Raw genomic sequence first — 101,962 nt, forward strand, 5'->3', positions numbered from 1 at the left:
TTGTATTTTTAACTATAAAATTGCGATGGTCGTGTGCATTCTGTGAATATATTATTATAACATTTTGTCCATTTTTGATATATATATTATTGGTATTTAATTAAATGGTATAGTTATATAACCCATAAGTTATTTTAATTTAGGTGTTTCGGGCTAAATATATGTAAGGTCCGTTTTTTTTTAAATTCCTTCAATTATAATAGGGGTTTCGTATGGAGTGCAGTCGAGTTCAGCGTTGATTTTTTATTTTTCTTGTGTGTCTGTCTAGAACATCATACTAAATTTTTTTTTCTGCGACTCTCGGATTTATGGCAATTTTTGAAAAAATGCCAATTTAGCTCCGATCGGCCACTTTTCGAAGAAAGGAAGGCACGTATCATTAATAATTTGAAGGAAGAAATGCACATTATTGTTGACACAACTAACTCAGTATCCGGAACAACAAACGATGGCAATACTGCTAGGCGTTGTTTTAGCCAACCTGGCTTGGCATCGTCGATAACTGGTGTTGATGAAAAATTAATTAAAAATTTTAGTATCATCGTTTCAACCATGTCCTGTGGATATGCTATTAACGCAGAGTCTTTTAAAAAACTTAACTGCGACTTCCTGCGACTCTCGGATTTATGGAAATTTTTTGAAAAAATGCCAATTTGGTGTAGGAAGCTTTTTAAGGTTTTGTTCAAATAAAATTAAAAATTTGTCAATTTTTTTGATATAATTCATCAAATATTACTGAGAAAAGATCACAGCATAGCAGATAAGAAAAAACAAGTTCAAATGTCCATTATTGTTAACACACCTATCAGTCAGGGGTCCACGATCCGAAACGACCCGAGTCTCACTCGGCCAACGTCTGTCACCTCAGCCCATTGTGTAAAGGCAATAGGGCTGCTACAACAACAACAAACGATGGCAATACTGCTAGGCGTTTTTTTAGCCAACTTGGCTTGGCATCGTCGATAACTGGTGTTGATGAAAAATTAATTAAAAATGTTCGTATCATCCCTTCAACCATGGCCTGTGGATATGCTATTAACGCAGAGTCTTTTAAAAAACTTACTGAGGAAACATTTATTATTTTCGTGGAATTATATTCTTGGTTCTATATGCCTTCAAGCATACACGAAATATTAGTGCATGGAGCTGATATAATCAAATGTGCAGCTTTGCCCATAGGAATGTTGTCTGAAGAAGCCATGGAATCCAGAAATAAGGACTTTCGGAACTACAGGGAACTGTACACCAGAAAAATTAGTCGTGAGGAAACAATGAGGGATTTTTTCAATAGGTTGCTATTTTCTTCTGATCCAAAAATATCAAGTTTGTCTCGTAGTACATCTCTTAACCATCGATATAGTGAGCCACTATCTGAAGAGGTCCTTAAACTACTGGAGGATCCAGTGCTACCAACTAATTCAGATCAAAACTCGGATTCTGAATGTGATTAGTATTTAATAAGTAACGTCTAGTGTTTGCCCTTAACCCACTTTTTACCCTCCAAATGTTTCGGAATTTTTAAAAGAAGCTCCCATTTTAGGAGTACTATTAGTTATAACAAAAAATGTTCCTTATTATAAAATGTTTCAAATGCTTCAAAATAGTAATTTTCACCTAAAAATTTAAGTTTTTTCTAAAAAAAAATCGGCGCTTAATGGGCTAATAAAAAAAATTTGCCAAATTGTTTCATAAAATCATTAAAATTGTCCATCTAAATCTATTCTTATCCAAAATATCGATAAACATACAGTAAAACATCTACTTATATTTTCTGCGCGCTAGATTTGCATTTTTTCCCACGGTGTGCTGGTTTCGTACAAATGCTCTTTCTTACCAGAACAGACTGCAGAATTTCAATAATCTATTTTCCTTTTAATTAACTTTCTGCAGAAAACTAACCTTTTAACATTTTGTTTAAGGTAATGACACAGATTTACTTCTAAGTAGTTTCCATTTAATATCTTCAGAAATATAATTAACTTCTGGCATTGAGACTGAGACTTCATTTAATGCCAGTCGGTGTGCATAAAGAATGCAAGACAATATTTGTTTCATTTCTTTTTCCTAGGAACTTCAGACTGTGCAGAGTTCGTTATTGATTCCTGTTTCAGCTATGTCATTAGGTGATACAAACGAGATGTCGTCTTGTTTTGTGGTAAACTTTTAAAAATGTCAAAGGCTTCAATGTTCTTTTTTGTCTTCTATTTAAGAGACAGAATCTCGAAGGATTTTAATTTATTTATTTTTATTTTTTCATATCGTTTTGCCTTGTGAAATGTCATTACCTCAAAATAACCATAATGAAGAAATACCAATGATATTTACCTGGAAAAAAGTTTTAAAAATGAAATGAAATGCGACAACCTGATACCATTTCTTCCACAAAATAAACGTACAAGTATTCATATCACATTTAGTTTTAAATACAACATCGAAAATGTTTCCAATATACGTAGGAGTATTTGTATGTATGCTTGGCAGAAGTGCAATTTTAGCAAGGAATACAACAAATTCCACATCATTACAAATATATGTATATTTATATTTAAATATATTTGTTACATTTTTTAATGAAGCGTTGCAATGATGGGCAATCGAACGGAAACGAAAAGGAAAAATGAATTCTCCATGACATTTAAATGCAATACACAATTTCATTGCAGCCAAAGGATCCAGAGGTATTCTTTATAGACGACATGAAGCTCAGCTTATAATATTATAGAAGAATGCCATTTCCGACTATACGGTATGCTCAAGGAAGATTAGATGTCTTGCTACAGATGGTCCAAAAGTCCTGGTATAGCAGTTTAGAAAGTCTATCAACAGAATATCAAAGAGTCCTCCTTCAAAGTTCCGTTATATTTTTTAATAGATAAGTAAAGGTGCTTTCTCATTAAAGGTCAGAAGGTCTTCTATGTAACACTATAAGGTCATTCTATAGAAATACCTTTTATGGTATTCTAATAAATAACCAGAACGTTATCTTAGAAAATCCAGGGTATACAGGGTTGCCCATATTCGACGGATCCATCTGGCAACGCCATAACTTTGGACAGAGATGTCACATCGCTTTATGACATACCGCGTTTGAAGCGTCAGTCAGATTTGACATTTACATTCAACAGAAGAAGTCAATTTTGGAAACTCAACGTGCTTTTAAAACATTAACAAATGTGAGAAGTGCGCCTTCTAATAACACCATTAAGCGTTTATACGAAAAATGTTCGACTGGTAAGGCTCCTTCTAATCCGAAGAGGCCATATAAAAGTCGACCAAGGCGATCGGCCGAGAATATCGCTGGCGTACGAGCCAGTGTTGAAAGGTACCCAAGAACCTCCCAAAAACACCGTTCTCAGCAGTTGGGCATGGCTCGGTCCACTTTACAAAGGATTATTCGCATTGATTTGGATTTGTTCCCGTACAAAATTCAATTGACGCAAAGAATGTTACCTGCGGACAAGCCTCGTCGATTGGAATGGGCCCAAAGAGTCATCAAAATGGCCGAAAATGAGCAATTTTGGAACAAAATTATCATGTCCGATGAAGCCCATTTCACATTGAATGGGACCGTAAATAAGCAAAATTGCCGTTTTTACGCCACTGAAAATCCTCAGGAGATTCAAGAAGTGTCTCTTCATGACGAAAAAGTAACAGTTTGGTGCGGCGTTAGGGCGAAAACGGTGATTGGGCCATTTTTCTTCCAAAATGAAAATGGCCATGCTGTTACCATCAATCAGGAGCGTTATCGCGACATGATGACCAATTTTGTGATGCCAATTATTCGTCGAAAGCGTATGAGGCAGTTCTGGTCTCACTTTTATATGTCTATTGAGCACAACATGATATAGCCAAAGTAGTCGCTACAGCTCGATACGACTGACTATGTCGATGTCCGTGTTTTTTGTTTATGGCGATACCGAGGTATATAAAATCGCTCACTACCTCGAAGCTGTACTTTTCAAGCTCCACAGTTGGTCCGAGTCTACTGGTCGTCTTGCGCGTTGATACTGCCAGGCCTACTTTGGCAGACTCCTTTTCAATTTGTTCAAATGTGGCTGCTATCGTTTATGTCTATGTCATCGGGGGAGTAACATATGCTGTTTGGTGTACAGAGTGCAATTTCTGTTCACATTTGCATCTCGTATGACCTTTTCAAGCAGGATGTTGAACAGGTCACACAACAAACTGGCACCTTGTCTGAATCCTCGTACGGTACGAAAGGGGTTCGAGAGGTCCTTTCCGACTTTAAGCCGTTAAAGTTATCCTGCATAGCCGTATTAATTTTGAAGGACTGCCGAACGCAGACATGGCTTTAAACACCTCTGAACAGATAGGGCTGTCGAATGCGGTTTGATAGTCGACGAATATGTTGAATGTGTCGATTTCTTTTTCGTGTGTCTTTTCCAAGATTTGGCACGAGTGAAAATGTGATCAATGGTGAATTTGCCAGGCCTGAAGCCGCATTGGTATGGCTCTAGCCAAATTATACTAATCAGCTGGTGCATGCTCCTGACCAGCATCGGCACCTGCTGCTTTATTGCACTTCAGCCGATTAACTGCTACTCTGACCTAATATTGGCTCTACACCTCATCTCTTATTGGTTCTGAGATATCTTCTATGCCACTATTTGATACCAGAAGATTTGCAAAATGCTCATTCGTTGGTAAAATGTCCGTACTTCATTCTGACTCCTGTACATCTCGATTGGCTCACGCTCACATTTGTCTTGTTCTTTCTTCTTTTTTCTCCCTATAATTCTCTCTCGCAATACGGGATTGAATCTGGAGACGAGGTCTTTTATTCTGCTATTAACCATAAATCCGCAGCCAAATTCATGTCTATTTTCATGGCAGCTATAATACAGGGCGTAATCATCAGATTTACTGACGCCAGTACCTATCCATCGAATTTCCAGTAAGGCAATAATAACGGCTTTGTACTTCGTGGGTACATCCGCCAAAGCGACAACTGCGTCTGTTGTATATAACGTGTGTACATTCCAAATGCAGATTCGCACTCCCTATATTCAACTCGCCTATAGACTTCCCATACAGCTCGCCTATGGACTTCCATTAAGCTCTTCTGCAGGCTGCCTATTCAGCCCTTGATCTCTGTCTTCACAAGAAGATTTTTTAAAGAACATTAGACTTGTTTATTGCAGACCATCAAGTATTCTATTCCCCAGATGACCTGGTCGTCATCCTGTATACCTCTAGGGTGTTGTTTTAATAGGAAGTATATAGATGGGCTGAATATGATAAACATGGGCGAATATGGAGTCAAAGGACAAGATGTATAGGGAGTCTATATAGATGATCTGAATAGGGTGTATCTATATGGGAGTCTTTAGACCACCTGAATAGAGAGTTTACAGATGTTTTATACAAACTTTTCTATAAAAATATTTGCATTTTGTATTTTTTCTGTAAGAACACATATATTACTTCGATTTTTTTGTTTGTGCGTATTTCATACCATTCCCCAATTTTTGTGTACAAACTTCAACCTCCCATCAGGTGTAGTGATGTGTGTTATACAACCAATTACAAAGTTAATTAAACGTCATTGCACATACGCAAGTTCCACTTTGACAATTTACCATGCAAAAAAAAAAAAAAAAAAAAAAAAAGAAAACAAAAACAAAAACAAAACAAAAACAGTCCGACCAAATTAAAAAAAAGCAAATGCCTTAAAAGCCGTTACTTTTTTTTATTAAAAGTGCACCAAAGTAAACACATACACTTCCTCAACACAGAGCTATTACCATGAATACCACAATGTTTGGATACATGTACATGTGTGGGTGCTGCTGTATCCGGTCTTTTATGTTAACAAAAAAAAAAAGGAAAAACGAAAGATGTAACCCAATACCCGTTATTATGTTTTTCTTTCATTCATTTATTCCATCATTTTGCACAAATAACGAAAAAAGTTTGGATCGGCGCAAAAAAAAAATGTTTACACTGCATTGCCAATATATGCACCCATCCAAACGGAAACAGGAGAGAAATGTTGTGCCAAAAATGGGATACGAAAAAAAAGCAGCAAAAAACTTCTTAACTGACTGCTGTGTAAACGTGGTATTTGATAGCCAAATAAATCCTTTTTGTATACTTGTTAAAATGGAAATTTGTTTTGGCATGGGCGTTTGACTGATATTGGAATATATGGATAGCCCCTTACACCCCCTACTCAGCTCGTCTATATACACTTTGCATTGGCGAACTGAAGGTTAATTAGATCGCCAATACCGCTCGTCTGTAACCCCCTATCTAGCTTGTCTACAGGCTCCCTACCCAGCTCGTCTATATATACTTCCTATTCAGCTCGTCTATAGAAACCCTATCCTGCACGTTACAGACTCCCTATTCAGCTTGTCTATATGGACTCCCTATTCAGATCGTCTATATAGACTCCCTATTCAGCTCGTCTATATAGACTCCCCATTCAGCTCGTCTAAATAGACTCCCCATTCAGCTCGTCTATATAGACTCTCCATTCAGCTCGTCTATATAGACTCCCCATTCAGCTCGTCTATATAGACTCCCCATTCAGCTCGTCTATATCGACTCCCTATTCAGCTCGTCTATATAGACTCCCTATTCAGCTCGTCACCCTATTCAGCTCGTCACCCTATTCAGCTCGTCTATATAGACCCCTATTCAGCTCGTCTATATAGACTCCCAATTCAGCTCGTCTATATAGACTCCCAATTCAGCTCGTCTATATAGACTCCCTATTCAGCTCGTCTATAAACTCCCTATTCAGCTCGTCTATATAGACTCCCTATTCAGCTCGTCTATAGACTCGTATAGACTCCATACCCAGCTCGTCTATAGACACCATACACAGCTCGTCTATAGACACCATACACAGCTCTTCTATAGACTCCCTATTCAGCTCGTCTATAGACTCCCTATTCAGCACGTCTATAGACTAACTATTCAGCTCGTCTATAGACTAACTATTCAGCTCGTCTATAGACTCCCTATTCAGCTCGTCTATAGAATCCCTATTCAGCTCGTCTATAGACTCACTACTCAGCTACTCAGCTCGTCTATAGACTCACTACTCAGCTACTCAGCTCGTCTATAGACTCACTACTCAGCTACTCAGCTCGTCTATAGACTCACTACTCAGCTACTCAGCTCGTCTATAGACTCACTACTCAGCTCGTCTATAGACTCACTACTCAGCTCGTCTATAGACTCCCTATTCAGCTCGCCTATAGACTCCCTATTCAGCTCGCCTATAGACTCCCTATTCAGCTCGTCTATAGACTCCCTATTCAGATCGTCTATAGACTCCCTATGCAGCTCGTCTATAGACTCGTATAGACTCCATACCCCTATCCCTATTCAGCTCGTCTATAGACTCCCTATTCAGATCGTCTATAGACTCCCTATGCAGCTCGTCTATAGACTCGTATAGACTCCATACCCAGCTCGTCTATAGACACCATACACAGCTCGTCTATAGAATCCCTATTCAGCTCGTCTATAGACTCACTACTCAGCTACTCAGCTCGTCTATAGACTCACTACTCAGCTCGTCTATAGACTCACTACTCAGCTACTCAGCTCGTCTATAGACTCACTACTCAGCTCGTCTATAGACTCACTACTCAGCTCGTCTATAGACTCACTACTCAGCTCGTCTATAGACTCACTACTCAGCTCGTCTATAGACTCACTACTCAGCTCGTCTATAGACTCACTACTCAGCTCGTCTATAGACTCACTACTCAGCTCGTCTATAGACTCACTACTCAGCTCGTCTATAGACTAACTATTCAGCTCGTCTATAGACTAACTATTCAGCTCGTCTATAGACTAACTATTCAGCTCGTCTATAGACTAACTATTCAGCTCGTCTATAGACTAACTATTCAGCTCGTCTATAGACTAACTATTCAGCTCGTCTATAGACTAACTATTCAGCTCGTCTATAGACTAACTATTCAGATCGTCTATAGACTAACTATTCAGATCGTCTATAGACTAACTATTCAGCTCGTCTATAGACTCACTACTCAGCTCATCTCTGTCTTATTAGTCTCTGCTCATGCAGTAGTCCATTTCGTTTGGCTAATCCAGGCACGTTCGTGTAATTGCCATGCATTAAATTCAGTTGATTGACAACAAATCCAAATAGTCTATGAATTCGAAATGTTATGCGAATGCCCGTCCTAATCTACAAACGAATTACTATAACATGGCAGTATCCGTTAATGGCTGCACAAATGCTGAGCAAAAGAAGCGCATCATTTGCGGATACGTGTGTGTGTGTGGGTGCCTGGTATCTTCCTTAGAAAGTGAAATCATCTAAAATGATTCCATGATATTAATGATAAGTCTATTGAAGCTCGACAATCATCCTGCAGAGCTGTTCGTACATATCCTTAGTGTGTATGTGTGTGTTTCGTGCAGTATGACTGTCAATGCCAAGCAAGTGCAATGAAGCTGAACATAATACAGTTCGGTTTAGTTCAGGATGTTTTGATAAATTGTTGTGCTTCAATTACCATGAAAGTTGTTAAATTATGGCCAAGAAAGAATGTGCAGTCAAGCATGACAAACCCCCACTCACAATTAAGGGGTATAGAGGGAGGAGCGTTAAGAAGTGCAGGGAAATCCTTGTGCATTTTAACTATTTGTTGCAAAGTGAAATGGAGGAGGCTGGCGGAATATGCTGTGGGTCGGAATTTGCAATTGATTTTGATGGGGAATACCATTAAAATGTCATTAGCCAGGCAATGCATGTTTATTATGCTGAACTTTTTGCTGGATTACATCCATAGTCCTTGCTGCACCTGAGCAATAATGGTGATAGGTGGGCGCTTGGATGATAACGATATTGAGCTATTTAATTGTCTATGCCATTGATCCGGATAAATATGTCATTCTAGGATATTGTTTTTTTTTGTGTGGGTGTGTCTGTCACTGACACACCACAGAATATTCCTGGAAATATTTATTTGAAGCGTAAAGGAATTCAATTAATCATATGGAATGACATAATTGATTTAAGAATGTCGAATGATTATCATAGAGAAAAGGAGGAGGGGGTTGGAAAATCTAATAATAATATTGATTATGTAAGAAAAATTATTTACATTGACTGAAAAAATGCCATAACGGCTGGAATTGATTTTCGAAAATATATGCTATATGTAGACGGGGTCCTATTCAGTTCGTTGGATAGATGCTTTATTTAGCACGTCAGTAGACCCTATTTTTAGGTCATCTAGTAACGCCTTATTAGACAGTTTCCGATTACTCAGCATGTCTATAGATTCCTTATACAACCGCTATATAGACTAACTATAGACTCCCTACTGGTAGTCTATAGTATTAATAGTAATATGTAGAATTTCACATTTCCCTATTTTCAAGTTATAACATTTTAATATTCAAAAATTTATATTATCTATATAAACGCCCTATACATTTCGTCCGTAGACCCCATATTCAACCCGTCAAGTTTATCATATTCAGCCCATCTATATACGCCCTATTCATCCAATAGGTATAAAGGTATATATAGGTATACAGGGAGACCTCCATGTCATCTGGGGAAGACATTATCCTTCTTGTAAAGACCGAGAACAGAAGGGCTGAATTGGCAGTCTACCGAAGAGCTTAATAGGAAATCCATAGGCGAGCTTAATAAAAATTCTATAGGCGAGTTGAATATAGGGAGTGTGAATCTGCACTTGAAATGTGCGCACGTTGTATAGAACAGACGCAGTTTAAGCTTTGGCGGATGTACTCAAGAAGTACAAAACCGATATTATTACCTTACAGGAAATGCGATGAAAGGGGACTGGCATAATTAAATCAGAATATTACGCCCTGTATTATAGCTGCCATAAAACGAGACATGAATTTGGCTGCAGATTTATGGTAAAAAGGGAAATAAAAGATCTTGTCTCCAGATTCACTCCGAATAAAAGCGAAGTTCTTCTACATATGTCTTATTTGTGCCCATGTTCCGATGGAGGATAAAGATGAACAGATCAAAGACATATTTTACGAGCGCCTAGAAACAGCATATGATAGCTGCCCTGGCCATGACATTAAAATTCTGCTAGGAGATTTTAATGCAAAAATCGGAAGAAAAAATATTTTTGGTCCGACCGTCGGAAAATTCAGCCTCCACGAGGAAACATCCGCCAACGGTATGAGGGGCAGCATCTCGATATAAACAAGGCCACTTGGATTTCTCATGGTCAAGCCTGTTGTGATAGACGGAAGGAATTCATCCAGTGTTTTAGACACAACAGGTAGCAGAAACCTACTCCGCTCAACTTACCCACTTGCTTGCTGAAAGCACTCCTTGCCCCGATAATAACATAGAAGCACAATGGCAAAGAATTGAAGAATTTAAAGTCATGCCTGTGTTCGGTATTCCTTGCAAAATTAATACGGCTATGCAGGATAACTTTAACTGGAATAATGTCAGCAGTTAAAGTAGGAAAGGACCTCTCGGAGCCCTTCAATGCCGAACGAGGATTCAGACAAGGTGACCTGTTCAACATCCAGCTTGAATAGATCATACGAGATGCAAATGTGAACAGAAATGGCGCTCTGTATACCACACAGAATATGTTACCCGCCTACGCCGACGACATCGACATATTGGGTCGAACATTGAGAGCGGTAACAGCCACCTTTAAACAAACTTAAAAGGAGCCTGCCAAAGTTGGACTAGCAGTAAATGGCGAAAAGACCAGTCTGATGGTATCAAGACGTCCAGTAGACTCGGACCAACTATGCATCTTGAAAATTACAGCTTCGAGGTAGTGAACGATTTTATATACCTCGGTACCGCCATAAACAATGCTAATAACATCAGCTTTGAATAGTTTTGGTCAAAATGGTCTGAGTAAGCAACTCAAAATCAAGGCCACCTCTCGCCAGACCAAACTCACACTCTACAAGACGCTAATATTACCCGTGCTGTTGTATGGATCTGAAGCATGGGTCCTTGCGCAAGCAGATCAAGCAGCTCTTGGAGTGTTTGAGAGACAAATTCTCCGGAAGATCTATGGGCCGGTCAGCGTCGATGGTGAATATCGCCGTCTAATGAACCATGAGCTATGCCGTCTATTCTCGGACATCGACATAGTCAAACGGATCGAGCTGCAGCAACTACGCCATTAGGCCATCTTGTGAGAATGTATGAAGATGCCCCAACTCAAAAGGCATATAAAAGCGAGCAAAGTGATGGTTCACGCAGAAGGGGAGGCCACGAATTCGATGGAAAGATCAAGTAGAAGACAACATCTAGGAAAAGGGTCTTTCAAATTGGATGAGATGCGCACAAGGCTGACGTGCCTGGAAATCTTTTTTAAGCTCGGCTTATGGAACAACCGTTTTGTCATAAGCCAGCTAAGTAAGTAAGTATTAGCAAAATGTGTGCAAAAATTTAAATATCTACCTTAAATATTTCGTATCGTAATCTCAATAGTCAAATTGACTGCCACAGCTACATATAGTTCTTAAAAAGAAGATTATGGCTTACATTACCGTTCAACTACAGGTATATTAATGAATACAATTGTCGTATTTGTCTCTATTTGGTCAGTTCTTTGGTCCGATTATTTATTCAAATAAACTTTCTACTCAATGTTATTCGTTTTATTAAGGGTATATATTTTATTATTGAGTTGACCATCTGTGGAAGAGGCTACGTTACAGACTTCGTGCTCGGATTTAAAGTAGGTTTGGTAACATTTACAAACAATGAATTAAATTGATAATTCAATTAGCTTTAAATTAAGATTACATTAAAACCGGGGCCGATCAATGTTTCCATGCTGTGATGATCCTGAAAAGGCGGAATATATTACAAAGTCCGTGCATAAATACATTGCACAGACGGCGTAAGTTTTCATAACTTAATAACTCAGTTCCTTAAATTGTTTAATATTTTTCTAAAAATTTTAGAAATGACAAACTGAACATATAGGTTTAGTTCCTCAGCTATATTATTCCGAATAGTAATTGATTAAGCCCAGAAAATATTTACTGCTTTACCATTCTTAAGTCAAAGCGAATTGATTTGGGTATCATGTGGCGTATAACTATTGTCGTTACGTATACTTGAATATTGGATAAAAAACGCTATATATTTTTATACATAGTATGGAGGAGTATATTAGTTTTGTCCGTTTTTTCCGTTTGTAACGCATCGAAATAATAATTTCCGACCCTATAAAGTATATATATTCTTGATCAGCGTAAAATTCTATGCCGATATAAGCATGTCCGTCTGTCCTTCGGTTGTAATCACTCTAGCGTCTAAACGAATTGAGATAGATCGCCAAAATTTTGCATAGAGTCCTCTTTTGTCTGCAGGCAGGTCAAGTTCGAAGATGGGATATATCGGTCCACGTTTAGGCATAGCTCCCATATAAGGGTACCCCCCAATTTTCGGTATTTTGAGGTTCTTGATCTCGTTTTTCAACCGAATTCGCTGAAAATTGGTACTTTGAGTTCTTATTGGGTAGAAAATGTTCCCACCAAAAATTATAAATATAGGTTCTTTTTTTCGGATAGCCCCCATATAAGGTACGCTTCAAATTTTGGTATTTTGGGGATCTTGAGTGCGTTTTTCAACCGAATTTGCTGTAATTTGGTATTTTGTAGTCGTATATGGTAATAAATCTCCCTACTAAAAATTATTAATATTCACATCATTTTAGGGGTAGTCCCCATATAACCCCATTTTTATACCCTTCACCACACTGTGGTACAGGGTATTATGCCTTTGTGCATATGTTTGTAACAGGCAAAAGGAATCGAGATAGACCCATAGTTCCATTTGAGAATATGCATAGAATCACTTTCTGAGTCGATTTACGCATGTCCGTCCGTCCATGTATTTTTGTGAACAAAGTACAGGTCGCATTTATGATCCGATTTGGATGAAATTTGGCACAGTTCACTTATTTGGCCCAAGGACGGACCCTATTGAAATTGGGAAAAATCGATTCAGATTTAGATATAGCTGCCATATATATTTTCGTCCGATTTAAGGTAAATGGTGCACCAAAGTCCCTATATATCGTTCGCTTTGCACGAAATTTGGCACAGCGTAATGAATTAAGCCTAGAATGATGTCTGCCAAGTTTCGTGAAAATCGGTCCAGATTAAGATATAGCTCCCATATATATAGTTTCGTACGATTTTATGTAAGTGGTGCACCAAAGTCCTTTATGTTTCGACCACCATAAAATAATGTTTCTATATACCTGAATTATTATTATTTATTTCATTGGTATATAGTATATCTACAGTTTTATGTGGCCGGTGACCTATAGGGAAATGTTATGGGGAATATTTATTTCCTTCATACTTCTTGAGTGAGATACTGGCATATATTCGAAACGCAAAAACAGTGCATCCTGTCAATAAGATTTTGCACGAATTTTAATATACACATGTTATATCTTAAGATTTCTTTTGTTCGGCGACCTATAGTGAAATTTGATGAAGAATAATATTCCCATCGACATCAATCCGCTTAAATAAAGTTTTAAGGGACATTTTGACCAGTTAGTAACCGATGTCATCCAAACGTTGCACTTTACGATTTCTTCCAAATTTAAATCCAGTTCGAAGACGGGAGTACCGGTCCACTTGTCCATGTCCATTATTAGATATCTTTCTTCATTTATTAAATAAAAACAACATTTGTTTTTTTCATTTTCAGAAAAATAAAATATTTACCATTTATTTTCCAGCAGAAAAAAAGAATTAAATTACATAAATGACAAATACGTGTTTTTATGTTGCACTTCATTTGCTTAAAATAACTATAATTAACTATAAGTTTTACTATATATTTTTTTTTTCATTAACAATAAATAAATTATTTACAAATGAATTCTGTTGTATGACAAGGAACTTTAAGTTCAGTAATATTTCAGTTTTCAAACTTTTATCGTTTCTAAAATATTTTTGAGTAATTTGTGTAATATTTTGTATTTAACTATTTGTGTATTTTACATAACTACCATTTGTATTTTATTTGAGTAATAATATTTTCACAAAGTTTTATAAGCTAAACTTAAATAACTATACTTAAAATATATTTTATTTTTTTGAAATATAACCAACAGTTACTTACAATAATAAATATGAATTCTAAATAAATGAAATATTTTACAATTTACGTTAGTTTTACTTGTAGTAGTTTTTTTATTTTTATATCTAAAGGTATGCACATACATAAATACATTTTTTTATGGCAAAGGAAAAGAAAAATAAGAGGATGAATGGAAAAATATGGAAGTGGGTAGTAAATTCAACACTCCAACCTGCATGCTGCATTTCAGTTGCACAGCGTGAGATAGAAGACGCGTGCATTCTCTGGCCATTCATGAAACCTTTAAAAATGTATGCCATTTTTTTATACAGTTTATGAAAATGTGATGGTGGTCGTGTTGGCGGTGTTGGAGTTGTTCTTCTCGTAAACTTAGCGTGAATATAAATAATATAGAAAAAATATATGTAGGTGAATTTATAACTGCCCGCAGTTTGTGTGTGTGTGTGAATTTAAGGACTGTTCGGGGTACTTGAATACATTTTTAGTTCTGCTTCGAATACTGCATAATTTTTTTTTTATAAATATAATGCAAAAGAGCGTATCAAATATTTATTTGGACATGTAGGACAGCAACGTACACAGAATTTCATTTCGGGTGGGGCCCGGTAGTACAAAATGAAAAATATCGCTATTGCAAACATAAATTTACTGTGAAAAAAATTCACAGTAAATTTACGTCCATGATGTAGAGTATTATAAATGTATATTGGTAAGTGTAGATGTCTAATGTATATCCAAAGAAAAATAAGGACGAAAAAGTTGAACAAGGACTGGAGATAGAAGATGGATATGTGTCACTATAATTTTTCTCATTTGATTTGGCTGAAGAAATGTCCTTTCAAAAATAATAGAAGCAAACAAAGATATAATGAAGGGTTTCCGAGCAGTGTGAAATCCAATCCTCCAGGTTCATGAAATATTGGATTTTAAAGTAGTGGCCAAACCCGACTATATTAAAATCGTAAACTATATCCAATATTGATTATAAATGTGGCTAGTGCTGAGTAAAATACCAATGATTTTCTTTAAACTTGCCGGCACTGGCAAACACTTGTCGTTAGAAATATATATGAGAGCTATATCTAAATCTGGAACGATTTTCACGAAGCTTATCGCACATCATTCTACGCTATGGCAAGGGGGCATTGGTGCACAAATAGGGACAGTGGTGCACCATTTTCATTAAATCGGACGAAAATATATATGGGAGCTATATCTAAATCTGAACCGATTTTGACGAAACTTTGCACACATTATTCTAGACTCAATTCAGTACGCTATGCCAAATTACGTGCAAATCGAATGATATATAGGGTTCGTTCTTGGGCCAATAAGTGACTTGTGCCAAATTTCATCCAAATTTCATCATCCTGTACTTTGTTTACAATTTAACATCTACAGACGGAGAGACATACATAAATCGACTCAGAAAGTGATTCTGTGCATATTCTCCAAAGGAACCATGTGTCTATCTCGTTTCCTTTTGCCTGTTACAAAGATATGCACAGAGACATAATACCCTGTACCACAGTGTGGTGAAGGGTATGAAAATATGAATTGTGGCATTGAATTTTTTTTTAATTTCTCTCGGTAATATGTGTGTCTTAAAAATTACTTTCTCGTCATAGTAAAGTAGGCTATGTACGCTTTCAAATGACACAATTTCTTTGAAATGCGATAATCTGTTCAAAAGTTATACGATTCGAAAAATGAACTCGAAATATTGATGTGTACGATTTGTACCGTGCCCATCAATAGATGGCGCTGACGACACGATCGTTAAGTATGCATACCTTATTTCTTTACACAATTACTTGTCATATACTTTTTTTGTAATATTGAATAAATATTTGAAATTCGATGTTATTGGATATCAAAAAAGGATTTAAATAATAAATTTTCACTTTTCTGTTACCATTACAACCTCCGCAAACATTGAGCTACACATATGCGTTTTATTTGCACCTCTTCCGTTACGCGTCCAAAATTATGAAGAATCTTAGAAAACTGCAATTTTGCGGAAACATGGCATAACAATAAGATAGTGGACAATCAAGGCTATCAATATCCATTTATATTATTTCTGTATCTTTACCCATTCAAAAGTTATGAAGAATTTAAAAAAAAAACCGATGATTTTCTGTAAATTTGCAAACACTAACAAGCACATGTCGTCAGCGCCATCTATTGAATGGGTAGATTCAAAGAGTTGACTAGCATGTTAGCAGTCGTAACATAGCCAAGGAGCTAAAAATCGACAATAAAACTGATTTAAACCATTTACACAAAGCTGGATTCAAAAAGAAGCTCGATGTTTGGTCACACCAATTAACAGGAAAAATTGGATGGATCGGATTTGCGAATCTACGAAGCCTTGGCCAAACGAAATGAGATAGACTCATTTCTTAAACGGATGGTGACTGGAGATGAGAAATGGATCAGATACGAGAACCCTATGCCAAAACGATCGTGGTCAAAGAGCGGTGAAGCACCTCATACGGTGGCCAAACCAGGACTAACGGCCAGGAAGGTTCTACTATACATTTGGTGGGACTGAAAGGAGATTATTTATTAAGAGTTGCTTCCATATGGCCAAACGCTAAATTCTGATCACTACTGTTAACAACTGGACCGTTTAAAGATAGCAATTGACCAGAAACGGCCAGAATTGGCCAACAGGACAACGCTAGGACAACACATATCTACAGTGTCTCGCCAGAAACTTCGAGTGCTTGGTTGCAACCGCCATACATTCCGGATTGGCACCCAAGCGATTTCTTTAATGATAAAAATTGGTATCTAGGGAGGATTGTGAAAATCTACTACTAGAGTGTTTTGCAAATAGAGAGCAGGACTTCTATGAGAGATGTATTATGAAGTCATTTTTACAATAGCAACAAATCATACACCAAAAGGTGTATATTTGTCCCAAATCGGGCATTCCGAAACATGTTAAATAAATATGTTAAATACAATATGTTAAATACAATATAATATATTGTCAGCGCCATCTATTGATGGATGTGATTCATTTCATACAGATAAGGCATAAGCTTTAAATATTTACTTTTAATAAACTAGCAAATTTGCCCTTTTTAATGACACCACTTTCATTGCAGTATCTGCAACAAGACAAAAGTTATGGCAAAAATATATGATGTTTAAATTATGGATAATTGGTTTTTGGATCTACTCATTAAATAGATGGCGCTGACCACATGTTGCGATCACAGGTATCTAACTTTTGAATGCAGAAATAATTCAAATGGGTATGTATATCATAGAACATCCAGCATCCTACAATATATATGATATGTTTAAAAGAGTTGTAATGTTTCCGGAAAATTACAGTTTTCTGGGATTATTAGTAGTACGATTGTACCTCTCATATGACACCAATTTTATTTTAATATATGCACCAAGAATAAAGTTATGACAAAAGGAAATGAGGTGTGTAATTTTTATATATCCGTCTTCAGCGCCATCTATTGATGGATATGATTCAATTCATATAGAGAAGGCTCAGGGTTCAAATATTGAAATTTAAGAAATGACACCACATTCCTTGTAGTATCTGCAATAGGATAAAAGTTATGGCGAAAATATATGTGGTTTAAATTTGGATCTACTCATTAAATAGATGGCGCTGAAGACAAGCGTTTGCCAGTGTTGGCATCTTAATTGAACATTTTAGGCATTTAAGATTCTTCACAACTTCAGAATGCGGGATGATGATGAACTAAGTAAATTGGTATGTACAGGATACAATATCTACTATCCTATAATATATTTGATACATTTGTTATGTTTCCGGAAAATTACAGTTTTCTGGAATTATGTAGTACGATTTACCTTTCATGTGCCACCAATTTTATTTTAATATCTGCACTATGGAAAAAGTTATGGCAAAACGAAATGAGGTGAGTAATTTTCATAAATCCGTCGTCAGCGCCATCTATTGGTGGATATGATTCAAAACATATAGAGAAGGTTAAGGCTTTAAATTTTGAGATTTAATAAACTACCAAATTTCAAATGATACCACTTTCATTGCAGTAGCTGCAATAGGACAAAAGTTATGCTGAAAAAATATATGATGTGGATCTACATATTCAATAGGTGGCGCTGGCGACAAGTGTTTGCCAGTGTTGCAATCTTAACTGAAAATCACAGGAATCTTAAATTCTTCATAACTTTTGAATGCGTAATGATGTAAAAATAATATCCCAGACTATTTGACAGAGTTGTCATATTTCCGGAAAATTGCAGTTTTCTGGGTTTATTCATAACATTAAAATGAGTAACGACAGAGGTATAAATAAAAATCATATGAGTATTAATGAGTTGTGTAATTTTTATAAGCCTGTCATCCGTTTTTTTACACCCAGCTTACAACGCGTATAACATTTGAACGGATAATCGCATCTCTACGAAACCGGAAAAACCGAAACATTTAAAAAATATATAAGTTTGACATGAAGAAAGGAACTATCCTATATGTTGGTCCAATTATACTTCGGATCAAAAACCGTGGGACAAAGGGTGTAAAGATTGAAATTTCAAACCTGCGGGCTTCCCTTAATGCCCTAAATTTCTTACGTTACCCGAACAGTCCTTAAATATCCTCAAAGAAAAAATGCAAAACAAAGAAAACTTTCCTATACATTCTTAATACTACGGAATATCAAAATTTGCATGAGTTTGAAATAAAAAAATTCAAATTAAACTAACTACAAACTAGCGACGAACTAGCTAGCAAGGGTGCATGGGTGCATAAAGCACAATTGCACAAATGTTGTCTCTATACAATTCCTCGTTTGCAGCCAGCATATGGACACGTGCGCCTTTTCTCTCTGTGGGTATGTGGGCTAAAATAGTTTATTGTGTGAATGGCTTAAAGCCATGTTTTGTCCTGATTATTATGTACGCTATTAGATTTTCCAGTTGCCGTCGTTGAATAAAGCATTTTAATACCGCCACCAGCATTTCTATCTTCCATGTTTATAGCTTCTTGCTTGGATTTAAATGTGCTGTTGTTGTTTTTGCTGGCATGCTTCGTAACTTCCAAGGCTTGGTCATTGAAGAAAGTTGGCTTGTCATAATCGCTGGAATTATTGTACAACAATAATGTGTGGCCAGAGTTGTTGGGGGCTGGGACTGCGAGGGTGGTAATGGTGTGGTTGGTATTCGTATTGGCATTACAACCATTTGTCAATGTTAAACTGCCACAGAATAAACTTCCGTTTCCGTTCGTTTGTGTGCCATTAAATAGATCCTTTGCAGCTTTCTCCGCATCAACTTCTTCTTCCGTTTCTTTACCTCTTCCTTGTTCATATTCTGCTGGTCAAGACATTAAAGCCGTTCGATTGGCCAAATAATTTGTATCACTTACACCATTAAACGCTGTCGGACACGGCCCCACCACATTCTCATTTGTTGGTGTGGTCCCCGTATTGGCGGCTATTGTTGTTGTTGCCATTGTCCATTTACCACCGCCACCATTCGATCTAAGATTTGATTTAAGCAATTTTTCTTTTGAATTGGCCGAGTACAAGTGGAGGGGTCCATTACCGGTCAGCGCCGCCAATTCATGTGAATTACTGGCCAACTTCACACTGTTACGCTGATGATAGGAATTGTGATGAGGATGCGAATGATGATGTAGATGGTGCTGCTGATGATGATGCTGATGCAGCTGCTGTGAATAATTACCACCACTTATATTACAAGTGCTGGGAATCATTGTTGTTGTAGTTGTTATGGGTGCCGAGTGACGACTGTTATCACGATGCGTTGTTAAAATGGTTGAACTGCGAAGGATGCCTAAAAAGAAGTGACAAAAAAGAAGAAAAAAAGAACAATTAGAAGAAAAAGGCAAAATTAAATAAAATTCAGTGAAGGTCGTATTCAATTATTGTTAATATAGGGTTACTCGGAAAGAAATACAAAATTTGTCGGGATACTTATACAGAAATAATCGGATACTGAAATAATACTTATTGTTAATTTCATAAAATTGTCGACTAGTAGGGATTATGGAAGGGATATATAAAAAACCATAAATTTTAGTACAGACAATTGCCGCTAGATGCAGCTGCTCATGTTTGTAGCATAGCCATGAACCATCAGTGGTCAATTGTCTGAGCTACAATCTCTCATAAATCCCCAATTGCCCACACCAATTGCAAACCCCTCCTACTATGAAAAAGAAAACCAAACCCCCGTAATGTTGACAACCCCCGCAAACCTATAAAAGACCACGATCTTCGAATCTAAAGAACAGTTGCAGTTTTCGCATTGGCGGATGTACTCAAGAAGTACAAAGCCGATATTATTGCCTTACAGGTAATTCGATGGAAAGAGACAGGCGTAAGTAAATCAGACGATTACACACTGTATTATAGCTGCCAAGAAACGAGACATGACTTTGGCTGCGGATTTATAACAGGAGAATAAAAGACCTCGTCTCCAGATTCAGTCCAGTCGATAAGCGAATTGCTATAATTCGCATAAAAGCGAGGTTCTTCTACATCAGTCTTATTTGCGATCATGCTTCGACCGAAGACAAAGATGAACAGACCAACGAAATTTTTTATGAGCGCCTGCTGCCCTGGCCATGACATTTAAAATCTGCTAGGAGATTTTAATGTAAAAATCGGAAGGGAAGATATTTTCGGTCCCACTGCCGGAAAATTCAGCTTTCATGAGGAAACATCCGATAACGGCATGAGGTTGATTGACTTCGCGGCAGCAAAAAACATGGTAGTTAGCAGCACCAGATTGAAGCATCTGGATTTCTCCTGATCAAGCAACGAGAAATCAAATTGATCATGTTGTGATAGACGGATGGCATTCATCCAGTGTATTAGGTGTTCGATCGATCCGAGGATCGAATATCGATTCGGACCACTCAATACCTTGTAGCAGCCAAGGTTCGCACTCGTCTTAATGTTGCAGCGAAGGTGCGATCTAACGCAACACGGAAACTCGACGCCGAAAAGCTTCAAAAACAACAGGTATGCGAGGCCTACTCCGCTCAACTTACCCACCTGCTTGACGAAAGCACTTCTTGTCCCGATATTAGTATAGAAGCACAATGGCAAAGAATTGCCCACTCCCTACAAACTGCAGCAAAAGCAACACTTTGGTACCAAAAGCCACCACCAAGAAACCCATGTCGTAATGTTACTGATGTGAAAAACGCAGCGTATAGGGCAACCCTGCAGACAGTAGCAACACGTAATGTGATGGAGAATTATCGGGAAAAAGGAGAGAGGAGAAACGTGTTTTCAGAAAAAATAAGAAAGAAATAGAAAAACGTGAGCGTGAGCAAATCGATATGTACAGGAGTCAGAATGAAGTCCGGTCAGATGCTGGTCAGGAGCATGCAACAGCTGATTAGTACAATTTGGCTAGAAGAATGCATTTCCAATGATTGGAACCTCAGCACCTTTGTCCCGTGCACAAAAAAGGAGACAATGACATTATGTGACAACTAATGCGGAATTAGCCTTCTCCACCATTGACCAGATTTTCACTCTGCGCCAAATATGAAAAACACATGACACATATCACCTAATGTGCTGTGTAAAGCCGCATTGAAGCCAATGGTCAATGACATTTTAAAGCCATGTCTACGTTCGGTATTCCTGCAAAATTAATACGGCTATGCAGTATAACTTTAAGTGGCAAAAGGTCAGCAGTTAAAGTTGGAAAGGACCTATCGGAGCCCTTCAATACCGAACGAGGATTCAGACAAGGTGACAGTTTGTCGTGTGATCTTTTCAACATACTGCTGGAAAAGGTCATACGAGACGCAAAGGTGAACAGAAATGCTGTACACCAGACAACACATTAATCGCCTACGCCGATGAACGATATAATGGGTCGAAAAAGGTAACAGCCACCTTTGAACAAATTGAGAAGGAATCTGCCAAAGTGGGTCTGGCAGTAAACGGCGAGAAGACCAAGCTAATGGTATCAACGCGCAAGACGTCCAGCAGACTCGGACCAACGTGTGATCTTTTCAACATACTGCTGGAAAAGGTAATACGAGACGCAAAGGTGAACAGAAATGACACTCTGTACACCAGACAACACATGTTACTCGCCTACGCCGATGACATCGATATAATGGGTCGAACATTGCGAGCGGTAACAGCCACCTTTGAAAAAATTGAGAAGGAATCTGCCAAAGTGGGTCTGGCAGTAAACGGCGAGAAGACCAAGCTAATGGTATCAACGCGCAAGACGTCCAGCAGACTCGGACCGACTGTGGAACTTGAGAACTACAGCTTCGAGGTAGTTAAAGATTTTATATACCTTGGTACCGCCATAAATAAAACGAATGACGTCAGTTTTCAAATTCGGAGAACGATTGTGATGGCCAACAGATGCTACGATGGTCTATGTAAGCAGTTTAGAAACAAGGCCACCTGAATCATGGGTACTTGCGCAAGCAGATGAGGCAGCTCTTGGGGTGTTGGAAAGAAAAATTCTTCAAAAGATCTAGGGGCCGATCAGCGTCGTCGGTGGATATCGACGTCGAGTGAACCACGAGCTTTACAATTTATACGCCGACATCGACATAGTCAGTCGTATTGAGCTGCAGCGACTACGATAGCTAGGCCATGTTGTGCGAATGAATGAGAATGCCACAGCTCAAAAGGCATATAAAAGCGAGCCTACTGATGGTTCCCGTAGAAGGGAAAGGCCACGAATTAGATGGAAACCCAACGTAGAAAACAACATTTTGGAACGTGGTCTTTCAAATTGGAGGAGATGCGCACAAGACCGACGCGCTTAGAAATCTTTTTTAAGCTCGGCTTATGGAAGCTTTTTTAAGCTCGGCTTAAGTAAGTATAATAATCCTTCAAAATTTTTTTTTGAAAAATCCACGCCTATAATAGCACTCAATTTTTTTTTTTGAAAAAACCCACGCCTATAATAGTCCTTAAAAACAATTAAAAAACTCCACGCCTATAATAGTCCTTAAAAATTTTTAATATTTCACGTCTATAATAATCCTTAAAACATATTTGTAAAAAAATTCACGCCTACAATAGCCCTTAAAACATATTTGTAAAAAATTCATTCCAATAATAGTCCTTGAAAAAAATATTTTTAAAAAATCCACCCCGTTATTTGTCCCTGAACAAAAATATTTTTTTTTTAATCCACGCCTATAATAGTGGAAAATCTGATACCTTTTCCACGAATTTGGCCAATTATCCAAATTGAGCTCTCTACGAAAGCCGATTTTTTTATAGTTTTGGTCTTTACCAATACACAAAAATATTTTTTAAGGCGTCCAATTATTTATGGATTCCTTATCCGATCCAATTAAATTCAAAATATTTCCATAGATTTTTTTCTAAATTCCCATGGTAACTGTCACAGAAAAAAATTAAAACTTACCACTGTGGGATATGCGTCGACTTTTTGGCGAACCAGGACATGTGTACAGGAATGAACGTTGAGTATCTAAAGAAGGAATATAAAAATTGACAAAATTATCAAAAGTTATTTTCGATATTTTGGTAAATAAATTATTTGAAACCACTGTGCAGCAATTGGTGTCGAATTTAGTTCACACCTCAATTATGTGTCACAGGTTAGCTTCAATTAATTTAATATGCATATTTTTACAAAATTTCCAATAGTTGAGCATACATGAGAGAGCTCCAGGTGACATTAGGGTGGGTCAAGTTAAAAAAAAATATTATAAGAATGGTTATTGTTTTCTATGGTTCGCCGAGGGCCAAATTAGTGGTCGACAGATTTTTTCTTAAAAAAAAGTATTTTTTTCTCGACCCCCTCTAATATCGCCTGACGAATCATTCATGTGTGTTAGTGTACCAAATTTGGAACATTTACCATTACGTTTGATGCGATTGTGATCAGGTGAACCGGAGCATGAATAGCGTGATGTCAGGTTATCACGACGATTTAGACTCTCAGCACCGACATGGACAAATGGACACCAGCGGAAAAACATTTTAAAGCCAAAACGAAATCTGCAATGAAAAACAAGAAGACAAAGAGTGGAACATATAAAAACCAACTGTCAATAATAAACCACAACATCACAGAGGTATGCACAGTGTCGATGATGACGAATGAGATGAAGGTGATGGGTAATAGGACACCATGCAGCAGCTGGCAGTAATAATAGCAGCAGTAACGTATTTAAATTAAGTCATTGGAATAAAAACGGATTAAATGCAATTGTAATGGAAAAAAATATTTGTTTTCTCCCTTTCCCCTGGAATTTCCCCTTCTCGCCCTCCTCCTTACCAAGACCCCAACAACTATAGCAGCATTTCGTGCCGGAAATGCAACATTGGCGGATGTTCAAGAATTGTGTAACATCATGAAAACCGCAGCAACCCAAAGGGAAGAGGGGACCAAAAAGGGGACCTTCGACGAAAGATAACTAGCCACAATAGCAACAAAACTGAAAGGATGTCGAACAGACCGGAATATATAAGACAACCATGTTACGTGCAATTGCAAACAAAGACACAACAAACGAAATGAAACTAAAGGATGATGAGTGCAAGAAAAAAAAACACAAATAAAATACAAAAAAAAAAAACAACAACAATAAGACAGTAGAAAGAAATGAAAATGCGTAGGAGATTCGAAACAATGAATTGTTGAAATTAATTTCTCTTTGGCATTTTCAGTATTTTTATTTGCAGCAATAAAGACGTCCTCACGGCGATGTGTGTGAGTGTTGAAGAGGTGTACACGAAGTATGTGGTGTTGGGAAAACAATTCAGCGTAAATACATAAAAACATTGGATCAATATATATGTATATATAACACTCAACAATGCAACGTGTGGAATTTTAAGGACTTAGTTTGTGTGTGTGTGTCAAATCGATTTTATTGTTATTATTTTTATGACAGAGTGCAAAAGAGAGGGGAGTGGATATAGATGGAGATAAAAATGTATTTAATGAGAAAACATCAAACGTTTAATCTGCCTAAGGATTTGTTTGTGGGGAATTTGAAAATAAATGACAAAATTCTCCAGTCGGAATCATAAAAAAGCTTTTAATTAAAAATTGGATTTTGGATTTCAGATACACGTGGTTCTAATGATAAAAAATCCACGCCTTGTGTTGGTCCCTGTGAAAATATTCTTTAAAAATAATATAATAGAGCATGAAAAATATTTCTGGAAAATCTGATATATTTCCACGAATCAAATCGATTTTATTGTTATTATTTTTATAACAGAGAGCAAACGAGAGGGGGAGTGGAGATATACGGAGATACAAATATATTTAATGAGAAAACACAAACGTTTAATCTGCCTAAGGATTTGTTTTGGAATTGAGTGACAAAATCTTCAGTCGGAATCATAAAAAGACTATTAATTAAAAATTGGATTTTGGATTTCAGACACACGTTTGAAATCAAATTATAAGGATTTGATGACATCTGATCAATAAAATCCGATAACTGATAATAAAACAGTATTTTTTATTAAAACAAATAAAAAAGTGTCGGTCGGTGTTGTGGACAATTATTTATTTTTTTGATAGTAGGGGGAGGTACCAGATATGATGGACCCATACCTATATTAATAAAAGTGTAAAGTGATTTTGGTAAAGTTATGAGCTTTTCAATATAGAGAAGAGGGTTAATTTGTGTACAGTACTAATTTGTGTATACAGTCCAAATTATTTAAATTGCTTCGTATTCAAATTGTACGAATTCTGGCTTTAGTCTTACAAAAAAAAACTTCTAAGAAGTTTGACATCTCCAAAAATAATTAAAAAAGCTACGCTTATTTACAAAAAAGGAAGGAAAGTAGTTAAGTCGGAATTTTGCGCACAGGTTGCGTAGGGTTTGTCCCACATGACAGCACCGCTACATTTAAGTTTTTACGGGTTTTGCATGTTCTAACCGAAGAGGGTGGTGAACGCCATATTGGCATAAGCCTCATATAATAGTTTGGGAATTTTTAAGAGTGCAACCGGATTTTCTTACCGAAGTAAAATCTTCAAGTCCAGCTTTGGGGAATGTTAAAAGGCTTTGCATAACGTTTTGGATTTGGACATTCAGTTTTCGTTGTTTAGAAATGTTTAGTCGCAGTTGTAATTTTTTTTTTTTTTTAGAAGGAGTTGTAATTTTGCTTTCCGGTTTCTGGGGGGTAACATACAAGTCTGCAGAAAATTAGTATACAGGTCCATATGTTGTTCGAAGGAACATTGACATAAATTGGCATAATTGGCTTTAGTGCATAATTTACATTAAATCTGACGAAAATATGTATGGGAGCTTAATCTAAATCTGAGCCGATTTTCACGAAACTTAGCACACATAATTCTGGACCTAATTCAGTACCCTATGCCAAAATTTCGGGCAAATCGAATGATATATAGGGACTTTGGAGCCCCATTTACCTTAAATTGGACGAAAATATATATGGGTGCTATGTAAAAATCTGACCCGATTTCCAAATTTGGCACACGTCATTCTAGATTCAATTGAGTACACCATGCAAAATTTCGTGCAAATCGAAAGATATTTGGGACTTTTTTGTACCATTTCCCTTAAATCAGACGAAAATATATATGGCAGCTATATCTAAATCTGTCAAACTTCGTGCAAATCGAAAGATATCAGTACGCTGTGCCAAATTCCGTGGAAATCGAAAGATATATAGAGACTTTGGTACACCATTTACATTAAATCGGACGAAAAAATATATATAGGAGCTATATCTAAATCTGAACCGATTTTCACGAAACTTAGCACACTTTATTCTAGGTTCAATTCAGTACGCTGTGCCTAATTTCGTGCAAATCGAAAGATATATAGGGACTTTGGTACTCCATTTACTTTAAATCGGACGAAAATATATATGTGCAGCTATATCTAAATTTGAACCGATTTTCACGAAACTTACCGCTCACCATTCTAGACTCAATTCATTACGCTTTGCCTAATTTCGTGCAAATCGAATTATATATAGGGCATTTGGTACACCATTTACATTAAATCGGACGAAAATATATATGGCAGCTATATCTGATATCTGAACTGTTTTTTCACAATTTCAATAGGGTTCGTCCTTGAGCCAAATAAGCTACCTATGCCAAATTTCATCCAATTCGGATCATAAATGCGACCTGTACTTTGTTTCCAATTTAACATTTAACAGACAGACGGACATGTATAAATCGACATAGAAAGTGAGTGCATATTCTCAAAAGGAACCATGTGTCTATCTCGTTTCCTTTTGCCTGTTACAAACATATGCACAAAGACATAATACCCTGAACCACAGTATGCTGAAGGGTATAAAAATGTTGACCCTTTATGGGTGGGGTACTAGAAAAAATGGACCGAACATAATTTAGAGTTGGTAAAAGTACGATAAGGAGCAGAGTTTGGGTCAAATCGGGCATTCCATTTGCTTAATATTGAATTCCTAAAAATTGAAAAATTTGACACTTTGTAGGAGAGGCTACCATCGGCCGACCTAGGATTGGAAAAAATATAACGATGTGTTTGTATGAAGTGTGGATATTTCGTTCGCTTTGTTCATCGGAGTGGAGCGATAAGTTCCATCTTCCAACATTATACAGGCTTGTTTTAAATATTAGGTTGTATAAAGTTTGTTCCAAATGGGATACTCCGTTCGCATCATATTATAAAATTAAATTTTAGCTATATCGTGACCATTTCGTGTGGGAGGTACCTTGATTTATGTTTAGAAGAAATATTGCGATGTGCAAAGTTTAGATGAAGTCGGTTACTCTCTTAGAGACTTATTGTGCGCCAGTGAGGTCTGAAAAAATTTTAAAAACAAAAATGGTGTGGACGAGCCTGAAACGGATTAGAACCTAAGAAACATGGGTTTAAAATCAATATTTCGATGAGGGACATTTTCGTAAAAAGAGACTTAAAAGCCAGGCATTAGTTTTCCAAAAGATACGAGCTTATAGTCCTACAAAAATTCATTAGAAATTTTCTCCAAGAGGTTATTTAAAAATTTCATTAAAATACATTTTTTTAAATTCCTCCAAATATTCTTTAAAAATCGATGTTTTTAGATCTATAAGCTTGGATTTTTTAAAATCCAAGCTTATAGATCTCCAAAAACTTATTTAAAAATTCACACTTATAGATCCCTGATTATTGTTCTCCAAAAACTTCTTTAGAAATCAACGCTTTGAGAACTCTTAAAACTTCTTTAAAAATACACGCTTATAAATCTCCAAAAACTTTTTTTAAACCCTACGCCTAAGCAAAAATTGCTTACTAAAATCCCAAATTCTAAAATGTCCCCAAACGATAAATTACTCTCATATAGCATTCAAAAATAAAAAAAATCTGATATATAGCCTTCCAAAAAATCTTTGAAAATTCGTTCATAAGACCCTATAAAAAAATATTCCTTTAAAGTACAAAAAATGTGGACCCTTTCACCTTAAACACAAAACTACTTTAATCCGTATAACGCTTTGGCTTACTTCACCTATCGATTCGCAATAAATTCATTCATTCATTTTTCAATAATTGATTGAACAATACATAATTCATCCACACTGGCAGCAGCACAAATACTTCCTCGAAGCTCTCTTGTCGTTGTGTCGACAATGTAACTGACTGACATCCTTTATTAAAAACTGCAGTTTTTTTGTTGTTATTTGTCGATATCGTTTCATTTCTCCCATTTTTTCTACTTCCACTTTCAATGCATCATCATCATCCTCATCTATGCACTTATCTATGTAAGGACCATGTTTTCTATGGCCAAGGACTCTTAGTCAAGTGTTTTCCCTTTAAAAAAAGGAGGTAGCCATTTTTTTCATTCATTGAATAGTAGTTTAATGCATTCAGCGGATGTTTTCATATAAATGTTTTAAAGGAAAGTCATTCAAATGTCAGAAGCAAAAGGTGATCCAAAGGAAAGAGTTCAAAATTTTAAATTTTTATTTTGGATTTTTTGTTCAGAAATGAAGTTGACTGATATCAATTTAAGATGGGATTTAAATTGAAATTGTATGTAATGTCGTTCAGTATTACCCTCGAAGTTATTATCATTTATTAATATGATTTATTATTATTTTATATACCATTTTTATATACGATTCAAAATCAGTGTCTTATTGACCTTTGCCATTGTGAATTTTTCCATCTCGTTTTGCAACGAAATTTGCCATTTACTCATTTTCAACTCAGAAATGATTTACTCGTAATAAATTGTTCATGTTCAGTTCAGTGAACAAATAAAAATATTTACATATATTCACAGAGATACATATATTACACGGACAACTGTTTCAGATGTGAGGACCTTTATTTATATTTATCAACATTTAAATAATTTTGGGAAAAAAGAAAATAAGACCCATGTCAAAAGGGTATTTTCACAAAATAACTGTATTTTTTTAAGAAAGCGGTGCTGGGGGGACACAGGCGGAATATTTTCAATATTCTTATTACGTACATAAATTTGTCTTTACAATGCAAAACAAGCAAACAAATTCTCAGGCGGGTCATTTCAATGTCTTCCAGGGGAATTTTAAAAATGCCTTAAATGACCCGCAGAGACATGACATAAGTCTGAATTTTTAAAGTTCCTTCAGGCATATTTTTTTTTTCAAAATATTTTTCAAGGACCGTCGATTTTATCATGGATTTTATAATTTTTTTGTGCGAACCTCAATGATTTCCGCTTGGTTTCTTAATATTTTGAAGGACACTTAAGAGTTTTTAGAGTTATTTTTTCGATTATTTTCTAAGCGAGAATTATTTAGGACTTTTTCCGAGGATTGTAAACATTTTAAATTTATATTCCATATTCAAAGAATTAGTTTAAAGATTGTAATCATGAAGCTTTAAAAATTTGTTAATAATGAAGGCTACGAGAGCTAATATGTATTTTCGAAACGACCCGAGTCTTACTCGGCCAACGTCTGTCACTTCAGCCCATTGTGTAAAAGCAATAAGTCTGCTACAACAACAAAAACTATATATTTCTGGGAAAATAGTACAAAGTTAATATTTATTATAAACTATCGCTTCTTTTATGAACTATTTTTTCCAATCCAATTCATTGGTCAGAGCTAAGTGAGAGTTGCATGGAAGATGGACATCAATTACATGTTTTGGTCGCTCAAAAAGGCGTTGGTTTGAGTAGGTCTATGAGAGCACTTTTTCCATTCTAATAGTACTTAACATTGACATGAGGTTCAAATTGACTTTTTACCAGCTTATTTATTATAACCAAATCGCAAAGTGATTACCATATGTCCTCAAAAGCTGTTTGTGAAACCCTATCTTTCACGTGGCCCCAAGTGAGATGATGCAAGGATAGAACATCTCGTGGCAAATAACCTCTTGTAGCGATATCACGGTTAAAAAAAAAAAAAAAAAAAAAAAGCAGTATGGAAAGTAGTAAAGTCGGAATGGGCTGACTATATGAAACCCTTCACCACTTTGGGTATATTGTACATATGTATACTTACAACTGTATGTCAATGTTCCCTCGAAAGAACATACTCATGTATTTCTACAACCTATAATGAATTTAATTGCATTCGGGCAGATATAGAGTCGTCTGCGTACCATGGGACAAATTTATGGAAAACGATTTATAGCAAAATTGATACACGCTATTCGGTACGCCGCACTGTTAAAAAATTTAATCTCAATCAGACACCCGTTCGAAATACATATGGAAGCTATGGCTGGATCTGCACCAATTTCAACAAAATGCAATAACGTCATTCAAGTCTCAATTCGATACGTTGTGCAAAATTTCGTGTTAATCGGACAAACATTAGGAGTTTGGTGCACCATATATGCAAAAACGGACGAAATATATGTATATATATATATAGGACTATAGCTAAATCTGAACCAATTTTTGCGAAACATAGCACACATCATTCTAGACTGAATTCAGTACGCTATGTTAAATTTCGTGGCAATCGAAGAATATATAGGGTCTTTAATGCACTATTTACATTAAATCGGACAAAAATATATATGGGAGCTATATCTAAATCGGAACCGATTTTTTACGAAATTTATCACACATCGTTGTGGACTTAATTTAGTATACTATGCCAAATTTCGTGCAAATCGAAAGATATCAGTACGCTGTGCCAAATTCCGTGGAAATCGAAAGATATATAGAGACTTTGGTGCACTATTTACCTAAAATCGGACGAATATATATATGGGAGCTTTATCTAAATCTGAACTGTTTTTTAAATGGGCTGTGCCTAATTTCATCCAATTCAAATCAAAAATGCCACCTGTATTTTGTTTACAATTTAACATGGACAAGTATCTTGAAGAGTTTTATGTGACTACCTGCCAAAAGGCCTACCTCAGAGTGACTGAGCCACAGGCGGAAAAGCGCCCACCAGCCCACCAGCGCACCAGCACCGAAGTACTGTACCAATTGGAGAGCATGCAGAAGGCACACTCTCCCCCTTGGTGAGGGGCGAAACCACAACCCCCGCGAAGCTCCCCAGGGGGCCACTCCAACTGTCAGGTTGGATCGACAGATCCAGGGGCACCTGACACCTGCGGCACAGAAAACCTCCACTCAGGCTCGAGACTGGAGCCTCTCCCAGTTCGACACATGTCCGGGCTGGTATCCCAAAACAGCAATAAGCAACGGCGATAACCGCAAGTGGCAAGGAAAACCTGACCACAAGCAATGATAAATACACACATCACAAACAATTAACATGCTGTCCTCACGGACTGCACAAAGGGCCCAAAGGACCGCGGCATCGGACATCACAACACAAACAATGAACAAAACTGCCCTCACGGACAGCCTACACTACATCCACAGGACGAGTGAAACACATGAAGTGGAAACCACGAACCACCCACGATGCCCAGACAACCGCTGGCAGCACGTACATCACCTACAACTGCCAACAACCGCCGATAACCGCACCGCCACCCGGTGCACCTACCCACCACCACCCGGTGCAACCGACCAAACCCAACTGCAAGGGGGCTATGTACGAGGACCACCTCCACTAAGTACTGTCCTTCTCCTAAATGCTTCACGAGTAAAACTACTTAAACAACTAAAGGTCCTATCGTCTTCAAGTGCCCTACTGAAATCCCACCCCGCCCCTCCATTCGATATACCCATATTTGCTAAATCTCTAATGTCATCATAGTAACAGCATTCAGGCAGTATATGCTTCCAGTCCTCGGTCATCCCGCACCCACATAAATCCGTCTGGGACAGGCCTCTTTTAAGCAGAAAAGCATTGTCAGAGCGCCATGCCCCGTCAGTAAGAAACCAGTACTCAAGCCGAAGCGAAAGTCTGGCCGGTCCACTACGAACGTTGCGTCACGAATAAATTCGTACGTCACCCTCCCTTTGTCACTGTTCGTCCACCTTGTCCTCCACCTATCAACAACACAATCCTGAAGGATAGTGCTGTACCGCCTATTCTCCCCATCCACCAAATCAGAAGGCCTGAGCCAATCATCCTCATCCAACTGCAAACCACGCTTAAGCTTATACATGATAGCCCTACATCTCACTTCAAGATCAAGCGGCGCGGCGCCAAGCAGCACCTGCAACGCCTCTGTTGAAACAGTGCGACACACTGGCAAGCACGCTAACATGACGACCCGCTGACACGAAAGGAGCTTCCTTTGCCCGAAGACAGAAGAGGCAGTTCTGTACCATATAGGTGTACCATAAGTTGCGCAGGCAACAAAAAGCCCACGATATATTATACGCACAGAACGCCTACTCAAGCTCCAATCAGTCCGCAAAACACGCCTGATGGTCCCAACGACCGTTGTCAGCTTCTCCTTCAACCGATCGAAGTGTGGAAGAAAATTCAAACGCTCTGACACCGTTATCCCGAGATATTTAACAGTACACGAATACCTTATGCCGCGTTCACCAGCTCGAATGCAGGGAGGACGACTGCGTGCCAACCTGCCTTTCAGCAGCATCTGTAGCAACCTCCACTCCAACTCGGTCACTCCAAGCCTGCACAATCTGCATAGCTTGCTCACCACGATTTTCCAGTTCAAGGCGACTATCCCCTTCAATCATGATGAGCAAGTCATCCGCATATGCACAGACCTTGAAAGAAGCAGCTAACTCCCGCAACAGAGGATCCATCATGGATCAGACGGACGGACAAGCATAAATCGACTTAAAAAGTAATTGTATGCACATTCTCAAATGGAACCATGTATCTATCTCGTTTCCTTTAGCCTGTTACAAAAATATGCACAAAAGTGATGGATATAATGTAATACCAAACTACAGACACCCAACTATGGTTTTCTAAAAAGACGTTTTTTTTCAGAAGGCTCCTGGAAGCGAAAAAATTTAACAACTTAAGTGTTTGGAACAACTAGAATGTTCGGAACTTCATATGAGATCTATGTAAAACCATGGATCTATATCGAAAATTTTATGAAAATGTGGGTTTCACCCTCCAATACCATGGTTTACCAAATTACAGTCACTTCGTGGAACAATTGTTATCGAAAATGGTCTGCAAAATATGATTCATTGGAGAAAGTCGCCCAGGACCGTCAAAATATCTAACGAGGACCTTTAAAGTGTCTATTCTAAAAAAAATTCTACAAAAATGGTTTTACGACTTTCTGCGGATTTTTATTCCGAGCCTAGGTAATATTTCGTTAAAGTTGCACTCTCTTGCCCGATTAAAGGTCAACATCACCTCTACCTTATACTGACACATTTTCCAAATATTACCAATATTCAGTACAGCCCTTCTAATTACTTGTCCATACTCCCTTCACCGTGGGTTGTTTTGTGATGTTCGGCTTTCAATTGTGGCCTATAGATCGACTCGAAATAACACAAAAAATTAAGTTTTTGGTCCGCTTTATCCCAATACTATTAATTGATCATCAACGAAAATTATAGGCGTTCTCCTTGACCATACCTGGAACCTCATGGACCATTTCAAAGCGATCTGCTCTAGTGTGGTAGTGGGTTACTAAACAATATCGGAATACGTAAGCACTTGTAAATATTTACGTGTAACTTCCACATCCGAGTACATACGACAATATAATTGGTATCAATTTAAGGCCCCCCATTCTCGGGGTAAAAAATTATTTTGATTTAGTTCGAATCTACACTAATTCAAGAATGTCTCTACAAAATTTCAAGTGAAAATCTCAAAAACTCTTGAAGATATAGACGATTTATTGTGTCGGCTAAAGGGCTTCTCAAACTTTGAACACGTTTTCCTCTTTTGTGAATGGCTGGCACGATAACTCAAAAACTAATAACCCAATCGATTCCACATTTTTACACGTTTCTCTGTGAGTGTATAGCTATCGTATGAACTAGGACAAAGCCAATCGGTGAAGACCTTCCTTATTTTTTAACTTGGTCTTTGGTGAAAAATCGGCGATTGTCCAAAAATATTTTTTCAAAGGTCCGCCATGTTGTTAATTTTAGAGCGATGTCAATAATCCTAGTTCATACGAGAGCCAGACATGTACTCTTTCTAACACCGTTGGAATTTTCGGATTCCGATGTTCCAGTGAGGAGTTATCATGCCCGCCATCAAAAATAAGGACTTCTCTTTAATTACAAAAAAACAACAACAAATATATATGTGCAAAGTTACGAACCTTAACAAGGATTGGTATTGATTTACCAGCCCATTGAAAATCTTGAAAAACTAAAATCGTGAATGGGGGGGGGGGGGTACCTTAAAGACCAGCCACTCCTCGTGGATATACTATCAATTTATCGTCTCTATGTCCTTCAGGAGTAAATATATAAGCTATATAATACAAATTTTTCACACAAAAGTCAGGGTCAATTTGACCCGCATTGGCCCAATCGCCTTCTCCATGTAAAAGTTCGAGATGTTTGGGCCATAATTGCGGCCTCTGGAGCGACCAGAAAACCCGACAAAAATTAAGTATTTCGTCCATTTCATCCCCATTTCAAAAAATATTGGTCTTCATTGGGGCGGACCCATCCTACATGCAAAATTTCGTGAAGATTGGTCCATAACTGTGGCCTGTATCGTGTTTACAAATTATAATGGACAGACGGACGGACGGACATACATGTCTAGATCGATTCAGCTAGTCGAGATATGACGATCGCGGCGTTACAAACTCTTGGGGGTGCACAAACCTATAATACCCTGACAAAATAGTTGTGTAGGGTATAATGAAGGAAATATTTATATGGGGGCTACATGTTTTTATAACGAAATATATTTTACACCTTCAGGAACTCGGAATAATGATTTGTTGGTAAAATAAGTTAACATTTTTGGAAAAAAAATGGAAATGAGGTGGTGCCGTTAAAAGGGTTGCTATGCCAAAACGTTGGCCGATATTTCCCATTTACAATACCAAAACTCAAAGCTATGTCTTAAATATTGCAATCTCTATCGTGATTTCAACAGACATCTCATGGTGGAGGATAGAAATCTCAAAATTCATATTTAACAATTTTCCTACATTGAAGGCCACAGTTCCGCATCTCTAATAGTTTCACCACAAAAAACCCAACATCAACTAAAAGTGTTATTTTTTATTACAAACATTTTACAATAACATTGATGAGAAAATGTGTTGAATTTCACCGGATTCCTTTCTTGCAGAACGAAGCCAAATTTTAAGAAACCTTAACCACATGCACACAAATTTGATGTCAATCTGACTAACATGAGGAGTTTGATGCCCAATTTACTTGAAATCGGGCGAAAATATATATGGAAGCTCTATCCAAATATTAGGCGATTTCAAACAAACTTGTCACAGGTTAGGTTATACTAATTTCAGAACGTTTTGTTCCTATTAGCCTATTGGTTCCTTGGTGCGTCAATTACTTAAAATCAATCTATAATAAAAGGGAGCTATATTTAAATCTGGACCGATTTTCACGAAACACAGACATCACTCTAGGCTCAATTCAGTACGTTATGCCAAATTTTGTGCAAAACGAAAGATATATAGGGACTTTGGTGCAACATTTACATGAAATCGGACGAAACTATATGTGGGAGCTATATAGAAATCTGGACTGATTTTATCGAAACTTGGCAGACATCACTCTAGGCTCAATTCAGTACGTTATGCAAAATTTCGTGCAAATCGAAGGATATATAGGGACTTTGGTGCACCATTTACATGAAATCGGACGAAACTATATATGGGAGCTATATGTAAATCTTGACCTATTTTCACGAAACTTGACAGACATCATTTTAGACTCAATTCAGTACGTTATGCCAAATTTCGTGCAAATCGAAGGATATATAGGGACTTTGGTGTAGCATTTACATGAAATCGGACGAAACTATATATGGGAGCTATATCTAAATCTGGACCGATTTTCACGAAACTTGGCAGACATCATTCTAGGCTCAATTCAGTACGTTTGCCAAATTTCGTGCAAATCGAAGGATATATAGGGACTTTGGTGCACCATTTACATGAAATCGGACGAAACTATATGTGGGAGCTATATTTAAATCTGGACCGATTTTCACGAAACTTGGCAGACATAATTCTAGGATCAATTCAGTACGTTATGCCAAATTTGGTGCAAATCGAAAGATATATAGGGGTTTTGGTGCACCATTTACTTGAAATCGGACGAAACTATATATGGGAGCTATATCTAAATCTGGCCCGATTTTCACGAAACTTGGCAGACATCATTCTAGACCTAAATGATTAGGCTGTACCAAATTTCGTGCATATCGAAAGATATATAGGTACCGTTTACATTAAATCGGTTAAATATATATATGGGAGCTATATCTAAACCTGAACCGATTTTTCCCAATTTCAATAGGGTTCGTCCTTGGGCCGAATAAGTGACCTATGCCAAATTTCATCCAATTCGGATCATAAATGCGACTTGTACTTTGTTTACAATTTAACATGGACAGACAGACGGACGGACGGACATGCACAAATCGACTTAGAAAGTGATTCTATGCATATTCTCAAAAGGAACCATGTCTCTATCTCGTTTCCTTTTGCCTGTTACAAACATATGCACAAAGACATAATATACAATAAATAAAGACATAATATACAATAATACAATAACTCAATCTAAACAATCTGCAATCACTCACACATATATTTATAGACTATGGAAATGGAGGAGGATTGAAGGGAAGAGGGGAGGAGTGGGGGAAGAGTGTTTTGGAAAAATGTGAGTGGCTGGCCTAGAATGGGTTAGGTGTATTATGGTTATGCCCTACATTTATGCTAATAAATGCCTGTATTTAAAAGCACCTAACAATAATGTGGAGGAAGAGGGTTGGGGGGAGCTTGGAAAGACAACAAAAAGAAAACCAAGACCGAAGTGTATAAAAGTATGCTTTTAGCAGTAAAATGTTTACAGACAACACATCCTGTTCGAATATTCTGAGAAATAATATTTTTTGCCAAAAAGAGTTCACCCCGCATTTCCTAATACTGCTTCTAAAACTGGTGCTGTTGGTGGTTATGATGCCGCTGTCGATGCAAATGATGGTTATTGATTTTTTTGTTTTGTTCATTTTCATTTCACTACTACTCACCGCGAATTCATCCAACAGTATATAATCGGATTGTACATGGAATTACTCATTGCCAGCCAATATATGAACAGGTATACCTCCTGTATAAAGGGTGTCTCAGTAATGGCCGGATAACAGGATGTAACAATGAAATATGCATGGAACGGCAGCCAGCAGACGACAAATATTAAAACCACAACCATCATCATTTTAACCACCTGAAATGCAGAATGAAAGGACAATCATGAGATGGGAAGAAGAAGAGGTACATGAGGGTAATAAAAATACCATGGCAGCTTAGAATGTTTGATAGGGAACAACAACAACAAACTTTTGGGGATATGAACCACATTTTCAAATTTTGAGATCAAATTCGGTGTTGTGTTGTTGTTGTTACCATGTATTTTAAATATGTTTCAACATTGACTTACACGACGTTTACTTTTGACATTCTCCACCTGGCGCGGTGTATATTCACCAATGGCCTTGGAACCCCATAACTCCAAGCCGACACGTGAGTAGGTAGCGGTCATTGATATGACGGGTAGAAAATATGTGAGTATCATAAATAAAATATTGTAGCTGTAAAAAAGAGAGAGGAGAGAGGGAGTGAAAGAGAAATTTGTTAGCGTATGTTTGTTATTCAAATTATGTCAAAAATGTTTCATATAAAAATGTATGTCGTCGAGCCTTAACATATCTCCAATATATGCAAAAATAAATATATTTTTATGTTGTTGTTTATAACATTTTTTTCTGCTGAACTATATGTGTATGGATGTGTACCTAAATATGTATTTAGTAAATATTTATTGCGTATGCCTATAAATTTATGGCCATGTTTCTTTGGAGTTTATTTACGCGCTTTTGCATTTAAATTATAATATTTTGGCAAATATTATTTAAAATAAAATTGTGTATAATTCATTTATATATTAATTGTGATTGAGATACATTTTATCTCCCATTTTTTTATTATGGTAATTTCTTTATTTGTGGTTTGATTTCTATCCAGCATTGCGTATGAGTGTTGTCGTTGGTAATATATTCATCATACGTACCGATGACCGTGTATTAAATATTTCAACTTAATTATTAAAAAGAGAAAAAAGCGTTAAGTTCGACTGGGTCGAACTTTGGATACCCTCCACAATAGGTATACTGGCAGGTACTTGAAGAGAAAAAAATAGGGAACATTTCAAAAAGTGGACCTATACTGATATTTCTACAAACCGATTTATGTAAACCATTATGTACACCAAATACAAGTTTCAGCAAATTTTAATGGAGATTTTTCCTAAAAACACAAAAAACTGAACCAAAATTGCCGACGCATGGTAGGGTGGAATATCCCCAAAATACTGCAATTTAGAGGGCACAGTTATCTGAGGCCATCATCAACGTATCCAGTTTTTATTTCGGGGGGTTGGGTGGAAGCTGCTGGTTCAAAATTAAAATTGTCATTGCAGAAAAAAATTGTATGAGCACGTCCCTGCAGGCTATACCATAAGCAGGACCAATATTGGTTACATCGTGCAGAAATTACCGAACATTTGTAGTTATCATAAGGTACTATGCCTTATTGAGCACTGATATAGCTCTATTTCGAAACTAAAATTTTTTCATCATAGTACCTTCTTTTACGCTAAATATTAAAAATATTGAAAATCGGTATGTATCATTATATGGGGGCTAGCGGGAAGATATTGTTCATTCTCGAACCTTACTCTCTGTTTTTTATCTCGATATCCTCCCCAGATGGAATTATTAGAACAATGTTTTAGAACCCAAAACCCAAAACGTGGAATAAATCAGATAACTATTTTAATATAAACCAGAAAGGAAGGTAGTAAAGTCGGACTGAGCCGACTATTTGATACCCTTCACCACTTTGGATATTTTCTAAATATGTATCCTAACAGTCGGCCAAACTTTGAATCTTTAGTGCAAAATGAACATAAAATCGGACGAAAATATGTATGAGAGCTATATCTAAATCTGAACCGATTTCCATGAAACTTATCACATATCATTCTAGACTTTATTCAGTTCGCTGTGTCAAATTTCGTGCAAATCGAAAGATATATAGGGACATTGGTACGCCATTTACATAAAATCGGCTGAAAATATATATGGGAGCTATATCTATATTTGAACCGATTTTCTTGAAACTTAATGTAGTACACTGTGCCATATTGAAAATCGAAAAGATATATGGGGACTTTGGTGCACCATTTACATAAAATCGGACGAAAATATATATGGTAGTTATATCTCTATCTGAACCGATTTTCAAGAAACTTAGCACACATCATTCTCGACTTAATTCAGTGCGCTGTTCCAAAATTCATGCAAATCGAACAATTTAGAGGGACTTTTACCTTAAATTGTACGAAAATATATGGGAGCTGTATATAAATCTGAACCGATTTTCACGAATCTTAGCACACATCATTCTAGACTTAATTCAGTACGCAATGCAAAAAATTCGTGCAAATCGAAAGATATATAGGGACTTTGGTTCACCATTTGCATAAAATCTGACGAAACTATATATGGGAGCTATATCTAAATCTGGACCGATTTTGACTAAATATAGCACACTTCATTCTCGACTTAATTCAGTGTGCTGTTCCAAAATTCTTGCAAATCGAACACTTTATAGGGACTTTTACCTTAAATCGGACGAAAATATAGGTATGGGAAATAGATCTAAACCTGATCCGGTTTACTCGAAACTTAAAACATGACATTCTAGACTCAACTCAGTTCACCGTGTAAAATTTCGTGCAAATCGAAAGATATATAGGGACTTTGGTGCATCATTTACATAAAATCGGAAGAAACTATATACGGAAGCTTTATCTAAATCTGAACCGATTTTCTTCTATTTCAACAGGCTTCGCCCTTGGGCCAAATTAATGCTTCATCCAAATCGAATTATAAATGCGACCTGTACTTTGTTTGCAATTTAATATCAACAGACGGACACACGGGCAGACGGACATGCATAAATCGACTCAGAAAGTCATTCTATGCATATTCTCAAAAGGAACCATGGGTCTATCTCGTTTCCTTTTCATTTTACAAACATATGCACAAGGATATAATACCCTGTACCATAGTGTGGTGAAGGGTGTAAAGGAATAAAATATTTTTGTTGTCACTGTCGAAAAATTCAGCCTCCATGAAGAAAAATCCGCAACGACATGAGGCTGATTGATTTCGCGGTAGCAAAAAACGTGGTACCTCGCAGCACCATATTCAAGCATCTCGAATACACAAGGACACCTGAATTTCTCCTGATCAAGCAACGAGAAATAAAATTGATCATTTTGTGATATACGGAAGGCATTCATTCAGTGTTTTAGATAATCGATCCGAGGAGCGAATGTCGATTCCGACCATTACCTTTTAGTAGCCAAGGTTCGCACTTGTCTTTAATTAGCATCAAAGGTGCGATCTAATACCACAGGGAAACTCGACGTCGAAAAGCTGCAAACACAACAGGTAGCAGAAGCCTACTCCGCTCAACTTACCCACCTGCTTTACGAAAGCACTTCGTGTCCCGAAAATATTGGAGCACAATGGCAAAGAATTACCCACTCCCTGTAAACACCAGCAAAAGCAACACATGGATACCCAAGACAACCACAAAGAAACCCATCGTACTATCAGAAGTGTCGTGATGCTACTGAGGTGTTGCAGGCACATCTTCCTGAAGATATGTAGAAGAAATCCTGGTGACAGATACAGATAGCATGCTGAGGATCTAGATAGAGAATTATGCAAAGTTTCTGGTATCAAATAGTGGCGGTGGAGAAGATATCCCAGAACCAATAAGAGATGATGTCAGAATAGCAATCAATCGGCTGAAGAATAATACAGCAGCAGTTACCGATGGGTTACAAGTCGAATTGTACAAGATCGGTGACCTGATGCTAATCAGGAGCAAGCACCACCTGATTAGTTTGGCTAGAGGAATGCTTGCCCAATAATTGGAACCTCAGCATTCTGTCTCCAATGCACAAAATAAAGGATACAAGACGATATGTACCAACTATAAAGAAATTAGTTTTCTTCCCATCCTATATAAAGCGATATCCAGCGTACTGTGTAAACGACCATACCAATGCGGCTTCAGACCACCATAGACAACATTTTAATTCTGCACCAAATTATGGAAAAGGCCGACTCATATTTGTCGACTATGAAAAGGTGTTTATAGCCAGGCCAGCATCCTGCAAAATTAATATGGCTATACAGGATAACTTTAATTGAAACAAATTCAATAGTTAAAATCGGAAAGGACCTCCTACATGACGTGCTGGTGTATGGATCTGAAGCAGATGAGGCAGCTTTTGGAGTATTTTAGAGAAAAAAACAAAATCTCCGAATGATCTACGGGCCAATCTGCGTCGACGATGTGTAATAGCATCTATACACGGACATTGAAATAGGCAGATGTATGCAGCGACTACGTTGGCTAGGCCATGTCTTTCGAATGGATGAAGATGCATAGCTTAAAAACGAGCTTACTGGTTTACTGGGAAGGCCCAGAATAAGATGGAAAGATAAAGTGGAAGATAGTATAGCGGAAAAAGATCGTTACGCATGGAAATCTTTTCTATGATCGCCTTATAACACAAATGTGAATTATCTTCGTTATTATTGAATAAGGTATATATAAAACCCCGATTCTGGGTCACACATATAAAAATATCAACATAGGTGTGTTAAACGGCCTCTGATTATCTTATATTTTCTAAATTCTCCATTATTTCAGTATACTTATAATATAATGGTAATGGTTCCAGAACATAGTCGCTTACGTCAACAATAACCATCTCGGTACATTGTCTTCTTTCATTCTGTCAAGATTGTAAACACAATAGTAAATACCACAAATGTCTGCAATTGACAAACATTATTGGCTAACCGCAAACACACAACCACACACAATGGCATATCGACCGAAAAACAAATAACTAACAGATATAAAAATTGGTCTGCAATCGATCAACTTGGACAATAACTGAGAAAATAAGACAAGAAATGTTTGGCCACAACAATTTCAATTCCTTCTATTCAACCTTTTTGATGTACGAGTAGTTCACAACACAATTCAATATTTTGTATTGACGTGCGAATGGCGGTATTTGCAACAGGACGATTGGGAGGAGAATCGGTTGAGAATAATTGCCAACATTTTGGCTTTAAGTAGACAAAGTTGACGTGTAAATGCCAACAACTTGCCAAATACAATAGAATTTTATTACTTCGATTACGCTTACGAAGAGTCATAACAATTTGGTGTTTGGCCAACAATTGTTGCCGAGCTGCCACCAACAATCGAACAATTGCCAAAAACTCAAACGTTGGGATACTAACAATTATTTTTTATTGTCAATTACATTTAGCCAGCCCACATTTCTATTCGTTCCTGTGTGTTATGAATATCGATTGTTTTGAATTGTAACATCTGTCTGCATGTTTATATATGTCTGTATGTCTGCATTTAATTGAATAGACAAATTTCATAGGGGAATAAAAACATTTGTAATATTTGCAAGTTAATTTTATGCTGGTATTGCAATTCCATGGAATTTTTATAGAAAATAGCAGAACCATGTCATGTTACATTTTGTTTTTCGTTCTGCAAAAAGCAGGGTTAAATATTATTTTACCATGTCGACATGTGTATATATGTTTATATACAATGTCAGTAAATGTAAGAAAATTTGAATATTGTATTAAAGAATGTGTGAGCATGTTATTGTACTATTAAATATTCAATGTTTATATAAAACCAGTACCAAAACCAGTAAGGAAAGCAGTAAAGTCGGACAGGGCCGACTATATGATATCCTTCTCCACTTTGGGTATATTCAATATGTGATCTTTATCTATATCTGAACCGACTAACATCAATCCCTACACATGACATTCTGCAACATATGCTAAATTTTGTAAACCTATTTAAAGCAAACTTGACACACGCTTTTCGGTATGCTGCACTGTTTATAGTTTCATCTCAATCAGACACTCAATGATTATTTGGTGTACAATTAACATGAATAAGTCGAAATTATATATAGAAGCTATGCTATATCTATATCTGATCCGATTTCAAGGAAACTTATCAGAGATTAATTTATATTAACTTCAGTACGTTGTGTCAATCGGCCTAGCTATGGATCTTTAATGCACCATTTACCAAACATCGGGCGAAACTATATATGGGAGCTATATCTAAATCTGCATCGATTTTCACGAAACTTGGCACACGTCATTCTAGACGTAATTCAATACGCTATGCCAAAATTCGTGCAAATCGAAAGATTTTCTGGGACTTTGGTGCACCATTTACCAAAAATCGGGCGAAACTATATATGGGAGCTATATCTAAATCTGCATCGATTTTCACGAAACTTGGCACACATCATTATAGACTTAATTCCGTACGCTATGCCAAAATTCGTGCAAATCGAAAGATTTTCTGGGACTTTGGTGCACCATTTACCAAAAATCTGGCGAAACTATATATGGGAGCTATATCTAAATCTGAACCGATTTTCACGAAACTTGGCACACGTCATTCTAGACGTAATTCAATACGCTATGCCAAAATTCGTGCAAATCGAAAGATATATAGAGACTTTGGTACGCCATTTACCTTAAATCGGACGAAAATATTTATGGGACCTATATCTAAATCTGAACCGAATTTCACGAAACTTAGCACACATAATTCTAGACCTAATTCAGTAGGCTATACCCAATTTCGTGCAAATCGAAAGATATATAGGGATTTTGGTACACCATTTACCTTAAATCGGGTGAAACTATATATGGGAGCTATATCTAAATCTGAACGGATTTTCACGAAACTTAGCACACGTCATTCTAGACTTAGTTCAATACGCTATGCCAAAATTCGTGTAAATCAAATGATTTTCAGGGACTTTGGTGCACCATTTACCTAAAATCGGGCGAAACTATATATGGGAGCTATATCTAAATCTGAACCGATTTTCACGAAACTTGGCACACATCATTCTAGACCTAATTCAGTAGGCTATACCGAATTTCGTGCAAATCGAAAGATATATAGGGATTTTGGTCCACCATTTACCTTAAATCGGGTGAAACTATATATGGGAGCTATATCTAAATCTGGACCGATTTTTCGCAATTTCAATAGGGTTCGTCCTTGGGGCAAACAAATGAGCTGTGCCAAATTTCATCCAATTCGGATGATAAATGCGACCTGTACTTTGTTTACAATTTAACATGGACAGACGGACGGACGGACGGACATGCATAAATCGACTCAGAAAGTGATTTTATGCACATTCTCAAAAGGAACCATGGGTCCATCTCGATTATGTAAAATTGCACCTATTTAGATATTACTCCTAGGATTTTTGGTATTGAAAATGGGATATATCGGTCTACGCATTGTTTTATTCTCATATAACGGCAGCGCCCTATTTTTTACATATACTCGACCGAACCGAAGTCGCTGTCATTTGGCATTGAGTGTTCTTGGAATGAGAAAAACCATAAAGTGTAGTGTATATTTTTCGTGTAGCTCCCCTAATGACGGTACTCCACAATTTTCGGTGTTGTGGGGGTTTGAGATGATTTAGCTTGCAATAGGGTAATTAATTTCCTGTAATATGTAATCAGTCTTTCTTCGAAGTATGTCGAGGTAAAAAATAGAACGCAGGGTTCGAGAATGAAATATATCGGCCCGCATTTAGGACTAGCCCCCAATATAATGGTTCCCGGTTTATGGGATATTTCTTTTTTTTTATATTTGGCGTGAAGGAAGTTATTGAGAAATTGAGCTATATTAGTCCTTAACTAGGCGGAGCCCTAATTCGCTAATTCCTACACGATGTAATGAAGATCGGACCCACTTTAGATATAGCCTCTAGGGGCGTACGCATACGAAAAATCTATTTCTGCTATAAACATTTCACATTGAACCAGCGGTGTCCACACCGAAATGAAATACTGTGTACATTGATGATAGCCTCATAAATAGCTATATTTTGAGGGTTTTATACACATGTTCCACCCTTCCATGTCTTGTTAACAACGGTCCACGTTTTGGGGATTTTAGATTTTACGAAAAATCTCTATTAAAAATTGCTGAAATTTGTCGGCATTGGTCGACTTTTTGGTGTCTTCCCTATAGTTTCGTTGCCAGTATACCAAAGTTCGGTCCGGCCGAACTTAACGCTTTTCCACTTGTTCATTATTTTTGTTATACACATGTTCACCACACTGTGGTACATGGTATTATGTCTCTGTGCATATGTTTGTAACAGGCAAAAGGAATCGAGATAGACCCACGGTTCCTTTTGAAAATATGCATAAAATCACTTTCTGAGTCGATTTATGCATCATAAATTGTAAACAAAGTACAGGTCGCATTTATCATTTGGATGAAATTTGGCACAGCTCATTTCTTTGGTCCAAGGACGAACCATATTGAATTTGGGAAAAATCGGTTCAGATTTAGATATAGCTCTCATATATATTTTCGTCCGATTTAATGTAAATGGTGCACCAAAGCCCTTATGTATCTTTCGATTTGCACGAAATTTGACATATCGTAGTGATTTAACACTAAAATGACGTATGTGAAGTTTTGAGAAAATCGGTTCAGATTTAGATATAGCTCCAATGTATATTTTCGTCCGATTTAATGTAAATGGTACACCAAAGACCCTATATATCTTTTGATTTGCACGAAATTTGGCACAGCGCATTGAATTAAGTATGGAATGATGTATGCTAAGTTTCGTAAAAATCGGTTAAGTTTTAGATATATCTCCCATATATATATATATATATATATATATATATATATAGCTCCCATATATAGTTTCGCCCGATTTTAGGTAAATGGGGCACCAAAGTCCTTACATATCTTTCGATTTGCACGAAATTTGGCATAGCGTACTGAATTGAGTCTAGAATAATGTATACTAAATTTCGTAAAAATCGGTTCAGATTTTGTTATAGCTCCCATATATATTTTCGTCCGATTTAAAATAAATGGTGCACCAAAGCCCCTATATATCACTCTATTTGCACGAAATTTGGTATAACGTACTGAATTAAGTCTAGAAAGATGTGTGTTAAATTTCGTGAAAATCGGCTTAGATTTAGATATAGCTTCCATATATATTTTCGTCCAATTTTCGTTCGATTTGCACGAAATTTGTATTTAGAAGTAAGTGAAGAACTCAAAATGTGGCCGATGCACAAAACATACTGAAATAAGTGTGACCTAATTTGTGACAAGTTACGCATAAATCGGTTTAGATTTCGATACTTTGCTTTACATTTATTTACATAATTTTGTCCCATTGTAAGAAGCAACTCTATATCTGACCAAAATTTAGTATAGGTTGCAGAATGACATGTTTAATTTCATGTTAATGGTCCTTCAAAAATGCGACTTCTGTTAGGATTCCATCTGTTGAATATACCCAAACATCGAGTTACTTTTTGCATCCAGCTTTGTATAGATGATTTAAAACAGTTTTATTGTCGATTTTTAGCTCATGAGCGATTTTGTCGACATTTTCAACCACCGGCCTAATTAAATTCTTTTTCCCTAACCTAATATTTCATTTCGTCCAATTCCATTTCAGTGGTCCTCCAAAGATGCTATGTCTATTATATCTACAGGATAATGTACGTATGAGTATCACTTGTATGTGCCCAAAGTGATGAAGGGTATCATATAGTCGGCCCCGTCTGATATTTGAACTTTCCTTACTGGTTTATATTGATATAATTAACTTTTTTTGTTCCGCGTGTTGGGTCTGTCCCCATATATCCCAAAGTGATGAAGGGTATCATATAGTCGGCCTCGCCTGATATTTGAACTTTCCTTACTGGTTTATATTGATATAATTAACTTTTTTCCGGGTGTTGGGTCTGTCCCCATATTCCACTATATTGTCAGTTTATACTCTACCTTCGGAGGATCTCGAGATAAAAAACTAGAACGCCTGGTTCGAGAATGAAATATATCGGTCCTCATTTAGGACCATATAATGATACCTCCTGGTTTTTGGGATTTTTTGTTTTTAATATCTATAGTGAAGAAAGGTATACAAAACCAAAATATTAGGTTCAAAATTGAGCTATATCGGCCCTTATATAGGCAGAGCCCTAATTCGCTAATTCCTATGCAATTTGTTCCGCTTTTGGTATAGCCTCCAGGGACGTACTCATGCGAAAAATGTATTTCTGCAATGAACATTTCGTTTTGAACCAGCCGTCCCCACCCCGACATCAAATCCTGTGTACGTTGATGATATCTTCATAAAAAGTTGCCCTCTAAATGTCAGTATTTTGAGGATTTTTATGCACATGCTCCACCCTACCATGCGTCATCTATAACGGACCATGTTTTAGGGTTTTGAGATTTTACGAAAAATCTCCTTTAAAATTGCTGAAATGTGTAGTATGGTTTACAACAATCGCTTGGTACAATTGTCGGTATAGGTGGATTTTTTGGTAGAGGGTATCCCAAAATCAGCCCAGTCGAATTTAACATTTTTTAGCTTGTTCATTTTTTGTTGTTGTTGTTTTTTCTTACACATTGACTGATGTTTATATTAACCTCCATCTGTAAGACTCCAAAGTGTTACATGGTAAATATAATTATCGAAAGATAAACAATAATTTGGTGTTAAATACCTTGAGGGGTTAATGTTCCCACCAAAAATGTTTCGCATTTTCTTACATTCACACAAAAACAAATAACAACATAATTCTACAATGATTATAATAATTTGGAAGTTCTTCGACCCATTCAAAGCCAATGTCCTGCAAGGCTTTGTCCTGCAAGGCTAGCAAGGCGTCTCTGGCATAGCGCGTGACGACGCCAAAACAAACACACACACAATGAGATCTTATTTTAATAGCTTTTGTTTCTACTTTCATATGTTTATTTATTCATACATGTATTCGCATTCGTAAGCATTTTGTGACCTTCGTTCCATGTTGTCTTGTTGACGATGATATTCATCCAAAAAAATGTTACTGGAGTACAACAATACCAACAACACCCATTGCTGTGTTGTTAATATTTCAGCTCTCAACGGAGGATTACTTGAAGTCTGCTGAGGTTATTTTTTGTCGGCAGAAAATCCCAGATGTTTGAAATCATCGCAAATGTTTCTAATCTAATTAGGTGCTAATATCAATTAACGTTATTAACAAAGGTCGCTCTCTGAGTGAGTGTCTGTGTGTGGGCAATGGGTATGGACAATTTTGGTAAACATGCTGGAAATCTGCTGCTAATTCTTTTGGGGATTATGAGAAAGGACAAAAGCCAATAGCCATTACAGAAATTGCATAATAAAAATATCATGGGAAATAGAAATGGAACTTTTTTGCAAACCAGCCCATTATGTATGTGAACTGGTAAGGCTTAACTGATTATATAATATGTAATACAATAAGAGACAATTCGAATGTGTACATGACTGGGTATTTTGTAAATTGAAATAAAAGAAATATATGCTAAATAAGCAAAAAAAGTCAAGGTCACATGGTGGTCAGCTAAATATTAATATTTGTTATATGTCTCCTGTCTCGCTTTCTAACGTATCTGAAAAATGGGAATATTTTTTTCTTCGAAACGAAAAAGATGATGATGAATTTTAGTGCAAGTCGAGATCGAATGATTCATTTTTATACCCTACAACATAAGTGTATTATAAATATTTATTAACATTTTGGAGTAGCTCCCATATACTGTATTTGGCCTCGTAATTCAGCCGAAGTGGCTGTAGTATGATTTTTTTCTGGATTTTTATGTGGTGTTACTCAGCCTTCGGGCAACACCAACTCGAAGTTGAGAAACCACAGGGGAAGAGCAATTTCGACCCAGCCTTCAGAGACAGGAGGGGACTCAACTTCGAACTCTGAGTCTGATCATGATAATCAGACAAACATAACTGTCTTGGAGAGCCGGAAGAGAGATGAGACTGACAAGATGATAGAGGAGGTGAGTAAAAACTCACAACCAGGAAGAAACAATTGCCTGGACGAGCGAGATACAGGCATTGGCTCAAAAGGATAAGCCTGACCTTCCCTCCACTTCTGCGGAAGCGGCGAAGAGGATAAGGTCTCCGGATGAGCAGGCGAAAAGAAAAAGAGCTTCCCATCGACTGATAATAAGAGAAAGCTGAGTCAAACCAGCGTCAAAGGAGACTGTCACTAGAATCCACTGACGAGGGCAGACGAAGCTGGCTCTGATATCAGGAAGACGAGTGCTGAGTTAGAATCTTCCGCAAGGTTGCCAGGAAGCGCTATCGAGACGAGCTCTGCTAAGCAGTGATCGACGGAAATAGCGCGTCCTGTTAGCTAAAGAAGGAGACCCATAAAGAAGTGTTAAATGCGGTCAACACCAAGGTAATGGAGTACCTACTACAAGGACGAGACTCTATCGAACTAGATAGCTGCGATTTCAAAAGGGATTATCTAATGCTGGAATTTGAAAATCCAAAAAGCATAGAAGCCCTGAGAAAGATAGTGGCAAGCATTGGACCCATAAATGGAACAATGAAGCACAAGCTGGTGAGCAGTCTTCATTAGAGGTTGGGGCAGCGATTTCGACACGGAACGCATGCTCGAGGTCTTCAGCCTACAAAACAAGACACTGCACGTGAAGAAATGGGAGGAGAAGGAGAAAGGGAGTCTCTTTGCGTTAGGCTTAGATAGGTAGGCAAGTCTGGCTAAGACTAAGGACACTGCGCACTACATGTCCAATGTCGTGTACTTCAAAATCGGGAAGGCAAGGATTGGAGACGATGAAGCCAAGGAAAACAGCGAGGGGAAAGTACCCAGGAACAAAGAGGAGGGAGCCGATGTGAATATCACAGACTCCCAAGAAAACCTGTTACTGGAGGACAACTGATTGAAGTCATCCAGATTAACCTCCATCGGAGCGAGACGGCAACCCTGGCCCTGATGGAAAAACATATAAAAGGTAAAATACACATCGGACTCATCCAGGAACCTTGGACAATTAAAAACAGGGTCTCTGGATTAAGCCATATAAATTACAAACACTTTTATGTAAATACGGGGTCTCCTCCGAGAACCTGTATAATATGTCATAAAAATGTATGCTTTCTCTTCTCAGAGTTGTCAACATCTCTCCCAGAGTTGTCAACATCGGACGCCACTGCACTGAAGCAGGGGAGTGGTAACATTTACCTGGCTCCAGTGTATCTCCCGTTCGACTCGCCGATACCACTACCACGGAGCTGCAGCTGGAGGACAACTGATTGAAGTCATCCAGATTAACCTCCATCGGAGCGAGACGGCAACCCTGGCCCTGATGGAAAAACATATAAAAGGTAAAATACACATCGGACTCATCCAGGAACCTTGGACAATTAAAAACAGGGTCTCTGGATTAAGCCATATAAATTACAAACACTTTTATGTAAATACGGGGTCTCCTCCGAGAACCTGTATAATATGTCATAAAAATGTATGCTTTCTCTTCTCAGAGTTGGCAACATCTCTCCCAGAATTGTTAACATCGGACGCCACTGCACTGAAGCAGGGGAGTGGTAACATTTACCTGGCTCCAGTGTATCTCCCGTTCGACTCGCCGATACCACTACCACGGAGCTGCAGCGACTGGTGAAGAATCATCACATCATATTGCGTGGGGCAGTACAAATACTAACAAAAGGGGACAGGTCCTTCTAGATTATTTGAATACTTACGATCTGATAACACTTAACATAGGAAATAAACCTACCTTTGTTAACAGAATTAGAGATGAGGTATTAGATATAACATTATGTTCAGCAAATTGTATAGATGAGGTCCAGGAGTGGAGAGTCTCAGAAGAGTACTCCTTTTCTGACCACAAATATATTATGTTCAAAATCCTACGGCCACCGCCGAAACCCATGCACTTCCGAAACAAGTCCAAAACTAACTGGATAAAGTTTGAGAGACTAGTCAAGGAGGGTTTAGGGCAACCAAATTATGAATGCCTAGAACGTCAACAAATTAACGGAAGTGATTGTAAAGTCTTTCGAAGAATGTTGCTCTCTTCGCGAAAGGAGATCTGTCTTTGAAAAACCCTGGATGACAGGGGAGATTCGGAACTAAGGAAAAGAGGTCCGAAAGCTTTACAACAGAGTACGCCGAAAAAATCCGCAGTATTCTGAACAACTTCCACGATAAACGCAACTCCTGGAAACTGTTCTGCAAACAGGTAGATAGCGTCAATGAATTTTAAAAAATCAAAAAAAAAAAAAAAAAAAAAAAATTCTATCCAACCCTACACCCAACCCGAAACTATGGTGGGGGTAATAGGATAGAAACAATCGAGGAAACACTAAGGTTTCTTTAGAGTAGTTTGGGGATTTATGGGACAAATTTATGTAAATAGATTTAAAGCCAATTTGATACACGATATTCGGTACACCCGTTCGAAATATGTATGGAAGCTATGTCTGCATATGCACCAGTAAAACACAACAACGTCATTATAGTCTCATCTTGATACGTTGTCCAAAATTTCGTGTCAATCGGAGAAACATTAGGAGTTTGGTACACCATTTACCCTACGGTCAATAGCCGGGTACCTTTTTTTGATTAAAAATGCTGTAAAATGGTTAATAATGGAAATATTTGGATCAAATTTTGAGGGATTATTCTTGAGGTGTTTCTACTCATAATTTAAAAAAAAGTTATAATTTTTTAAAAAAAAGTTATAATTTTTTTTCATATATATAATTTTTTAAAGTTATTACCTACGTAAATCAATAACCGTGGTACATTTGTACCCATTCCAAATCTTCATTTAGATGTCCATCCCAATCATCTGTCGATGGTTCTTCCAACAAATGGCTTAGTAACTCTTGGATGTATTTGTTTTTATCCTCTTCTGATAATCTTAAAAAATCTTTTTTTTTGATGAAATATCCATATTGTGGCGTTGAATGCTAATAACCGAATAATTTTAACTTACACTTCACTGAAACGTGGAACTCACGATAAAAGTGCATTTCAATACATCACTGAATGTTGCAAAATGTTCTTATATAGTTTCCAATCAAATGCAACACATGGGCGGTTGTTGACTTTAAGGGGCCTATGCCAAATTTTGTGCAAATCGAGTAAATATTGGGGCTTTCGTATTCTATTTACATAAAATCGGACGACAATATGTATGGGAGCTACATCAAAATCTGAACCGATTTTCAGAAATCTTAGCACACGTCATTTCAGACTTAGTTTAGTATGCTATGACAAATTTCGTTAAAATCGAAAAATATATAGCATTTTTGGTGCACCATTTACATAAAATCGGATGAAAATATATTTGGGAGCTATATCTAAATCTGAACCGATTTTCACGACACTTTGCACACTTCATTCTAGACCCAATTAAGTTCGCTATGCCAAATTTCGTTTAAATCGAAAGATATATTGAGACGTTGGTGTACCATTTACATAAAGTTGGATGAAAATATATATGGGAGCTATATCTAAATCTGAACCTATTTTAACGAATTTCAATAAGGTTCATCCTTGGGCCAAATAAACGTGCTGTGCCTAATATGACTATTCTCAAAAGTAACCAGGTGTCTACTTCGTCTCCGCTTGTTGGTACCAACATATGGACGAAGACATAATACCCTGTACCAAAGTATGGCCAAGGATATAAAATTGTCAGTCGGTGTTGCCGGCATTCGGAGCCTATGATATATAGATGTTGGAGCTATATATCCGTTAGTTGCACTAATTCTATACCTATACCGAAGTTACCATTCGGATTATATTACCAAATCGGATATTTCAACCTCTTCATGGGAAATTTACAAGTTTTCAAAATTTTGAGGTGGTGACAGAAGGAGTGAACTGATTAGGCTTCTATTCCATTCTAAAATCAAATTAAGTACCATTTAGTACACAGAAGTACGAACTGCCAAAACTTTCTACATACCCCAATCCTACGTTCCAAACTTAATTCCAAATTTCATGATTCCAACCCTATCGTCTTTATGTTGTTATATATTTGTCTAAATAAGCATATAAAACACCAATCTGGGAGTTCTTGGACCTCGAGCCGTGGTTCGGAGAAATGTCCGTTCGCACTTCTAAAGGGGTTTCTGTTACCTTTTGAACTTATATAGAGATTCTGCTTACCATAATTATTATTATATCTCGCCATGAAAAGTTTCTCTATGGGCTGAATATAATTGTGGAAATAAAAAAAGGCGTGTGGTCTTTATTCGGAACCCGAACCCCAAGCAAATTTGCATTGAGATCGATGTAATATAACAACCTGTACGATCAACCAAATAGGCGTATAAACGAACGTGCTAATTTAGTTTGATTTATCTTGAAATTAGCCGAAAGGCTAAAAATTCGCGACAAGTCGTAGATAATGCAGACTATATATTCACAATTAAAGTTTCGTTCAAGAATCAGAGGCTAAAGGGTTCCAAGTTAAAAATTGTCTGACCCTTGACTAATATCTTGTAGCATCGTTATAGGATGAATATTTCAAAACAATTCGATTATAAAAAATAATTTTTTAATTCGTCAGTATTTTCTAGCAATACACAGTGCAGCCTTAACAAATCAAGGCTATTGAGACCTATTACTAATGAAAAGGTTTTACCGCAGGTTTATAGAGGTCTTATTAGGATATTCCAAGAGATTTAGGTCTACATGTAAAGGACTAAAATCTTATGTCGGCAATTGTGTGTCAAAATAATGAGAACATTGAAATGTGAGTGGGAGAGAGAAAAGTGTCCCGTCCTCTACAGTGACTATTTGTTGTCAAATATTAGCGATATATTACTTACAGCTGCTACAAAATCTACTGCCGCAGTTGTATAAATAAAATGTTGGTCATAATAGTTAAACTCCACCTCAGTAATTGCATTGTACTCATACAAAATGCTATGCTCATTATCTGTTCGGAGATGAATACAAGTAAGTATGTTCTTGTGGGAACTTTGATAATTCCGTTTCCAAATCATAAATTTTATCCAGACTTCTGGGCACTATAACCTTTCATTAACATCATCAGCAGATTATAACATATAAATTTTAATATCTGTCCAAAATATCCATGTCAAATGCCTTTGTGCTTCGGCCAAAACATTCCCTTTGCAGTGAATTTATGCATGCAATAATTGCCCATTACATTTGTCTAATTAAAATGATTTTTTACCATGTTCGTTTGTTTCGAACATGTCGGACTACTCAAAGATATATGAACGTGCAAAACACAAACACACACATTCATTCATTTGTTTGTCATTCATTCATTATTTCATAGATGCTATGCAAAGCCAAGCAAACAAACAGACAAAAAAGAACAAAAGGCATCAATTTCAATTGTTCGCCTGTCCGCCTGCCTGTCTGCCTCGCAGATGTGTGTGTTTGCATGTAGTCAATAGCATTTCCGGCTAATGTTCTCAACAGCTTTCCTTTTATGAATCTCGTCTCTCTTGTTTGACTAAGTAAATGCAATGAGAAGCCTTAGATGGTCCGTACAACTAAGGGGTAGGTATATAGACGTTCAAATAGGTAAGGAGAAACTCTATAGAGGCCCGTGCATGAGGTAAGGAGGGGACTATAAAGGTCCATATAGATAAGCAAGATCACTATAAAGATCCATATAGGTATGTAGTAGCACTATAAATGTTCATATAGGTTAGTTATGTGCAGCAGGATATCGATAGAGGTACATATAGGTAGGGAGGGGGTTAACATAGGTCTTTATAGTGAAGTAGAAGCTCAATAGAGGTCCGTATAGGTAAGAATGAGTTTTACAAAGGCCCATATATGTAGGGTCGGTATTGGAATGAAGTAGCTCTATAAAGGTAAATATAGGTATGAAAGATCTTTGTAGAGGTCCGCATAGGTATAGATGAGCTCTTTAGTGGTAAGAAATATCTATATAAGCAAGAGCATTATGGAGGAGGTGTTCCATATAGGTATGCAGTAGCATTGTACATGCCCAGGAATACTATGAAGGTCAATATAGTGCAGCAGGAGATTTATATTGTTCCATATAGGTAGGGAAGAGTTTTACATAGGTCTGTATAGGTAAGCAGAAGCTCAATAGAGGTACGCAGAGGTATTAATGAGCTACATAGGGAGGAGCTTTATGGAGGTCCGTATTGATGTGGAGTAGCTGCACAGAGGCCCGTATAAGCATGGAGTCGTTCAATAAAGGTTAATATGGGTATGAAGAATCTCTGTAGAGGTCCGTATAGGTATGAAGAAGTTCTATAAAATTTCGTACAACTAAGGATGAGGTCTATAGATTACCATATAGGCACGAAGGAGGTCTATACAGATTACCATATAAGTTTGAGCATTATAGTGGTATGCAGTAGCACTATACATGTCCTGTATTGACAGCACTATAAAGGTCATTATCGTGTAGCAGGAGATCTATAGAAGTCCATATAGGTAGTGAGAAGTTTTAAAAAGGTCCGTTTAGGGAAGAATAAGCTCAATAGATGTCCGAATGGGTATGAATGAGCTTCATAGAGGCTGGTATAGGTAGGGAAGTGCTTGATAGAGGTCTGTATTGGTATGGAGTAGCACTATATAGATCAATATGGGTATGTATGATCTCTGTAGAGGTCCGTAGATGTATGGAGGTGCTCTGTAGAGGTCCGTATAGGTATGGAGAAGATCGATAGAGGTTTCTATAGGTATGGAGGAGCCCCGTAGAGGACCTTATATGTATGGAGGAGCTCTATAAAAGTCGGTTAAAGTAAGCTTTAGCTATATGCAGGTTATTTAGAGGTCAGTAAAGACAAGGAGGTGCTCAATAGAGATCTGTAGTTATAAGAGAAACTTTACAAGGATCTGTATAGGTAAGAAGCAAATACATAGAGGTGTTTATAAGTAAGTATAAAGGTTAGTATAGATAAATATGACTGTATAGGCAAGAACAAGCTCAATAGTGGTCCGTATAGCGATTGAGGTCTTGGAGATAATTCGATTTGAAGATGTCTATATAAGTAAGGAGAAGTTTTATGTAGGTCCATACAGGTAAGGGGGAGCTCTATAGAGGTCCATACGTGCGAGCGAGAACTCTATAGAGGGTTATATAGGTAAGGAGAACTTCTATGTATGTCCATAGATGTGAGTGTATGTAAGATATAGTCCATATTTGTAAGGAAGAGTTATTTACAGATCCGTATAACTAAGATTGTGCTGTATAAAAGTCAATACAGGTATAGATGAGATCTGTAGACCTTCAAATAGTCAAGGGAGATTTACGTGGCTATAGAGGAGCTTCATAGACGTTCGTATGAGTAGGAGATCTATATAGGTCAGTATAGATCGGAAGGAACTCTATAGAGATGTGCATAAGAAATAAAATAGGTGATAAAAAAAAGCTCAATTTACGAAGAGGTCCGTATATAAAATAAGTAGCTGCATAGAGGTCTTTCCAGGAATAATAGTACTTAATAGATTTCTACAGAACTTTATACCACTTGTTAATGTGCCAAGCTTCTCCTTCATACTTCCAAGCATTCAATTCTGGAAATCACACAAATGAGGCAATTTTTTCCGATTTTTTAAATTTCTCCTCTATCTACCTCCTGAATCCGCCAACAAATTGATGAATATCGTTAATTATTGTTTACGAAAGACACCAACAAACAATTTGAATTTCGCTGCATGTTTTTCACACCTCATCATTTCCCCACATACATATTCATGTAAAAAACCCCTAACCACCCCTCGTCCGTTGCATGTTGTCAAACCGCAAAAACATCACATCAAACCCAATTAATCCGATGTAGTGTTTGTCCTTTTTTGCTCGTGTTGTCATCATACTTACATATACTCCTGATTGGAATGATTCATTGTACCATCTGGCCATTCAGGAAAACAAACCGTCCGTATGCCATCCTTGCTGGATATATCCTCGGTGGTGTAGAACAACAGCATCGGACACGATATGATGGCCGAGGCAATCCAGATAACGGCGGCAATGCCCAAATTACTGCGTTTGCTCATACGTGGTTTCAAAGGCTTCATTATGGCCACATACCTGGAATGAAAAGAAAAAAGAAGAAGAGGAAGACAAAAATGGGTATGTGTGTTGTTAAATGAATCTCTTGTTAGTGGTGGGAAAAAATATGTAGCTTTTTAAAAATCAACCGAAGTGAAATTTCAAAATTGTTAAAAGTCTATTTACCGGTCTATCGTAACAAGTCTTCAACGGGTTGGAAAAAAATGTTGCATTAAGGATTTTTTCATATTTTCCATTTCGTTGGAAAATTAATTTCTGCTACTTATTGGGTGGCAGCTGTTTTTTCTTTTTCCATTCCATTTAATAATAAAATCAGGCTATTTTGAGTTTATCTTCTGGGAATTCGTTTTTTGGTCGGTTCGCATCCCCAGTTTTTGGCAAAATTTATTGACATTGGAATATTTTTTTTCCTTCTCATGAAAAGTTTTGAGGTTAATTAAGAACTTTTTGGAAAAAGGTTTTGTAATTAAATGCTTATTAATTAGCGGGCATAATTGGACATCTCTATGGAAAATATGTTGCTGTTATAATTTTTGTAACAAGTTGGTAGTAAAATAAATCCGAGGCTTGTATATGCAATAAATGATTGCTAAATATTTTCAGAAGAGTATACAGCTCTGAGACTGGCGATCTAAACCCCGAAATTTGTAGACGACCCTATGACTTGATATGAGTCTAGATACAAATCTTACACTTTCCTTACTGATTCAGTATTCAGTTTCGAATGCCATGGGACTATGTCAAAACATGGACTAATATTGAAAAGTTCAGCATTTGAGAAACGATATTTCAGGCATAAAAGATGAGAAAACTGATTATATCGAACATAGGACTAAATCCTTCAGAAGCGGCACCGTATCAAGGAAATAAATCCGTGTTTTCCAACTAGTTAGTTAGTTAGTTTGAAAAAGAGGGGTGGTTTACACCACCACATGTCCGTTGTGGGACATACACTTAAGCCAATAGGAGGCCTGTTGTGCGCTCTAGGAAGGGAAGTTATTTAGATTGAATTATTCTCTCTATTCTTCTAGGAATTCTGTGTTCTTACTGAAGTCCTTTAGTATTTTCCATTCACACCCCCTTAGGTCATTTAGTTCAGAAATAGTGTCGATTTTCAAGAATTGGGTTCGAATGCATGCAAAGGCCGGGCAGTGACCAACTAAAGTTGGTGTAACATACATCATATGTAATGATTTTATCCACATGTTGAATAGATATTTTTGCTCTGCAAAGACATTTGCTAATTAACAGCCATTTTGGGAGCTCTTTTAACAATTACTATACTGATCTCTCGTTTTATTTAAAGAACACATTTTTTTGAGCTCCTCCTTACCTACATGGGCTTTATCTATGATGATCTTTATCTTCCAAAATAAACAGATTACTATAAAATTCTACCATAAATACAAGGTTGCCCACATTCGACGGACCCATGTTTTTTTTAAATCAAAGAAAAAAATAAAAATTTGGCGGTTGGAAATGTTAATCATTTAATTTGTTCCAAGTAGATTTGTTTACATATATTGTTGAATATGATATCTCTCAAATGGCCGCCGCTGGCGTTGATGACGTATTGTGCCCTTTTTGCTGCATTTTCCATCGTTTTGACAACATTTCGGCCGGAATAGCGGCTATTTTTTCACGAATGTTGTCCTTGAGCTCGTCTACGGTCCCTGACTTGTTAACGTAAACCTTTGACTTCAAATATCCCCACAAGAAGAAGTCAGGCGTCAAATCGAGCGAACGCGGTGGCCAATCCATATCACCACTTTTCGACATCAAACGGCCCGGAAACAAATTCTTCAGAAAATCGATTGCTACGCGACTTGTGTGCGGTGGAGCGCCGTCTTGTTGAAACCAGAACTGCCTCATACGCTTTCGACGAATAATTGGCATCACAAAATTGGTCATCATGTCGCGATAATGCTCCTGATTGATGGTAACAGCATGGCCATTTTCATTTTGGAAGAAAAACGGCCCAATGACCGTTTTCGCGCTAACGCCGCACCTAACTGTGACTTTTTCGTCATGAAGAGGCACTTCATGAATCTCCTGAGGATTATCAGTGGCGTAAAAACGGCAATTTTGCTTATTTACGGTCCCATTCAATGTGAAATGGACTTCCTCGGACATGATAATTTTGTTCCAAAATTGCTAGTCATCTTCGGCCATTTCAATGATTCTTTGGACCCATTCCAATCGACGAGGCTTGTCCGCAGGCAACATTCTTTGCGTCAATTGAATTTTGTACGGGAACAAATGCAAATCAATGCGAATAATCCGTTGTAAAGTGGACCGAGCCATGCCCAACTGCTGAGAACGGCGTTTTTAAGATGTTCTTGGGGACCTCTCAACACTGGCTCGTACGGCAGCGATATTCTCGGCCGATCGCCTTGGTCGACTTTTATATGGCCTCTTCGGATTAGAAAGAGCCTTACCAGTCGAAAATTTTTCGTATAAACGCTTAATGGTGTTCTTAGAAGGCACACTTCTCACATTTTTTAATGTTTTAAAAATCTGCTTGGACTGACGCTTCAAACGCGGTATGTCATTAAGCGATGTGACATCTCTGTCAAAAGTTATGGTGTTGCCAGATGGGTCCGTCGAATATGGGCAACCCTGTACACGAACCTTCTTACAGCTCCTCTGCAGAGCTCCTCCATACCTATAAATACATCTATACACCTCCTTCTTATCTATAAGGCCTCTAAAGTGCTCCTTCTTAACTATACGAATTTCTAAAGCCTACTGTTTACCTATGATGACCTTTACATGTTCCTCCTCATATATACATATATCATTATTAAGCTTCTCCATACATATACGAAATGTATAGAGCTTATCCATACCTATAACAACCTGTATATAGCTTCTCTATACCTATAAAGACATCTTTAGAGCTCCACCATACCTATAAATACCTATATAGAGCTACTCCTTTCATATAAGAACCATACCTATAAGGAGATACCCATTGTCAATATGGACCTTCATAGGCCTACTCCTAACCTATTCCTTACATATATGGTCATCTATAGAACTCAAACATACATATGTCATGGGTCCTACTTTCATACACATACCTATATGGATCTCTGTTCAGACCTTTCATACCTACACAGATATCTATAGAGCTCCTCCTTTATGGCCATCTGTAAAGCTTCTCCAACTGTACGACCTCTATATAGCTCATTTTCACCACACAGACCCCTATAGAGCTCCATGTTATCTATACGGAACCCTAAATAGTTCCATCTTACCTATACATACCTCTATAGATATCCATCTTACCTATACTGACCTCTATAGATCTCTATATCACATATACGGACCTCTAGAGCGCTTATTTTCACCTATAAGGACCTATATAGAGCTCCTTCTTACATATGTGGACCTCTATATAATTTCTTTTCACCTTTATGGATCTCTATAGAGCTCCTAATAATATTAGGTTGAGGAAAAAGAAATCCATTATTTTTATATGAAGTATAGGACTTTTTATACCCTGCACGACTATGTTGTCAGGGTATTATAGCTTTGTGCAGCCCCAAATATTTAGCGGGCCAATTGGACCCTGACTTTTGTGTGAAAAATGACAAAATTTGTATTCTAAAGCGTATATATTTACTCCAGAAGGACATAGAGCCGAGAAGTTGATAGTATATCCAAAAGGAGTTGTTGACCTTTAAATGGATGCCAATTATATGTACTCGCATGCGGGAGTTACACTTAAATATTTACGGGTGCTTACATATTCAGAAATTATTTAGTAACCCATTACCCCACTAGAGGGCGAATATATAGCTCTGATGGCTTTGAATTGTTCCATCAGGTTCTAGTTATGGTCAAGGACAATGCCTATAATTTTCCGTGATGATCAGATAATAATATTGGAATGAAGTGGACCGAAAACTTAATTATTTGTGTTTTTTTTTTCAAGTCGATCTACAGGTCACAATTGAAAGCTCAACATCACAACATACAACCACGGTAAAGAGAATCTGGAATCTAGAGGGTGCAAATATCGCGAAATATTCCCCATGCTCTGAATACAGAACAATAGAAAGTTAGATTTTCGTCGAAGTTGTGTAGGGTATCTTATGGTCGGCCCCGTCCGACTATACTGCTCCGCTCACTGGTTTAACATGCTTCTGAATGTCCGATTTGGGTAAACTATGCACCATTTTGTTGTATGATTTGTTCCCATTTTAAAGGTAACTTCATAATGCCTCCCCCATAGAAGTCCTGCTCTCTATGTGCAAAAAACTCTAGTAGTCGATTTTCACAATCCTCCCTAGATACCAATTTTTTATCATTAAAGAAAGGCGGATGCATTAAAACTTCCCAACCAAGCTCCCGAAGTTTCTGGCGAGTCACTGTAGATGTGTGTGGCCTAGCGTTGTCCTGGTGTAACACGAAACCTCTTCTATTGGTCAATTCTGGTCAATTGCTATCTTTAAACTGTCCAGTAGTTTGCAGTAGAGATCAGAATTTAGCGTTTGGCCATAACCTTCCAGTCCCACCAAATGCATAGCAGAACCTTCTTGGCCGTTTGTCCTGGTTTGAACACCGTTTGAGGTGGTTCACCGCCCTTTGACTACGGTCGTTTTCGCACAGGGTTATCGTATGTGATCCATTTCTCATATCCAATCACCATCCGTTTAAGAAATGGATTCATTTCATTTTAGCCAAGGCTTCGCAATTGGAAGTTCGATACATCCTATTTTTTCTGTTAATTGGTGTGCCACCCATTCATCGAGCTTTTTTTTGAATCCAGCTTTGTTTAAATGGTTTAAAAACAGTTTTATGGTCGATTTTTAGCTATTGGGCGATGTTACTACTGCTAACATGCCGGTCAACTTCGATCATATCTCCGATTTTATCGACATTTTCGACGACCGTCCTAATGGATTTCCTTTTCCCCATCCTAATATATGGGGTTCTTCTCACTTCACCTCTACAGAGCTTATTCTCACCTAAACATACCTCTATGAAACTCCTTCTCATCTATACGAACCCCAATAGAGATCCTCAATACATATACGGACCTCGACAGAGCTCATTCTTACCTACACGCACATATATTCAGCTCCTTCTTACCTATACCGACCTCTATTGAGCTCTTTCCTATTTTTACATATATATAAAACTCCTACTTATCAATACATACATCTATAGAGCCCCTTCTTACCTATAAGGTATCTACAGAACTCCCTTTAATCTGGATAATATAGATCTTCACAAAAAATACTACACTAATTATTTGCAACAACCCATTTCCTTCCTACCTCCCATTTTAAACCAAACAACTACATATTTGTTGAATCAATACAACTATCGTCGAACACGGTTTTTTTCTCTTCCAAAGTCCTCCAATTCATTCCACTTAAAATGACGCAAAAGATATAACGAAGCCACTTCATAGAATTTTCGAACATATTCGATGAAGTGGCTTACATTTCATTTACATCGAAACTTGAATAAAACACGCACTTTCCGGCAAGTATTACTTGAATAGACTGCTTTTGTTTCCGACTTGTCCTCATGAAAAACTCAACTACACGCTTTTATGGATTTAGTTATTAAACTCTGAGTGAGAGAGAGGGGCAGGCTTCAGTCATCATAAACTACTTCACAACAAAGTTGGAGAACCAACTCAAATATTGTTGTTGTTGGTTTTTGTTTGATTTTATGAAAACTTTGTTTTTGCGGCTCATTAACAAATGTTTACATGAGTATTAAAGTTTAGTACTGGTGGGTAAGTGTAGAGTGGGGAAACGGGTAAGGTACGTAGAACATTGTAACTTAATTTAATGATTGGATACATGATTGAATCATTGGTAATGAAAGGTATAAGGTCAGGGAGGAGAAATGACTTTCTGGGGTGTAGCTGCCATATAATGCAAAATTGAAATAAACCAGTAAGAAAAGTAGTAAAGTTGGACTGGGCCGACTATATGATACCCTTCACCACTTTGGGTATATTGTACAAGGAACATACTCACGTCTTTCTGCCACCTATGCGAAATTTAATTTCATTCGGGCAGATTTATAGTCGTCTGCGTACCATGGGACAAATTTATGGAAAATGATTTATAGCTAAATTCATAATCGCTATTCGGTACGCCGCACTGTTAAAAAAATTTTAATTTCAATCAGACAGCCGTTCGAAATACAGATGGAAGCTATGGCCAAATCTGCACAAATTTCAACAAACGCAATAACGTCATTCAAGTCCCAATTTGATAAGTTTTGCAAAATTTCGTGTTGATCGGACAAAAATTAAGAGTTTGGTGCACCATTTATGTAAAATCAGACGAATATATATGTATATGTGGGAGCTATATTGAAATCTGAACCGATTTTCCCGAAACTTAACACACATCATTCCAGACTTAATCGAAGGATATGTAGGGACTTTGGTGCACCATTTACATAACATCGGAAGAAAATATATATAGGAGCTATATCTAAATATGAGTCGATTTTCTAGATTCATCACTCTAGACTTCATTTAGTACGCTAAACCAAATTTCGTGCAAATCCAAGGATCCAGTTGCATAACATAGGACGAAAATATATATAGGAACTATATCGAATTCGGAACCGATTTTCAGGAAATTTAACACACATCGTTCTAGACTAAATTCAGTACGCCATGCCAAATTTCTTGCCAATCGAAGGGTATATAGGAACTTTGGTGTACCCTTTACATAAAATCGGACGAAAATATATATGGGAGCTATATCTAAAACTGGACCGATTTTCACGAAATTCAACACCCTTCGTTCTAGACTTAATTCAGAACGCTATGCAAAATTTCGTGCAAATCGAGATATATATAGGGACTTTGGCGCATTTATATAAAATCGGACGAAGATATATATGGGAGCTATATCGAAATTTGAACAGATTTTCCCGAAACTTACTACTTTTCGTTTTAGGCTGAATTCAGTACGCTATGCCAAATTTCGTGCAAATCGAAGGATATATAGGGACTTTGGTGCACCATTTACATAAAATCGGGCGAAAATATATATGGGAGCTATATCTAAATCTGAACCGATTTTCACGAAATTTAACACACATCGTTATAGACTTATTTCAGTACGCTTTGCCAAATTTCGTGCAAATCGAAGCATATATAGGGACTTTAGTGCACTATTTACCTAAAATCAGACGAAAATATATATGGGAGCTATAACTAAATCTGAACCGATTTTCACGAAATTTAACATACATCGTTCTAGATTTAATTCAGAACGCTATTCCAAATTTCGTGCAAATCGAAAGATAAATAGGGTGCGCCTTTTACGTAAAATCGGACGAAAATATATATGGGAGCTATATCTAAATCTGAACCGATTTTTCCCAATTTCAATAGGGTTCGTCCTTGGTCTAAATAAATGAGCTGTGTCAAATTTTATCCAATTCGAATCAAAAATGAGACCTGTATTTTGTTTAAAATTTAACATGGACTGACAGACGGACGGACATGCATAAATCGCTTTAAAAAGTGATTCTATGCATATTCTCAGAAGGAACCATGTGTCGATCTCGTTTCCATTTTCCTGTTACAAACATATACACAAAGACATAATACCCTGTACCACAGTGTGGTGAAGAGTATAAAACCATGTATTGCAAATATTTAAAATAATAGGAAACAGTAAATTGAAGAATGCGTGTTCACCCGACCTATTACCTGTCACCATGGTATATACACTGTCAAAAATCACCTAAATTACCTCACAGAAAATTCGCCGTTAAGAGGTCTGGGCAACGGCTACTTTTTTGAGATCGTGTAATTGACTGATTTGGAATGTTTTCTACGGACGCCTGACGTTTGTAAAGTCACGAAATATTGGTCCTAGACCCATCTTTACTATACCGATTGTCATAACTCGTCTAGCTAAATCGATCTAGTCATGTGCGTCCGTCCGTCCGTCTGTCCATTACAATTTGTAAACACAGTACAGGCTACAATTATGGACCAATCGTTACAAAAATTTGCATTTCAGTCCGTTTTGGGCAATGAAGAGCCCAATTGTTCTTTGTAATGATCAACTCCTATTTAGGAGTAGAAGTGAACCTCGTTCCTGCTCGCTCTAGAATCCACCACGGAGAAAGGGATCTGAGCAAGAAGTAAACATGGTAGTCATCGTGACAATCACTCCACATTTAGTGCGTCAAATGTATCAAATCTTTTGTGTGAAATATGGCAAAGTTTGTACTATGTACTCCTGGAGGACATAGACCAGAGAAGTTGATAGTATATCCAAAATGAGTGGTTGATCAATAAATTGATACCAATTATATTTCTGTAATGGAGTCTACATATTCTGATATCGTTTAGTTTTACCATTACCACTCTGGAGAGCGTAAATCTAATGCCTTAACTATTCACTCCGGAATAAATGATTAGGAAAAGTTGCAAAGGTAAGAAAAAGGAACCAAGGTAAGAAAAATCTCTAATCAGTTAATTGGTGCAAATATTGCCCATGCTCGGAGTATAGATCCGCAGAAACATAGAGTTCTGTGGTAGTTGTGTGGGGTATGAAATAGTTGGCTGCTCCGTTCACTGGCTTTTGAACTGTCTTTATTTCTTTTGGCAGTGCTTTGGGTTCAATCAACTTTCCAAAAATAACAATTATATGGGTAGGTTTTATTTAAGGGGACCCCCCCCATTCTCGGGGTCAAAATTTTTTTTGATTTAATTTGAATCTACACTAATTCAAGAATGTCCCTACAAAATTTCAAGTGAAAATCTCAAGAACTCTTGAAAATATAGCCGATTTATTGTGTCAGCATCAAGTGACGGCTAAAGGGCTTCTCAAACTTTAAACGCGTTTTTCTCTTTTGCGAATGGCGGGCACGATAACTCAAAAACTAATAACCCAATCGATTCCAAATTTTTACACGTTTCTCTGTGAGTGTATAGCTATCGTATGAACTAGGATAAAGCCAATCGGTAAATATCTTCCTTATTTTTTAACTTGGTTTTTGGTCAAAAATCGGCGATTTTCCAAAAATATTTTTTCAAAGGTCCGCCATTTTGTTAATATAAGAGCGAAGTCAATAATCCTAGTTTATACGAGAGCCAGACATGTACTATTTCTAACACCGTTGGAATTTTCGGATTCCGATGTTCCAGTGAGGAGTTATCATGCCCGCCATCAAAAATAAGGACTTTTCTTTAATTACAAAAAACAACAACAAAACAATAACAAAATTTTTTTGTAAATTATTTTTCTTCTTTTTTAAATCTTCCAATATATATGTGCAAAGTTACAAATCTTAACAAGCGTTGGTATTGATTTACCAGTCCATTGAAAATCTTAAAAAATCAAAATCGAGAATGGGTGGGGTTCCCTTAAGTGCAAAAACGAGTGGGTCAAACTGCCTAAAATCGGTCGATACCCTTATATAGAATTGTGTCAAAATATTTACATACTTGGGATATTGCCTGGAAGAGCTCATAGCCAACATTGAAGGGGAAATAGTGGTGCCCATATCAACGAAGTCGCATTCCATTCATACATGTTTTGAATGTACTTTACGCCGAATAATAAAGTTTTTCAAATATCTTAAATGGTTTGTTTTCTATATAAAATTTTTTTTCAATTCTTTATGGGACAAACCTGTATTTAAAAATCATATTAATTCTAAAATATTTTAAAAATTAATAATTTGTTTACATCGATTCAGATTTCGAATACATTTAGGCCCCACCATAGATTCAACATTCGTTTGAAAGATGAACTCGAAGCCTCAACGAATACACATAGCCTTATAGCTCGTAAACTTAGACTAGAACAAGCTTAATTTGACTATTATGTCAATATTACACCCTATGATCTGAGTGAAAATTTGTTTCCTATTTTCCATAACTATATATATTTTTTGTTTAAACCCCCATTTATAAATTCAATACAATGTTGCTGTCTGAAGTCTATAAAATAATTTTGTTTCGTATACTTTATTTCTCGCATTTTCCACCACTCAATACTTCGTCCCATAACAGTGACTGCCGTCATAAAATTTAATTCAAAATAATTCACTTACCTATCGATTGATATCGCCATCAGAGTGAATACCGATGCACTTATACTGAGCGTTGCAATAAATTGGGATATTTTACAGTAGAGCTGTCCGAAAGCCCAATTATTGTCCAGCATGTAAATATAGCTGAACGTGACATTAAGGCTCGACACCATCGCATCAGCTATTGATAAATTTACTGTAAAAAAAGGAAGAAGAAACAGAGAGTGAGTGAGTAAGATAAATAAATTGGCATAAAAAAGTGAAAACTTTTTTAATGACAAACAAAAATAATAACAATAACCAGATAGATATTTTTTTGCTTTAACGAACAGGGATGTCATGATGAGCAACTATGAAAATGTATGGTCGAATTTTTAAACAAGGGTGGGTACCAACAAAATCTTAAAAAATATACAAAAATTGAAATATTTTTCAAATACCCTAAACATGCTCGTTGGCAATAAATAAATGGAGAATGAGGAGATGATCACCCAAAAATGAGGTATATTTTAAAGTAAAGGACGAAAGATTAAAAATCCTGCTAAGTTAGGCCAACTTTTTATACCATGTGGAGCTATTTATGAAATTTAAATGCGCAATTTCATAAAATAGTCTGGAGAATCATGTGGTGAATTTGTCATTATAAGTCTTCTTCTAATAGGTTGCTTGTTTGAGAAAATTCGAGGCACTCAGGTTGGGAAACTAGGATACAAACTTTAAGCTTCATAAACATATTGTATTCATGTAAAAACCAGTAAAGAAAGTAGTAAAACCGGACTGGGCCGACTATATAATACCCTTCACCTAACAGACGTGGCTTTTATCGAAGGAACATCGACATGTAATTGAACGTACTTAAATATTTGATCGCTATTTATATGCGAACTGACAAACATTAGGAGTTTGATGGAGTATTTGCCTAAAATCGGACGAAAATATATATGGGAGCTATATATATATCTCAACCGATTTTCACGAAACTTAGCACATATGATTCTTGACTCAATTCCGTATGCTATGCAAAGTTTCGTGCAAATCGAAGTAAATTTAGGGGCTTTGGTGTATTTAAATTTACTTAAAATCGGAAGAAAAAAATATATATAAGAGCTATATCTAAATCTGAACTGATTTCGGGCAAATCCAAAAATATATAAGTACTTTGTTACACCATTTACCTTGAATCGGTCGAAAATATATATGGGAGCTATATCCAAATTTGAGCCGATTTTTCCCAATCTCAATAGGGTTCGTCCTTGGGCCAAATAATTGACATATGCAATTTTCATCCAATTCGGATCGTAAATTCTACCTTTTACTTTGTTTACAATTTAACATAGACAGACAGAAGGACGGACGGACATACAGAAATCGACTTAGAAAGTGATTCTAAGCATATTCTTAAAAGGAACAGTGAGCGGAGCAGTATAGTCGGACGGGGCCGACCATATGAAACCCTACACAACTTCCACGAAACTGTAACTTTCTGTGGTTCTATATTCTATTCAATATTCAATATTTCGCGATATTTGCACCCTCTTAACCGACTAGAGGTCAACAAATATTCAGTACAGCCCTTCTTATCACTTGTCCAGATTCCCTTCACCGTGGGTTGCGTTGTGATCGACTCGAAAAAAAAAACACCAAAAAATAAGTTTTCGGTCCACTTCATCCCAAAATTATTATCTGATCATCACCGAAAATTATAGGCGTTGTCAGTGACCAAAACTTGAACCTCATGAAGAATTTCAATGCGATTAGCGCTATATTTCCGCCCTCTAGTGTGGTAATGGGTTACTAAATTATATATGATAAATATTTATGTGTAAATATGTATGTGTAAGTCCCGCATCTGAATACATACGACAATATATATCAATTTAAAGGTCAACCACTCCTCTTAAACATACTATCAACTTCTCGGGTCTAGGACCTTCAGGTGCAAATATATACCCCATAGAAAACAAATTTTGTAATTTTTCACACAAAAGTCAGGGTTCATTTGACCCGCTAAATATGGACCGATCTTTATCAACACAGGCATACTTATTCTTTGGCCCGATCCCCTTCTCCGTGCAAAAATTCGCGGTGTTTGGGTCAAAATTGTGGCCTCAGGAGCGACCAGAAAAACCGATAAAAATAAAGTTTTTGGTCCATTTCATCCCCTAAATATTAACCGATCTTTTCCAAAAACAATAGGGGTCTTCAGTGGCCAGAACCCATCCTACATGCAAAATGTCGTGAAGATTGGTCCATAACTGTGGACTGTATCGTGTTTACAAATTATAATGGACAGACGGACGGACACACATGTCTAGATCGACTCAGCTAGTCGAGATATGACGATCGGCTTTGGCCAAAAGGAATGAGATAAACCAATTTCTTAAACGGATGGTGACTGGATGTGAGAAATAGAACATATACGATAACCCTGTGCGAAAACGATTGTGGTCAAAGAGCGGTGAAGCACCTCAAACGGTGGCCAAACCAGGACTAACGGCCAGAAAGGTTCTGATATGCATTTGGTGGGACTGGAAGGGGATTATTTATTATGAGTTGCTTCCATATGGTCAAATGTTAAATTCTGATCCCTACTTTCAACAACTGGATCGTTTGAAGATAGCAACTGACCAGAATAGGCCAGATTTGGCCAACAGGAAAGGTGTCGTGTTCCACTAGGACAAGGCTAGGCCACACACATTTACAGTGACTCGCCAAAAACTTCGGGGGCTTGGTTGGAAAATTTCGTGTTCCACCAGGACAAGGCTAGGCCACACACATTTACAGCGACTCACCAGAAACTTCAGGAGCTTGGTTGGAAAATTTTAATGCATCCGCCATACAGTGCGGATTATATTTTTCTTGCATAGCAAAATTTCTTTAATGATAACGAAGGGAGGATTGTGAAAATCGACTACTAGAGTTTTTTTGCAAATAGAGAGCAGGACTTCTATGATAGCGGCATTATAAAGTTACCTTCAAAATGGCAACAAATCATACAACAAAACGGTGCATATTTGGCCAAAATCGGAAATTCTGAACATATTAAATAAAGTTCTATAGTCCATATAAAAATAATGGATTTCTTTTTCCCCAACCTATCCAACCTAATATTAATTAAATTCAGTTCTGTGCCCTACTTGTTGATGTTTATGAAAACTTGCCATCGAATACGAGTTATCTGAAACCGCAGCACTGATTTCCATAGATTTTGTTTTTAATGACAACAACATCGAAAAAAGGAAACCAACAAAACACGTTTTGTTTTGTTACGTCGTCATTATGAAGGAATTGTGGTCAAATGAAGGCGGATCCCCCTTTGTTAGGGTTTCAAAGATTTTTTATGGAAGACAATGGAAAGGGAAGCTACATTGGGGGTTGTTTATTTTTTCGTTCGCAAAACATTATGAGCTAGCCACAAAGGCTTTAAATTTGTTTGTTTAAAGGATATTTATGTATGTTTGTATGTACCCAATTAGAGGCTAGGATGACCACTACAACTGTAATGACTGGAGAAAAGATGTGACGATGCCATTTATGATGATGATGATGATGATGACGTTAATGTTGGTTTTTGGTAAAATGACAGATGTTTTTTGTTTAGATATTTAAAAAAAAACTTTTGTTTATTTTTATTGTAAAGTGGCATAAAAGAGGGGCTGAGTGCGTTGGGCACTTTATTTGATTGGCTAACAAAAATGATAAAGACACATCCTTAATGACGTGTTGTGGTTTTATTTTTGGGCCATGTTTACTTTTGTGTTGAAAAGATTTTTCTTGTGTATTAATTAACCGTTTATCCATACACCCACGAGTGCACTCTCGCAAATTATGATTAATGATCATTTGTTTTATATTCATAGTAATTAAGAGGGTTCATAAATAATGACGTGTACGATGAGTCAATATTTGATATTGACGACAACATAATTTATGGCTTCATTTCATATTGATGAAAACAGGACATAAAGTTACGAAAAAATTTGGAAAATTCAGTGGTGCCGAACTTTTTATGCACTCTACCATGAGATGGGCATTGAAGATATCTAAAATTGATTGGAAAATTGCTGTCAGGAGAAAACGAAATAAAAACCAGTAAACAAAGTAGTAAAGTCGGACTGGTCCGACTATATGATACCCCTCACCACTTTGGGTATATTCTACATATTTATCCTAACAGATGTCGCGAAATTTAACGAAAAGGACTTAAATATGTGATCTTTATCTATAGGTAAACCGACTTACATCAATCCCTACACATACCATTCTGCAACCTACGCTAAATTTTGTAAATCGATTGAAAGCACACTTGACACACTCTATGGGGTATGGTGTAGTGCTCAAAATAAAATCTCAATCAGACGCCGATTGATTATTTTGTGTACAATTACAATAAAGTCAGTCGAAAATATATGGAAGCTGTTTGTATCGTTCCTACAGAAAATCGGACGAAAATATTAATGGGAGCTATATATAAATCTGAAAAGATTTTCACACAGATTTTCATCATTCTAGACTAAATTAAGTGTGCTGTGCCAAATTTCGTGCAAATCGAAAGATATATAGGAACTTTGGTGCACCATTAACATAAAATCGAACGAAAATATATACGTGAGCTATATCTAAATCTAAGCCGATTTTCTCGAAATTTGGCACACGTTTTCTAGACGGAATTGAGTACACCATGAAAAATTTGGAGCATATCGAAATATATATAGGAATGTTGGTGCACCATTTACATAAAATTGGAGAAAATATATGGAGCTATATCTAAATCTGAACCGATTTTCTCGAAACTTAGCACATTACATTCTGGATCTAATTCAGTATCCTATGTCAAATTTCGTGCAATTCGAAATAAATATAGGGACTTTGGTGCACCATTTACAAATAATCGGAGAAAACTCTATATGGGAGCTATATCTAAATCTGAACCAATTTTTACGAAACTTAGCACACATCATTCTAGACATGATTTAGTACGCTTTACCAAATTTCGTGCAAATCAAAAGATATATATGGACTTTGGAGCAATGTTTACATAAAATCGGAGGAACATATATATATATATTCGCATACATCAGTCAGGACCTAATTCAGTACTCTGTGCAAAATTTTGTTTCAATGGGACAAATATTGGGAGTTTGGTGCACTATTTACATAAAATCGGACGAAACTATATATAGGAGCTTTACCTAAATCTGAATCGATTTTCTCCAATTTCCGTCAAATTTCATCTAATTCAGATCATAAATGCGATCTGTACATTGTTCACAAAAATACATAGACGGACAGACAGACAAACGGACATGCATAAATCGCTCAGAAAGTGATTCTATGCCTATTCTCAAAAGGAACCATGGACCTATCTCGATTCGTTTTACCTGTTACAAACATATGCACAAGGACATTATAACCTGTACCACAGTGTTTTGAAGGGTATAAAGACAAGGCAACTGAGCTAGGATCTTTAACAAAGCTATGTAAAATCATGTCAATTCGTAATGCTAACATATAGTTACATTGGTTGGAAAACGCGCCTAGGATCTTCAAAATACCTATAAAGGGGCTGAAACTTTATATGTGGTCTATACCCAAAGATCGACTTATATGTATAATTTTTGTTGCCATTAAGAACTTAATCCGCAAATGTATGAAATTATTATATTGGGCTACTCTGAAATTTCGAAAATTTGTTATAACTTTTGTAAGGAGAAGGACCGATTTTCCCCATCATCAAACTTGATCTTTGGAAGAAATATTACGATATGCAAGGTGTGGATGAAATCGATTTCTCTCTTCGAGAGTTATTGGTGCGCACAATATCTGGTCAGACAGACAGACGGACATTCATAAATCGACTCCAAATTGTCTAAAACTCTCATTAGCAATAAGGCTGATGGTATAAAATATGAATATAACGGTGAAGATGATCGTTGATCCTACACTTTATTTGAAGTGCGGACATAAAAATAAGTTATAGCGCGCCAAGTAAAAAGAGATGACCCATCAATTCCATGTTTTTCAACGCTCTGGTTTAAGCTGATGTTTGAGAGCTCACACAATCATAATAAAAACCAGTAATGAAAGTTCAATAGTCGGACGGATCCGACTATATAATACCCTTCACCACTATGGGTACATACAAGAGGGGCGCTAATATATACAATATCCTGTAGATAGAACAGACATATCATCTTTAGAGGACCTTGGAAATGGACGCAATTAAATGTGTAATTTACATAGATATTTGAGCCTATTAGAAAACCACATAGATATACCATTCTGAAATCTATTAAAAATTCCGTGTCAATCGGGTAGACTTGGATTCTTTGGTGTACTATTTGTATAAAACCTAGCAAAATTATGTATGTATTTTGGTATGCTGCAGCTATACTAAATCTGAATCGGGTTTCACGAAACCTCACACACATCATTCTAGTGCGCTATGTTAAATTTCGTGCAAACCGAACGATATATAGGGACTTAGATGCACCATATACATAAAATCGGACACAAATATATATGGGAGCTATATCTAAATTTGAACCGATCTTCACGAAACTTAGCGCTCATCATTCCAGACCCAATTAAGTGCGCTGTGCAAAATTTCGTGCAAATCGAAATATATATAGAGAATTTGGTGCACCATTTACATAAAATCGGACGAAAATATATATGGGAGCTGTATCTAAATCTGAACCGATTTTCACGAAATTTTACGAACATCACTCTAGACTTAATTCAGTACCCTATGCAAAATTTCGCTCAAATCGAATGATATATAGGGACTTTGGTGCACCATTTACCTTAAATCGGACGAAAATATATATGGGAGCTATATCTAAATCTGAACCGATTTTTACGAAATTTAACACACATCAATCTAGATTTAATTCAGTACGCTATGACAAATTTCGCTCAAATCAAATGATATATAGGGACTTTGGTGCACTATTTACCTCAAATCATACGAAACTATATATGGGAGCTATATCTAAATCTGAACCGATTTTTACGAAATTTAACGCACATCGTTCTAGACTTAATTCAGTACGCTGTGCCAAATTTCGTGCAAATCAAAAGATATCTAGGGACTTTGGTGCACCTTTTACCTTAAATCGGACGAAAATATATATGGGAGCTATATCTAAATCTATACCGATTTTCACGAAATATAAATAGGGTTCGTGCTTGGGCCAAATAAATGAGCTGTGACAAATTTCATCCAATTCGAATCAAAACTGTGACCTGTACATTGTTTACAATTTAACATCAACAGATGGACAGAAGGAATGCATTAATGGACTTAAATAGTGATTCTATGCATATTCTTAAAAGGAACCTCGTTTCCTTTTGTCTGTTACAAACATATGCACAAAGACATAATACCCTGTACCACAGTGTGGTGAAGGGTACAAATACAAGAACATTTTGAATTTTTTGTTCAAAATGTATGACTATATATTCGATATATACATTATATATACAGATTTCTTATTCATATGATAAAAATTAATGGAGAATATTTTTGTTTCTTATACCATCGCTTTAGAAGGAAGAAAAATGGGTAATAAGTACTATATTAACCGATATAAGTGCGGTATTATTGTAATAAGTACGATATTAACCCTAAAATGAGTTTTTGTTTTTTTTTTAAGATTTTTGACGTTTTTGAGTTTTGGTCAATTCTAAGACTTATAGTAAAACTTTATGGCGAAAATTTATGTAGAATATTCTGAGCAGCTTTAACCCCGTTTTCAATGAGTTTTCAATCACTTCTGGAAAAGGGGACCAAAAAGACACCTTCAATGAGTCGGTTGAGGGTCAAAGTTGTATACGAAAATATTCGTCGATATTTATCAGTAATATTGCCGAAGACACTATATACCTAATATACAAGGATTTCAAGAAATCAGTATTCGAAAGCTATCAAAATTCTTGAAAAGCCGGGATAGGTTACCTCCGATACACGTGTCTTCTTTTTTAGTGAGCGGAGCAATATATATAGTCGGACGGGGCCGACCATATGATACCCTACACAACTTCTACGAAAATCTAACTTTGTGTGGTTCTATATTCTGAGCTTGGGCAATATTTCGCGATATTTTGTAACCTATTGACCAACTAGAGGTCAACAAGTATTAGTAATATTCAGTACAGCACTTTTTATTACTTTTCCAGATTCCTTTCAGCGTGGGTTGTGTTGTGATGTTCGGATTTCAATGTGGCCTACAGATCGACTCGAAAAAACACAAAAAATAAGTTTTCCGTCCACTTCATCCCAAAATTATTATCTGATCATCGCCGAAAATTATAGGCGTTGTACTTGACCATAACTGGAACCTCATGGAACATTTCAAAGCGATCAGCGCTATATTTCCGCCATCTAGTGTGGTAATGGGTTACTAAATAATATATTAATACGCAAGCATCTGTAAATATTTACGTATAACTCCCACATCCGAGTACATACGACAATATAATTGGTATCAATTTAAAGGCCAACCACTCCTCTTCGATATACTATCAACTTCTCGGCTCTATGTTCTTCAGGAGTAAATATATACGCTACATAATACATTTTTTTCCTTTTTCACATAAAAGTCAGGTTCCATTTGACCCGCTATATATTGACCAATCTTTATCAAAACAGGCAAGACTATTCTTTAGCACGATCCCGTTCTCCATGTAAAATTTCGCGATGTTCGGGACATTATTGCGGCCTCTGAAGCGACTAGAAAAACGGACAAAAATTTAGTATTTGGTCCATTTCATCCCCTAAATATTAAGGTATCTTTACCAAAAATATCAATAGAGGTCTTCACTGGCCAGAACCCATCCTACATGCAAAATTTCGTGAAGATTGGTCCATAACTGTGGCCTGTATCGTGTTTACAAATTATAATGGAAAGACGGACGGACGAACGGACGGACGGACACACATGTCTATATGTTACAAACTCTTGGGGCTGCACAAACCTATAATACCCTGACAACATAGTTGTGTAGGGTATAAAATATTAATTTGTCGCATAGTATAATTGGATGCAAGGAACGTCTATTGAGTGGTACACTCCAACAATATGTATAAAGCACTTAAAGGCTAACCGTCACTCTCAAATGTCGTATGACACAAATTTCTTCAGTTAAATTATTTTTCCTTAAATGCCATTTTATATCAAAGTCAGCATTAAACTATAAGTCACCATATCACTAGTTTTACACTCATATTGGAAATCCTGCACGTGCTGGTCGCACCATATACGAGTATATTTAAATACATGTCCTGCCCATAAAATATGTATGTGTCTGTTGTCACAACTTCACACATCCTATAATATCAGCTTAGAAAGGTTTACTAACATATATTTTTCACAGTTTATTTTGTTGAAATTTCAATGATGCAGAACCAAATGCGTGTTATTTCATCCTAATGATGTGGATATTGATATCCTTTTTGTTGGGACGAGAATTTGTTGTAATTTGGGGTTTTTTTGATTGTAATACAATTTTCCGCTTCGGATAAAAATTCATATTCATAATGGCATTAGGTGGGTGTACATACAATAGACTAAATATTCGTTTATATGCAAATATAAACCGAACAGATAACCCTTTAGAAATTTGCATTGACAACCACCCTAATGAACTTCTGCTGTTAACGGAGGCATTGTCACATTTGTTAAGTATTTTTTTGTGGCGCCAGGATAATCCGAACACACATTTTAATTATTTACATTTGCTGAAATGTTTGTGTGCGAAAAACACACGCTATTCTCTTATCAAATGTTATATAACAGCTAACCGCGTACCGAATGCCATGACGATCGACGATAGCCGAAAATTTTATATGAAAAAAAAAAAATAGCCATCCATACATCATGGTCTAAATATTGTGGTAAGCCTAAACTATGGCAAAAATAATAACAGATGTTGGCTGTTGGCGTAGGAAAACTGAACTCTGAAATTACAAATGTAATCAACACGATGGCAAATGACCGAAATTGTGGTAAAATTGAGGGACAATGTGTGTGAAATATGAAATTCAAAGGGAGTCTTCTACAGACGAGGGGAAGGGAGTCTTCTACAGACGAGGGGAAGGGAGTCTTCTATAGACGTTGTCTTATATAATTGAACTGAAAGCAGTCTTCTATAGATGGATTCTAGTAGGTCAAGTGATTTCCTATAGACGGTTGAAAGGAGTCCTCTAAAGGCCAGCTGAATGGAATTCGGAAGATTTTGTAGGAAGGAAGTAGCGGTAATTTTGCATTCAGGTTTTTGGAAGATAAAAAAAAAAACACATATTGGAAATGTGTCAATATATGTTCTGCACAATTTTCGGTATGAATTGATTTTTTTTTACAGTAAATTTATGTTTGCAACAGCGAATTTTTTCATTTTGTACTGCCGGCCATTTAAAGGCCAACCACTCCTCTTGGATATACTATCAACTATTCGGGTATATATCCTTTAGGAATAAACATATACACCATAGAATACAAATTTTGTCATTTTTCACACAAAAGTCAGGGTCCATTTGACCCACTAAATATTGACAGAGCTTTATCAAAACAGCCATGTTTATTCTTTGGCCCAATCCCCTATCCCCATAATTGGGGTCTCTAGAGCGACCAGAAAAACCGAAAAAATTTAAGTATTTGGTCTGATCTTTACCAAAAACAATAGGGGACTTCATTGGGCCGAACCCATCCTACATGCAAAATTTCGTGAAGATTGGTCCATAACTGTGGCCTGTATCGTGTTGGGTCTAGGACCAATATTTCGCGGCGTTACAAACTCTTGGGGCTGCACAAAGCTATATATATATATATATATACCCTGACAACATAGTTATGTACGGTATAAAAATGGGTTGCGGCGTCGGGTTAGTTGCCCACACTCGGAAAACCCCTCCTACTATGAGAAAGCAAAGAAAACCAAACCCCCTAATGTTGATGATCCGGAAAACGTATATAGCAACACCATCTGCGAATCTGCACTTGGAATATGCGCACGTTGTACAGAGCAGGCGCAGTTTTCGCTTTGACGGATGTACTCAAGAAATACAAGGCCGATATTATTGCTTACAGGAAATGCAATGGAAAAGGAAAGACGTAAGTTAATCAGATGATTACGAACTGTATTATAGCTGCCATGAAACGAGACATGAACTTGGCTGCGGATTTATGGTTAACAGGAAAATAAAAAACTTCATCTCCAAATGCACTCCAGAAGATGAGCGAATTGCTATAATCCGTATAAAAGCGAAGTTCTTCTACATAAGCTTTATTTGCGCCCATGCTCCGACCGAAGACAAACATAAGCAGACCAAAGACATATTTTACGGGCGTCTAGAAACAGCATATGATCATTGCCCTGGCCATGACATTAATATTCTGCTAGGAGATTTTAATGCAAAAATCGAAAGGGAAAATATTTTTTGCCCCACCGTCGGAAAATTCAGCCTCCATAAAGAAACATCAGACAGCGGCATAGGTTGATTGACTTCGCGGCAGCAAAAAGCATGGTAGTTAGCAGTACCAGATTCGAACATCTCGATATACACAAGTCCACTTGGATTTCTCCTGATCGAACAACGAGAAATCAAATCGATCATGTTGCGATAGACGAAAGGCATTCATCCAGTGTTTTCGACGTTCGGTCGATCCGAGGAGCGAATATCGATTCGGACCATTACCTTGTGGAAGCCAAGGTACGCACCCGTATTAATGTAGCAGCAAAGGTGCGATCTAATGTAACACGAAAACTCGACGTCGAAAAGCTGCAAACACAACAGATAGCAGAAGCCTAATCCTCTCCCGATATTAATATAGAAGCACAATGGCAGAGAATTGCCCACTCGATACAAACTGCAGCAAAAGCAACACTTGGGTACCAAAAACCACCGTCAAGAAATCCGTGGTACGATCAGGAGTGTCGTAATGCTACTGATATTAAAAGCGCAGTGTATAGGGCGGACAGTAGCAACACGTAATACGATATCGTAATGAAGCCAATGGTCAATGACATTATTGAAACATACCAATGCGGCTTCAGACCTGGCAAATCCACCATTGACCTGATTTTCAGTCTGCGCCAAATCCTGGAAAAACCCCACGAAAACCACATTCGACAGCCCTATCCGTTCATAAGTGTTTAAAGCCAAAATTACTACGGCTATGCAGGATAACTACAACTGGTACAAGGTCTGCAGTTAAAGTAGGAAAGGACCTATCGGAGCCCTTCAATACCTAACGAGGATGCAGACAAGGTGACAGTTTGTCGTGTGACCTGTTCAAGATCCTGCTTGAAAAGGTCATACGAGATGCAAATGTGAACAGAAATGGCACTCTGTACACCAAACAGCATATGTTACTCGCCTACGCCGACGACATCGACATAATGGGTCGAACATTGAGAGCGGTAACAGCCACCTTTGAACAAATTGAGAAGGAGTCTGCCAAAGTGGGATTGACAGAAAATGGCGAAAAGACCAAGCTGATGGTATCAAAGCGCAAGACGACCAGTAGACTCGGACCAACTGTGGAACTAGTAAATCTTGTGAGAATGGATGAGGATGCCCCAGCTAAAAAGGCATATAAATTCGAGCCAAGTGATGGTTCACGCAGAATCCGATGGAAAGATTAAGTAGAAGCTCGGCTTATGGAACAATCGTTCTGTTATAAGCCAGCTAAGTACGTAAGTACGTATGTTCACCAAATAGTGGGTGGTATGTAACATGCGAACAGTTCGAACTTAATGTTGTTTTGTACTTTTATTTCTGTAAAAATGTCTATTGGTTTCTATACGCAGATGTCATGATTTGCTTAAGAAGGCGTCTTTGTCGTTCATACGACCTCACTAGCACATGAACTTTTTTCGGACCTCTTTACCAACTTCAGCTTGTCTGTATGCACTGTTTTAGTTACTGATATTCAACACACCTGTAGAGAGAATCCTCTTCTAAATAGAAGTCTTCGGTAATCCACTCATATCTCTGTATTTAAATTGGTATAAATTGAAATCGCTGCATTCAGAGCCTCTATACATATAGCCGTGTTTTTTATATGTCTACATAGCGACTCTCAGATTTTACCCCGTCCTGGCTGTTAGCTTGTCAGAAAGCCAAGGGTATATATCCTTGGCTTTCTGATTGTCTTAGAGACGTTCACTCTCCAGCTGGTCTATATAATCTATTTAATTTCGCCCGTCTATATTGATACTCGGACCTTCAACTAGTATATATAGAGACTACTTGCTTTCAGCACGTCTTTAGTGAGACTCTGCCTTCAGCTTGTCTATATAGACGGCCTGTATTTAATTTGTCTATATATAGATACCGTCGACTTTCAATTAGTATATTTGGAGACCATCGGGCTTCAGATTATCTGTGCGGTATAGACTCCATATAGATACCCCTGGCTTTAAGCTTGTCTATTTAGAGTCCCAAGACTTCAGATTATCTGTGCGGTATAGACTCCATATAGATACCCCTGGCTTTAAGTTTGTCTATTTAGAGTCCACAGGCTTCTAAACTGCCCAAATAAAGATCCTCTTCCTCAAGACCGTTTCTATATAAAGTTTATTTTCTAAGCTACTCTTTGAGCTCTATCGAGAGAACTTCGATCATCATGTATAGAGAATATCCGCCTTCAGTTCTTTTAAAAAAAATCCCTTTATTTAATTTTTATGTACTCCCGTTTAAATCGTATATAAAAAGAAAATCTCCCTTAAGTTTATGTATAGAGCTCTTTCATCGACGAACTTAAGCTGGTCTCTCACTCTCTTTGCCTTGCAAATATTAGTTACACAAATATTATAATTTCTGTCTACGATTGTTCGTTTCTTCAACAGTTCAAGGCTATTGCGGATCACATTATGTAAATCAGTTTTCGAAAAAAGAAAAATTGTAATTATTCTGGCACTTTGTTTTGTTGTTGTTGCTCATTTTGTAACTTTCTGTTCATGAACTATGATGACTTGCGTGTTTGGAAACATTGAATGAACCGAAAAGAGGGTGTTGCTCTGCTTGGTTTACAAATCAGTGACACAAATCGTGGTTTGGAATTTCAAACAGTAGTGGCAATAGTTTGTCCTTAGTCCTGGGAGCTCATCAAACTTTCAAACTAGACACGTGTTATTATCCTCAGCAGAAACAAATCATAATGTGAACTTTTCCGCATCACCAAGTTTGCAATATCTGTGCTGCAGCAAAACAAAAAGGGATTTTACTTACCTCCGCAGGACTAATGAAGACAAAACCTGTGAACTATGTAACTACGTGAGTGCGAATGTGTGTTGTTGTTACGTTGTCCTTGTTAATATTACTCAGTGATTCATTACACTCCTGCACCTATACCTGTGTGCGAAAATGATTTGCATGTCAATAAAAGCACGATGTTCCTGCTGCTACTGATGATGATGGGGTGGTATAGTTGGCTGATGTTCCCTGATAATGACAAACATATCTTTTGGACATCTTGCCATCGTGATTGAATGGTGAATGCCAAAATAAGTTCACTAGAATTTTTGGGCCACTCCTTTTACCTGGGACAGGTACATCAACTGAGGAGCAAGGGAGAATAGGAGAAAGTAATGACACTTTCTGTTCCGGCCCATATTACAAACGAGAAATTTTCAAATAACTGTGTAACTTGTTTACCGTTCATTTCGTTCGGCTTATTATTCACCATTGAATGAGCTTGTAGTTTCAAAAAGAAAGAGAGAGGTGCCATACCTCCCTTGATAATTTATCATGAACTTCTAAGGAACAGATGATTGTTCCTACTGCTGTATTTCATATTGTGTCCAGGGAGTGGCTTTCTTTGAGAATATTTCATTTTGTATTTAACTTTTCATTTGTGGTGCTTATTTTTATGTCCCTAGACATTTTGTGGCTGTTTTTATTGCCTGACTGGCCGCCTACTGCCACTATCTTGTGTAAGTTTTTACATTTCCTTATAGTCAAATGGCGGTAGGAGTTATTTTATTAAACGGATTCTTTTCATTCTTTGTAATACACTTGGGGAAGTAAACTAAACCGAAGTGGGGAGGTGGTTGAGGTAAACAAATTTTCCTTTTTTTATTTTATTGTCAACATTCCAAAGGAGAATATGAAATATTATGCTAATTTTGGGCTGAGGACAGTAAGTAAAAGTGTTAAGGAAAGAACGGAAGTTTTCAAGTACTTGCGGAATGAATTACTGACCAAGTTATGGCTACGCAAACTATGCAAAACTATTTTTTTTTATAGTAGACACATCATTGGAATTTTTTTTAAAGAGAATCAGATGCAAGATTCGAAATAATAAATTTTTTTATAAACACTTCCGAACATGCAGCATGTTCATAAAGTCTCCTGACATTGATTTTGTTTAGAGAGACTCATTGACGTTCAGCTCGACGGTAAGTAATTTTGGCAATTAAGATCATCTGCATGATGCCTCCCTGTTTTAGCTCATCTGTATAGTGACAGCATGGGTTTAGAATCGTCTATGCAATAGAAAAATAATCAGGTCCTGCATATTGGATGCTCTAGTCTTCAATTCATCTTTAGAGACGCCCTATCTTCAGCTCGTCTATAAAAGTTGTATTTTATCTCGCTTCACTGTATAGACTCCTTGCCATTAGCCCGCCTATAAAAATCCCGGTCTACATCTCGTCCATAGCAGGTTTTGTCTGTAGTTGGTTCATAAAGATTCCTTACGTTTAGATTATCTATGGAGACTCACTACCTTTAGCTTCTATATGAAGATTTATATAGTTCCTTTTGAAAAATCTTCTTTTTGTACCCTTCACCACACTGTGGTGCTGAGTATTATGTCTTTGGGAATATATTTGTAACAGGCAAAATAAATCGAGGTAGATCCATGGTTCCTTTTGATAATCCGTTCATCTGTTCATCCGTCCATGTATTTTAGTGAACAGTGTACAGGTCGCATTTATGATTCGATTTGGACAAAATTTGGCACATGTCACTTATTTGGCCCAAGGATGAACCCTATTGAAATTGGAGAAAATCGGGTCAGATTTAGATGTAGGACTTATGTATAGTTTCGTCCGATTTTTTGTAAATGGTGCTCTAAACTCCAAAGTTATGGGTCCGATTGAGACAAAATTTTACACGGGGTACATAATTAGGTCTAGATTGATATCGGTTCAGATTTAGATATATATCCCGATTTTAGGTAAATGGTGCACCATACTGCCAATATTGGTCCGATTCAGACAAAATTTTACACAGAGTACTGAATTTGGTTCAGATTGATGTATGCGAAGTTTTTTATACCCTTCACCACACTGTGGTATAGGGTATTATGTGTTTGTGCATATGTTTGTAACAGGCAGAAGAAATCGAGAATCGAGGTTCCTTTTGAGAATGTGCATAGAATCACTTTCTGAGTCGATTTACGCATGTCCGTCCGTCCGTCTGTCCATGTATTTTTGTGAACAAAGTACAGGTCGCATTTATGATCCGATTTGGATGAAATTTGGCACAGTTCACTTATTTGAACGAACCCTATTGAAATTGGAGAAATTCGGTAGAGATTTAGATATAGCTCCCATATATAGTTCCGTCCGATTTCATGTGAATGATGCACCAAAATCCTAATATTTGTCCGATTGGGACAACATTTTGTACAGAGTCCTAAATTAGGTCCAGACTGATGTCTGCGAAGTTTCTTTAAAATTGGTTCAGATTTAGATATAGGTTCCATATATAGTTTCATCCGATTTTATGTGAATGATGCACCATTTTGATATAGGTCTTATATATATTTTCGTTCCAATTTATGTAAATGGTGCCCCGAAGGCGCTATGTTTGTTCGATTTACACGAATTTTGGCAGAGGGTATTAAATTGATTATAGAGTAATAAAAAGGGGGTATACAACTGTTGTTCAATTAGGTCCATGTGTTTATATATAGCTCCCATACATAATTTTACTCGATTTCATACAAATGGTACACCAAAGAATCCAAGTTTACCTGTTTGACATGCAATTTCAGGATATTGTAGATATTAACATCTCTTGTATGTGCCGAAAGTGGTGAAGGGTATCATATAGTCGGCTCTGTCCGACTTTTGAAGTTTTCTTACTGGCTTTGAAATCGGTTTAGATTTAGATATAGCTCCCTCGTATATAGTTTCATTCGATTTTATGTAAATTCTGCACCATATCCTCAATGTTTGTTTGATTGAGACAACATTTTGCATAGCGTATTGAAGTTACTACAGGTTGACATCCGTATTGAAATTGAGGCAGGTTGTTGTCCGTGAAATTTTGTTGAAATCGGTTGAGATATAGCTCCCATATATATTGACGTCAGATTTTATGTAAATGGAGCACCATACTGCTAATATTTACCCGATTGAGAAAGAATTTTGCACAGCGTGCTGAAATAGGTCTGGATTGATGTATGCGAAGTTTTGTTGGAATCGGTTCAGATTTAGATATAGCTACCATATATATTTTCGTCCGAATTTATGTAAATGGCGGACCTATGAGTCTAGTTTTTTTATATTCACGAAATTTAGCAGCGGGTATGGAATTTAGTGTAGAATGCTTTGATTAAGTTTGAAATCGGTTCAGATTTAAATATAGATCACATATATACTATAGTCCCATTTTATATAAATGCTGCACCACAGATCTTGTGATATTTGCACGATATTTTGTTGTTGAAATCGGTTCAGATTTAGATATAGCTCCCTCATATATTTTTGTCCGATTTTATTCAAATAGTGCAAATGTTGGAGCCTATGTTTGTTCGCTTTACATGAAATATTGCATAGCGCGTATTGGATTGAAGACGTTTCAGGTTAAGATATAGCTTTCTCATATGTTTTCATCCGATTTTATAAAAAAGATGTACCAAGGAATTAAAGTTTGTCCGCTTAGTGCATAATGGAGGTAAATTTTGGATAGCGCAAAGATGCTATGTCTATTATATCTAAAGGATATTCTTCATATGAGAATATCTTGTGGTGAAGGGAATCATGAAGTCTGTTCCGTCCGAATTTTGAGCATTCCTTACTGGTTTTCGTGTTCTCATTAAATCTGACTTTCAGTTTGTCTATAAATATAAACTATTGATCTCGTTGAATGCTCGTTCTTGCTCATCAGCTCATCTTGATGTTCTGTTCTCGAATTTGACAAAAGAAACTTTCTGTTTCAGCTCATACCCTCCAATCTGCAGCTTGTCAATTACGACTTATAAACTCGTTCTCGTTATAAACTCCCTTCAGATCGTCTAAAGAGACTCCCTTCGGAACGTCTGCAGAAACTCACTTCAGATCGTCTAAAGAGACACTCTCCGGATAGTTTACAGAGACTCCCTTCACCACGTCTATAGAAGACCACCTTCAGTATATAAGCACTCCATTTAGCTCGTCTATAGAACACTTCCTTCAGCTTGTCTATATAGACTCCATTCACAACGTCTTTACAAGACCACCTTCTGCTCGTATATAGAAGACCACCTACAGCTAGTCTTTAGAGACTCCCTTCAGCTCGTCTATAGAGACTCCCTTCAGCTCGTCTATAGAGACTCCCTTCAGCTCATCTATAGAGACTCCCTTCAGCTCATCTATAGAGACTCCCTTCAGCTCATCTATAGAGACTCCCTTCAGCTCGTCTATAGAGACTCCCTTCAGCTCGTCTATAGAGACTCCCTTCAGCTCGTCTATAGAGACTCCCTTCAGCTCGTCTATAGAGACTCCCTTCAGCTCGTCTATAGAGACTCCCTTCAGCTCGTCTATAGAGATTCCCTTCAGCTCGTCTATAGAGACTCCCTTCAGCTCGTCTATAGAGACTCCCTTCAGCTCGTCTATAGAGACTCCCTTCAGCTCGTCTATAGAGACTCCCTTCAGCTCGTCTATAGAGACTCCCTTCAGCTCGTCTATAGAGACTCCCTTCAGCTCGTCTATAGAGACTCCCTTCAGCTCGTCTATAGAGAATCCCTTCAGCTCGTCTATAGAGACTCCCTTCAGCTCGTCTATAGAGACTCCCTTCATCTCGTCTATAGAGACTCCCTTCAGCTCGTCTATAGAGACTCCCTTCAGCTCGTCTATAGAGACTCCCTTCAGCTCGTCTATAGAGACTCCCTTCAGCTCGTCTATAGAGACTCCCTTCAGCTCGTCTATAGAGACTCCCTTCAGCTCGTCTATAGAGACTCCCTTCAGCTCGTCTATAGAGAATCCCTTCAGCTCGTCTATAGAGACTCCCTTCAGCTCGTCTATAGAGACTCCCTTCAGCTCGTCTATAGAGACTCCCTTCAGCTCGTCTATAGAGACTCCCTTCAGCTCGTCTATAGAGACTCCCTTCAGCTCGTCTATAGAGACTCCCTTCAGCTCGTCTATAGAGACTCCCTTCAGCTCGTCTATAGAGACTCCCTTCAGCTCGTCTATAGAGATTCCCTTCAGCTCGGTTCGTCTATAAAAAAAACTCCCTTCAACTCGTCTTAAGAAGACACCCCTCGCTCATCTATAAAATACAATCTTCTGTTGTTCAATGTTTACCCATTCAGTTCTCGTCGAATAATTTGATTTCATATTTTCTATTTCATTTCGAAATTACAGCGCCATGTGACGCAATATTTTTTATTTTCCACTAATTATAGATTTCTAATTACAAATCGCAATCGACAATAGAAATTTCATTGGAATTATCAATTTCATAAAAATGATACACACATTCATACCATCATCCACAAATAGACTTATTTAAATGGAATTCAAAATGCTGTTCATTCACACTAACACCCACATCTGCGCAACTCAGACAAATATTGAATACGAAATCCAAAATGATTTTGTAAACAAAAATAAAAAACCACACCAATGTAAACAACTTGAAGTTCAATTAGAATTTTGCCAAAGTAGAATTCATAGCCAAAAGTAAAATCATAAAAACACACCACAACCAGCGAGTCACATTTGTGGAACAGTGAATTCTGATGACATTTCATCATCAAGTGTAACGACAGGGTGTAAATAAATAATACGACTATGCATAGAAATGCAAACAAATAATGCGAAGAATAAAAGAAAACAAAAAACAAATGTAATGAAATCCTTATCTGTTTGTGTCTTTGATGCGGCAGACGAATTTGGAAAAATATCCTTTCATGGAAAAAATAATTGTAATAAAGGCGTGTATTGCGAAGTAGGAGAAAGAGGTACTTTGTAGAATAGCTGACTGCAAGAAGTCGCAAAGGAACTGAAAATAATCCCTATAGATAAATTGAGGGGACTGAAGGGAGTCTCTATACACGAGATGAAAATGATGTCTTCAATAGACGAGCTAAAATAAGTGTCTATAGACGATCGGATGAAGGGGGAGTGTTTTATAGATGAATCTTTATAATTTAACTGAAGGGAGTCTACATAGAGGAATGGAGTATTCTATATTTAAAGTGAGTATTTTTAACCGATCTAAAGGGAGTTTTTATAGACGAGCTTACAGTACTCTTTGAGAATCTAGTTTTTTTTGGACCATTTATAGACATGGAGTCTTCTGTAGACGAACTGGAGGGACTCTCAAAATACGAGGTAGGAGGAGTCATTATAGACAAGAATATGGGCGTATCATAGATAAGGGCTATATAGAAATCTGAACGGATTTTTCCGAAACCTACCACACATCATTCTAGACACAAATCCAAGACTATGTATGGACCTTGGTGTACCATTTACTTAAAATCGAACGAAAATTTATATGGAAACTATAAATCTAAATCTGAACCGATTTTCACGAGATTTAACACACATTTTTCTAGACTTAAGGGAACCCCCCCCCATTCTAGATTTTATTTTTTTAAGATTTTCAATGGGCTGGTAAATGAATACCAATGCTAGTTAAGGTTTGTAACTTGGCACATATATATTTGAAGATTTAAAAAGGAAGAAAAATAATTTACCAACATTTGTTGTTGTTGTTTTGTTGTTGTTTTTTGGGTTCAAAGAGAAGTCCATATTTTCGATGGCGGGCATGATAACTCCTCACTGGAACATCGGAATCCGAAAATTCCAACGGTGTTAGAAAGAGGACATGTCTGGCTCTCGTATGAACTAGGATTATTGACTTCGCACAAAAATTAACAAAATGGCGGAACTTTGAAAAATTTTTTTTTGGAAAATCGCCTATTTTTTACCACAAACTAAGTTAAAAATAAGGAAGATCTTCACCGATTGGCTTTATCCTAGTTCATACGAGAGCTACACACTCCCAGAGAAACGTGTAAAAATTTGAAACCGATTGGATTATTAGTTTTTGAGTTATCGTGCCCGCCATTCGTTTTGAGAAAAATGCGTTTAAAGTTTGAGAATCACTCTTGCCGTCACTAGATGCTGACACAATAAATCGGCTATATCTTCAAGAGTTCTTGAGATTTTCACTTGAAATTTTGTAGGAACATTCTAGAATTATAGTAGATTCGAATTAGATAAAAAAAATTTTGACACCGAGAATGGGGGGGTCCCCTTAATTCAATAAGCTATGTCAAATTTCGTGGAAATCGAAGGATATACAGGGACTTTGGTACACAATTTACCTCAAATCGGACGAAAATATATATGGGTGTTATATCTAAAGGGTGGCGTAGGGGATGATAGATACCAAGTAACGGCTCTGATTGGCTTTAACATGGCAAAGTCCAGGCTTATCTTGGTCCCTCTTTCATCTCAATTGTGGACACGAAGTAAATCAGACGATTACGCCCTGTATTATAGCTGCCATGAAACGAGAAATGAATTTGGCTGCGGATTTATGGTTAGCAAGAGAATAAAAGCTTCTAGTATCAAATAGTGGCGTTGAAGAAGATACCCCAGAACTAATAAGAGATGATGGTATAGAGTGTATACCACCTAGCCAATTTGGCTAGATGAATGCATGCCCAATGATTGGAACGTCAGCATCCTGTGTCCCTTTCACAAAAAAAGGAGACAAGATAAGATATGTGTCAACTATAGAGGAATAAGTCTCCTTCCCGTCACATATAAAGTGCTATCCAGTGTGCTGTGTGAACGATTGAAGCCAATGGTCAATGACATCATTGGACCATACCAATGCGGCTTCAGACTTGGCAAATCCACCATTGACCAGATTTTCACTCTGCGCCAAATTCTGGAAAAACCCACGAAAACACTTCGACGCATGTCCCATATTCGTCGACTATAAAGCCGCATTCGACAGCCCTATCCGTTCAGAGGTGTTTAAAGCCATGTCTACGTTCGGCATTCCTGCAAAATTAATACGGCTATGCAGGATAACTTTAAGAGGCACAAGGTCAGCAGTTAAAGTAGGAAAGGACCTGTCAAAGCCCTTCAATACCGATCTTTTTAACATCCTGCTGGAGAAGGTCATACGAGACGCAAAGGTGAACAGAAATGGCACTCTGTACACCAAACAACACCAGTTACTCGCCTACGCCGATGACATCGATATAATGGGTCGAACATTGCGAGCGGTAACAGCCAACTTTGAACAAATTGAGAGGGAGTCTGCCAAAGTGGGTCTGGTAGTAAACGGCGAGAAAACTAAGCTGATGGTATCAACGCGCAAGACGTGAGAACTACAGCTTCGAGGTAGTTAAAGACTTTATATACCTTGGTACCGCCATAAATAAAACGAATGACATCATTTTTGAAATTCGGAGAAGGATTGTGATGGCCAACAGATGCTACTATGGTCTAAGTAAGCAGTTTAGAAACAAGGCCACCTCCCGCCAGACCAAACACACACTTTACAAGACGCTGATACTATACTATGCTATTATATGGATCAGAAGCATGGGTACTTGCGCAAGCAGATGAGGCAGCTCTTGGGGTGTTTGAAAGAAAAATTCTCCGAAAGATCTACGGGCCGATCTGCGTCGACGGTGAATATCGGCGTCGAATGAACCATGAGCTTTACAATTTATACGCGGACATCGACATAGCCAGTCATATTGAGCTGCAGCGACTACGGTGGCTAGGCCATGTTGTGCGGATGAATGAAAATGCCCCAGCTCAAAAGGCATATAAAAATGAGCCTACTGATGGTTCCCGTAGAAGGGGAAGGCCACGAATTAGATGGAAAGACCAAGTAGAAAACAATATCTTGGAACTTGGTCTTCCAAATTGGTGGATTTGCGCGCTTGGAAATCTTTTTTAAGCTCGGCTTATGGAACAACCGTTCTGTAACAAGCCAGCTAAGTAAGTAAGTAAGCTATACCTAAATCTGAACCGATTTTCACGAAACGTAACCCAAATCATTCTAGACCTAATTCATTACGTTGTGCCAAATTTCGTGCAAATCGAAAGATATATAGAGAGTATGGTTCACCATATACCTTAAATCGGGCGAAAATATATATGGGAGCTATATCTACATCTGTACCGATTTTTCCCAATTTCAAAAGGGTTCGTCCTTGGGCCAAACAAATGAGCTCTGCCAAATTTCATCAAATTGGAATCATAAATGCGACCTTTACTTTGTTTACAATTTAACATGCACATGCATAAATCGATTTAGAAAGCGATTCTATGCATATTCTCAAAAGGAACCATGGGCCTATCTCGATTATTTTTGCCTGTTACAAACATATGCACAAAGACGTAATACCCTGTACCACAGTGTGGTGAAGGATATAAATATACGCTCTTTGATAATTCCCAAATCTCCAAAAAATATTTTTAAGAATCATCACTTTTTCTTAAGTCCCTAAAAAATGTTTTATGTAAGTCCACAGAAAAATATTTAAAAGTATATGCTTTTTGGTAAAAAATCGATGATCTATGGCATGCTCTCGAAAATCGCTTTACAAAATCATGCTCTTTGCTTCGAGTCTTTTTTAATTCTAAGCTTACAGCCAATTCCTGAAACAAACTAATTTACGTCCTTTCTTGAGGATTCGAAAGATATTTAAAAAATATATGTTCTTTATTAAGTCCGTTTAAAAATATTAAAAAGTTGAGCTTTTTGGTATATTCTCCTAGTTTTACAAATTTACGCTCTTTGCAAAAGTCAATAAAAATGAGTTTATCAAAAAGGTTTCCTTGTGGAATATTAAATCGATTGACTTTATTCTAAAATAAGATTCTGCCAAACATAATGGAGTTCCCTAAGCTTCTTAGTATTTGCATAGCATATTCTTACTTCAATATGGGAGCTACTGATTTTATTTGCATTTCCTTGACAGGTGGTTGTTGTCATGAATTACGTATTTCTTCCTCTTCCACAAAGACTTAGTTTTCCAAAAAAAAAAAAAAAAAAAACGAACCAAAAATAAAAACAGATTCTTATTATTTTTGTTTTGCTTCCAAAGTTGATGAAGGATGATATTGGAAATAAGAACTTTATGTATGTGTCCTTTAAGTTTGAAGGATAATGGGGTGCCATTTTAAGTTACATTTAAGAAAAACAAAATTCTACATATTGTTAAGCCAATTGGAAACGAATGTCATGAGTTATTTAAATTATTTGTCAGTTGCAGATAAAATTGAAACTAAACTAGATGTTAAAATACCTCAACACACATTCCAATAACTTACCTATAAAGTAATTTGTGACAGTTCTCATCCGTTTTGTTGTTATGACAATCCATACAACAATTAAGTTGCCACCGGTCGCCACAATGACCATAACACCGTAAAGGATACTCCACAGGACTTGGCGCCACCATGGCAATATGAAGGAAATGTCACTGCAAAGGGAAAACAAAAAAAAAAAGAGAAAAGAGACGAATGAATTACGAGTAAATAAATAACAAATTATAACGGCAATGACAATACTCAACGTAGTATGCAAAATAACAAAAATACCAGCAAATAATATTACACACAAACACACACACAGAACAAATGCTAATACTCTTAAGTCCTTGCAAAAAGTATGAAACACCCTTCACCACACTGTGGTACAGGGTATTATGTCTTTGTACATAGGTTTGTAACAGGCAAAGGGAAACGAGACAGACACATGGTTCCTTTTGAGAATATGCATAGAATCACTTTCTGAGTCGATTTATGTATGCCCGTCCGTCCATCTATCGGTCTGTAGATGTTAAATTATAAACAAAGTACAGGTCGCATTTATGATCCGATTTGGGTGAAATTTGGCACAGCTCACTTATTTGGCCCAAGGACGAACCCTATTGAAATTGAAGAAAATCGGTTCAGATTTATATATAGTTCCCATATATAGTTCCCATATATAGTTCCCATATATTTGGCATAGCGTAATGAATTAGGTCCAGAATGATGTGTGCTAAGTTTCGTGGAAATCGGTTCAGATTTAGATATAGCTCCCATATATATTTTCGTCCGATTTTATACATATGGTGCACCAAAGTCCCTATTTATCTTTCTATTTGCACGAAATTTGACATAGCGTACTGAATTGAGGATAGAATGATGTCTGTCAAGTTTCTTGAAAATCTGTCCAGATTTACATATGGCTCCCATATATAGTTTCGTCCGATTTTATGTAAATGGTGCACCAAAGTCCGTATATATCATTCGATTTGCACGAAATTTGGCATAGCGTAGTGTATGTGTGTGCTAAGTTTCGTGGAAATCGGTTCAGATTTATATATAGCTCCCATATATATTTTCGTCGATTTTATGTAAATAGTGCACCAAAGTCCCTATATATCCTTCGATGTGTACGAAATTTGTGCATATCGTAATGAATGGATTCTAAAATGATGGGTAGTAAGTTTCGGGAAAATCCGTTTAGTTTCCGATATAGCTCCCATATATACTTTCGTCCGATTTTATGCAAATGGTTCACCAAAGTCTTTCGAATTGGACGGAAATTTGGCATAGCGTACTCAATTAAGTCTAGAATTGAGTTTCACAGAGCAGCGTACCGAATAGTGTATATAAATTTTGCTATAAATAGTTTTCCATAAATTTGTCCCATGGTACGTAACCGACATAGGTGGCAGAAAGACATTAGTATTTTCCTTCGAAAGAACATTGACATGTAATTGTAAGGATACATATGTATCAAAGTGGTGAAGGGTATCATATAGTCGGCCCAGTCCAACTTTACTACTTTCCTTACTGGTTTTTATTGGAAAGGGATATCTAAAAAAAGGTAAATTGTGTATTTCTTGTTCCTCTATTTTTTCCGCCATACATAATTCCTTCACTGGGTAAATATAGCACACAAAACAGAATGTAATTCGACTTAATAAATTATTTATTTCAATTTGTGTTGTTTCTCTGGCTGTTGTTTAGTGATACCAGTATATTGTTGCCTTTGTATTTAGACAATGACCTAACTCGGTAGATAAAGTTATAATGTAACTTTTTTGGGAATACCAAAAGGGGCTTTAGTTGAAAATAAAAAAAAACTTTTTCCTTGTTTTGTGTGTCAATAATCTTCTTAAATATTTATACATTTATTTTAAAAGTTAAATAACAGAATTATATAAATTATTCATTAGAGAGACATAATTTACAACATAACTTAAATAATTAATCAGTAAGAAAAGTTCAAATGTCGAACGAGGCCGACTATATAGTATCTTTCACCACTTTGGGTACATACAAGAGATGATCATATGCGCAATGTCTTTTCGATAGAATAGACATAGCATCTTTGTAGGACCATTCGAATAATATCGAACTCCTCAATTTGCATAAAATCGGACAAAAATATATGCGGAAGCAATATCTACATCTGAACCGATTTCAACGACGAAAAAATATCGTGCAAATATAATATGATTTATAGTGCCCATTTAAATAAAATGGGACTAAAGAAGATATGTGAGTTATATATTTAAATCTGAACCGATTTAAAACTTAGAACAAATATAGAATATAGAACAAATATAGACTTCTCGGTGCGCCATTTACATAAAATCGGACGAAGATATATATGGGAGCTATATCTGAATCTGAACCGATTTCAACAAAACTTCGCATACATCAATCTGAAACTAATTCAGTAATTCTAATAATTCTGAACCGATTTCAACAAAATTTCGTGGACGTCAACCAGTACTTTGATGAACAAAATTTTGTTTAATCCGGACATTCATTGACAGTATGGTACACCATTTACGTAAAATCGGAGGAAACTAAAGATGGGAGCTAAACCAGTACTTTCAGGACGCTGAGCAAAATTTTGTTTAAATCGGACATACATTGACAGTATGGTGCACCATTTGCGTAAAATCGGAGGAAACTATAGATGGGAGCTATATCTAAATCTGAACCGATTCTAACTGATGTTTACATACATAAATTTGGACGTAATTCAGTACGCTGGGCAAAATTTTTTGCCAGTCGGCCTAAATTTAACTCTTTCGTGCTTTACATAAAATCGGCCGAAACTATATATGTGAGCTATATCTATATCTGAACCGATTTCAACAAAACTTCGCATACATTAATCTGAACCGATGTCGGCACTCTCTGCAAAATTGTGTCTCAATCGGAAAAGTATTGTGCTCCATTTAAATACAATCGGACGAAACTACATATGGGTTTGGTTCTGAATCTGAACCAATTTTCGCCAATTTCAATAGCGTTCGTCCTTGGGCCAAATAAGTGACATGTGACAAATTTCTTTCAAATTGGATCATAAAGAAATCCGTGATACGATCTGGAGTGTCGTAATGCTACTGATATGCAACACGCAGCGTATAGGGCAACCCTGTGGACAGTAGTAACACGTAATGCGATGGAGAACTATCGGGAGAAAAGGAGAGTGAAGGATAAACGTATTTTCAGAAAAAAAGAAGAAATAACAAGAAAAACGTGAGCGTGAGCAAATCGAGATGTACATGAGTCAGAATGAAGTCTGAAAATTCTACCAACGGGTAAAAGACCAAACCGAAGGCTTTAGTGCAGACACATCCTCCGGAAGAGATGAAGAAGGAAACCTGTTGACAGATACAGACAGCGTGCTGAGAATCTGGAAGGAGCATTTTGAATAACTTCTGGTATCAAATAGTAGCGGTGAAGAGGATACCACAGAATCAATAATAGATGACGGTATAGAGTGTATACCACCTAGCTAAGATGAAGTCAGAATAGCAATCAATCGGCTGAAGAATAAAAAAACAGCAGGTGCCGATGGGTTACAACCCGAACTATTCAAGACTGGTGGTCAGATGCTGCTAAGGAGCATGCACCAGCTGATTAGTATAATTTGGCTAGAAGAATGCATGCCCATTGATTGGAACCTCAGCATCCTTTGCACCGCGCACAAAAAAGGAGACAAAACGATATGTGCCAACTATAGAGGAATAAGTCTCCTTCCCATCGCATATAAAGTGCTATCCAGTGTGCTGTGTGAACGATTGAGGCCAATGGTCAATGACATCATCGGACCATACCAATGCGGCTTCAGACCTGGCCAATCCACCATTGACCAGATTTTCACTCTTCGCCAAATCCTGGAAAAAAAACCCATCATGAAAAACACATCGACACATTCCACCTATTCGTCGACTATAAAGCCGCATTCGACAGCCCTATCTGTTCAGAGGTGTATACAGCCATGTCTGCGTTTGGCATTCCTGCAAAATTAATACGGCAGGATTGCAGGATTACTTTAACTGGCATAAGATCAGCAGTTAAAGTCGAAAAGGACCTCTCGGAGTCCTTCAATACCGAACGAGGATTCAGACAAGGTGACAATTTGTCGTGTGACCTTTTTAACATCCTGCTGGAAAAGGTCATACGAGAGGCAAAAGTGAACAGAAATGGCACTCTGTATACCAAACAACACATGTTACTCGCCAACGCCGATGACATCGATATAATGGGTCGAACACTCAGAGCGGTACGGCGAGAAGACCTAGCTGATGGTATCAACGCGCAAGACGTCCAGTAGACTCGGGCCAACTATGGAATTTGAAAACTACAGCTTCGAGGTAGTCAAAGATTTTATAAACAAAACGAATGACATCAGTTCTGAAATTCGGAGAAGGATAGTGATGGCCTACAAACAACTCAAAAGCAAGGCCACCTCCCGCCAGACTAAACGCACACTCTACAAGATGCTGATACTACCCGTGCTGTTATATAGATCTGAAGCATGGGTACTTGCGCAAGCAGATGAGGTAGCTTTTGGAGTGTTTGAGATAAAAATTCTCCGAAAGATCTATGGGCCGATCTGCGTTGACGGTGAATATCGGCGACGAATGAACCATGAGTTGTACCAGCTATTCTCGGACCTCGACATTGTTAGACGTATTCAGCTGCAGCGACTACGTTGGCTAGGTCATGTTGTGAGAATGGATGAAGATATCCCAACCCAGAAGGCATATAAAAGCGAACAAACTGATGGTTTACGCCGAAGGGGAAGGACACGAATAAGATGGAAAGCTATTAATAGAGAAATCAAATAGTCCTTGAAATATATTTTTAAGAATTTTCGTCTTCGAATAGTCTCTATAAAATGTTAGTAAAAAATGCATTCCTCTAATAATTAAAAACGCAGCTTAGATTGGCCCTTAAAAATATTCTTAATAAAAGGGCCCTGGATTGGTCCTTAAATATATTCTTTAAAAAACGACTTGAGATTGCAAGTGCTTGTTCATTCATTGTAATTTTATCATTATCATTCTCGTCGTGAGCATTCGTGAGAAAGAGCTTATTTTAATCATTCTCCGCATCGTGCTTTAGTTTTAGAAGTTTTTGTGTTTAACTTGGTTTTTAATTTTAGCCCTTTTTTTGGTTTAATTCCAATTCCCAGATTCTGAATCATAATAAAATCCCAAAGAAAATTAAAACTGATTTTTTTATGTTGCGGTCAATTTGTCGCAAATGTCAACAGTGTTATTTTTTTAGTGGCATAAAAATGCGAAAAACCACAAAACCACTAGTATTTGATATTTTCTTTTAATGAGTTCCACAGGGAGAATGTGTTGGCGTTCGACTTCGTTACTTGCACCGCAAAAAAAAAAAAAAAAAAACAAAACAAAACAGAAAAAATAACAAACATGAACAAGTGAAAAAACGGTAAGTTCGGCCGGGCCGAACTTTGGATACCCTCCACCATAGATATATTGACAGGTACTAGAAATGAAAATATAGGGAACATACCAAAAAGTGGACCTATACCGACATTTCTAAAAACGGATTATGTAAACCATAATAAAAATTTTAGAAATTTTTAAAGGATAATTATACCCTCAGCCTTATGGCTAATGAGGGTGTATACACTTTAACACGGTGAAAATGTGCATCATCAAAATATTGGTTCTAGACCCCATATTTCTTTGGGCCAGATACGTTTCAGAAAATTTAGATTTCATCCCAACTTTGTCTATCTTATTATTTCTTCCAAGCTTAGTTCAAATTCGAAGATGAAGGAATATCGGTCCACTGCTTCTGGAACTTCCAATCAGGAGCTAGGTCTAAATGCGGCTATAGTTCATTATCGAACCTTACGTTCTAATTTTTTATCTCTCTATCCTCCGCAGCTGAAATGATTACAAAAGAGTCTTAAAACCAAACTCAAAACGCGGAACAAATCAGATAACTATTTTAATATAAAAAAGGGGATTATATGGAGACTACCCCAAAAAGGGGGCGAATATTATAAATTTTTGGTAGGGAGATTTGTTACCATATACGACTACAAAATACCAAATTGCAGCAAATTCGGTTGAAAATCGCGCTCAAGAACCCCAAAATACCGAAAATTGGCGGTACCCTTATATGGGGGCTATCCGAAACAAATGGACCTATACTAATAATTTTTTGTGGAGAGATTTTCTACGCAATAAGAACTCAAAGTACCAAATTTCAGCGAATTCGGTTGAAAAACGGGCTCAGGAACCCCAAAATACCGAAAATTGGGGGTACCCTTATATGAGGGCTACCCGAAAAAATGGACCTATATTTATAATTTTTTTGTGGAGAGATTTGATACTCAATAAGAACTTAAAGTACTGAATTACAGCCAATTCGGTGGAAAAATGCGGTCAAAACCCCCCCCCAAAAACTTAAAATTGGGAAGTACCGTTATATGGGAGCCAGCAGAAAAAGTGGACCTATATTTATAATTTTTAGTTGAGAAATTTGGTATCCAAAAAGAACCCATTTTACCAAATTTCATCGAATTTGGTTGAAAACGCGCTTAAAAACCTCAAAATATTGAAAATTGGGGGGGGGGGTACCCTTATATGGGAGGTATGCCTAAACGTGGACCGATATAGCCCATCTTCGAACTTGGCTTGCCTGCAGACAAAAGACGACTCTATGCAAAATTTTGGCGTTCTATCTCAATTCGTTTAGACGCTAGAGTGATTACAACAGACAGACAGACGGACATGGCTATATCGTCAAGAATTTTACGCTGATCAAGAATATATATACTTTATAGGGTCGGAAATGATTATTTCGATGCGTTACAAACGGAAAAACAAAACTAATATACCCTCCATACTATGGTGGAGGGTATAAAAAAAAACAACAGCACTTTCATGTGCTTAAAACGACATGACTGCATTGAATGATATTTAGTAAAAATTCAATGGTTTTTGTGGTTTCACGGATGCGTGCCCTCCGTTCCGTTAAAAAAAAAAATTATGAAATAAAACGCATGCACACGGAAACTAATTATTCTCATATAATACTCATGTAGTTGGTGTTGTTGTTTTTACTCTGCCGGCAAATGGAGTTTGATGGAATTTCATTTTGTGTAGAAAAAAAAACACGCCAGCCAGGTGTAAACCGCAAGCCCACATGACACAGTAACATTTTATTGTGATTACACATTAATCGCTTTCATTTCGATATTATTAGTTTCTGTGGGAGGAGCGGATATGAGGATATTTATGGGTTATAATTAATATATGATCAAACACCTTCGAGGGAAAGGTGTGGTTGTGGAATTTTAATATATGTAAAAATGTCATACTCTATACTAATCGGTATTCATGGCTCAAATATATGAAATGCTTATTGGAGAAATAATCCAATATCCTACGAATAATGTTAATGTTTGAGGAACGCTCTTTCCTAAACATTAAAATCTGACAGTGGACAAATTACCTAAACCAGAGAGCGGTCATTATACCCTACACAATTATGTTGTCAGGGTATTATAGCTTTGTGCAGCCCCAAATGTTTGTAACGCCGCGAAATATTGATCCTAGATCCATCTTTAAGTATACCGATCATCATATCTCGACTAGCTGAGTCGCTCTAGACATGTGTTTCCGTCCGTCCGTCCGTCTGTCCATTATAATTTGTAAACACGATACAGGCCACAGTTATGGGCCAATCTTCACGAAATTTTGCATGTAGGATGGGTTCTGGCCTTTGGTTTTTTGAAAAGATCGGTTAATATTTAGGGAATGAAATGATTTTCTGGTAGCTCCAAAGGCCGCAATTATGGCCCAAACACCGCGAATTTTTGCATGGAGAAGGGGATCGGACCAGAGAATAAGCATGCATGTTTTGATAAAAATCGGTCAATATTTTGTGTGAAAATTACAGAATTTGTATTCTATAGTTTATATATTTACCCCTGAAGAACAAAGACCCAAGAAGTTGATAGCATATCCAAGAGGAGTGGTTGACCTTTATATTGATATTAATTATATTGTCGTATGTCCTCAGATTTTGGAGTTACACTTAAATATTTACTGGTACTTATGTATTCAGATATTATTTAGTAACCCATTACCAAACTAGGGGGCGAAAATATAGCACTGATCGATTTGAAATGCTCTATGAGGTACCAGTTATAGTCAACGCCTAAAATGTTCGGGGATGATCAGTTAATAATTTTGGGATGAAATGGACCGAAAATTTTTTGTGTGCTTTTCGAGTCGATCTATATGCCACAATTATAAATCGAACATCACAACACAAACCACGGTGAAGGCAAAGTGGACAAGTAATTAGAAGTACTGTACTGAATATTAGTAATATTCGAAAAATAGGTCAGTATAAGGAAGAGGTGCTGTTGACCTCTAATCGGGCAAGAGGGTGCAACTATGACGAAATATTGCCCATGCTCGGAATACAAATCCGAAGAAAGTTAAAGTTCCGTGGTAGTCGTGTAGAGTATCGTATGGTCGGCCCCGTCCGACTATACTGCTCTGCTCACTGGTTTGAACCTGAAGACGTGAGGTCATATTAGAGGGGTTAACAAACATTTAATTTGTTACTTAAAAATATTTGGCCCAAGGACGAACCCTATTGAAATTGAGAAAAATCGGTTCAAATTTAGATATAACTCCCATATATATTTTTGTGCGATTTAACGTAAATGGTGCGCCAAAGTCCCTATATATCTTTCGATTTGCACGATATTTGGTACAGCGTACTGCATTGAGTCTTGAATGGTGTGTGCTAAGTTTTGTGAAAATCGGTTCACATTTAGATATATCTCCCATATATATTTTCGTGCGATTTAATGTAAATGGTGCACCAAAGTCTCTACAAATCGTTCGATTTCCACGAAATTTGGCATAGCGTACAGAATTAAGTCTAGAATGGCGTGTGTTAAGTTTTGTGGAAATCGGTTCAGATTTAGATATAGCACCCATATAAAGTTTCATCCGATTTTATTTTAATGGTGTAGCAAAGTCCCTATTTATCTTTCAATTTCCACGAAATTTGGCATAGCGTACTGAATTCGGTCTAGAATGGCGTGTGTCAAGTTTCGTGGAAATCGGCTCAGATTTAGATATAGCTGCCATATATATTTCGCCCGATTTAATGTAAATGACGTACCAAAGTCCTTATATACCTTTCGATTTACACAAATTTTGGCATAGGGTACTGGATTAAGTCTAGAATGATTTGTGTTAAGTTTCGATTTAAAAACTTGGAAACCGATAGTTACACTAATAGGATATGTTTTTTTTTCCTGAAGGTGGATTTTTATTCAATCCATTTTACTCCATTTCTTGAGAAGAACACATTTAATCCTGATTTGTTTTTGTTCGAAGAAAAATAACACTTATCCTCAGAATTACTGCAATCAGAAGCAAATTCAAACACAACACACATCCACCCACGTTCTTTATTTGCATTTCCTGGAACTTTACAGCAATTGAAACATTCTGCCATAACATGTAGCGTGGCCTGGAATGGAATGGCAGGGATCACTGAGATGTTGATGTATGTTAATTCGTTTGAATTAAATGAGAAATTGTCCTTTGAAAAGATTGCTGAGATTAAGT

At 37.1% G+C, this 101,962-nt stretch overlaps 1 protein-coding gene across 1 annotated transcript; it reads right to left on the reverse strand.

Moving 5' to 3' along the window:
* Window positions 1-19,460: 19,460 nt before the first annotated feature.
* Window positions 19,461-92,584, reverse strand: LOC133322130 (tachykinin-like peptides receptor 99D; the record flags this gene model as incomplete). The annotated part of the gene is made up of 8 exons (XM_061531179.1): window positions 19,461-19,939; window positions 23,534-23,599; window positions 23,993-24,132; window positions 37,697-37,893; window positions 38,107-38,257; window positions 57,573-57,785; window positions 67,833-68,007; window positions 92,346-92,584. Coding segments are annotated over 8 exons (1,660 nt in total), but the record flags the coding sequence as incomplete, so codon positions are not given.
* Window positions 92,585-101,962: the final 9,378 nt, after the last annotated feature.

The sequence above is a fragment of the Musca vetustissima genome, unplaced genomic scaffold (assembly GCF_032173495.1).
Source record: "Musca vetustissima isolate MV318-11 ecotype Yass unplaced genomic scaffold, APGP_CSIRO_Mvet_v1 utg76065, whole genome shotgun sequence".
In the NCBI taxonomy this organism is placed as follows: Eukaryota; Metazoa; Arthropoda; class Insecta; order Diptera; family Muscidae; genus Musca; species Musca vetustissima.